Source organism: Saimiri boliviensis, chromosome 12 (genome assembly GCF_048565385.1).
Source record: "Saimiri boliviensis isolate mSaiBol1 chromosome 12, mSaiBol1.pri, whole genome shotgun sequence".
NCBI lineage: Eukaryota > Metazoa > Chordata > Mammalia > Primates > Cebidae > Saimiri > Saimiri boliviensis.
In genome coordinates this window covers 100,953,093-101,095,489 of record NC_133460.1, presented here as the reverse complement: position 1 = coordinate 101,095,489, position 142,397 = coordinate 100,953,093, and the positions used below count along the sequence as shown (strand labels likewise).

General features: G+C 43.0%; 5 protein-coding genes and 1 non-coding gene across 12 annotated transcripts in view; 2 read left to right on the top strand and 4 right to left on the bottom strand.

Moving 5' to 3' along the window:
* Window positions 1–23,976, top strand: part of HSPA12A (heat shock protein family A (Hsp70) member 12A) — a 185,515-nt gene extending 161,539 nt beyond the window's left edge. For all 3 annotated transcript variants that reach the window (XM_074382949.1, XM_074382950.1, XM_039465353.2), the window contains 6 exons: window positions 9,369–9,540; window positions 12,938–13,024; window positions 13,803–13,907; window positions 15,316–15,574; window positions 18,670–18,773; window positions 19,763–23,976. In XM_074382949.1, the coding sequence (XP_074239050.1) occupies window positions 9,369–9,540; window positions 12,938–13,024; window positions 13,803–13,907; window positions 15,316–15,574; window positions 18,670–18,773; window positions 19,763–20,400 (1,365 nt within the window). In that variant the 3' untranslated portion in view covers window positions 20,401–23,976. The remainder of the gene's footprint in view (window positions 1–9,368; window positions 9,541–12,937; window positions 13,025–13,802; window positions 13,908–15,315; window positions 15,575–18,669; window positions 18,774–19,762) is intronic.
* A 90-nt stretch (window positions 23,977–24,066) lies between these two features.
* On the top strand, window positions 24,067–32,810 carry SPMIP5 (sperm microtubule inner protein 5). 2 transcript variants are annotated; one of them, XM_074382953.1, is made up of 7 exons: window positions 24,067–24,894; window positions 25,000–25,163; window positions 26,845–26,908; window positions 29,273–29,491; window positions 31,631–31,817; window positions 32,363–32,460; window positions 32,583–32,810. In XM_074382953.1, the coding sequence occupies exons 1-7, from the start codon at window positions 24,699–24,701 to the stop codon at window positions 32,726–32,728; spliced, it is 1,074 nt and encodes a 357-aa protein (XP_074239054.1). In that variant the 5' UTR covers window positions 24,067–24,698; the 3' UTR covers window positions 32,729–32,810. The 2 variants fall into 2 exon arrangements, with proteins under 2 accessions (XP_074239054.1, XP_010330925.2); XM_010332623.2 differs by having other exon boundaries at window positions 24,067–25,163.
* Window positions 32,811–40,806: 7,996 nt separating this feature from the next.
* LOC101047102 (pancreatic lipase-related protein 2) lies at window positions 40,807–62,907 on the bottom strand. Of its 2 annotated transcripts, XM_074383192.1 has the most exons (13): window positions 62,872–62,907; window positions 62,504–62,552; window positions 59,710–59,864; window positions 58,097–58,222; window positions 57,166–57,300; window positions 56,257–56,368; window positions 54,107–54,226; window positions 52,808–52,927; window positions 49,018–49,136; window positions 47,005–47,134; window positions 45,091–45,202; window positions 43,623–43,790; window positions 40,807–40,916 (listed from the first exon to the last, which is right to left on the bottom strand). In XM_074383192.1, the coding sequence occupies exons 1-13, from the start codon at window positions 62,872–62,874 to the stop codon at window positions 40,853–40,855; spliced, it is 1,413 nt and encodes a 470-aa protein (XP_074239293.1). In that variant the 5' UTR covers window positions 62,875–62,907; the 3' UTR covers window positions 40,807–40,852. The 2 variants fall into 2 exon arrangements, with proteins under 2 accessions (XP_074239293.1, XP_074239294.1); XM_074383193.1 differs by lacking the exon at window positions 54,107–54,226.
* A 12,443-nt stretch (window positions 62,908–75,350) lies between these two features.
* Window positions 75,351–104,850, bottom strand: PNLIPRP1 (pancreatic lipase related protein 1). 2 transcript variants are annotated; one of them, XM_010332631.3, is made up of 13 exons: window positions 91,951–91,986; window positions 91,763–91,811; window positions 91,272–91,426; window positions 90,632–90,757; window positions 88,704–88,838; window positions 86,910–87,018; window positions 85,290–85,409; window positions 85,072–85,191; window positions 82,791–82,909; window positions 81,758–81,887; window positions 80,716–80,824; window positions 79,180–79,347; window positions 75,351–75,471 (listed from the first exon to the last, which is right to left on the bottom strand). In XM_010332631.3, the coding sequence occupies exons 2-13, from the start codon at window positions 91,809–91,811 to the stop codon at window positions 75,408–75,410; spliced, it is 1,404 nt and encodes a 467-aa protein (XP_010330933.1). In that variant the 5' UTR covers window positions 91,951–91,986; the 3' UTR covers window positions 75,351–75,407. The 2 variants fall into 2 exon arrangements, with proteins under 2 accessions (XP_010330933.1, XP_010330936.1); XM_010332634.2 differs by lacking the exons at window positions 91,763–91,811; window positions 91,951–91,986 and adding an exon at window positions 104,805–104,850.
* Window positions 104,851–113,354: 8,504 nt separating this feature from the next.
* Window positions 113,355–133,853, bottom strand: PNLIP (pancreatic lipase). Of its 2 annotated transcripts, none has more exons than XM_003922172.4 (13): window positions 133,828–133,853; window positions 133,648–133,693; window positions 132,094–132,248; window positions 131,304–131,426; window positions 129,185–129,319; window positions 126,606–126,717; window positions 125,204–125,323; window positions 124,994–125,113; window positions 124,390–124,508; window positions 121,686–121,815; window positions 120,433–120,541; window positions 119,312–119,476; window positions 113,355–113,475 (listed from the first exon to the last, which is right to left on the bottom strand). In XM_003922172.4, the coding sequence occupies exons 2-13, from the start codon at window positions 133,691–133,693 to the stop codon at window positions 113,412–113,414; spliced, it is 1,398 nt and encodes a 465-aa protein (XP_003922221.1). In that variant the 5' UTR covers window positions 133,828–133,853; the 3' UTR covers window positions 113,355–113,411. The 2 variants fall into 2 exon arrangements, with proteins under 2 accessions (XP_003922221.1, XP_039320979.1); XM_039465045.1 differs by lacking the exon at window positions 133,828–133,853 and adding an exon at window positions 119,111–119,113 and having other exon boundaries at window positions 113,412–113,475; window positions 132,079–132,248.
* Window positions 133,854–141,125: 7,272 nt separating this feature from the next.
* On the bottom strand, window positions 141,126–141,227 carry LOC120362626 (U6 spliceosomal RNA). Its single transcript, XR_005578477.1, has one exon. It is a non-coding gene; the product is annotated as a U6 spliceosomal RNA (small nuclear RNA).
* Between the last annotated feature and the right edge of the window lie 1,170 nt (window positions 141,228–142,397).

Here is a 142,397-nt window from a genome sequence, read left to right as displayed (position 1 = left end):
GACCTGTTGTTATGTTCCCGGGACAGAGCTGGCACCTTTTGCACTTAAACCCCTGGGTGTATGAACACCCATGCCTGGGGCCTGGCTCAGCTCTCTGCGTGTTGACAGTCAATTTTCTGAGTCTTCAGCTAAGGCTGGATTGTGGCAAGTTACCAGGGTCATGGATGTCCCCTCCCCGCTGTTATGCCTCTCAGGAGGCATCCTGCCCACCTCTCCCAGGAGACATACCTCTGATGTTGTTTGTGAGTCTTTTACAAAGCACCCGAAGAGTCAACTCTGAGCCCCAGCATAGTTCAACGGCCGTGGGGACCACAGTGTCATTAAGTAGCTTATGGAGTTCAGCTTGCATGCAGTCAAGGGCAAGGCGTCCCCTCCTGCACTCTCTCCCCTTCCCCAGGCTGCTTCCCCTGCATTCCCCTGCTGCCTTGCAGCGTGAGAATCTGGCTCAGTGTATGTACCTGCCAAAAATAGATCCGTTTTTATAGGGATGAAGAAAGAGGGTGGAAGCTCCAGAAAGAGGCAAGCTCTTTAAAAAGGGAAGAAAAAAATGCAGTTTAGCTGTTCACAGAAGTCCCGGGCCTCATGGAGCACAGGCTTCATAGTGTCAACCTTCTGGCAGTGGCCAGAGGTGGGGCATCAGGACACAGCTGTCTGTGGAGACGCTCCCCGGCGTTCTGAGATTTCCCAGGAAGAATATTCAAGATTCATGGTTTTGACTCATTTCCCAGCCCACAGGAAGAGTTCAGCAACAAATGTGTGACCCATAAAAAGGTCAATTCTTATTTATAGCCTGAAAGAAGAAAAGAGGTACAGTGGCTGGTACATTTGTCAGGGGAGTTTGAGCCCTGGGCCAGCTCTTCCAAGAGGTGGGGCAGGAGGTATGGGGCCCTCACCCCGGGGAGTCACAAGGGAGGGCACTGAGCCCCTGGGGGTTTGGTGGAGTCAAATGGGCACCTCAGAGAGAAAAGGGCCTGCAGCTCCTGGGTGAGGACAGATGTGACCTCCATGTTTATGGATCTGAGGAATTTGCTTTCAGAAGTCCGGAGACATGCTGCAGACAGGGACTGTTTCCTCGATGTGGGCTGACTTCGGTACAGTGTTTTGCATCTTCATTTTTGACCTTTTGCAGTCCTTCCTTCCTTCCTTCCTTCCTTCCTTCCTTCCATCTTACTCCTATCGCACAGGCTGGAATGTAGTGGCATGATCTCTACTTACTGCAACCTCCACCTCCCGAGTTCAAGTGATTCTCCTTCCTCAGGCTCCCGAGTAGCTGGGACTACAGGCTTGTGCCTCCATGCCCATCTAATTTTTGTATTTTTAGTAGAGACAGGGTTTCACCATATTGACTAGGCTGGTCTTGAACTCCTGGCCTCAGGTGATCTGCCTGCCTTGGCCTCCCAAAGTGCTAGGATTACTGGTGTGAGCCACCACACCCAGCCAACCCTTTGCAGCTTTGATTTGACACTTGTGTTCCCTTGACAGCCGCTGAGTGGATTTAAAGATGGCAGCAATCATTCAATTGTTTTTTTGTTCATGCATGTATTTATTCATTAAACAAAGCTATACTGGAGGTTTTCTCTGTGTCAGGACTGTGATAGGCACTGGATTCTATACCCAACCAAGGCAGGGACCCTGCTCTTGGGTCACTCACAGCCAAATGGTTCACTGAAGCCTTTCATACTTTTGGGTTAGGGAAAGGGGTGTACTGGGGGCACAGCTTTGCAGATACTGCTGCAGTCTCTTCAGCCTGCCTTCTGGAGAGTCTTAGGACAAAGTGGAAATGAAATTTGCAACTCTGTGGCTAAAATTAACACCTCTCTACTCTCTCTCCATCCCCCAGTAGTATACAGACTGAGAAAGATGTGGACCTATGATGATTAATTTTATATGTCAACTTGACTAGGCCATAGGATGCCTAGATATTTAGTTAGTCATTATTCTGAGTGTTCCTGTGATAAAGTTCAACATTTAAATCAATAAACTGAGCAAAGCAGATGGTCCTTGTTAAGGCAGGTGGGCCTCATCTAATCAGTTGAAGGCATGAATCGAGCAAAATGCTGACCCTCCCCTGAGTAAGAGGGAGTTCCTCCTGCATGACTGCCTTTGAGCTGAGACTTTTTTTTCCCCTGCCTTTGGGCTCAGACTTAAACACTGACTGTTTCTGGGTCCCCAGCCTGCCAGCCTATACCGTGGGTTCTCCTGGGTCTCCAGCTTACTGGCTACAGATCTTGGGACTTGTTAGGCTCTATAATTGCATAAGCCAAATCCTTACAATTGTCTGTCTGTCTATCTATCTATCTGTCTGTCTTCTGTCTGTCTGTCTGTCTGTCTGTCTGTCTGTCTGTCTGTCTGACTCTATGCCCTCCTGGCTTTGTTTCTCTGGAGGACCCTGACTAATACAGTGTCTGAGCACAGAACATAGTTCTCAGCCTAGCAGCTTCTGCGAGTGCACACCAGGCACCCATGCATGTGAAAAGTATCAAATCAGGTGGACATCTGTCTCCTTCTACAAGGTGGTGGCTGCCCACCAACCATTCTTCCCACAGTGCATCCCATCCCATGGGCCCGACTTCAGGCAGGAGAGCTGGAAGGCTGAGGTAGAAGTGGCTACTCCAGTAGACAGTTGGAGAACTGGTAACATCTACTTTGCTTGCATGGGTAAAATGGAGCCCCTCCTTCTAGGCCTCTTGATCACAGGTTTATGGTGCAGTCATGGGGGCTGAACTTGAACCTCCCACCTGCCAGGTGGAGGAGAAAGCAGCCCAGAAGCAAGAAAGTGTTACGAGGAGCAGGTCTGGAGTTGTGGGGCCTCTGCTGGGGCAGGCTCACTGCCCGTGAGGGCTACAGAGAGAGTGCACAGATGCAGTTTCCTTGGTGAAACTCCAGAAACTCACCTTGTGTCAAGTGTTTGTTTAAAAGATGGGTTAAACCGTTAGCTTTTGACCCAAGCCATCTTTAGACCCTTTAAGAGCATTCAGCAAAAACATGGTAACAGCAAGAACAGCTGATCCCTCTTCTGAGGCCTTTAGAAAAGACGTAGACCCGGAAGACTGTTCTGAAGCTGAGGGGGTTGTGGACAGGAAATAGTCCAGTTGATTTCTAAGGGCATTTTGCCTAAAATGTGTAACTCTAGTAGGCTCTGGAAACCTGTTAAATAAATGCTGCTCCCATATGTACGATGATCTCATCTGACATGGAGACAGCTTCTTCTGCCTCCCTTTGGAACAAGCTGCAGTGAAAAATAATTATCGGGAAAAACAACACTGCGTAACACCCTGAACTGGTGCAGCTGGAGCCTCTTTTGCAGCCTGACCACAGACCAGCAGAGCACTTAACTGATCTGGCCACTTCTTCTCAGCCGTGGACACAGGCCCTTGGCGGATTCTCCTGGCTGACTGCAGGGTGGAGGAGCAGAGTTGGTGTAAGCACCACTTCCTCACCTCAGTTTCCCTGGAGTGTGGTTTTCTCACCTGCTTCTCCTGAGTGAAACTCGTGATCACAGAGGAAGGCTTTAAAAAGCTACTACAATGGTGCTCCTTCTGCCCCAAATTCTTGGAGGAGTTAAATGGGGTAGCATGCTCTTGGTTCAGATACGTTCTGTGTGTAGAATCCCGAGGTCAAGGCTGTGGAATGCAGGGAGGAGGGTCAGGGAACTGCAGAAAAAAGGCTGGCTGGAGGGCTGGTGGATTTGTTCACTCAGCAGCTACCTCCTGAACACCTACTGTGTGCTTTGGGGCAAGAAGAACTGAGTGTTGCCCTTGGAAAACCCACAGTCTTGCAGGAGAGGCTACACATGTCGGCACCATTAATAACGGGGGTGTCCAATCCTTTGGCTTCCCTGGGTCACATTGGAAGAAGAATTGTCTCAGGTCACACATTGAATACGCTAACACTAATGATAGCTGATGAGCTAAAAAAAATCTCAAAACATAATCTTTTAAGAAAGTTTACAAATGTGTATTGGGCTGTATCCAAAGTCGTCCTGGGCCACATGTGGCCTGTGGGCCATGGGTTGGACAAGCTTGGTGTATAGGAGTGGGAATGAATATGTTAAGTGCTTGGCAGGGGCCCCAGAGAAGGAAGCGCTCTCATGGGAGCAGTAACCATGAGATACCTTCTCCAAAGGCAGAATTATAAAGATAGAGTGTTCTTCTGCTGCAGGTGACCCTGGCCTGATCCCAGGCAAACAGACCCATAGGGTTGCTGAGGGCTACCAGGTGGAGGGCTTCTGTTGAGAGTAGCTGCGTGTTAATGTAGAAACAAAGCTTGCACCTCCAGGCATTGGGTCTTCCTGCCCAGAGAGAAAGACAGCTGGGTTTTTGAGAGCCTGAGCGATGCTTTAGCATTTCCTCCTTTTCTCAAAGTCCGTAGCTGCTCTGGGACTCCTGGGAGGTTGAATTTGTGCAGAATCTGCTGCCTCCTCTCACCTCTCCTTCTCAGCTCTCTTCTGGGGCCTCCTTGGGAGTTTGCGGGTAGGACATGGCCCCTCACAGGACAGGAGCTGGTTCAAGCAAAGGAGCGTGGTTACTTTGTCCTGGGCCTCCCAGACACAGCCTGTGACCTTGCCTTTTCCTCCCCTTGGGATTGGGGTCCTCTTCACCTTCGCTTCCCACCTGCATCCTCTTCCAGGTACAGTGGGGAACCCCTTATGGAAATGGGCCAAAGCTTTTGCTGTGGAGCTGAGGCCAGCCCAGCTGGAGAGGGACAGATGAAAGGCCTCCCCTGAGGGGGCCAGCCCAAGCTGTTTTTGGCAGACTTGGGGCAGCCTGAGTGTCTTCAGGATGTGAGAGTGTCCTGGGCAGAGGACAGTTCTTTTGAATTGTCAGTTGCACACCAGGCACACTCAGATGCCCTCGAATTGTAGAATTTTACTCGGGGCTCTTCACCCCTCTGGACTGTTGGATCTGATTTTACATATAAAGATTTCCCATCTAAGTCAGAGTGTCTGTGCAGAACTTCAGGTGTATTGTGGGTAGACAGATGGGGGCAGAGCTTATGGTGTGGGAAGAGGGATGAGGGGTGGAGCATATGGTGTGGGAAGAAGGATAAGGGGTGGAGCTTATGGTGTAGGATGAAGGATGAGGGGGCTGAGCTTGTGGTGTGGGAAGAGGGTTGGGAGTAGGGCTTATGGTGTGGAAAGAGGGATGGGGTGGAGCTTACAGTGTGGGAAGAGGGATGGGGTAGGGATTATGGTGTGGTAAGAGGGATGGGGGTAGGGCTTATGGTGTGGGAAGAGGGATGAGGGGTGGGGCTTATGGTGTGGGAAGAGGGATGAGGGGTGGGGCTTATGGTGTGGGAAGAGGGATGGGGTGGAGCTTACAGTGTGGGAAGAGGGATGGGGTGGGGCTTATGATGTGGGAAGAGGGATGGGGTGGGGCTTATGGTGTGGGAAGAGGGATGGGGTGGAGCTTACAGTGTGGGAAGAGGGATGGGGTGGGGCTTATGATGTGGGAAGAGGGATGGGGTGGGGCTTATGGTGTGGGAAGAGGGATGGGGTGGAGCTTACAGTGTGGGAAGAAGGATGGGGTGGGGCTTATGGTGTGGGAAGAGGGATGGGGTGGGGCTTATGGTGTGGGAAGAGGGATGGGGTAGGGCTTATGGTATTAGAAGAAGGATGGGCAGGGCTTATGGTATGGGAAGAGGGATGGGGTAGGGATTATGGTGTGGAAAGAGGGATGGGGTGGGGCTTATGGTGTGGGAAGAGGGATGGGGTGGAGCTTACAGTGTGGGAGAGAGACAAGGGGCAGAGCTTATGCTGCTCTTTCTCCCCTCCTATCCCTGGCCCACCTTGCTTTCACTGGGGCCTCACTGCTGCAAGTCCCAGCTGGCAGGCTGACATCCCAGTGGGACATGGTAACCGTAATGTAGCGTCTGGGTCACAGTCTTTGCCTTTCTTCCTTCACACCAACTCCCTGGGCTCCACGCATGGGTTTACCCCCTCCCCCCAGCCCCAGATGATTTTCAAGTTTGAACTCTGGAAGAGAATTGTATACCTGCAGGCCCGGCAGTTTCTTTGCAGTGAGTTGTCCCTTCTTCCTCATCCCGTTTTGTGGAAGCTTTCGCCTTGGAACTTCGATTCTCCTGTGAGGTCCCTTGACTCTACATGCCTTCAAAGATGGAAGAATCAGCACAGGAGCTGTCCTTCGGAAGGGGCCCCTCTTGGTCTTATTTGGGATTTCTTCCTCCAGGATCCTGGCTGAGGCTTCACCTTTGCCGGAGGCACTGCACGTGTGCGAGCCACATCCTTTCACTTTAACCTCCAGCCATGTTTGTGCTAAGGATGTCTAAGGTGACCCTGTGAGAGTGAAGCTGGGAGGGGGGACTTACTTGCTTGAATAGGGGGCAGCAGAAAATCCTGTCATGCACCTGAGTCAGGGCCCTGTTGATCGATGTCACCCAAGGGCAGACCCGGCCTCTGACCCATGGGCTGAGCTGATGGGCATTGACACTGCCCAGTGGTTGGCCGTAGCTGAGGGTACTAGGTGATGGGAAGAACAGTGCAGTTCACCAAGGACAGTGTAGGACGTGTGCGTGGTGGTTCTCATCTGGTTTTATAGTCAGTCTTCCAGACGTGGTTCTGTCATGTTTGAGCCATTTGGTTTTTACAGAGTGAAGGTGTTCAGTGTTTTGCCTGCTGGTAGTATCAGTTTTAGCGCTGAAAGTCTCACATCCCAGGAAATCTTTGTATCCGGGGCAAACTGGGACAGTGGGCCACCCTCCCTCTCTTTCTACATAAAGTGAAAGAGTTGACAAATGGCTCTGAAGGTCCTTTGCTTTCTTATTTTTGAGATGGAGTCTCACTGTGTCGCCCAGGCTGGAGTGCAGTGGTGTGATCTCGGCTTACTGCAACCTCTGCCTCTTGGATTCAAGGGATTCTCCTGCCTCAGCCTCCCAAGTAGCTGGGATTACAGGTGCCTACCACCATGCCAGGCTAATTTGTTTAGTACTTTTAGTAGAGAGACGGTTTCACCATGTTGGCCAGGCTGGTCTCAAACTCCTAACCTCAGGTGATCCACCCGCCGTGGCCTCCCAAAGTACTGGGATTACAGGTGTGAGCCACCATGCATGGCTGCTTTGCATTCTTAAATCCCCTTCCCTCCTTGCCCAGTAATTAAACCTCCCAAACCCCTCTGCCCATTATGAGGCCAGCTCCCCTTGGTGAGAGGGTATTTGTGTGTGTGTGGCATTAGGAGACCTTCTGAACCTGGTCTGCAGGAAGAATGCACAAAACCCTAGGGGTCTGGTATAAAACTTCCTCCCAGTAGGTGTGGCATGAAGGCGGCATCCCAAGGATCCTTAGAAATGTCAAAAAGCAGCTCAGCAGTGGCAGGGACAAAGTGTGTCTCCATGGTCTATTGTGCTGGCAACTGAGGACACCCATGTGCCTGGATGGTTTCCAGAAGCAAGTGGGGCCTCCTGTCGTGGACCGTCCAGACGGGTAGGCACGTCTGCCCGGGGGTCTCTCGACCTGCAAGAGGGTCCCAATACCTGGAAGAGGGAGTGCGCCTGAGAAAATAATAAAGACAGAGAGAGAGAAAGCGAGGCGTCTGGAGGGCTGATAGGCTGTGCCTAAACAGCAAATTTTATTTTTCAAATGCCAGGAATAAATACACTTTCTTGGCTTTGGTCTACTTCATAGTAAGAGGAAATGCAAATGTATACCTTACATGGCCTATACAAGAGAGAAATCAGATACACAATGGTTGCAAGAGGAAATGCAAATGTATACCTTACATGGCCTATACAATAGAGAAGTCAGATATGCAATCAGTGGTTGTAAAAAGTAACAGAATTTCCTGTAATCACAAAGCTTGTTTGCATCCAGACATTATTCCTCCTGGCTGCAGGTATCTCCGGTTTGATCTTGTTTTAGAACTGAGATGTGAAAAGGTTTTCTGGTTTTGCTCGTCAGAATATCTCTTAACCGGATTCTCCTTTGTCTACTCCTAACTCAACTTAACTCAACTTCCCCATTCAGGAATCTCTGAGTCAGGAATCAAAGCCATCCCTTATGGTGGCATTTGCTTTGCAAATATCGACAGTTAAACCATTAGGCAGTCAGGTAAGTAAAGAAAAGGTTAAAACTTATTCTTAAAGAGAGAGTCATAAAAAGGTTAAAAGCAGGAACTGGTTGCTGGTAGGGGGTTACTCGGTCTAGCAGCAACGCATAGTTTTAGGCCCGAACGATATTGTGGTTGATATTAGAAACTGATCATTCATCTTTCTTCCTGTATTTCCGGATAGCTCGACTGCCTCCAGTAGGAAACTGTGTTTGGGATCAAACTCACCGTATAGTGAGACTCACGCCTTTTAGGGGTCTCACACGGGAATGTTCCCCACAGCCTCCTGCTGCAGCTCAGGCCATGAGAGGTGCCAGGGACCTGGTTAGAGGCCAAGCCAGACCGTTTCTCTAAGCATCCTCAGAAGGGTTGTCCCAAAGCTTCCTGGGCTGGCCCTTCTCAAGGCCCATAGGACTGGTGACTGGGACGGGTCAGACGTCACAGAACAGAAGCCTTTCTGCCTACTACAGGACAAGGCTCCAAATGTTTGCAGATGGAGGCCACAGATGAGAGCTTGGGGATCAGATTATTAAAGGAATATTTATTACTATTCGTGATATATGTATATAGTAAACTGTTAAAGGATGGAGGCTCTGAATGAGATACCTGCTCGCTGACTCTCAACTGCACTCTAGAAGTTGAGGGACTATATGGGATTCCAGGAGGGGCTTCCTCCTGGAGCCACTGCTCATCTGTCACCCCCAGTAGATAAATCTCAGGAACGCTCCTAGTGCTCTGGAGATAACAGGTCAGTTACCCAGATAACAAAGTCAAATGCTTGCGTAGCTGAGGCCCAGCCATGGCCTGTTTCCAAGGCCACCAAAGATTGGGGTTTGCTCCAATTTGATCAGACGCTGTGGTATATGACAACTGAGAACAGATCATCTGCCTTCCACCCTGCGACGGTTTGGAAAGTTTCAGGGCCTCTGTGAGGCTGTGCCACCGCCTCTGGAGCATGGAGCCCCGCGTGCATCCTGCCGCCTGTGTTCCCTGCCCCTTTCCATTGTGCTTCTCAGTTCTGAGCCAAGCAAGCCCCAAGTGCAAGAGGCCCCATGGCCAAAGCACCAGGCATTTCCCCCAGGGTGCCTGTACATTTTCTTTGGCCACCCTGGGGTGTTAGGGTATCTGGATTGGGGCCCAGTACCAAAGCTCCCTGACATTAATCTCTGCAGAGGACTGTGTAGAGAATGTCCCACGGAAGCAGAGCACGAGTGTGCCTTCCTTAGGGAGGCCAGCCCAGGCATGGGTGTCCTGTGAGCAGGCCTGCCCGGGGGGCCCTGGGTCCCAGCGTCTGTTTCTGTCTTCCAGGCAGGCCTGGCCTCTCCCGAGAACTCGGAGCAGCTCATCATTGCCTTGGAGCCTGAGGCGGCCTCCATCTACTGCCGAAAGCTGCGGCTACACCAGATGATTGAGCTGAGCAGCAAGGCAGCCGTCAATGGGTACAGCGGCAGTGACACAGTAGGAGCTGGGTTTACACAGGGTACCTCTGCTCTCTCTCTCCCCCTCCTGCTCTCTTCCCCTCCCAAGCCCTGGATGTCTCTCTCCCTCTGATGATTTTAAAGGCACTTAGTGCCATAATGAAGAATCAGGATACTCCAGGAGGAGGTGGGCTTGAAGCACCTCTCTGCTCAGCCCCACACTACCTGGCTCCTCCCATGGGCATGGTTACCCTGGTTCATCAGCCACCAAGTGCCTGGGGGTGGGGAGCTTCTCTCTAAGAACCTGAGGGTAGCCTGAGAGCAGTTCTTGGCCTTGCATTTTACTAGGCTCTTAATCTTTCTTATGTATTAACAGATTCTTAATCTAATTCCATTGCCTGTTATTAATTCTCCATTAAGACTGTTGATTTATTGCTGACTCACTCATTGGGCCTGCTTCATGTGTGATGAGCTCATTATGTGTCTTCGCTGAGAGTTTAAAATACAGATGAAACCGGCTGACTTTTCCTGACCTGGGTGATGCTCGCTTAGCTGTGGGAAGGAGCACCAACTTAGGGAGACTCAGGATTGGGATTTTAAAAAGCTTTTTCTCTTTAATAATTACCTGCATGCAAGTGGGTCATAGCCTCGGTCATGGAACGTGGTTCCCTGGTATCCAGGGCTCTGTGAGTCTGTCCAGGGCTACGGGGTTTGCAGACATGTCCTGTCAGGGTCAAAGCACCAATGTGAGCACGGGCACTAAGTGGGAGCACTCTGGGGGTGGCACCAGGCATTGCAGCTCTGAGCTCTGTTCCCAGACGAGGGCTTTGAGGGTATGTCACCCATACTCACCTCCAATCCCCACTGGAAGGCCCCAAGCTCAGGAGGAGGAGAGAGAAGAAGACATCAGTGAGGACTGTTGCTGAGTTGTCCCTGCCATAAGCTTGTTCCCAGCTTTTCTTTGGATCCCACACTCAAGGCCCATCCCTGCATTTCCCAAGGCACCAGGCCAGGCTCACCTTGAGCCCATGTGCCTTCCTGCCCAGACAGTCTCAAGCCGCCTCCTCCTGGCCTTCCCTCTTCCTGTTGACAGAAGCAACTCTGCCCCGGAGGCCACCTCTTTGTATTTCAATCCCAAGATTCAGGAATCTGGGAACCAGCCTTGTCACCAGGCTGCTGCTTCAGCACATCAGGAGCCGTGTGCTCACACCTTAGATCTGATTTACCCAGAAAGAATGGAAACAGCTTCCCTTTAAGATCTGAGGGCTTGGTTTGCCCCTTTCTACCAATGCTCAGCCTCCTCAAGGCACACCGAGGCTAGCCTTATCACTAACTAAATCAAATGCGTTAACATCGTAGTCAATACTCAGAGGTTTAAATTTCCATCTTCATTGTTTTTACTGGAAAAAGGAATGACTAGGTTTATATCTTACATGCTGATTCTTCATGTTGTTCAGACACACAAATTCATTAGCTAATTCTAGAATACTCTTTTTAACTTTTTGTAAGTCTAGGGGGGAACATCTGTTTTTGAAAGACTGCCTTCCCTGAGAGTTTTTGGGTTCCTTTCCTTAATTTATCACCTGTGCCCCCACACTGCTCTGTGTTACCGTCCTGTGGCCTATGGAATTTGCTGTCTCTCTGTGCTCCGAGGGTCTTCTTGTTTTTTGAAGTCCTCAAATTGTTGGCTGGTGCCAGACGAGCGCTGTCTAGGGCGAGCCTGGCAGAGCACTTGACCAGGAGTACCTGAGATGCCTGGATGCTCCTCCATGACTGAAGCCCAGTGGGTGCCATGCAGAGAAATGGACCTGGTGCTCAGTTTGCCGTCAGCATGATTTTACTCATGAAAGACTGAATGGGACTGATAAAGGCTACATTTTTCACAATCTGGGGCTTAATTTGCCTGAAAACTGGGCTAATTTTTGAGAGCTCAGTCCATGTCATATTAGCCTCGCTTGGCTGTATTTTATGAATGCCATTTTTTAGCCGTCTAGATGGCTTTAGAAAACCAAATGCCCATTACAAGGTCTGCAATCTGGAGCTGGTGTTGGGAGCAGGAGAGAGGCTCTGAATTTGGGGAACCCTCCCAGGCCCACAGAAACTCTTAACTCAAGGGAGGCCTCCCTCTCCACTCCAAACCAGGCCCTGGTTTAAAAGAACTTGGAGCTGGCCTGGTGTTTGCCATTCTAATCCCCAGAGAAGAAGTTGTTTTGTAAACACTGTGTTCTTTGCTGAAAGAGGCTAGAGGGTCAAGGGTGCTTTATTGGATAACCCACAGAGGGCTTTCTAGGACTATTCAAAATCAGCAGCACTAGCTTAGGGACTAAACAACAGAAAAAATGGGGACGGAGCGAGGTTGTGGAATGGGACAGAGAGCCACAGACAGTGGAGCTTTCCCCTGTAACGTCAGGGGCTGCCCTCAATTGCTCCGTTACCATTTGCTGAGTACCGGGTCTCACGTTAGGTGTGTTGTCTTCATTATCACCTACTGTGTGCCGGCTGAGGATGTGTTAGAGACTCAGTCCTGGTTTTGCCCACGAGGAATTTAAGCCAACGATTAAAATCCCCATTTGGTGAACGAGGAAACTGAGGCCCAGAGGGTGGATTTGCCCAAACTCCCACCTTGGCGGTGCCCCCCGCCCAGGTCGGTGCCCCCCTCTCACAGCGCCCTTCTCATCTCAAAACATTCCATTATTCTGCTCTTTCCAACTTGCCTATAAATTGTTAAATCTCAAAGGCACGAGGGCCTGAGGTCTGAGGGTTAATTTCAGATTGCAAGAAGAGTCTTGGGAACTGCAAGCCCCTTAACCTCTCCTGATCTGGTTTCTCCCCTGAACATAAGGACAATGATTTGTGCCTTGTGTGTCACAACCACACAGGCGTCCCCGCCACTCAGTGCCCCAAGGGAGCCAAGGTTGTCCCTGTGTTCATGGAAAAGGCAGCACAGGGGTTTGCCAGGCCCAGACGCGCCATCTTGTGGCCAAAGTGCATATTGGCTTCAGCTGGGTCAGGAAATGCCCCCCCCCCGCCCCAGTCCGATTATCCAGGGTCCAGGGTAGGAAAACATACTCCACATTCCTTGTATCAGACAAAGTTCCTTGATGTGAATTGTTTAACTGAGCGCACTGCAGGCTGTTTGGCAGATAGCTTCCTCCCTGGGACAGCAAAGCCAGGAAACTAAGTGATTTCATTAACCCGTTCTCCAAAAAATGTCACCAGGGGAGGGGAATCTCATTAGGGTGGGCTTTTCAGCTGGGCACAGGTTGAACCGAGGATTAGAGGAAGGCCGGTGGAAATTGCTTTCGCTGGGAAGAGCTGGCTCTGTGATTCCCGACATCGTATTTACTCATTTTGGTCAAGTGTCACTAATGTTCCATCCCTAAATCTCCTCATGCTATTGACTCTCCGCTTCTTCATTCTTTCTTAACCCGTCATCATTTTCTTTCTGTCGGCCACTAGCTAAGGAGCACATACGGCGTAATCGGCAGAGTCGGACCTTTTTGGTGGAGAATGTCATAGGAGAAATCTGGTCCGAGCTGGAGGAAGGTAGCGTCCTTCAATGTCTTTGCTCTTGCTGGATTTTCCTGTGCTGTTCGCAAAAAGGCATTCCCATTTGTCCCTTTTGCCCTTTTGGAAAATGTTCAAACTCAGTGAGTTCTAAAGACCACTCACGCAGGGAGAGCTTAATTTTGCACATTGTAAAAGCAAGTAGAGATTGGAACTGATCAGTTCCAGAGTAAGTCTAACGTGAAACGCAGACGATTTTAGGCACTATTCACGTGGCAGGAAGCTGCCCACTAAGTACACGCTTGTAATCCCGGCACTTTGGGAGGCCGAGGCAGGTGGATCACCTGAGGTCAGGAGTTCAAGAACAGCCTGACCAACATGGAGAAACCCCATCTCTATTAAAAATACAAAATTAGCTGGGCATGGTGGTGCATACCTGTAATCCCAGCTCAGGAGGCTGAAGTGGGAGAATCGCTTGAACCTGGGAGGTGGAAGTTGCGGTGAGCCAAGATTGTGCCATTGCACTCCAGTGTGGGCAATGAGTGAAACTCTGTCTCAAAAAAAAAAAAAAAGGAAAAAAAAAAAAAGATTCACTCACCTGGTTCTCCATCCTCCATCCCTAACCGTCCTTCCCCCCGGGCCAATTGCATTCCCTTTGGCCATGGTTAACTCCTGGAGCTGCTAATTAGCAAAGTCATTGTGCTAATGAGAAGCCCTGAGGGCACTTAGCTGGGTCTGCCTAGTTACCACCCACTAGCTTGTTTTGGATGGAGTTGGCTAACAGTCTGTGTAAAAGATGGCTGTTTTTGTGTGCCAGGTGACAAGTATGTGGTTGTGGACAGTGGCGGTGGCACCGTAGACCTGACAGTCCATCAGATCCGGTTACCGGAGGGACACCTTAAGGAACTGTATAAAGCCACAGGTGAGCCCCTGCAGGGCAAATTTTCTCATACCTGAGCAGTTTCCAGGCAGTTCTGTTTTCACTTGTTTCAGATCTCTCTCTCTCTCTTTTATTCTCTTAAATGCCACTACCATGTGGGATCGTAGGCGGTGGAGGATACTAATGTCTGCTTGAAATTGGAAAGCAAAATGCAATTAAACGTTCTTTAAAACACAAACCATCACAACTTGGGTTTTGGCCTAAAGTGAGCCTGTTTCAGATCTGGCCAAGGGAGTTGGTTTCTGAAAATTCTGACAGGTTGAGATTGATGTTGTCCATGACAGTGCTAAGGTGAACTTCCTAGGGAGGCCTCACCTTGTCTTGGATCAAGATTGTGAAACCATAGGCCAGGTGCGGTGGCTCATGCCTATAATCTCAGCACTTTGGGAGGCCAAGTGGGCAGATCACTTGAGGTCAGGAGTTGGAGACCAGCATGGCCAACATGATGAAACCCCATCTCTATTAAAAAATACAAAAATTAGCTGGGTGTGGTGGTGCACACCTGAAACTCCAGCTACTCAGGTGGCTGAGGCAGAAGAACTGCTTGAACCCAGGAGGCAGAGGTTGCAGTGAGCAGGGATCACACCACTGCACTCCAGCTTGAGTGACAGACTGAGACTCTCAAAAGAAGATTGCCAAACCAAAGAATATGCTGTTTTTCTTTTGAGAGGTCGGAGTGGAAAGGATAATGGGTTATTAGAGGATCACACAGGGACTAGACCAGGCCTGCTGATTTTCCAGTCCCCGCCCTTGGATGTCCCCGCCCTTGATGGACCTAGTTAGATAAAAGTATTGATTTTATTAAAATGTAACTGATTTAAAATAGGTTGTTGGCTGGGCCCATGCTCATGCCTGTAATCCCAGCACTTTGGGAGGTGGAGGCAGGTGGATCGCCTGAGGTCAAGAGTTTGAGACCAGCCTGGCCAATATGGCAAAACCCCATCTCTACTAAAAATACAAAACTTAGCTAGGCATGGTAGTGTGTGCCTATAATCCCAGCTGTGGGAGGCTGTGGGAGCTGTGGGAGGCTGAAGCAGGAGAATTGCTTCAACCCAGGAGGTGGAGGTTGCAGTTCGCTGAGATTGTGCCACTGCACCCTAGCCTGGACAGCAAGAGCAAAAACTCCATTTCAAAAAAAAAAAAAAAAAAAGAAAGAAAAAGAAAAAGAAAAAACAAAAAATAAAAGATTGTTGATGAGATTTCTGCAGGGAAAAGCTTCTCCACATGGAATGAGAAGTAGCACAGGGTTCTGAAGTGTAAGTAAACACTTAGAGCTGCAGTCCTGTTGCTAAGTGGGTCAGAGATGAACAGGTAAGCCTGTTTCTCAGAGTCTGGACTGGGTTTCTAATGGTTTTTAATACCATGGTCTCCCTTTTTGTTCTCTACTCAGGTGGACCCTATGGATCCTTAGGAGTAGATTATGAATTCGAAAAACTTCTGTGTAAAATATTTGGAGAGGATTTCATTGAACAATTCAAAATCAAACGCCCTGCAGCCTGGGTTGACTTAATGATCGCGTTTGAGTCTCGCAAAAGGGCAGCTGCCCCAGACCGAACTAACCCGCTGAACATCACGCTGCCCTTCTCCTTCATTGACTACTACAAGAAGTTCCGAGGGCACAGTGTGGAGCACGCCCTGCGGAAAAGCAAGTGAGTTGGGCTCATCACCTCAGGCTCCAGACCTTGTAGGGCAGGCGTCCCCAAACTACGGCCTGCGGGCCACATGCGGCCCCCTGAGGCCATTTATCCGGCCCCCCGCTGCACTTCAGGAAGGGGCACCTCTTCTGTTGGTGGTCAGTGAGGGGAGCACAGTATGTGGCAGCCCTCCAGTGGTCTGAGGGACAGTGAACTGGCCCCCTGTGTAAAAAGTTTGGGGACGCCTGTTCTAGGGGGTGGAATGTGCTGATGGGAGAGAGGAAGGAAGTGTGGACTTGGGGTTCCAGTCCTGCACACTGGCTGCATGACCTTGGGCAAGGGACTCAGCTTCTCTTCCCTCGGTTTTTTTCATGTGGCAAATGGGGAAAATAATTCCACCTAATTCCAAGGGTCGTTGTGAGAATGCAATGAATTCATATATGTTAGGTGCTTAGAATAATGCCTGGGACCTGGAAAGTATTATCTTTGTGTTTGCCAAAAACAGAAACTATGAAAGCAGTTGAAGTTTAGTTTTGGCCCCTGCTGTTTCCCCAGTGTCTTGAAGAGAACTTGGTATGCAGTAAGTGTTCAATAAATATTTTTGGAATTAATCCAATGGGAGTCTAGGTTTCTTGCTACTCTGAGTCCCTTGACTAATTTTGTGTCTCAGCTTGTTGCAAAATGAATATATTTAGAAGATGGTTTAAAACTGAATTAAAAAATAGATAAAAATAATAGATTTCTAATAATCTTAAACATTATATATATAGTATCCATAGTGAAATGATGACTATAGATAGATTTCCCATCACATTTCTTACTAACCCTTTTGTAAGGGAACATTTACCCTGTAAAATACCCCATTGTCCAGCTTCAGCAACTGTCAGTTCCTGGCTAGGCGAAATCCAATTATTATAAAGCAAATCTTAGAGAGATTATCATCTCATCTATGTCAGTATGTACTTCTAAAGGAGACAAGTTTTAAATCACAACTACAATACCACGATAACACTTAAAAAGTAATAATTCCTCAATATCATCAAATGTCTAGTTAACATTTTCCCATTTGTCCAATTTTTTTCACTTTGCATCAACGTCCAAGCACAGGCTCTACAGAGCAGCTATTTGATGTGCCTCTCCAGTCCTGCTAACATACAGTTTCCCCTCCTGTTTTTTCCTTCACAATTTATTAGATGGCAAAACTGGTAGTTTGTCCTTAGATTGGAGTTTCCTATAATCTGGGCTTTGCTTATCTCATGTCCACCATGTTACACAGCGTGTTCAGCATGTTCTATCCCTGGCTTTTTTTTTTTTTTTTTTGCAAGTTGACAGGTTGACTTAGAGGTTTGAATCTTTGTCACATCAGCCTTGTGGGTGGTGGTCCTTCTTATTGTATCCCAGCAAGGGACACAAAATGTCTGTCCATCTCTCCTTTTGTGATGTTAGCAGCCGTTGATGATTATTGCCTGGTCCGCTAATGCACTAGGGGTGGACCATCTTGGTCCGTCAGTCCTTCCTCATTTATTTCGCTAGAATAGTCCCAGAGAGAGAAACTTGGCTCCTCAGTGGTTTGGGTGCCCTGAAGTACAGCTCACTTAGGAAAGACAAGATAAATGGGTTGGTTTTCAGCCTCCATTTACGAGTTAAAAAAAAAAAATCAATTTCCTAGCATCTGCTGAAGTACCTAATGGGTTTTTCCTTTTGTGAGGACATGAAGGGGAATATCATTACAACTTTAAGGATTTAAGCATATTTAATGTATTTTAAACCATGGCAGTTTCATCCTTATTGATACCCAAAATGTCCCATCTCGGCCAGTAGGAGCCTCCTCACATTGGCTCGGAGTCCCTTTGCCATGATGCTTGTGGTGGTGACAGTGTCTTTGCCTTCCTGCATGTCAAGACATTCTTGGCTCATCTTGTATATTCCCTACTCCAGGCCTGGAATCAGCCATTTCCCCAAGAAGCCCTGGTTCCTTTCAGTGGAAGTCTAAGCAGATTTCATGCCAGGTCTTCTTGCCCTTGGAGCAGGGCCAGTCTGGACTCCTTTTACTGGGCTGATGTTCTTTGTCCCGTTGGCCACCCACAGAAGGCATCTGTCCTCTGTGTGGAATCCCAAGACCTACCCACACCGTTCTGAGATCTCTGTCAACCCTCCCACTAAGCAAACAGGCTGTGGCTAGCCATGGGGTCACTCCATACCACACTGCATTGTCCTTTGGCCTATGCCATGGAAAGGATTTCCTTTCCAGCATCTAGAACATGTTGCTGGGAAGCTGCAGGTGTGTGCTTTTGCATCAGGGACAGAGGTGCCATTTGCCTGGCCTCTTAGAGCAGGCAGGGCACATCTTGTAGGTTTGGGGAATACATAGTTCCTGGCATTTGCTTAGTGCCAGAAAGTTTCCAGAGTGTTTTCACAGACGTGGTATTTAACTTCATCTTTACAACAACCCCTGTGAAGGAGATAGGGCAAATGCAGTTATCCTTGACTTCCAGACGTGGAGACCGGCTTTGGAGAAAATGGAGTCCAATGTGCCCAAAGTCCCAGAGCTCCACAGTGGTGATGGCCAGGCCAGAGCCCCACAGTCCCAGGTTCCTGGCCAGGGCTTTCTCTGCTCCACACTGTCGTTTCTGGACAGAGACTGTGAGGGGGCTTGCTCTGTCACCTGACAGGTGCCTGGAGGGCTGAGGACCTGCACCTGAGCACACACATTTGTAGTCGTAAGTAGCAGTACAATAAACTCACCAGGGAGCTTTGAACATACTTGAGTCCAAATATTGTTGGGTTGAAATTGCGATCCTGCAAAAGGACCACAGTGAGCCCTTTAGCTCCTTGTCTTCTGCACTAGACTTTGGCCTCCACTATCCCAGGGGAAGGTCAGTCGCAGCCAAGCTTAAGATGATGCAGAAGAGATTACGTCTTAGCTTTTGAGATTCTGAGGGTCCAGGTCCTGGCAGTTTAGGGGTTTCCAAAGGTGCTATTGACTTTCAACCCCTTTTCTGCCCACTGAGATGTGACAGATGTTCTGCCAGGGCACGTGTTTATGCAGATAAGCCTGGGTATTGTGCAGACCCTCACTGCCTGCTCTTCTCCATGCTATGCTCCTGCAGTGTGGATTTTGTGAAGTGGTCTTCGCAGGGGATGCTGAGGATGAGTCCAGATGCCATGAATGCCCTTTTTAAGCCAACCATTGACAGCATCATTGAGCATCTCCGTAAGTATCAGCCAGGGCCCAGCTACTTGGCAAGGCACAGCTGAGAAAGGGGACGGGCTTTTCCAGCATCACCAGCTAGGGTATATGGGAGTCAGGTTGGCCTGAATCCAGGAGCCACAGGCAAGGACCCTGCAGGGCTGGGCTAGGCTTGGGCATGTATGGGAGAGGTTGCTGGGCACAGGCTCCGGATCCCTCCCTCAAACTGCAAAGCTGCTGAGAGCTTGTCTCACCCAGTCTTTCCATTTAGCCTCAAAAGTCAGAGAGCTGGTAATAACAAAGAGGAAGAATTAAAAAAACAAACAAAACTTTAAAACCACAAAAAAGATTAGCGAGCTGGAAGCTCTGAGGCAATGTTACTTGAGAGTGATGGGCCCTAGGAAATGCATATTCTTTGCTTTACTGGGACATATTAGACACCCTTACCCTGCTAGGGGAGAAGGAACTGTTGTGTGAACTAAAGGAAGTTCTCCTGCAAGATGGCAAATGGAATCTGGCCATGTCGTTATCCTGCTACATTGGTGGCAGTGCCTAGGGACACATAGCAGACTCACCAGGGACCTCTTTCAGTATCCCGTCCCTCACCTACCAAATCAGACTCTCTAGGAGTGGGATGGGATTTTTATAAAAAGCAGAGAATTCTATTTGTAACAGCCTGCCTTGACTTACCCAACAGAACCATAGGTTTGGAGAGCTTTAGGAGTATTCATTTATGCAAACCAAATTCTACTTAAAATTATCATCATGTATCTATTAAAATGTGTTCTACTTAGCGGCAGCTCTGGCTTTTATGCCTGAACATATTGGTGTGCAAACTCCCTCTCTTTAAAAGACCATTCTGCAAAGATTCTGTACAAGGAACTCGGACGAAGTCTGCCCTCCCATTGGCCCAAGTGGCTTTGTCTGTTTCCCACAGATGCAGGCAGCCCAGTTCCCCCTTCTGCTCTGGCTTCTGGTGACAGGACATTCTCTCCCTGCCTCCTCCCTTCCAGGGGACCTGTTTCAGAAGCCCGAGGTGTCCACCGTCAAGTTCCTCTTTCTGGTGGGCGGCTTTGCCGAGGCGCCCCTCCTGCAGCAGGCGGTGCAGGCTGCCTTCGGGGACAAGTGCCGGATCATCATCCCTCAGGACGTGGGCCTCACCATCCTCAAGGGCGCCGTCCTCTTTGGCCTGGACCCCGCGGTCATCAAGGTGCGCAGGTCGCCACTCACCTACGGGGTGGGCGTGCTGAACCGCTACGTGGAGGGCAAGCACCCGCCCGAGAAGCTGCTGGTGAAGGATGGCACTCGGTGGTGTACCGACGTCTTCGACAAGTTCATCTCTGCTGACCAGTCTGTGGCTCTTGGTGAGCTGGTCAAGCGTAGCTACACCCCGGCCAAGCCCTCCCAGCTGGTCATTGTCATCAACATCTACAGCTCTGAGCATGACGATGTCAGCTTCATCACTGATCCCGGGGTGAAGAAGTGTGGCACGCTCCGCCTGGATCTCACGGGGACCAGTGGCACTGCGGTGCCCGCCCGGAGGGAGATCCAGACCCTCATGCAGTTCGGGGACACCGAGATCAAAGCCACAGCCGTTGATATAGCCACTTCGAAGAGTGTCAAAGTTGGGATCGACTTCTTAAATTACTAACTCTCCTGCTCTGCTGCCTGCCCCGTTGGACTCAACTTATCTGCATCTGCTGACCTCAACCTTGACTATTTTTTTCCCTAACCTTGACCCTCACCATTGCCCATGTGAATTTCAGCAGGGAAAATGAGAATAATCAGGGCTAGAAATAGTGAGTTTTGAGGGTACACTGGAGTTGGAAAAGCAGAAATTAAGATTAAGGTTTAGACATAGAAAATTAAAGGATCCTGGAAGAGCAGCTAGTTTTCATAGGTACAGAAGTGGCGAAACAGCCATGGAGAAGGGAATCAGTCCATTTCCGCAGCAGAGTTTGCTCAGCTTTGAACAGATCTCTGTTAAGTAGAAATAGCATGCCCTATTGCTGTCTTTCTAGATTTAAAATGAGATCTTTGAGTGAGGAGACCTTCATCTGAGTCTTCTCTTTTGAAATTTTTTGGATGGTGGTCAGTATAAAATGGCACCTATCTGCAGTTAATTTCTTTTCATCATCATGTGATTAAAAGTGGTGGTGAGTCAGTGGGAATTGGGAATGCTTTTAGCTGGTGGTAGAAGGCTGCCTACACTGGGCACTGTTTTAGGTTCTCATCTAATTTAAATAGCAAGGAGGTTCAGGGAAGAATAACCGTAGACTTGAGTAATCCACTAGGGCTTTTGCGAGTAGGAGAGCTGATGCCTCACATTCTTCGCAGGTGAAAACTTGCCATTGATGGAAATAGATAGTAAAGAGTTACTGACATATCCCAAATTATTTTCTGGGATATAAATTCCCAGTATGCCAAGACCTGATTTCTGAGTTCATAATTCTAGTGAACCTTAGAAGGAATTCTGGGTAAGAAAATGAGGTTGCCATTGGTCTTATGTGCATCAGCAAGCTCAGAAATCCAGAAGAGCTTCTCGCCTTGAAGAGCAGACAGATTTTAAATTAACCCCCTCCTCCTTCCCAAGCACCTTCCTCTCCCTAAGAGTTTTGGCCATTTAGTCCCACATTTTGAAAGGGACACACTGGTGAAATTTGGGAAGAGAATCTGTGCTATGCAATGTTTCATTAGTATCTTCAGTTTTTCGAGTCTCTTTAAAAATAATTTGTAGATCTATACTTGACAGATTAAGTCAGTTTTTTCACAGCAGGTCTGTGGCTTGCCTGCATCAGAATTGTCTGGGTGCGTGTTCAAAACAGGTTCCTGGATCCCCGTCTTTTTAAACTGAGGCCGACTCTTGGAGAGGGGCACCAGAATCTGCATTTGTAGTATGAACCGCATTGTGATTCAACTGAAATTTGAGAAATACTAACTTGAGATTTTGTTGAAGCTCACACACAGACCATAGCCCGTAGTGTGCAGCTGTCCTCGTTGGGTTCTTTTAGGAAGAGGGTTTGCATGTGAAGGTGACCCCATACCTTGCCCTCTTGGTGAACGGGATTAGGGCTCTGCCTGGGGCTCGGAGATGGCACTTTTAAACCTCACAGGAAGGCCAGGGGAGGAAAGAATTGCAAGAAGGGGACACTAAGAATGGAGCTGACTGAGGAACCAACTGGAGGGTTTTCACTCTCTCCTTCTCCACTGTACAAAACCAGTTTTCTGCAACATTCAGGAGCCAAATGAGGCAAAAGAATTAAGAATCTGACTCTCAGCCCATCTGATCTGTTCAAGGCTGTCTTTTCCACCTGCTGGAATTCATTAAATCACTGGAGGCATGCATAATGAATGGGGAATGAGTGAACTTCCAATGCAACTTGGATTCACAAACCCATTATCATAGCCAATATGCAGATTTTAAATAGCATTTCACATTTCATTTGACCATGTCTTCTTTTTCCCGTTGCCTGCTGCAGAATTCCCTACCAGAATGTGAAACGCGAACAAATCACAGAACTAGAGAGCGCCACTCACATAACTTAGTAGCAGGATTATCTATCCAGGCACACAGGTGTGTTTGCTAGTGTTCTCTTGCTACCTGCCCTCCTTTCAACGCTAAATGGTATGGGTCTTTCTTTGTTGCCAGCCATATTCTGCAAATAAGACTTTTCAATGTAGTTATGAGTAATATAATTTTATGTACATATAATATTAGAATCTTGTACAGAATCTTTGTTTTTACGACATGCTTTTCTTCTTTAGAAAAGAGGAAAATGCTCCTTGATTTTTTGTTGATGATACTTTTGTTACTGTCCTTAATTTTCCAGTTTCATTTCTTAGTTGTGCTTACTAAGCATCAGTTTGTGCAGATGCCAAGCTATGGACTTTGTACGAAAGACTGAGCAATAGATAGAGGTGCCTAGGGTCAGAATACACTGAGCACACATGGACCGCCTGGATCAGGAGCGTCATCAGACCCTTCTCCATGCACACCCTTCCCAAAGAGTCACAGATTCCACTGAAAGGAGCAGATTCTATCCATTCTCCTGTGCAGACTTTGAGAGCTGAACATTCTGGTTCTGTAAACAATATGACTGTGCAGAACAACCTAAGAAAATCCTGTGCATCCTGAGGGGTCATTGACCCCTCCTTCTGGGACAGAGCAGTCACTCCGAGGGCAAAGCGTGGTCCACTGTGTGTGATGTTTTCAGGATGCTAGGGTCAAAGAACGGAATCAAGTGGTTCATAAGCCCAACTTTTCTGCTGGGTTAAGTGTTGAGCGTAACATGGTCAAATCCCTCTTATTTGGGCTAATGTAAAGCCTTTCCTGCCTTGCAGTAATGCTATCTCCCTGTGTACTGTTTCTCTTAAATGAGCTGATAGAAATCTGCAGTGTTGGTAGATAGGTGATAGAGAGGGTGATAAGTTTATCTTCTGGCCACAGGACTGCAGCCCCAGTAGTCACAGTCCTTAAACGAAACCCCCAAATCCATCCCTCCTTCCCCACCCCCACTGGAATATTCTAGAATAAGAGCACTGGATAAGTACACTTGAACACATTTTCAGATCTTAGAAAGTATCTATAAGGCCTATTGTCTTGACCCATTGCTCAATTGTCCAAGACACATTATCTGATATTGACGTTTTTTGGAAGCAGAATCATCAAGGCTTTCCTTTGTAACCACCTTTTCTGTACACAGTAAGCATTAATGAATGCTGAATAACAGACAAGTTACAGGCAGGAGGGGAGAGAGGAGGAGCCATACAACTGTTTTTGCAAAATGATGGCTTAGTCCAGATTATAGAGGCTGCCTTACCCTTAGAATGTTACTTAGATCAAGTTTAGCTTTTAGAGTCCAGGTCTGGTTAATTGCCAGGGTGGCAAAGAATCGCATGCACCAATATAAACAGGAGTCAAAACGCATTATTAGTCAAAGATCGAATTTCACATTGTAGAGATGTAATATCTGTGATTAAGCTGCATATGTATGCTGGGAAATGGCTTAAGTGGATGACTAGTATAAAAGTTGTTGGCCATAATGTCACACCTCTCATCTGCTTGAAATATGGACCAGTATTCTAAAATATCAGCTATTGGGGTCTCTTTCACTACAAGATAAATTCAAACTTCACAGAACTTTGCAGCAGTTCACCACAGACAGGATTGTGTCTACAAACTCTCTTGTCTTCACAGACGTCTAATAAAGCAAAACTCTGAATCTTATGTGGCCCAGATTTTTCCCCCCATTCTGGGTTTGTAAACTGCGTGATGGACACATCAGTACTGACCTCCCTCTCTACCCATCTCAGGTGGTGGAGAGAGATTGTCCGTTTTTCCCAGGTGCTGTGAGTTTTATTAAGTGATTCTAGCAAGACTAGGAGGCCCTTTGCTGGGAACCAAGGCCCCCATCAGTGTGCACAGAGCCCCTTTTCTCTAGAAGAAAGTGACGTAGCCAGAGGGAGGGCAGATAAGCAGGGTGACCACTGCCAACGCCACCGTACTCCAAATGAAAGTCATTAAAACATGCAGAAGGCTTGGCCGGGCTCTCGCCCCTGGGCATCCCAGCCGTCTGGTGTCTCGTGAAACTGGCTGTGACCAGAGCCTACACCTGGGTCATCCTCCAGGGTTGGCTCTGAAAGCTTCCAGATGGCCCGAGGTAAGTTCTAAATGTGGGATAAAAGCAACATATAAATGGTGGTTGGCTTCAGCAGCCTCCATTTGCAGTTCAATTCTCAGAAAAGTAGAGGTAGGGAAGGCAGGGAGGTGCAGGAAACGAGCTGGAATTCGCAGCTTCAGCGTCTTTTTCGGTAAACGGAGCAGCCAGCATGCGGCCGACACCCCACTCCTGGTTCCCCCCAAATCTGTTTCATAGGGCGGACATCTTTGTGGGTTTCAATCCAATGAGAGGAAGGCTGGGTGCTCCCTAAGGATGATTAGAAAGAAGGATGACTCACCTTGCCCAGGTGCACAGACTCTCCTCTCGGTCTTCACCTGTCCCGGCCACCTGCAAATCCGCCTCTTCTAACAGGGGACGTGAGGGAGGGGCTGCCAGGCCCAGGACGCTCCCGTGTAGGAGGCGCCAGGGCCCCCAGGCCTTGCCTCCTCCCGCCCGCTGCTGCCGGCCCCCCTCGCAGCTTCCAGGTACTGCACCCTCCCGCCTGTTCCCACGCAACCCTTTCCCAACCCAGACCTCCAGACCCAGCCGCCGCAGTGTCTACACCCGCAAAAACGCCCGTTTTGACCTAGAGCCCTCCGCAGATCCCTGCCCTGGTTGGGGCAGCCAAGGCGCAGAGGACAGCCCCGAGGCTGGATGTTCGCTGCGCAGATGCCCGACTGCACACCAGGAGACCCGGGCTGTGCCAGGCGCCGAGGGAAGCGCCCCAAATTCACTCAGTTCACCTGCCTTCCAGGTGGGGCCCCGGGAAGAGTGGGGGAGGGGCAGGCTGGCGGGAGTAGGGCCTTTGTGCTCCGAGGCATGAGCGCACAAAGGCCTGATGGAAGGCAGGGAGCCTGGGACACCGGGCAGAGGACAGGTGGGCATCGGGTAGATCCAGGCCTGCCCAGGTGAGCCCTGGGTTAGGACTGGAAGGGCAGCTAGGAGGGGTTCTGCTGGTACTTTCTACCCCTCCTAGCCCCCTGTCTCAGGACTCCACCCTCCCCACCCTCCTCCCTGCCCACCTCCTCCAGGCAGGCCTCAGGGTGGGGTTATACCAGCTGATGCTTTTGGGCAACTATCCTGCCCCTGAAAGTTTAGAGGTCATCTGTTCACACCCCCTTTCACTCTGGAACCCTGAAACAAGTTATCTAACCTCTCTGTGCCTTATTTTTCTCATTTGTAAAATGATAATTCCAATAGGAACTCATTCTTAGGGAAGCTGTGGGGATGAAAGGAGAATGGGGTTCTGCTTCGGCAGCATGGGCATAGCCAGGGTTCCATGTCTGTTGTCTTTTTAAATTGGGGAATGGGTATAATATAGCATTTATATCATGGGGTATGTAAAGCTTCCAGAAGAGTAAGCAGGTGGTCAGTATGGGTGGGACATGGTCTCACAGCCAGGCCTGTCTGACTCTAGGCCCAGTGCTTCCTTGCAGGAGCCAGGCACATGATGCCAGGCGTTAGACCAGCCTAGACGTGGCACAGTCCTCACTGCCGTCAGACTGGCAGGGGGCTGAACTGCCTTAACGATCCCCGTCATTGCTGACTAAGCTGTGACTGTGGCTTTCTCCTCCGCCTTGAATCCCCTTCTTCCAGCCTCAAGGGCATTACTTTAAAGAGATGAACTGGATCAGCAGGGCAGGACTTGGCAAGGCCTCAGTCCACTTGGGGGAATGACCAGTGATGCCCAAAGAGGGAAGGTATCTTATTCCAGAAACAGCATCCACATAAAGTGATGCTTCAGTGGAGCACCCTGAAGTAAAGGGTGGCCTCCGCTTACCTCCCTTGGACTCCATGTCTGCCTTTTGGGACTTCCTGATCTCTTCAAGCCAGAACTTCTTCTCCCTTGTTGTGTGTATCGGATGGTGGGGTCGGGGGTAGGGGTGAGGAGAGGCTCCTGTGCCTTGCAGGATGATCAGTAGCTTCCATTCCCCACTTCTGACAGCCAAACATCCCTCTGGACATTGCCAGATGTTCCAGGGGTGATGGGGCTGGCACAACATCACCATTGCAACCTGATTTCACTTGCATCAAGAAGAGGGTCCAGGGGTGTACAGGCCTCATCTCTCCCCTCCACTGAGGCTCCTGAGCCTCACAGGGCCATGGTATGAGTACAGTTCACAATTGTTGTATGGCTGGAGGTTGGATGGAGGGGAGGGTGCTTCCAGGGAGAGGAGATGCTGGGGGGGTATGATCTGTACACTGTTATCCAAGTTAACATAAAAGGTGATGGACCCTTGGTGATAGGTCATTGGTTTGTGACTGAAGTCAGCTATGTCTGCTGGCTTTGGGTAAGATGGTAGGGCTGCCTCTCAGGCCCAACCCCTGGCAAGGTCATTCTTCCACTCCCAGGGGCTTGTACACACTCAACAGTAATTCCTTAAGGCAGTGACTTTTGATGAGGCCATTTCACTCCCTCTTTCCTCCATGAACAGAGAGAAATCATGGAGCCTTCCAAGACCTTCATGAGAAACCTGCCAATCATACCAGGCTATAGCGGTAAGTGTGGATGTGCCCTGCAGCTGTTCCTGGCAGGGGAACCCTGTTCCTGGTCTCTGTCCCTGCCTTGGCCCACTCTCTGTGTCTGTGCAGCCAACTGGACCAGTATAGGCACTCTAGCTTTTGAGACATGCATTGAGAGCATTCCATTGCTGAAGATGGCTGATGGCTGGGTTCTGAGAGTCAGAACTTCGACCACATTTCCCAGAACATGGCCGGGTATACAGAGGAAGCACTTAATGGCTGTTGAATGAATTTGGACCAGGATAGACACACGAATAAGCTGAGGCCCTGTCCTTCCTAAGGTTTTCTCAAGTCCCTCGCAAAGGTTGTTATGCTCCCATTCCTTCCTGCATCCCCTAAAGGAAGGCTGGCCAACTGCCCTGGTCTGGGACTGTCTTTGTCCTGCGACTGCCTGAGACTTTCCTTAACACTGAAAATCTTGCATTTGAGAAACCCCTCAGTCCTTGGCAAGCCAGGAAAAATTGGTTGCCCTACCTAGAAGCTATTTCTCTTCAGGCTTCTGGGCTACTGAGAACTTACTAAGTCATATCCCTGTAGGTGACAAACCCAGTGGTCCTTGCAGACCCCAAGCTCTCCCATACAGCTATTTTAGGAGGAGTGGTGCTTGGGAAATATTCCAAGGTTGCCCAGACTCACCCTGGTCCTACTGGCTGGTTGAGAATAGGCTTTGAGTTCTGACAAGCTGAGGTTCCAATCTCTGTCTGGCTACTATCTATGAGACTATAAATAACTTGCCTCTCTATGGTAAGTACAACATTCCATAAAATTGATGTATTAGTTTTCTAGGACCACTGCCACAAATTACCACAAACTACGTAGTTTAAAGCAATGGAAATGGATTACCTCACAGTTGTGAGGCTAGATGTCTGAAATGGAGGTGTCCTCAGGGCCATGCTCTTTCTGAAGGCGCTAGGGAAGGATCCGCCCTCCCCCCCCACCCCCGCGCCCTTGCCTCTTCCAGCTTCTGGTGATCCTGGTGTTCTTGGCTTGTGGCAGCATCTCTCCAGTCACTCTTCAGTCTCGCATGAAATTTACCCCTTGTCTCTGAGTCTCAGGTCTGCTTCTTTCATCTGTAAGGACATCAGTCATTAGATTTAGGACCCACCCTAAATCCGGGATGATCTCATTTGTAGATCCTTAACTTAATTACATCAAAGAAGGCCCTATATATAGATAAGAGCACATTCACAGGTATCAGGGGTTAGAATATGGATATATCTATTTGGAGGATACAGTTCAACCCACTACATGGGATACCATAAGATTGTTGTGAGGATTAAAGGAGCCAGCATACATAACCTATTTTAAATGTCTTGGTCTTCAGCAAGATTTAATCAAGGTAGCCTGTATGCTTATGTGTGTGCATGTATGTACTAATATCAAACCTCAGCAGATCAAAGTGCCACTGTAGGGTTCTGTGGTCTCCCTCATAATATTAGGATATCTTTTAATTGTCCAAGGGCTGGGGAGACTGGGCAGTGCATGGAAAACTTCCAACCCTGTCAAGTTTAGTTTAGTAATCAGTTTCTTCCAGAAGGGATTATTGTAGGGCTCAGGGGGTGAGGATTTCTGCTGTCAACTCTGAAGCCAGGTTTTGTTTTCCTGGGGACCATGGCAAAGATGTTGGGCTTCCATAAGGAGAGATATTTATTTATTTTGTAGTTTAAAACGAAGTTCTTAACCAGTTTTCCTCATTTGTTCTTCAAAAAAAAAATGGTTTTATTGTGACAATATTATAGTACTTAGGATTCAGCCGCCAGTTTAAATAAATAGTTGTGTTTTACCCATACTAATTGTAATGATTATATGTTACTTGGTGGGAAGTGGTGAAAAATTGTTCTAGGGGTGGGTCCTGCAGATAATGAATTTACCTTTTTATGTAATAGGGCTCTGCTTTTAATAAGCCTGCAATTTCCTGATGGTCCAGTAAGAAAGATCCCAAATTGCATTTGGGAAGTGTCAAGGAAAATAAGCTTTCTCTCTAAAAAGATGAATAATTTCAATTACTCCTTAGACTATCATTTGGGCCCATTAAATGCTTTCCCCACTTTCCATCAGGCTGACATCAGAGGCTTTGCTATCAAAGAGTATTACTGTCATCGCCTTTGTTGAAATGGGCCTTCCCTTTCCAGCTCCAAGGTCATTTCTTTGTGGCCTTGGGAGGGCCCAGCCTCAGTGGAAACAACAGTGCTGCTTGTATTAATGGCCTTTGGAAAAACGTAGTGTTGGCTGAGGAAGAAAAGCCAAGGGGTGGGCTGAAATGCTGGGGAGTTGAGGCAGGCTCTGAATTCCTTGCTGGCCAGTCTTGCTGAAGGCTGTGATTCCATTTGGCTCTTGCAGGCTTCGTGCCGTTCCTCAGCTGCCAAGGAACGTCCAGGGAGGATGACATGAACTACTGTGTGAAAACCTTCCAGGAGAAAACACAGCGCTATAAAGACCAGCTGCGGGAATTTTGCTATGCAGTGGCCACTGCCCCGAAACTGAAGCCTGTCAACTCCGAGGAGACTGTCCTGCGGGCCCTGCACCAGTACTATCGGCAGTACCACCCTCTGCTCCTGGGTAGCAGTGCCCTGAAACCATCTCCCTCACCAGTGATCACCCGTGCAGATTCTCATAGGCCAGCTGAGCTGTCCCAGAGTGCCCAGAGTCCCGCACAGTTCCAAATCCCAGGGGTCAGCACCAAATGCAGAGTCTCCATTTCTTGAAGTGGGAGAGATACATTTCTTTCTGTCTCTCTCTGTCTGTCTCTCTCTCTTTCTTTCTTGAAAAAGTCTTGCTGTGTCACCCAGGCTGGAGTACAGTGGTGCGATCTTGGCTCACTGCAACCAATTCTCCCGCCTCAGCCTTCTAGGGGTCAGTGCCAAATGCAAAGGCTTCATAAAGTAGGAAAGATACTTCTTTCTCTTCCTCCCTCCCTCCCTCCCTTCCTCCTTCCCTTCCTTCCTTCCTTCTTTTCTTTCTTTTCTTTTTGAGGGAGTCTCGCTCTGTCACCCAGGCTGGAGTGCAGTAGTACAATCTCAGCTCACCACAACCTCTGCCTCATTGGTTCAAGCAATTCTCCCGCCTCAGCCTCCCAAGTAGCTGGGACTACAGGCATGTTACCACCACGCCTGGCTAGTTTTTGTATTTTTAGTAGAGATGGGGTTTCACCATGTTGGCCAGGCTGGTCTTGAACTCCTGACCTCAGGTGGTCCACTTGCCTCAGCCTCCTAAAGTTCTGGGATTACAGACGTGAGCCACTGCTGTGGTCGACCAGAAAGATACATTTAGAGGGGAGGGGACACAGTCCTGGTTAGGGAAGAAGGTGCTTGTCCAAGAACTAAGAGACCCTAAGCGAGTCATGAGTTTTCGGATCTCAGCTTCTGGATCAGTGGGTAACATTTTTTAGTTGCTTTCTCTGTGCCAGGCACTGATATTTTGCTAACCACTTTAACACCTCTATGAGATCAAGACTCATTCCCACCTTAGAGACAGGGGAAGTAAGGCCTTGAGAGGTAATGTCACTTGGCTTGGGTCAGCAAATGGACTCTGAAGTCAGACCTGGATTTGAATACAACTCCTCCAAGTACTAGCTGGGTGGGAAGGGGTTTTATAGTAACAACAACAGCAACAGATGACGTGATTATATAATGATAACAATCACAATCAGATCATTTTAAAGATCTAAAGACCCATAGGAAAAGTAATGGATCGATTATCTTTATTGTTATTGCTATAATTATATGGGAACCTTTCAAGAATATGTGATAATTTACATGTTTGCTGTGCTTTGAAGTTTTCCAAGTATTATGAAGAATAGCTGCCTAAGAGTTTGGGATTTAGCCCAGCTCTGCAACTACTTGCTGTGTGACCTAGGGCAGCTTGCTGTCCCTCTCTGAGTTTTGATTTCTTTATCCACAGCAGGGAAGGATGGACTAGATGTTCTCTAGGGTACCTTCTAGCTCTGAAGTTCTGGGACTCAGTGGCTTAATTTGGCTCTTGCAGAAGTGGGAGGCAGTTGTAGCAAAGAATCTTGCTCAAGATCACCCAGCCAGCCGGAGTCAGAGCCATGACCTAATGGCCACTTCCTGGTGCCACATCTGATGTGCTTCCTGGTGCCACATCTGATCTGGATGCCTCTCTTGGTTCCCTCCCTTATGTAAGCTGTCACAGAGGGATGTCTGATGGTTTCTCCCTAACCCAAGAGAGAAGCAGGTTCTGTTTGAGTGAGGCCTTGGCAATCAGACAGAGCCAGGTTTGAATCTGAGCTCCACCACCTCCTGGCTGTGTGACCTTGGTCAAGTCTCTCAACCTCTTTAAGGTCCCAGTCTCTTCCTCCAGATAGTGGAGGTAATAATGGTATCAACCTCTTAGGGTTTGTGAGATGATTAAATCATAAACCATTTGTAAAGCCCCTATCAAGGTGGCTGACATATAGAATCAACCAGTGGTGGCTATGACACAGAATCAACCAATCAGTAGTGGCTGGCACACAGAATCAACCAATCAGTGGTGGCTGGCACGCAGAATCAACCAATCAGTGGTGGCTGGCGTGCAGAATCATCCAATTAGTAGTGGCTGGCCCATAGAATCAACCAGCCAGTGCATCTGTAGGCCTAGGGGTTCACTGTAGGTTAACTGTTTGGGTGTCAGCTAACTCAAGAGCATTGTCCACTCTGGCTTTCCAAACCCTTCAAGAAACATGGTGTCTTTTTACAGAATGCAAATATGTAAAGAAACCTCTCCAGGAGCCCCCGATCCCTGGCTGGGCAGGCTACATGCCGAGAGCCAGGGTCACTGAATTAGGCTGTGGCACGAGATACGCTGTCATGGGCAAAAACTGCTACAAGGACTTCCTGGACATCATAGAGAGGGCCAAGAAAGCACGTCTGAAACCATATGAAGAGTGAGTCTGTCTTGGGTCCTCACCCCAGGCACAAGATCAAAGGGGAGAAGTGCAAACCCAGGGCAGTGGTTTACTAGATGTCCCCATTCCAGCGCTAGGACTATCTGTGTGTGATTTGTCTTAGAGAAGGTGCCTCATTTGCAGTTTCAAGGCTTCCTCAGTAGGCAGCTGCCCTCTGCTCCTGACCTGTGCTCAGCATTCCCCAGAAGCTCTACCTGTGGTGTTTGATGGTTGGCAAGGAGGGGTTGAGAGTAAAAACCAGCGGGATTACCATCCTGGCAATGGCTTAAGGCCCAAGGGTGCTGAGGGAGCGAGAAGGCAGGGGACCCCAGGGCACTGCATAGGAGGCCTCACATGGCCTCAGTTTTCTCTTCTGCAAAATGAGGATGATGATCTTTACCTTTAGAATAAATTGTAACGAAATAAACATACCATGTTCATACATTATATTATTATATTTTATAGTTATGTATTTGTATTTATTCTATTCTTATTATAGTCTTAATAAAAGGTTCGTAACTTCGTGACTTTTGTTCTTGTTTTAGAATATATGGAGTTAGCACCACAAAACCTTCTGCTCCTTCTCCAAAAGTTTTGCAGCATGAAGAGCTGCTGCCAAAATATCCCGATTTTTCTATTCCAGGTGAGGGAGGACTCTCTGTTTCCTTCCTACCACTTTTTTAGAAAGGGATGAAATGTTTTCAGTGGCCTTTCTACTTAGCTGGGCCAGCTTCCTGCAGCTCACACGAATGGTTTCTCTTCTAGGTGGAAGCTGCCCTGCCCTTGGAAGGCCCCTGGGAGAGGACCCCAGAATTCCGTTGACATGTGGCTGTGCTCAGAGGCAAAATGTACCATGCAGTGGGAAGATTTATCTAGAGCCACTGTCTTCAGCAAACTATGCAGAATGGTAGACGCGTAGAGTCTCCCAAGGAGAGGTGAACTTTAAGTGGGGGTCCCAAAACCTGCCATTCTCATGTTGGAATCATGCCCAATGAGCAATAAAAAAATGTAATAAAAAGAATTTTTAAATTGCCACCTGCATCCTGAGTGATTGGCAGTTGCATTTCTCTAATGATAAAGACCTTGTATCATCATGTGGGAATAAAGAGCCTGCTTCTCCACAGGCTAAAGGTTCTTGTGTGGGTTTTCTCCAGGTTATATTGACCATGAGCTAGGGTTCCTAACCCCCATGGTAACACTGTGCAGCCAGGCCAGGATCTTCACTAAAGACATAGCCCAACCTTCTAACCAAACAGTCCCTGGGTCCTGATGTGGCATATTCCTGACAGCGGTGCAGATACCACACCCAAACCAGCCCTGGTTTTCCAAAATCCCAGTCCCCAGGCGGGTCCAGCTGGCAGATACCAGGTATATCAGTGTGATGGGGCTGCCTCAACCAAGTTCCACAAACTGAGTGGCTCTGACAACAGACATTTATTGTCTCACAGTTCTGGAGCCTGGAAGTCCAAAACTGGGGTATTAGCAGAGTCCTGCTTCCTCTGAAAACCGTGGGAAATCTTTCCTCGCCTTGGTGAAGGCTGGGGTGGTTCTGTTTCCCTTGGTTCCTCTTTTTTCCCCTCATTTTATTTACTTATGAACAATTTGAGGCTCTTTCGGCCAGTGTGACCAAGAAACTTTCCTATCAGATTCATTGTCATGAATGCAGCATTTTATTTGGATGCTCCTTCAGCTTCTTGCTTTGAAGATGCCAACCCACTTAATAGGACATAAATCATCAAGGCCCTCCCTTCTAAGCCAGAGTTTGAAAACATTTTCTACAAAGGGCCAGACAGTAAATATTTTAGGCTTTATGGTCTTGGTCTTGGTCATAACTACTCAATTCCACCATTTTAGCAGGAAAGTAGCTATATAGACACACACACAGACACACACACACACACACACACACACACATACACATCTCACATATATACATGTAGCATGCTTATATAGGTGAATGAATAAGTGGTCATGTTACAACAAAAATTTAGGGCCACTGAAGTTTTAATTTCATGTAATTTTCTTGTATCCCTTAAGGAACATTTAAAAATGTGAAAACCATCCTTAGCGGGAAAGTCATACAAAAACAGGCAGCCACAGGCTCTAATTCACTGACCCCTGCTTTAAACCACAAATTAACCCAAGAAGATGGTGTTAGCCAGTATCTAGTTGTATGTGATTTATCTATCTATCTATTTATTTAGAGATGGAGTTTCACTCTTGTTGCCCAGGCTGGAGTGCAATGGTGTGATCTCGGCTCACTACAACTTCTGCCTCCCAGGTTCAAGCAATTCTCCTGTCTCAGCCTCCCGAGTGGCTGGTATTATAGGATTACACAACCATGCCCAGCTAATTTTTGTATTTTTAGTAGAGACAGCGTTTCACCATGTTAGATAGGTTGGTTTCAAACTCCTGATCTCAGGTGATCCATCTGCCTCAGCCTCCCAAAGTGCTGGGATTAAGATATGAGTCGCTGTGCCTGGCTGTGTGATTTATTTTGTAAGCAATATGGATGAAGCAGGCACTCCTTGCTAGACACCCGCTTGGAAACATAGATCCTCTGTATTCAGAACACAGAGAAGGTAGCCCAGACCAACTGCAAGTGGGAGGGGGACAAAGAATGATGTGTAGCTTGTATTCACCAAGAGAAAGCCTGCAATCGCTTGAGAGAAAAGGTAGAAACAAAGCCTTGAAGAGGCTTTTCATACCCTGCAATAAAGTTAAAATCTAATTTAGATGAAAATGGATGCATAGAAATTAAACGTGCATGTGTGGCTTTTGTCGTTAAGTTGTGGGCCCCGTAACGAGAGCTTTACCAAATTTATTCCTTTGGCTTGAAAATAAAAATGCTTTTTGAAATTTGATTTTGTTGTGTTACAAATTGTTTTAGCTTTGTGAATAGTACAAACCCCATTTCTGATCTGCCTCAAACAAAAATAGAGCATTAAAGTGTTTAAGATTCAATCAAAGGCTTGCTGTGAGCGGCACAATATTAAAATAACAGAAAAATCAATTCAATTTTTATTTTGAACATGATTTGTCACAAATAGCATTCTAATAGATAACACTGATTATATGGTAGCAAATGTAATTTATATATGCCAAGTGCTCTGCCTTTGTCAGAGTCAGCATTAAGGAATTTGACACATATGCAGGAGAACAATAAATGTCAACTGAAATATATACCAGTTAGATATCAATGGGATGCTGAAATGAATGATGCTGGCACATGCTATACTTATAAGTAATAATATGCAGTCTAAAGTAGCCTGGGTTTTTAAATAAGAACTCTTTTTATGTTGTCATTTAAAATATCTCATATTTCTGAAGGTCAGGAATAAATGGCACTATTAGCATTAAAAACTAGTAAAAGAAAAAGTAATTTGTTGTTCATTTAACATAACATTTTATGAAATAGCTTTGTAAAGTATTCATTTTTTTTCTCCCTGTGGAGTCTGGGAAGACAGGATGAAGATGCCTGATTCTCAACGAAGGGCTTTTTATTACATCTTTGTTGCTGTTAACATCTTGATTCAGTAAGATCTCTGTGGAATTATGTAGTTTCTGCCTAGACAGGTTAATACTTGGAAATAAAGATGTCTACATAACTGCAGTCTTGGCTGACTCCCACAGGATGCTACCCAGATCCTGGTTTTGGTCCTTGTCAGTAGTGCCATTTGGTATAGGGATGACAGTGTGACACTAGAGACAAGTGGCAAGACTGTCAGAAACTGAGAATGGAGAGTTTTGATTTGACAGACATAGGTCCTCCAGAGAAAGAGGAGGGGGGTTCTTGCTGTGTGTCTTGGGAGCAGTGGCAGCTGAATCAGGATGTGAATCTAAATACGGATGTGGGACCATCTTGGGAAGGCTCAGGCATAGAAACCCACTAAATCGCCTTTCAGTAGCCACAAGTCCCGAATCTCAAAATACTGCAGACCTCATCCATCTAGGCTTGTGGGCAACCCTCTCAGTTTGTCCTTTTCTTTATGTATTCTGAAGCTGAGAATACAGAATCAATAATAATGATTGATTCTTCCCTAGAATCAATCAGTCAAAATCTTTCTCTTTCTCTCTCTCTCTTTTTAAATATGCATAAAAAATTAAAATAACACGAAAATAACATTACCAAACACCACTGTAATCACCTGTAATTAGCAAAGGTGAACATTTCATCTTATTTTCTTTAAATTCTTTTGTAATAAAACAAGTATGGGACTTGGGACAACATGGCCATCTAGGTGCAGCCAGGAAGAGACCAGAATATCCAGTAGATCAGCATGCTCTGAAGATCTTTAGAGAGAATGCACTGAGAGTGGATAAAAAGATGATGCAGACACTGGGGCTGAAGGGGGAGGAAGCCAGGAACCCTGCATGGGGTTGCAGAGCACCAGGACTCATTCCTGGCTCTGAAGGGCTCCTAAGGAAGAGATTAGAGAATTAAATGCAGAGCAGCCTACTCCTACCAATGGACCTCCAGGACCCTACTGGCAGAAAACATCATGACACCCACCGACATTGCAGTTGGCAGGGGGAACTGCCCAGGAGTAGGCGGAGACAAAGCTTGAACCTACTGGGAACCCAGGTGGTTTTGTGCAGGGTCAGATGCAACGGAAGGCGGCCTTAGGTATCAATCCTCCAAGGTCCTCTGTACTCCTCTAGGTGGCTTTGACCTTTGTTAGCTGCTGGACCTGGAGAGAGCAAGGCTGTCTTTCCCGATGAACTGGGGCAAGTCTGATCTGTGCCACCTCACAGGGTAGCCTCAGCCAAGCTGGCTCACAGGGCAGCCTCAGCCACCCCACTGGAGCACTTTTGCCAGTGGCCACCACTGAAGTGCTTTCACCTGCAGGCTCTGTGCTGCCCATCAGAGACCTTTTACCCACAGCCCCTCTGCTGCCCTGCTGGACCACATTAGCCCACAGCAACCAACAGAATGCTATTGCCAGCAGTCTGAGAGCACCTTGGTTCCCTTAGAGCAGCTGGTGCTTGACCTCAAGGAGCCAGAGGAAAAAGCTTTGGGCCAGTCCTAGCCCCCCAGTGTTAAAGCATGCAGCCTAGGAGTGTTAAGTTGAGTCTTGGCCCTCTGAAAGCATCCAGAAACAAACATTCAACTATACTCAACCTGTACCACAGTCAAACCCTCGAGGGCAATAAAGAACATCAAAACAAAAAGCCCCATCCAAAAGACACCAACTTCAAAGGATAAAGGAACATTAACCCGCAGAGAAAGAACCAGTGCAAGAACTCTGGCAACTATAAAAGCCAGAGTGTCTTCTTACTTTCAAATGATCACACTGGATCCCCAGCAATGATTCTTAACCAGATTGAAATGGCTGAAATGTCAGACACAGAATTCAGAATCTGGATGGCAAGCAAGCTCAATGAGACACAAGAGAAAGTTGAAACCCAATCCGAGGAAAACAATAAAATGATCCAAGAGTTGAAAGATGACGTAGCCATTTTAAGAAAGACTCAAACTAAACTTCTGGAAATAGAAAATTTACTACAAGAATTTCATAATACAATTGGAAGTATTAACAAGTAATTAGACCAAACTGAAGAAAGAATCTAAGAACTTGAAGACCACTCCTCCAAAGCAATGCAGGCAGACAAAAATGAGGAGAAAAGAATTTTACAAAATAAAATCTCCAAGAAATATGGGATTATGTAAAGAGACCAAACCTATGACTCAGTTGCATTTCTGAAAGAGAAAGAGAGCAAGCAACTTAAAAAACATATTTGAGGATATAGTCCATAAAAAATTTCCTAATCTTGATAGATTTCTTAATCATTGCTAGAGAGGTTTACATGCAAATGCAAGAAATTCAGAGAACCCCTGTGGGATACTATATACGATGACCATTTCCAAAACATATCGTCATTAGATTCTCCAAGGTCATTGTGAAAGAAGTCCTAAAGGCAGCTAGAGAGAAGGGGCAGGTCATTTTAAAGGGAATTTCAGTAGGCTAACAGTGGACCTATTATTCTCTAGTAAGTGTTGAGGTCAGAGAAGTTAAGCTGCCAGCCCAGGGAGTCCAGGTAGAAGAAAATGAAGCTGCAATGCAAAACCATCTCGGCTATAGTGCAGAGCTGAGCAATTAGGTTCCTACATCACACTATGGGGATTTATATAAGATGGTGTCATTACTAACTCTTAGATGGAATCGTACTTGGTGATTCTGAACCTGTGGTTGTAAATCTTCCAGGGAACTTTAAAAATACTGGTATTCCACCCCAAAATTGTGGTCAGTCTAGGATATATCCCGGATATGGGATTGTCTTTGCTTTTGTTTCCTTGCTTTCTTTTTTAAGAGATGGGGCCTCTGTTGCCCAGGCTGGACTCAAGTTCCCAGGTTCAGGTGATCCTCTTGCCTAAGCCTCCTGAGTAGCTGGGATTACAGGTTTCCTTTAAAGCTCCACAGTAATTCTAATACATAGCCAGGGCTGATAACTTCTACAGTTTGTAGTTTTATTGAGATTTAAAACATCTAGTAGGTCTCAGATAAGGACCTATTGCATTGCACGAGACTAAGATTTTAAATGCTGTATAGGGGTCGGGTGCGATGGCTGACACCTGTAATCCCAGCAGTTTGGGAGGCCGAGGTAGGTGGATCACCTGAGGCAGAAGTTCAAGACCAGCCTGGCCAATGGGGTGAAATCCCATCTCTACTAAAAATACAAAAATTAGCTGAGCATGGTGGTGGACACCTACTTGGGAGGCTGAGAGGCAGGAGAATCACTTGAACCCGGGAGGCGGAGGTTGCATGCAGTGAGCTGAGACCATGCCATTGCACTCCAGCATGGGTAACAGAGTGAGACTCCATCTTCAAAAAAATAAATAAATAAAAATAAGTAAATGCTGTATAGGGTTTTAAGAAAAAGAAAATTAGAAAATACAAAGAAAAGAAAAGCCAAAAAAAAAGAAAAAAGAAAAAAAGAAAGAAAGAAACAAAAAATCCCAAGATTTTGAACTCAAGGACTTCAGTTCTGTTATGCATTAGAGACCTCCCCCTAAAGGGAAGAGAGTGCTCCTTTACCCCCATTCTCCAAATTTCAGTGGAAGGAAGAATTACCTGCAATTCTCCGCAAGCACCAGCCACTGCTGTCATGATGCCATTTTCTCAATCTGCTAGATGAAGCCATTTCAAGATTCTAAGAATTAAACAGTGAATAACTTCACCCTGTCCCAACAGGTGCACCCTACAGCACTACCCCCAGGCCCTGAAAGCAACACCCTCTACCTGATACCGGCCCATTTACTCCTTGGGGTCCCCAGGCAGTTCTGCTGGGGGCAAATGGGAAGTGTTAGGTACATGGTTAAGAGGCCAGGCTTCCATGGCTGCACTCTGCACAGGCCCCAGCAGCTTTGTTGAGGAGGTCCCTGGCCACCCCCCCATCCCCCCCCCAAATCTGGGCATAGCCTCAAAAAAAAAAAAAAAAAATCACACAGGCTTGTGGCCAGTATCAGGCTCAGGAAGGAAAGCTGAAAATTCAGGCCTGGCCACCTCACCGGGCTGTGGCCAGCGTGAGTTCAGGTGGTTAGAGCCCTCTGGGGAGCCACTGGGGTGATGGGGACCTGGAGAACCTTCTAAGTATGAGCTTAGGGCAGCTAGGTACAGGCTCTGTGAGCAGCTGTTCCAGGCTCTTCTGCTGGCATTCTTTTTCCTCCCAGGGTAGAGGATAGATTGAACAAAATATCTGCATATGATGTAATATTCCAGTTTTCTTAATATTAAAGAGCTGTTTACAGTAAAAATTGTATTAAAAAGATGCCTATTGGCAAAGAATTTGGATAATTCACAGAGGAAGAAGTACAAGGAGCCCTTAAGTACTTAAAAGATGCTTAACCTCACTCATGATAAAATAAATGCAAATTACAATGTAAGGAAAAACACTTTCACCTATCACACTGGCAAAAGATTTGACAATACCTATGTTGGCGAGGGTATGAAATGCTCTCATATTAGAATGAACCACATGAAATCGCCAACCTTTGGCTTTTCTGGCCTTCAAAATGAAATTGCATATGGTTCAACCTACTATGTTGTTTGTTGAATAAATTGATACAATTGCTATAGACGGCAATTCGGCAATATTGGTCAAAATAAACATTCAAATATTTATTGGTCAGATAGATAATGTAGAAGATATCATGAAAGAATATTAATTGCATGAATATTTATAACAGAAAATAGTCCAACCATATATACCATGAACATCTCTCAGTGGAATCTATGAAGCTATATGAAGAATGGAGAAGCTCTTTCTGTACTACTAGAGACAAATATGCAACTTACTGTTAGTGAAAAATGCAAGATGAAGAACAGTATGTATAGTATTCCATTATATGTGCTCGGACAAAAAAGGTGTAGTGGGGTTGAGTGTGTAAAATAGATATATCCATAAGTATATGCAGACTATTTCTTGAAAGACCCAAGTTGTCTCTGGGAAGAACTGAGAGGCTTGAGGGCAAGGAGGAAAGAGATTTACCTTTTAGAAGAATGCTTGTTTGTATCATTTGAATTTTATAACATGTGCATGTATTAACTCTTTTTTAAAAGCTCTGCTTTTTTCATGCCATAGGTGGATTTTAATCAAAATCATCAAGTTTGGAGTCACGCCTGTCACAAAATGTGGCAATATCTTGGGATTTTTTTGTTTCATTCTCCTTTTTTGCTTTTCTTTTCTTTGTATCTTCTGAATTCTTACATGGTGTCTACATTGTGCCCCTAGGATGTTAAAATCTGGGTGAGCAGCATGTGAGAGCAACAATGACCTTTACAAATAGGACAGAGTTCACTGTCGAAGGAAATAAAATCCATTAGAACAGGACACCTAAGGTGCCTGGAAAGAGAGAGATGGTGGCGGAGGTAAGTGGGTGGGAAGTTTCAGGTGTCCCCTGTGGCAAACTTGGCTCCAGTCCCCCAAATCATTTCTTAAATGTGAATCCAGAAAGTAGAGAATTTCAAACTAACAGCTCACCCTCAAACCAAGTGCATTAAAAATTTTATTACCACAAGAGTCACACTACATTTTTAACAAGGGTAAAGAGATTGCAAAACGTCTTCTTGTACAGTGTCACTGCTACAAAAATTATACCTGTGGAGGAAAACATTGCCAGCATGAGGATTTTTTGCTTGTGGAAATGTGACTTCACATGAGTAAACAACATTCAGGTAACCCCCTGGATTTGGCTCCCTTTGACTAAAAAGCTCTTCTCTACCAGGCAGAGTCCAGGGAATTCTTACTAACTAAACCTGCTCAAAGAGCACTCTTCTCCCCAGATGGGCTCTGAATGGGTGGCAAGTGAATCAGCCATGTCAAACTGAAGCTTTGCAAAACTGAGGGATCTCTGATGGGATTGCCTCTTTGGGTCTAGCAATGAGTTCCAGGGACCAAGAGTGCCCCAGCCAGCTCAGAGGGGACTTTCTCTGTCAAATTAAGATCAGAGAAGATCCCTCATACACTGCTCCTGGGAATGTAAAATGTAGCACCCTTTTTGGAAACAGTTGGGTAATTCCTCTGAAGGTTAAACAGAGTTATTATATGGCCAAGCGGTTCCACTCCTAGGTAGACACCCGAGAGGATGAAAACAAAATCTTGTACATGATATTCATAGCAGCATTATTCACAACAGCCCCCAAATAGAGACAACTCAAATGATCAAGTGATAAATGAATAAATAAAATGTGGTATATTCGTATAATGGAATGTTATTTGACAATAAAAAAGAATGCAGTACTGATACATGCTACATGGATGAACCTTGAAAACATACGCTAAATGAATAGAGCCAGAAATGAAGGACTGTATTTTGTATGACTCCATTTACATGAAATGTCCAAAATTAGAAAACCTATAGAGACACAAAGTAGATTAGTGGATGCCTGGGACTGAGGAAGAGGGATGTGTAAATTGAGGGATGACAGCTAACGGGTATGGGGTTTCTTTTCAGTGAGATGAAAATCTTCTAAAATTGTGGTGATACTTACGCAATTCTGTGAATATGCTAAAAGCTATTGAATTGCACACTTTAAATGGGTGAATTGTGTGTTACAGGAATTATGCTTCAATAAAATTGCTTAGAAATAGAAAAGACCCTGGAGGATTATTAGTCCTGAGGGGCTGGAATCAAGTCAGGTTAGAACAAGCACCAAGCATGAGAAGCTGGCCACTTCCGGGCTCTTCCTTCTCTTGCAGGTGTCTTTGATGCAAGGGTAACAGTGTGGCCAAGCTGGACTTCCCTCAGAATTTAGCTTCAGAATGTAGCTTCTTGATGAGGGAGCCCTTATGTGGGTTGGGGACTCTGGTGTTTGGTTGTTTGGTATATAAGGCGTGTGTTCTATATTGTACTTAAAACAAGAACTCCACCTCCACTTAAATACCGTGAAATCCAGACATTTCCATATTGCCTTGCACTGCCAGACCATATGGACTTCTCAGCTTCTCATCCAGCTGGCCGAGTGAATGAGCACAGTGGCAAGAACACTGGATGGGCTGTCAGAAGACCTGGGTCCCAGGCCTTGTTATGCCTCACACCTGAGTATAGTAGCCACCCATTATCTGCAGTTTTGCTTTCCATGGTTTCAGTTACCCATGGTCAACTGAGGTCCCAAAATAGCAAATGGAAACTTTTAGAAATAGACAATTCCTAAGTCACAAATTATACATCATTCTGAGTAGCATGATAAAATCTTGCTCTGTTCAGCTCTGTCCCACCCAGGACATGAATAGTCCCTTTGTCCAGCATATTTCCTATTCATATAGTATGTATGAATAGGAAAAAAACATAGCACATATAGGATTTGGTACTATCTGAGGTTTCAGGCATCCAATTGGGATCTTGGAGCATATCATCCATCCGCCACAGATAAGGGGGTCTACTGTATACAAAGTGACGGCATGCTGACTGTGACATCTGATTCTTCCAATAATATACTGAGTCATTGGGATTATTGCCACTTTTACAGCCAGCAAAGTTAAGTCATGCAGCTGAGTGAAGTCTTGGTGTGTGTTTTGAAAACATTCTGAAGTTCAATATCTTTCCCTTAAAGATTCCCTATGTGACCTTAGACAAGTTACTTGACTTTCCAAATCTTACGTCCTCATCTTAAAACAAGAGCAGGTGAGAGTTCACATTTATATTTTCTTTATTCTCTAATATCCCATTATTTTTGGATTATCCTGTTTTGAGGTATCCTTCTCTCCATATTTTAAAAACAGTTTGTTCTCTCCCAGTGCCTACCAAGTAGGATTCTATTCTCTCAGAATGAAAGAGCTTGCCACTATGAGCCACATCCCCAACACAGTGTGTATCCCTCTCATGTCATAGTCTCCAAACAAACTAGTTTACATTAATAACTGCACATCAACTGGAATTAACTCAGAAATTTCCCCTACATGCTTCTCACCTGTTTCTCTTATTGTTTGAGATTAAAAAGTTATTCATATGTTGAATTTTGTCTAAGGAAAGTGATGTTTGGTTTTTCAAAGTAAATCAGGTGGATGGATGGAGAGTTAAGATGGACAGCTGGGAAGATGAATGGATGGATGGGAAGATCAAAGAATGGCTGGAGGGCCAGAATAATGAGGAGATAGATGTCTGGGTAGATGGATAGAGGACTAAGTGAATGGGTAAGTGGCTAAGTGGTTAAAAGGATAGAGAAATAGATAGATGCTAGATGAATGGATGAGTAGATGGATATTTGGATGGGTAGGTGGGCAACTGGATGAATGAATGCATAGACAGATAAATCGATATGTAAATAGAAATAACCAAACTTAGATGCAATAAAAAATACATACTCAGTCCCATCTTCACCACTTTGCACTGTGATTTGGGAAGCACCCAGTTTGGGTCGGAATAGATTTATCACATTGTTGTTCCAGAGGAACTTAACTTTCTGTATTTTTCCAACATTGAGATCCACATCAATATCACGCATGTGACTTGCATCTGGTTTGAGGGATCCTCTGAAAATATAGACATAAAATGTTACATCAGCTGGATATATGACTACATAAGATGATTACAATCTATTCCTTCTCTAAACAATAGTTGAGTATGCAGACAACCTACAGAATGGGAGAAAATATTACAAACTATACATCTGACAAAAGACAAATATCCAGAATCTATAAGAAATTTAAATCAACAAGAAAAAACCTATTAACCCCATTGAAAAGTAGCCCAAAAACTTCTCAAGAGATATACTAGCATCAAGCAGACATATAAAAAAATTCTCAGCATCACTAATCACCAGAGAAATACAAATTAAAACCACAATATCATCTCATACCAGCCAGAATTACTATTATTAAAAAGTCAAAAACAAAAAAAATACCAACAAAAAACAAAAAAAAAACAGATATTGGCAAGGATATAGAGAAAAGGGAATGCTTATACATTGTTGGTAGGGATGTCAATTGGTTCAACCCCTACAGAAAACAGTATGAAGATCTCACAAAGAACTTGATAGAAAAATAGAACTTCATTTTGACTCAGCAATTGCACTACTGGGTATCTACCCAAAGGAAAAGGAATAGTTTATCAGAAAAATACCTGCACTTGTATATTTATCACAGCAATACCCACAATAGCAAAGTCATGGAGTCAACCTAAGTTTCCATCAGTGGTTGACTGGATAAATAAAACATGGCATACACTCATGTATTTCGTACATGAATGAAATGTCCTTTGTAGCTACATGGATGAAGCTGAAGGCCATTATCCTCGGCAAAATAACTCAGAAACAGAAAATCAAATACTTCATGTATGTATTTATAAACAGTAGGTACACATGGACATAAAGCTGGAAAGAAAGACACTGGGAACTTTGGGATGGGGATAAGGGTTAAAAAATTTTCTATTGAGTCCAATGTTCACTATTTGAGTAATAGGTTCACCAGAAGCCCAAACCTTACCATTACAGAATATAACCATGTAATGAATCTTCACATGTACCCCCTGAATCTAAAATAAAATAAAATAACAAAAAAAAGAAAAACAATCTAGTCAGGTGACTGACATTCCAAAAGGAGTTAGCACATGACTCATTTTAAATTTTGAGTTCCCTCTTTCTGGGCCTCAGTCTTCTCATATGTAAAATGGGGCAATTGAACTAGACACTGAGACTTTCTTCTGGCTCTGACATTCTAGGATTCAATGGTTCTGTATAATAGATCCCTAGATTTATAAAGCACTTTATACTCAATCAATTTTGAATAATCTAATATGGAAAATATAATCATTTCACATTACTACTGAACTTACTTGAAAATCTCATATTGTTTTGAGTTTCCACTACTTCCATACAAAGCAATCCTGATGTACCCGTTCACTTTCTTTTTTCCAGACAGTGTGACAGATACCTTATATCTCCAACCTGTCCAAAGAAATACAATCCATTTAATGAAATCATCTTATTGAGAAAATGATCCACAAAAACATTATTGTTCCAAGCTCTGAAGCCTCCATGGGTGAGGGGTAAGAGGACTGTGACTTAATTGAATTCCTGGGGTCGAGGAATTAAGGTTCTAGGTGTGAGTGAGAAACTCAGGGGTCAGTAAATGTTGTAGTTCAGCACAGTCCCTTATCAACACAGCCAGGTATGTGCTTTTGGATGAATGAAGGGGATCTGATACTGCACATGTGTATTTTGACTGATACATGATACAATGGACTGAATTCACGTGGGTAAGAACCCTCATGAATGGGATCGGAACCTCATAAAAGAGAACCCAGAGAGCCCTCTTGCCCTCTTTCCACCACATGGGAGGACACAAGAAGAAGACAGCAGGATGCACCAGAACCTGATTGTGCTGGCACACTAGTCTTGAATTTCCATCCTCCAGAACCGTGAGAAATACATTCCTACCATTTATAAGCCACCCAGTTTATGGTACTGTGTTACAGCAGCCTGAACCAATGAAGACACCGGGTGTATTGCACGTTGTTTTGTCACTTGCCTTTTCACTTAATACACCTTAGAGGGTTTCTCTCTTCAGTATGTAGAGCTATAACCTTCCTTTTAATGGTTACATGTAGTATTTGATCTATAGTATTTAGTCATTTACCAACTGGTGAACATTAAAGTTTTCCCCTCAATCATTTGCTATTAAAACGAGCATCCTTGAACATATCATCTTATTCACACATGCAAATATTTCTCTATGGTACATTATAAGAAGTGAAGCTTGTAATTCTGGCACTTTGGGAGGCCAAGGTGGGTGGATCACGAGGTCAAGAGATCAAGACCATCCTGGCCAACATGGTGAAACCCTGTCTCTACTAAAAACACACAAAAAATTATCTGGGCACGGTGGCACGCGTCTGTAGTCCCAGCTACTTGGGAGGCTGAGGCAGGAGAATTGCTTGAACCCCGGAGGCGGAGGTTGCAGTGAGCTGAGGTTGAGCCACTGCACTCCATTCTGGTGCCTGGTGACAGAGTGAGACTCTTTCTCAAAAAAAAAAAAAAAAAAAGGAAGTGAAGCTACTGGGTTAACAGAATGTGCATGTAAGATTATATAGATACTACCAAACTGTTAGCTTTTATGATAAATATTTTGAGGATTATGGTAAATACTGTATGTGAAAAGTGTTTTGTAAAGTGCTAATATAGATTTTTAAATCTGAAACTCCCTTAGAAAATAACTGCTCTTCCTTTCGGGTATCATTTATTATTCATAGTAAATGAGTCTTGATGATTTTTACTATCTTATACTTTTTAAATAAGAAGCAGGGCAAAATGTTATTACCACAAAGTGTGTGTGTGTGTGTGTGTGTGTGTGTGTATGTGTGTGTGTGTGTATGTGTGTGTGTGTATGTGTGTGTGTGTGTGTGTGTGTGTAGGGGGACTAACATAATAGTCATGACTGAAGTGACTTCTTAACTTACAGTGACTTTCACGTTGTCCTCTTCTGTTAATAGATGCATCCTTCTTGCAATAGGGGGTGGGGAGGTGGCGGGGGTGGACATGTGACCCATCCTGGTACTTTCTTTTGCTGGTCAAGGGTATTGGTTAAAGGGGAGAACTGACACAAATTCCATTCTACTGTCCTTTCACTACACCTTAAGCTGGTTATAGTTGAGTTTCCATCCATTGCTACCAAAGGTACTGACTAATAAGATTGGTACACTTTTTAAAATTATTTGCAAGAATTTGAAGTGAATAAAATGGAAACTTACTAGTAAAGTTACCACTCTCTCCTGTGTTCAGGAAAAAGGTTTGTTCCACAGTACTGGTTTTCCCCTTAAATTGGTCAGCATAATGCCCCATTTTGGGACATCCTTCAGCTGGACAAGGGAAACAGCTATTCTAGTGAGGGAAAAAAAAAAACATAATTTGTCTGTTAGTGGTAGGTCTCTGACATAATCAATCAATTCATCTTCCTTCTTATATTTCTATCTACCCACCACGCACCCAACTATCCACCTTTCCTTTACCTGTGCAACCATCCATCTACCCATCCATCCCCTATCCATCCTTTCATCTACCCATCCATCCATTCTCTTACCTATCTACTGATACATGCATTCCTGCATCTATCTACCCATGCATCCATGCATCCATGAGTCCATCTATTCTCCTACCTAACCACTGACTCACACATTTCTGCATCTATCTGTCCATGCACCCATGCATCCATGCTTCCATCATTGGAATTGTACATAGAACTGTGCTAGGCTCTGCAGAGTATCCAGATAAGTGCCTTGAAAACTTGGAGTATAGTTGGGAAAATAAGCATCCAGGAAGCAGTCAAATGAAAATATGAACAGGGAATGCAAAACAATATATGTAGGGAGAAGTAAATGGGACAGATAACAAGTTATTTCAAAAGAAGTGAGGAAAAGAAGATCCAGAACCATTTCACTTGAATGTGAATTATTATTCCAGACTTGTTGATCCTTATTTGTTGCTTCTCAAATGATAGTTCTTTAATTAGGACTAGAAGAGGCAGTTTGCACTCTTCAAATCAGGGATTCTATCCTCTTTATGTCACAGTGTCATTGTCCTCTGCTCTTTGACCTCATGCCACATCCAAAATGCATGGTGTGAAGAGCTATTTTGTGATTTGGAAAGAATAAGACAAGTACTGGAGGCCATGTTGCTATCCATGCCCCAACAAGAACTAGCACAGTGAAGGCTTTTCAATGAACACTCACAGACCCTGGAGATCAAATACTATGTCCTTTTGATCTCGGTTCAACCCAAGAATGTCAAGGTCGACATTAGTTTTGAAAGGACAGTGAGTTTAAACATATTTTTATTTTTGTCTTTGAGAAAGAATTTTAAAAATATCACTTTCTCACACACAATGCAATAAATGATTTAGGAAAGGATCACCTATGGAAACTCAAACCTTTCACTGGGCTTACTGTTGGGGAACATTAAATGAGTGTCTTTAGTTGTAATACACTGAGAAGGACTTGCTATTACCCATTGAAGCAACCCCTAAAAATATCAAAAATTTCAGAGAGTGTGATATTCTACCAAATACCTGATCTGAAATCCTCGTAACTGTCAAGATCCTCGAGGACCAAGAAAAAATGGGAAGCTGTTCTTGATTAAAGGAGACTAAAGAGACAATCAAATAATTGCAATTAAAAAAAAAAAGAAGAAGAGAAGGAAAGAAAGAATGGAGGCAAACAGACACAGCTCTAGAGGGCATTATTTGGATAACTGGAGAAGCTGAAATAGGTATTATATATTATATAGATTAGTGTATCAAAGATAAATTTCTTGAATGTTATTCTATAGGAGAAGGATCTTATTTTTAAGAGATGAGAGCTAAAGTTTTTATAGGTAACATGTCATAATATCTTTACTTTCCCATAATTTAGAAGAAGTATATATACTTATACACATACACATATATAAAATGTTAGCAACTGGTGCATCTAGGTGATAGATGTACAGTATTCGTCATCACTCTTCTTTCACCTTCTTTGTGTATTAGAAATTTTTCTAAATGAGCAGCTGGGGACCCTAGTAAGGGCCTAGCACAGTCAGGTCTGTGCCTTTCCACTCCAGCCCACCCTGCTCCCCAAGGGAAGATGGCTTTGTGAGGTGCAGAATTTCCATTACCTCCGTGCATTAGTTACAGAGTTATACCTCTTTGTTCTGTTCTAAGGCACAGGAATACAAAACACCAAAACCAGGGCCACCAACATCTTCTTCAGGCTCCTGGGGTAACCTACCTCCTGAAACTCATTGTAGGAGGCACAGGGATAACCCAGGAAGCCATCAGGGTTGAGGATGCTGCTTGAGTAATACTTGTAGCTTCGTAGGTGATTGCAAGCTGCAAAGTCACGAGTTCCTGAAAAGGCAAAGGCTCCAGAAGCTCAAAAGAAGATCTTTCACTTTTAAGTGTGAACAATTCATTCTGACTAAGGAGGAATCACCTGCACATTTCACTGATGGGTGTCCGCTCCTGAACACCTTGGGGTATTTGCTGAGGAGGACCTGCTTAGGGGTAGGTGACTGTAGAGGAGTGACTGTCCTGACTGTCAGGCCTCCATGTGCAAGCCTGGACCCAGAAAGTCTGAAGTCCTGCCTGCCTCAGCTGATTGCCCCCACCCACCGCCTGCCTTCGCCATTATCCCTGATAGCCCAGCGGAGCTTCCCCCAGTTAAGATGACTCACCCCACCCTGCCATCTTAACTGTTCTTATAATAACATGAACACTCCTCACCCTACCCTGCCATCTACTACTCTTACGCCTTACCCCACCCACTATTGTAGCTGAATTTATGGTAATGTATACTCCTTGCCCCTACTCCAACCACTGTAACTGACCTTACTCTGTAACTTTCCACTGCTCACCCCAAACCTATAAAACCAACTCCTATCCCACTGCCCTTTGCTAACACCCTTTTTGGCCTTAGCCCACCTGCACCCAAATCAATAAACAGCCATGTTGCTCACACAAAGCCTGTTTGGGGTGTCTCTTCATTCAAAGCATGCATTTTAACATTGCCCAGCATCCTTTCCGCTCTTCCAGGGGCCAGGCACGTAACACAAATGAATGAGGAGGGCTGGGGGTCAGAAACAAAGTGGGGTGGTGGTGAGGAGAGAGACAGAAAGTGACAGAGAGAAAGACAGACAGAGGCAGTCAGTTGTTGTGGAGGGGGGAGAGACAGAGAGAGTCAAGGCGGGAGAGAAAGAGAGAAACAGAGAGAGACAGAGAGAGTCGGTGGGGAGAGAGAGAGAGTCAGAGAGAGAAAGAGAGTCAGAGAGAGAAAGAGAGAGACAGAGTCAGTGGGGGGAGAGAGAGAGAGAGAGAGACAGGTAATCGGTTGTGGGGGGAGAGAGAGACAGAGAGAGTCAAAGGGGGAGAGAAAGAGAGACACAGAGAGACAGAATCAGTGTGGGGAGAGAGAGAGAGTCAGAGAGACAGAAAATCAGAGAGAGACCGAGAGTCAACAGGGAGAGAAAGAGAGTCAGAGAGAGACAGAGTTGGTTGGGGGAGAGAGAGAGACAGAGTCAGAGAGAGACAGAGAGTCAGTGAGCAGGGAGAGAGAGACAGAGATAGAGAAATGGAGAGGAAAAGAGACATGAAAAGAGATAGAGATGAGAAAGAGAGAGATTCAGAAAGACAGCATAAACAGGAGAGGCAGAAAGAGAAAGGAGAGATGAAGAGACGGAGGAGAGAGACATATATATATATATATACACTCTATAGTATAATACACATAAACACTATAATATATATATAGTATGTGCATACACACACACACACACACACACACACACACACACACAAGGAGAGAGAGAGAGAGAGAGAGAGAGAGAGAGAGAGAGAGAGAGAGACTATGAGAAGATAGCGATAGCTGTAAAAGGGACCCTACAACGCTACACAGTCTAGCCAGGTGTTACATGTTCAAAGCCCCGAATCGCCTGGCCCTCTGTTTTTCCATGAGAAGCTAGAGTCTCCACTTGTACCTGAAAACCTTCCCATGCGTGAGTGAAGGTAGCGTGTCCCTAGTGAGAACGCCACACACACCCTGCAGCCCTTCCCCATGAGTCAGGCTTGTTGATTCTTCTTCTTTGCCATGCAGGGCACAAGGCAAAAGCAGTGACAGCAAGGTGGCCATGGCCTCCGGCCACTCTCTCACTGCATTTTATTTATCATCCTTTTCTTTCAAAATAGTCTGGAAAAATGTTTTTTTCATTTTTCTGGCTCCTTCATAGAAAACTTCCCATGGAGAAATTCATGGTGACTCTGGACACACCTGGGGACCACTCCCAGGGGTCTGAGGGGCTTTATTGCCACCCACTGAGAAAGGAACACTTCCCTTTGGGCCCAGGGTGGCTTCGCTCTGCAGGGCTCCCAGCCCTCGGCCCAGCGACTTCCAGCTGAAGCCAGGTTCCCTGTGCCTACGCCGGCACTCATCACCCAACAACAGAACCTGTTTCAAATTTAATTGTTTCTTTCATCCAAAATTGCTGCCCAGGAACCCCATAATGGAGCAGAAAGTGGATTTAATTATTCCTCAGAGCCCAGTGCCTGGGTGACTCAGAGCTTGACACAATAGGAGCACACACCAGTGCTCATGGGCTTGTTCACTTGAAATTGCCTCTCTAATTAAACCTGGGCTCCTTCCCATTATGTGTGCCCTGCTCATCCTTTGTGGGAGGGGGCAGCTATTATTGTGATGCTGCTGCGCTTTCAGGGAGCCTGGAATAGCCACATCTTCCCAGGAGTTACCTGAGAGGGCAAAAGTTCCATTTATTTGTTGGTGGATGCTGGCAGTCGCTTTATTGACTCTGCTCTTTGACATGAAGCATGTGGAAAATTAAAATGCCAAACAAGGTCACGCAAGTCAATTTAAGAGTAAATTTAGTGCCTGCTTTGGACGAGGCCCTGAGCAGGATACTGGAGTATCTGAAATGTGCAAAACATAGTCCTTGGCCTTGGGGAACTCCCAGCTCAGGAAAATAAAGACTAAAATGATCACAGTCCCCAAACCTCCCTTTTCAGGGAAGAGAGTGAAGCCTGGTGTCAGGGGAGGGGCAACAGGAATCAAAAAAGACCAGAGCAAGAAACAGCAAATCGGATGGGGTTATGAGGTTGCCTAATGGTGGGGCGTGGGCCCTGTTCTCTCAGATGAACAGAAATGTACAGAGCTGGCCAGCAGCCGCCGTGGGTCTCCCAGACTTCCAGGCCTCCCCCTCCTACACATGCAACCTAAACGCACAGAGCACATCCCTCCTTTGTCTTCATACCAGTGAAGTCCCTTCCATTCTTAGCACCTAACAACAGCAACCAGAAAGCAAGTCAAGGCCTTCAAATCTTGGCCTATGCCCTGCAGTTCTTCAAGGAGCAGATGCTGCAGTAGGATGGGTGGTCACAGACAGAACCAACATGCCAGCCCAGGTGCTGTCCCAGGACCCCAACAACAGGGAGATACACAGTTTAGGGCATGAGATCAGGGCTTTATAGTCAGAAATTGGGCTTAGATATAGAGTGGTGTTGATGAGCTACGTAACAATTTTTTTTTAGGCAGGGTCTCACGCCATCACCCAGGCTGGTGCAGTGGTGCCATCTCACCTTACCGCAACCTTCACCTCCGGGTTCAAGTGACTCTCATCTCTCAGCCTCCTGAATAGCTGGGACTACTGGTGCATGCCATCACATTCACCTAATTTTTGCATTTTTAGTAGAGATGGGGTATCACTATGTTGACCAGGCTGGTCTTAAACTCCCGATCTCAAGTGATTCCCATGTCTCAGCCTCCCAAAGTACTGGGATTATAGGCATGAGCCACCACACCTGATTGAGTTATGTAATTTTTCTGATCCTCAGTTTTCACAACTGCAAACTGGGGCTAATCAGAGTAGTCATCTCATAGCATTGTGAAAATGCGCGGCAAATTTTCACAACACTCCTTAAATGGTGGCAAATGTCAGTGTTAAGAAGGTCAGATCATGCATTCTGCTTTCTCCCCAAACAGGGCAATTGCTGTCTTACTTCTTTAATTTACGTACCTTCCCATATTCCATTGATATCGATAATGGTTGAAAGGATATTTTTCTTACATCCGGGCATTTGCTTTCCTCCATTTGGAAAGAAATCCAGATGGCCCACCTTTTGGCTCATTCCAAAACCTAAAACATTTGAAGCAGAGATGAGCAGGGTGGTGAGTGGTCCCAAAGTTAGGTTATAGCCACAAAAAGAGCCTTTTTGGCAAATTCTCCCTTTATCCCTTCATCACAGCTACCACTGCCTCTAGCTCTGCAGAAAGTTCTCAGAGATGGGTGCTTGGCAAGATAAGGAGGGAAGAGAGGGCACAGGAAGTGAGATGGGAGGAGGCTGGGCTCTGGGAATGCAAGTGTGAGACACACACATTTGGATGTGTATCTGTGTGTCTTGGAGAGTCCTGGACCATATTGATATGCCCTGGTACCATTATGCACCAGTAGACATATCAAGACCTGATGTAATTTGTATTACTTTACTCATTTTTAAATTTTGATGTCTACATTATATTGTTACGTGGAGATCACATAATGTTATATTGTGAGCCATAGCATATGGCTGGGAGCTTTGGCTTTCAAGGCGCATGAACCTGTGATCAAATCCTGGTTTTACTTACGGATTTTGTGATCTGGGGCAATTATTTAACCTCATTGAGCCTCAGTTCCTCAGCCATGAAATGGTGGTAATAAAGCCCACTTTTCAGAGTGTTACAGAATTAATGAGCTAATGTGTGCAAAATGTTCAGTGTAGCACATGGTAAATACTAAGTGAGTGATATCATCATCATCATCATCAAAAATACGCCCTTTATTGGCAAGTTTCATGAGCGGCTATGTAAGAAAATACTGAAAAAAGAACACTGATTTTAGAACAATTAAATAAAGGGATACATTCAGTTTCCAACAAAACAAAGTGAAACCAAAGCTTTGACTGAATAAGTAAGAAAAATATTCAAAAATTCACTTTGTATTTGCAAGTACAGGTCAAGTTTCAAAAATAAATACATCTGCCACATTAGTTACTGGTAGACTGGGGAAGGATGCAGAATTTGAAGAGCGACTGACAACATTTCATAGACTACAAAAGGGTTTTTGTTTAACCAAGGGCTGCAAGTGGATTCCATTGGCATTGTACTGGCTATTTATTTGGGACTGGTACCCATTTTGACTGGTTGGTGCCCACACCATTCCTGTAGCTATTTCTAATAGCCTCCCCTGCTGCATGTGTATGTGTGTGTGAGAGGATATCTGGACCCAATGTCATTAGCTGTAGCACAGGTCAGCAGAAGATGAGATTGAGGAGCTCACCTAGGGAAGGGACTATGGGAGCAGAATCTGTGTGAATCACATCCACAAACATAGCGTCAGATGGGTCCAACCGAACCTCCTCAGGCGTACCCTGGAAGCACGGCTCTGCTGGATCCAGCCCTGAAAGGGAGAAGGTAGGCAGGCTGGACTCTAAGAACCAGGATTTGAACCCAGTACTGGCAGCATGTGGATTCCTCCTACCCCAGCAGCTATGGTTCTGGGGATTGGATCTGCAGCTCTTGATCTGCCTGGGAGAGAGAGTCTGGGACAGAAGGCTGGGAATGGGGTCACAGCCTGTGGATGAACAATCAGAAATCCCCAGTGCCTGGCTCCATGGAGGATCCAGGTAGCCTCCGTATACCCCTCATTTCCCTTTTCCTTTCGTCTTCACATGTTACCATTCAGCCACTGCTCTCAGAGACTGCAAGCCCCAGGCCTTACCCAGCTCCACCCCAGTCCCTGAGCCCTGTGAACATCTACTGCTTTCTGGCCCATGCCATTCCCCAGCCTGCTGCACCCTTTCCCACATTCTTCCTTTATCTAAATCTTTCTCCTCCAAACCCAGCTCACATACCACCTCCTCATGGTGAAATGGAAAATCTAATTCCTCTCCTTTCTCAGCTCATTCCACCCAGATTGTATTATTTTGCAAGCTACTTTGATTTTTATTTGCCTACTTAGTTGTCTGCCTCCTGGACTAGACTATGGATTTCCTGTGGCAGGGGCTGTGCCCAGGTCATCTTCAAAGAGAAACAGAGCACAGGAGGAGGGGGCGTACAGTGGTCTGTATTCTTGCCCTAGGTCTGCTCCAGGTCAAATGTCTGTCCTCTCTGAACTTCTGTGTCCTTATCGGGAAAGCAGGAATAATGACAACCATCTTCCTTACAGGGTTGTTGTGAAACTCTCATGAAAAGATGTAAGAGAAGGGACTTTGCAAACTGCAAAATTCTACATAAACACAAACCAACACCCCCTCATCCTTCACGCAGTGTCTTGGGCAAAGGGATGCTCATCGAATGTTGATGTGAACTGTTTGGTGAAGTTACAAACTGATTTGGCTGCACAAAATAAATAGTTATTTGTGTCTTTGTCTTGTAGCATTCATTCTGTCTAGTGCTTCATTCATTCAGTATTTCCTGAGCACCTTCTATATGGCAGGTCTCAGTATGCCATTTGCATTTTCTGTCTTTGCCTGGCACAATAAAGACAGTCAAACAATTATGTGGAACTGATGAATTTTTAAAACCATCTCACTTTTTTTCTTTTACTTTGTCATACTCTGAAAATAAGAACCCTTAAGTCATGGATTTGATGTGCTAGTTAAATCTTTCTTTCTTTCTTTCCTTCCTTCCTTCCCTCCTTCCTTCCTTCCTTCTTTCTTTCCTCCTTTCTCACATTTTTTTTTTGGTTTTACTTTGCTATACTTTGAAAATAATAAGCCTTAAGTCATGGATTTAATGCACTAGTTAAATCTTTTCCTTTCCTTTCCTTCTCCCTTCCCCTTTCTTTCTTTCTCTTTCCTTCCTTCCTTCTTTCTTTCTTTTCTTTCTCTTTCTTTCTCTCTTTCTCTCTCTTCCTCCCTCCCTCCCTTCCTTCCTTCTTTCCTTCTTTATTTTCCCCTTCCTTTCTTTCCTTCTTTCTTTCTTTTCTGAGATACGGTCTCCCTCTGTTACCCAGGCTGGAGTGCTGCGGGGTTATCACAGCTCCCTGCAGCCTGGAACACCTAGGCTCCAGCAATCTTCCCACCTCAGCCTCTCGAGTAACTGGGACTGCAGGCGAGAGCCATCACGCCTGGCTAACTGTAACAATTTTTGTGTAGAGACAAGGTTTCACAATGTTGCCAAACTGGTCTTGAACTCCTGGCATCAAGCAATTCTCCCGTCTCAGCCTTCGAAAGTGCTGGGATTACAGGGGTAGGCCACTGGCCCAGCCTTTGCTTTTTTAAAAAATGCATTTTTATTTTTAATCATCTATTTCCTAATATACATTAGGGAAAATTATTTTTAAATTTAAGGCCGGTCACCACAAAAAAAATCGGCTTCCGGGAGGATCAGCAGGGGAGCTCTTCGCCAGGGAAAGGGCGTTGGCAGAGGCTTCCGCGGCGCGCACCCCGGGACCTGGGACTCAGGCCCTGCCCCCGCAACCCCTACCTGTGATCCTGCCCACGCGGCCCTCCAGCCTCCTGCCGGCCTCTGCGGCCGCGTGCGCACCCAGGCTGTGGCCGATGAGATGCACGTCCTCCGGGCTGTACCCCATCTGCGCCTGCGGAGGGAAGGCGTGTCAGGTCCCCCAGCACCGCGTGGGGACCCGCTGGTTGGGGAGCCGGGCGCCGGGCGCTGCCAGGGATGGGAACAGGACCCGGGCTCGAAACTCTACCCTCCGTTCGAGCACACCGCCTGGGGCAGGGCGACCCGGCCCAGGATCCGCAGACTGCGAGTCCCGCGGGCCGGCTCGTGCGCGGGGCAACAGTGCTGACCAGCGGCCACCATGCCAACTGCAGGCCGCCTGGGCGGGCGAGACGTGCGGCCTGCCGCCCCACTCTCTTCCCTCAGAGAGGGAAGAGAGCCCCACCCCCAGCTCTCTTTCCTTGTTCCTGCTAGGGGTATGGGCTATCGGGGCGAGCACGGGTAGTGGGCCCTGGATTTGGTGGTCCCCCTGGATAGATCCCACAGAAAGGTCCAGGCCCTTCCCTGTGGGTTGGCCGAGGATGAAAACTCATCATCTGCACTGGGAGCTGTTGGGCAGCACAGCCTGCTCTCTGACCCTTGCAGAACAGCCTGCAAGGAAGACCTATTTCAAAAAGGGAAACTGAGGCTTAGTTTGTCTCAGGCCCCACAGCTAGACAGTGATAGGGCAAGGTGTCTTCAGGACAGCAGGCAAGGAGGAGGGTTGCAGAGCTTCATCTTGGGAAGGGCCCTTTTTGATGACAACCTGGGCTGTTGGCTGCTGGCCCCTGCCCATGCCCAGGGGTCCCCAGGCTGCCTCTCTGCACCATGTGGTGCCTCCCTGCCCTTCTCTCTGCCCCTTACCCACAGGACAGGGCCCAGGCAGGGTTTTACCGACAGGACTTGTATTAAGAGAGCTATCTCCGCACCCACGACCCGAATGTTTTGCACAGCTTGGGTGTACATGGTCCGGGACCCGCCCCTCCAGTCCACACAGATGCAGTTCACCTTCTCCACTTTAAACATTTTCTGGGGAAGACAAACAAGGGAGAGAAATCAATTTATAAACAGCCCCCAATTGCACACCCCAGAGATAGGCATTCACATCCGTCAAACACCTAGCCCATGTCAGGACTTTGATACTTCTACATCTGCTATAATGTCATCCTCACTTCAATGCTATGGACTGGGCATGCTAACACCTGCTTAACAGACATGGAAACTGGATCCTGGAATGGGTAAATGATGTCTCTAAGGTCTCACACATCCTTAGGAATACAGCCAGATCAAAAAGACCACTTACTAAATCAGGTGTGAGCAGACTGCTACTCAATAACATGTCAAATTCAGCTCTTCGGTTGCACCAGACACATTTCAAGTGTTGAAAAACAAACGTGGCCAGTGGCTTCTGATTTGGACAGTGAAGATACAGAACATCATCACTGCACAACATTCTATTTGATAGCAATGCTTTAGAGGGTAAAATTTAAGTGTTTTTTTTTTTTTTAACATCACAAAGGGGTTTTACATAAGTGTTGGGGGATAAATGCCCAGTAGTTTGCTGCAGTTTCTACCTCAGAGATTTTTTGCCTGAACTCTGGGTATATTCTACCTCAGAGGAGACTTTTGGCTAGAAATTGGTAGGTAGGGAGAGCTTGGCAATGGATGCCCTTAGGAACTGAGCTTTCCTCAGTGATTTTAAGAAGGACCAATCTCTCTCTAGAGTATTTCCTTTCCTGGTCTCAGGGAAACTGGGGGTGCAGTGTTTGAATCTGTGTGTTTGGTGCTGATCTCACCAGGGAGTGGCCAAGTAGTGGGGTCCCACCTTGCACATGTCTGACAGCCAACTCTCCTCCCCCTTGTCTATGAAGCCATGGATGATGAAGCGTGTCTTGCGGTCCAGTTGGAAGTTTGAAGCCTCAATGGTATCTGGTTCCATGCCAGTGATTAGCTGTTTTAATTAGAAAAGGTTAATTTGAATGTTGGTCTTTCCAAGCCGCAAGCCTATTAGAGCTAGTTTCAGAACTGATAACACAGCTTCAACGCCCATGAAGTTGGGTCAGATTAGAAGGAGCTCCTGAACTGGGGTTGTGGATAGAATTCAGAAAGTCCAAGTTCATGAACTTTCTATTTTAATTAATCCTTAATCCATATGTAGTATTTCAGTTAATCACGAAAGTAGACAATAAACCACAGTGGTATTAGCAACACCCGTGACTGTATCCCCAGTAGAAGTCACAGATATTTTCAGGTCATAGTATAATTAGTGCAGATATCTCAAAATATCATTTATACTCACTACTATTTTTAAATTATGGTAGTTATTAGGCCAACTCCTAGATGTTGTTATTTAGTGAGATATAAAACAGCACATATATGACTGTATCACACATTTATGTATTTAAATGTTTTGATAATTATTTTTCAATATAGTTTCTTTTGCAATCCAGCATGTTTTATTTTTGCATTTAAAAACATTGACCTAGAAGGGGCCTGTAGGCTTCCCCCAGGTGGTCAAAGATGTTCTTGGTACAGAAAAGGTGAGGAACCCCTGGACCAGAAACTTAGGCGTGGGGGCAGATTCAGCTCAGTGGAGCTGTGAGACTTTGGAATGCGCTCCTAAATGGCCACAGGCTGCTCGGGCCCCCTTCCACCAACCTCTACAGATGAGATGCCAAAAGAAGGATCACAAAATAAAAATAGCACAGTAATCATGTCCAAGCCAACTCAGGGCTGGAGGCACTGAATAGGCTGGGCTGTCACATGGAATCCCACAGTGGATGACCTTAGAAATCTAGAGACAGATACCTGATTCCCTAAACTCTGCCAGGGACCAGAGCTGTGAGCTGCCTGGATTCTCAGCAATGTCTTCCTTGAAACTGTCTCCTGGTCACTTCTGATACCCTGGAACAAGTCTGTTCTGCTTCTACCAGGCAGACCTGCTCGAAACTGGAGGTTGCTCCAGAGAACCTTGTCTTTTCTTTATTGTGGCTGTATATGTCTCCTCTCCCCTACCTCACTTCTAGCTCTTCAGGAAGGATTTACACCCGCCCCCACTCCCAATGTCCCTGAGAGGCTTCTCTCTCTCCACTCTCGTGTGTAGAAAAGAGACAGACTTTCCAGGGGCTACATCAGGCTTGATCCTCTCCATAAATGCTGCTCATAGTCCCTTCCTCTCAGGGAACAAGGCATTTATGCTGGGGTAGTCCCTGAAGCTCTCTGCGACACTGGGTGTGAATTTGTAAGTTTCTGGATTAGGCATCAATAGATTTCATCAGATACTCAGGCGTTTATGATCCTAAGAGCTTTAGAGATTCTATGCCTTGAAATTTCTGGAAAATCTCAAGGCAGTGACTTATGCCCTAGGTAGCCATGCAAAGACTCCATTGTGGGGGCCCAAACATACCCACCATGCAGCGCTTACATGCCCGATCTTACTTGGAAATTGTCTGGATTTTCATTGGTGTACAGAAGAAAGCGGGTGTCAATGTCCTTGGGGGACCAGGGAAATAACTTTACAGGCCGCTGAAAAATTCCCGCCCATGGTTTTTCATCAGAAAAGCAGCCAAGTTGTCCATAGCAGATCTCTTTTCCTAGGGCAAGTCACAAACAGGACACATGTGAGCTTCTGGAAAGGAGCAATGCCATATCCATACAGGAAAACTCCGAAGGACCGAGTCCAGGTTTGGCTAAGGCCAGTGCTGGTCTTAACTTTGCTGTCAACATTTCCCAGACTTCTGGGATGATAAAAATCACCTGGGGGCTGCGCGTGAGAGGATGGGGGGTGGGAGGGCAGGGGGCAGTGGGGGGAATAGGTGAATTGCATATACATATTCATAGGCGCCTCCCTCAGATATTCTGATTCAGAGGGTCTGGAGTGGGGCCCTGGAAACACAGATTCAGTAAGTGACCCTTATCATTAGGCAAATTGGGGAATTGCTGAGGTACGGGTTGGTGCAAAAGTAACTGCGGTTTTTGCCAGTACTTTCAACCACAAAAACTGCAAGTACTTTTTCACCAACCTAATACAACCTGCTGCCTTAAAACCACCTCATCCAGGAAACCTGCAGCTGGCCCTTTACATACACTCATCAAATAGTAAGTATTTATTAAGTGCCTACAACGTGTAGCACAGAGCTGCTACTTTTGTCTTGACATCTCTATTACAAACAGCCTAGGTCGTGCACACAGTAAGCATTTGCTGGTGTGTGTCCACTTCCCATGTCTTCATGTCATTCTTTTATGCACATTCTTTCAAACGATTCTCTGCCATTTCATATTTTCTCTGTTGTTCTTTGAAAAGGTAAGTTTCTTAAGAACAGGAATGATTTTCATATCACACTATGTGTAGTAGAGACTCCATGATCCAAATAACCACATCTAAATCTGAGAGTACTTTCTTTATCCATGACATAAATGTTATTATAGGATATGGTCACTACAGGTGACATAATTCCAACCCAATGGATTATAATGGGTCCTTTCTCTGGGGCTTCCTCAACTCCTGTACTGATGATGCCAAATATTGGCAAATCATTAAAAAGCTTGTAATAGTTAATATTTGTTTACTATGTGCCAGATACCAAGCCAGTGCTTTACTGATACAATATCATTTAAGTCTCAAAACACAAATATGGAATTAGTATTATCTCCATCTTACCACTGAGGAAACCAAGGCACAGAGAGACAAGGTAAGCTACCGGAGGTCACAGCTAGTGGTGGAGGCAGGATTTGAACCCAAGACGCAAAGACAAATGAAATATGAACCCTGTCCTGAAAGAGAGGAGCTCTAATCAGGAAGCAATACTGATGGCGGTGAATTCATTCGTCGAAGAGGGTGTACCCTCGGAGGTGGGCTATAGGAGGCTCAAGTAATGTTTGCCCCAGGGGAAAGGTAGCTGGTTAAATGAAGGGGCTCAAATGCAAGACATTTGGGCTCTCTTAGGTGGAGAGAAGGAAGGCGTTGGAAGGTGTGAGTTGGTGAGGGTGAGGGGAGGTGGTGGTGGCCGTAGTGCTGTGATTCCTGAAGGTGTTACAGGAGGCTGAGAAGCAGGAGAACATGAGGAGGCTGGGGACAGGGAAGTAAGAGTAGGGGTGGGGATGGGCAGTTGTAGGGGTGGACCTGGAGAGGGGAGGGCCCACTCTGGGCATGGGCATTCTAACCTAGGTGATGAAGATGATGGTGGACACTCAATAGAGCTGGGGGGCATGGGGGAACAGGCTGCTGTCCATATCCTGGTTTGGGACAGTGAGTTTGAGGCTTGGCCCTGATGGGGCTTCTTGCAACTTGGGAGGACCAGAAGCTGGGCAAGAGGGAAGGCCCTAGGAGGAGAGAGATGAGGCGAGAGCCTTGGAGAATATCCACATCTGGGGCAGGAGGAGGCTGCAGGTCAGCAAAGGAGATGAAGAGGGCTCATAAGGCCTGAGGAGCAGTCGAACCCACCCTGGGCTCTGCCATCAGGAGCCAGGTCTTAAATCATGGCCAGGATGGAAGGAGAGGCCAAGAGTGGGCTGGAGAGGTTGAGAAGATAAGGGGAAAGAGTCACAAGGCAGAAGAAAGCCCCCACAGGAACCCAAGGAGACCATGTCTGCTACAGCAGGGCTTGGGAGGCCAAGTTGGGCAGTGAGGAGTTCTGGCAGGAGAGGGGCTGAGGAAGCCTCCATGGGGAGGGAAAGGCTCCCGGAAGGAGCGCACCGGTGAAGGCATAGGCAGATGGGATGTAAGCAGCCTGGGATCTGGGGGGCTCCAAAAGAAAGGAAGGTGATTTGTGTTTCAGGGTAGGTAGAACTTGAGTATCTGTATCTCCTCTGGACAGAGCCAGGTCGGGGGAACAAATCAGAGAAACAGAAGAGGACACAGGGACACGACGGCAGAAGGGCGGGCTGGCCTGGCTTTCTTGGGAGGGGTCGCATCCACATGGCTTTGGTCTGCAGGCAGGAACAAGGGCATTGGGACCCAGTGGGAACACCCACCCTCCACTTGTCTCCCAGCTGCGAGAGCCTTTGCAGGAAGAAGGGGGCTGGGCAGGAGGTTGCCAGAGATCCTCCATGTCCAACACATTGACCTGTATCTGCCTGAGAGTCAACACTTTCTGAGTAGCACAGTTTTCTCAAAGTAACAATAATGCTCTTCATAATCATGATAATAATTATTAATATACCTCTAGCTGCCTCACCAAAGGCCAGCCCAAGCATGTCACTTTTCCCAAAGGAACTGTGATAGCATCCTCACCTCTGACTGTGGCCAGCAGAAGAAGGCCGAGGGTCCAAGGGGGCAGCATCTACATGGATGAAAACACAGATACACACAGACCTCCATGCACAGTGAGGCTGGCAGGGGCAGGACCCAGCTGGGCAGGAGCCTGGGTCACACAGACAGTAAGTGGAACAGGTGCCCAGCAACCCATGCCCCACAGGGCTCTCTCTTAAGGCAGGGACCTAAGACTGAGTCCTCCCAGTGAAGTCAGACCATAGCACGCTAGGACCCCAGACTCAGGGGCTCCACTGTAGCGGTTTCCCCACCTCTGGGCCACGTCCCTCTTGTAGCCCGGGCTGCCCCAGCCCTGGCAAGTCCCCTGCCCATGCGGGGCCCTGACTTACCATGCTGCACCGGAGCTTCCACTCACAGCCCAGCAGGTTGGCTGTGGCCTTTTATAACCAGGCTTTATCCTTTGGACTCCTTAGAGGAAAGGGCGGGGCAGGATAGATAGGGCACCACACGTGGGCGCTTTGAACCTAAGTTATCATAAACACATAAAACCAGCTCAACCCCAGGAACAGCAATGTTTATAAAGTGAGATTCAAGGAAAGGAAAACCGAGTATGGGGAAGGAAAACAGCTCTGTTAACCTGAGTTTACAGGTTTAGTTGCCAAGAGATTGTGTTCCCAAAGTGGTAACAGTGAAATACCACATCGTACATCGCACCTTGGAACAAAATCCCTTTGGACACACGCGCCTCCAAACTCATCGGGTCATCTTGTTGCTCTTGACAAGACTGCAGGGTTGGGAAGTCAGGAGACTTGCTGCTCAGTGGAACTGACTGTTTTTGAAGACACACACCTTGCTTACTTTGGGGGTGGGGTAGGTGGAGAGCTGCCTTCCCTATTAGTGAATCTAGACAGAGGATAAAAATGAAGGCAACCTCACAGACGAAGCAACAAAGAATAAAATGAACACTGTTCAAATACAACTTTGTTTAGAAATAATGTAGTTTATTTTAAAAGTATTTCCGAGCTGCACAGACTGTACCTCGACCTGCAGATAAGAAGTGGAGGGATCTTCTTTGCTTCACTGCTGCAGAAGAATGTGGGCGAATAACCAGGTGCCACCCTGCCGTGTTTTAAATGGGTGTGTAATTTAGATACACATCCATTTAAAGTGCTTACATATTAAGTTTAAAGTGTAAGTAGTTAGTGGATTTTGTCAAATATATACTCCTACGTATATGTCCCAGATCGAGATACAAAACGTTTCCAGCAGCCAGATCTTTCTACCACCATCACCACTCTTATAACAATACTCCGATTTCCATCATCTCAGGTTCATTTTGTCTGCTCTAGAATGTGATTTAAATGGAATGATACAGTATGTACTCTTTATCATCTTGCTTTTCTACCCCTCCGCAAGACATTTTTGAGATTCATTCATGTTGTTACATGTATCAGTAGTTATTTTTTGTTGCTGTGTAGTATTGAGATATTTCTGTAAGAATATAGCACAATTTGTTTATCCATTCTGCTGTTGATGGACAACTGAATTTTCCAGTTTGGGGCTATTATGAGCACTACTGCTAAGGACATTCTAGTCTAGTGCAGGTCTTTTGGTGGACATACGCACTCATTTCCCTCAGGTTTATGCCTAGGAGTATTGTGAGGGTCCTGGAGTGTGTTCAGCTTTAGGAGATACTGCCAGGCAGTTTCCCAAACTGGTCGAATCAGCGTGATTCCCACCAGCAGCTGGACGGGAGCTCTAGCTACTCCCCATTCCACATTTGCCTTTTGATCATTCCCAGAAGCACAAGGTTGCCAGCAATTTCCTGAGGGTTTCAAGTGTAGAAAAATCGTTTTTTTTATTTTTTATTTTTTTTTTAAACTCCTTTCTGAGAATTCTGAGGCTGGAGCAGTGTGGAGCTGAGGGAAGCCACGAAATGAACTTTCTTATCTCAAATGAGCTTGAGAAAAGTCAAGGTTTCTGGCTGGGTGTGGTGGCTCACACCTGTAATCCCAGCAAGGCAGGCAGATCACATGAGACCAGGAGTTCGAGACCAGCCTGGCCAACATGGTGAAACCCCATCTCTAGTAAAAATACAAAAATTAGCTGGGCATGGTGGCACATGGCTGTAGTATCAGCTACTCAGGAGGCTGAAGCATAAGAGTTGGTTGAAACCAGGAGGCAGAGGTTGCAATAAGCTGCGATCTTGCCACTGCCCTCCAGCCTGGGCAATGGAGTGACTCTGTCCCCAATAAAATAAAAAATAAAATAAAGTAAATATAAAAAGAAGAAAAATCAAGGTTCCTGGAATCTGTAGTGATGATGAAGCCTGAATGGGCTCACCTATGCCTCAGTGAATCCAAAGCCTGATGTCACCACTCCCTGCCCCTGGAGGTGTTCAGCAGCTGAGAGAGGAGGTCAGATCTACGGCCAGACACTGATGTGCTTGAGTGACCCTACTGAGGAGCCTGGAATGACAACATCAGGCTGAATGAAGCCCTAGGCCCATGGCATGGGACCAGTGGCTGCCGGTAGCTTTTGGGAAAACATCTAAACTCCTTACGGTGGCCTTCCTTCCTGACCTCACCTGTGTGTTTCTCTTGCTCACTAAACTCCAACTGTTCTCTTGAAAGTCCCCATCTCAGGGTCTTAACACATTCTATTTCCTCTTTCTAACACTATCCCCTTTCCCTGCCTAAATGAAAGTCATGCCTCAGGGTTCAGCTTACAAAGAAGCCTTTTTCAATCCTCAAGTGGAAGCCCAAACTTCCTTAACATCTCTTGTCACGTTCCTTATCTTTGCTTTCATGGAAAGTATGTCAATTGTTAATGACATTTCCATAATTTGTTTAGGCCTTGTCTTGACAAAAGGGTCAAGGTCTGTGTAGTCATCACTGTGTTGTAAAAGCCTAGCACATCACCTGCCACGTAGCAGGTAATCAATAAATACTTGTCAGATGTGAACATGGGGAATTAACAGTTAATGACTTATTTTAGCCAGATGTAGTGGTATGTGCCTGTCGTCCCAGCTACTCAGGAGGCTAAGGAGGCAGGAGGATCACTTGAACCCAAGAGTTAAGTCCAGCCTGGGCAACAGAGACCCTGTCTCTTAAAAAAAAAAAAAAGTTACTGATTGATTAGTTCATTAGGTTGGTGATGAGCTGACCCTATTTGTGTCCCCAGATGTAGTCTCCCTTCTTCCTCTCTGCTCTGTGCCCTGAGGCTGTCTTTATGGGTCTCCTCCCTGGGCTACTTGGCTCTTGGCCTTCTGATTGGGTTCAGCCAATGGTAGGTATCAGCAGATGGGATGGCGGGGGGAGGAAGAGGTTGGAGTATTTATTCCCTGGGCTCTGAGAGGTGCAGTCGGGCATTCTCTCTCTCTGAGAGAGAATGATTACAGTTGTTCAGAGGCCTGTGGTCCATTTTAGGGGATTAGCTAGGCACCTTCCTTTCCTGCCTTTATATTCCTAACAAGGATTTCTGTCGTTCTTAGGAGAGCATTTTGGATTGTGTAGTTCTTTGATTTTGGTTTTGCCACCCATGCAGTAGCCAACCCATTCTGTGCCTTGCTCATAGCCTTTGGTGAGGTTTAGCTAAGGCACTTTCAGATAACCTGTGGGTCCCATCATCCTTCTCACCTGGCTCCAGCCACAAATAGTCAAAGAAAACTCACTGTGGCCAGCGGCGTATCATCTGGTCAACATCCACCCCAGAGAGCAGAGCTAGAAAAAAAGGGGAGGTTACAGTTCCTTTAGGCAAGAAGCAATTATTGTTATTTCCTGGTCTGTTTTATTCAGACTCCGTTCTGAGTGCCAAGTCAGATCACAGCCACCCCTGCCCTGGAAGGCCTCACTGAGACAGATTTGCTCAGTGTGAGGAAATACTTTCCAGAACTTAGACTCGTTGGAAAACAGAATGGAGTTTTGTTGGTGGGGAAAAAGCTCTCTGCCCCACTTAAATGGCAGTACAACCTGAGCAGAGGTCAGCAGAAGTCAGGCAGCAGGTAAGGGTATACTTAGGTGATCTTCGTCCGAGGTTGTTTTCAAATCTGGGACCCCACAAGAAATTTTGGAAACTGCAACCTAGAGAAAGGATGTTGCCTTTCTATTCAAGTGACAGTCACCCTGAAGGAGCCCCTCATTTAAACCCCCTTTCTAAAGGGGATAAGAAATCACACAAGAGGTAACAATGTCCAAGGTAATGAGGAATAAACTGAACAAACACATCTGGGGGATATAGTCCCAAGGGCAGGTGATAAGGGCCACGGGAGAGAGCTGAGAATGGGAAAGGAGTCAGGTGGTGGTGGTTTAGAAGCTGTCCTCAGATAAATGACAGTGATCAAATCCAACCCCTTAGAGCTGTAAAACGTTAAAAGGAAATAGAGAGTCTTATTTAATTCCCATTTTACAGCTGAGACAACAGAGGCCCAGAAAGGTTAAAGGGCGTAGAGTGCGAACGGAAGAGTAGGGACTTGACCTCTGGGCTTCCCCTCCTACTATGGTGCTATTGTCTCTCCTCCTGCAGGTCAGTTTGTGGATCTGTGAAATAGGTAAAATCTAGGCTCATCAAGGAACATTGTCCTTGCACCAAGCTGCTCTCCAGAAGGGGCTGGGTGCCCCTGCCGCAGTCACCAGTAGTTGAGGAGAGACACACTGAGTGCTCCTAAGCAGTCCCAAGCCTGCCTGGTCTCTTCCATAGGGTGGCCCAAAGCAGGGAGCTGGCCCCCCCCAGGACCCCACCAGCAGCACTCACTCACTCCCACTTGCCTGCCCATAGCACCAAGAAGGCCCAAGCTGCCAGCTCTCTGCTGTGGGAAGGAAGCGAAGGTCAGTACCTGTGGGAAAACTCATTTATTGACCACATGGTTGGCAGGTGGGAGGGTCAGGGTCTGAGTGAGCCCTGCCAGCTGGCACAGCAGCTGCCCAGGGAATCAGGTGGTCTGGGTCCTCCTTTGGTTGTCCTTGAGCCTATTGAAACCTATTAGTCCCTTCCCTTAACACTGTTTTTTCGAGACAGGTTCTCACTCCAATACCCAGGCTGGAATGCAGTGGTGCAATCTTGGCTTTCTGCAACCTCCACCACCCAGGATCAAGAGATCCTCCCAACCCAGCCTCTTGAGTAGCTGAGACTGCAGGCATGTTCTACCACTCACAGCAAATTTTTGTATTTTTTTGTAGAGATGGAGTTCCGTCATGTTGCCCAGGATTGTCTTGAACTCCTGAGCTTAAGAGATCCTCCTGCCTTGGCCTCCTAAAGTGCTGGTGTTACAGGCATGAGCCATCTCCCCTTAACACGTTCTGTATCTGTCCCTTCCCTTCACTCCTCCTGCCCTTCTCCTCCTGGAGCTAGCATCACCTCTCTCTGGGCCACTGCATCTCCCTCCACATCAGTCTCCCCCATTTCCTAAAGTCCTTCTCAGCTTTAATCCTGTGGGTGTTTCCTCACTGCCTTCAGATGCATTATTCACATGTTGGTTTACTCTTCACATTCATTTTCACGTGGCTACAATGTGCTAGAACTCTTCCAGCCTTGAGGGCACAATAGTGAGCAAAATATCCTCCTTCCCTGCTTCATGGACTGATGGTCCCATGGGGCATAGGCCAGGGTTACCCACAAATGCCTACATAATTACAAATGATCAAAAGCGCTAAGACAAAAAAGCAGGTGAGGAAGGCTAACATGTAATTTGGGCTCTATTTAAAGAGAATAACCCCGTGGAGAGGAGTAAGAATTTAGGTGGAATCCAAGCACCAAAGCTGGATATGCAAGGGTGGTATTTTAGTCCATTTGTGCTGCTGTAATATAATACCTGAGACTAGGTCATTTATAAAGAACAGAAATTTATTTCTCACAGTTCTAAAGGGTGGGAGGTCCAAGATCAAGGCACCAGCAGATTCAGTGTCAGAGCTGGGATGTTCTCAGCTTCCAAAATGGTGCCTTCTTGCTGTGTCCTCATAGGGTCAAAGGTAACAACAAAGGAGGAATGTGTGGCAGATGAGAGAAGGGCCAGGCAGCTCTGTGGAGCCTCTTTTATAAGGACATTCACAAAGGTGGAGCCTTCATGATTTAATCATTTCCCAAAAGGACCTACCTCTTAATACTATCACATTGGGGATTAAGTTTTGACATGAATTTTGGAGGGACACAAACATTTAAACTATAGCAGATGGACACTGATACGGGTTGAATATGGGCCCCACAAAAAGATATGTTAGAATCCTAACCCCTAGTCCTTCAGAACTTGACCTCATTTGGAGATAGGGTGTTTACAGAGATAATAAAGTTAAAATGGGGTCATTAGGGTAGGCCCTAGTTCAATATGATTAATATTCTTATATAAAGGGGAAATTTGAACACAGAGACACACCCAGAGAGACACACACATCCTGTGAATGTGAAGGCAGAGATTGCCAGTGAATGGCCAGAAAGCCATCAGAAGCTATGGGAGAGGCCTGGAACAGATTCTCCCTCATACAACTCAGAAGGAACCAACCTGGTGACACCTTCATCTTGAACTTCCAGCCTCCAGGACTGGGGGGTGACAATACATTTCTGTAATTCAAGCCCGTCAGCTTGTGGTTCTTTGTTATGGCAGCCCCAGCAAACTAACAGCTCCCATATGACCTCTGCCCGCCTAATTTCTGCCAACACCCTTGATGCCTTCCCAGCTGATACTTGCCTACATAGAAGGACACAACAGTCAACACTCACAGTTTTGGAAAAACCTGCTTTCTCTTCTTCTGAGCTTTTGCACCTGGGGTTTCCTGTGTGAGGAATGTTGTCGCATCCCCACCACCACTCTGGGGTTTCCCATCTTAATTTCTTCTCCATTTTCTGGGGCTCCTTGTCAGCACGTTTCCTCCATTTCAGGTACCAGATTAAACTCTCTGCTTGCAAAGCCTGTGACTTGGACATTTCTTTCACATTTTCAGTTCCAGATCATACTCTCCAAGATTTTTCAGATGGCAGTAAATATGTGAACTCTTTTTTTTCTAAAAATCTCTCAGGGGCCAGGCTCAGCGGCTTATACCTGTAATCCCAGCACTTTGGGAGGCTGAGGTGGGTAGATCACCTGAGGTCAGGAGTTCATAACCAGCCTGACCAACATGGTAAAACTCCATCTCAATCAAAAATACAAAAATTAGCCAGACATGGTGGTGTGCGTCTGTAATCCCTGTTACTCAGGAGGCTGAGGCATGACAATCGCTTGAACCCAGGAGGCGACGGTTGCAGTGAGCTGAGATCATGCCACTGCACTCTGGCCTGGGCAACAAGAGCAAAACTCCATCTCAAAAACAAACAAACAAAACAACAAACAGCAAAACTCTTATGACCCCCTGGAATTTTCTTATTGACTTCATTCTATTAGGCATCAGCTCAGGAAACAAAAATTCTACTGTGAATTATCCCAATAAAAAGAAAGATTTATTTCTAGAACTGGTAAAAATATATCATCATCAAAATGGAAACACATAAGAACTTCTCGAAGAGAGATCCAAGATGGCTGATCACTAGCAGCTCGGGATTGCAGCTCCCAATGAAAACGCAAAGAACGAGAGGACGCCACACTGTCACATGAATTCTTGTTGCTCACGCACCAGGAGATTCCCAGCGAAGGAGCCCCACGGGTTGCCAGTGCGACTCTTGTGACCGGCGAGGCGGTTTTGCAGTGCGTCAGAGCGTCGGTTTTTGGTGCAGAGTCAGAAAAGCACCATCAATCTTAATGCCGCTGATTTAGTCGGTGCAGTGGGTTGCTCAGATTTCGGCGCTGAGAATCAATAAGTTGGACGTCCACTCGGAAACCCAATTACAAAGACGGTAATTATAAAGACCACAGATGAATAAATCTACAACGAAGGGAAGAAAACAGTCAAAAAAGGCTGAGAATACCCAAGATCAGAACGCCTCTTCCTCAGCAGGGGATCCCAGTTCCTCATCAGCAACGAAACAAGGCTTGATGGAGAACGAGTGTGTTCCAATTACAGAAGCAGGCTTCAAAATGTGGATAATAAGAAACTTCTGTGAATTAAAAGAACTTGTTCTAACACAATCTAAAGAAACTAAGAACTTTGAGAAAAGGTTTGACGAAATGTCAACAAGAATACAAAATTTAGAGAGGAAAATAAGTGAATTGATGGAGCTGAAAAACACAATACGAGAACTACGTGAAGTATGCACAAGTTTTAACAGCCGAATTGATCAAGCAGAAGAAAGGATATCAGAGATCGAAGACCAACTTAATGAAATAAAACGAGAAGACAAGATTAGAGAAAAAAGGATAAAAAGGAACGAGCAAAGTCTCCAAGAAATATGGGACTATGTGAAAAGACCTAATCTACGCTTGATAGTTGTACCTGAATGTGACGAAGAGAATGAATCCAAGCTGGAAAATACGCTTCAGGATATTATTCAGGAAAATTTTCTCAACTTAGTAAGGCAGGATAATATTCAACTCCAGGTAATACAGAGAACACCACAAAGATATTCCTCAAGAAGAGCAACTCCAAGGCACATAATCGTCAGATTCACCAGGGTTGAAATGAAGGAGAAAATACTAAGGGCAGCCAGAGAGAAAGGTCAGGTTACCCACAAAGGGAAGCCTATCAGACTTACAGCAGATCTCTCAGCAGAAACCCTACAAGCCAGAAGAGAGTGGGGACCAATATTCAACATCGTTAAAGAAAAGAACTTTCAACCAAGAATTTCACATCCAGCCAAACTACGCTTCATAAGTGAAGGAAAAATGAAGTTTTTTGTGAACAAGCAAGCACTCAGAGAATTCATCATCACCAGGCCTGCTTTACAAGAGCTTCTGAAAGAACCACTACACATAGAAAGGAACAAACAGTATCAGCCTTTCTAAAAAATACCAAAAAGTAAAGAACATAAATATAATGAAGAATTTACATCAACTAATGGGCAAAATAGCCAGCTAATATTAAATGGCAGTATTAAACTCACATATATCATTATTAATTCTAAATTTAAATTGACTAAATTCCCCAATTCAAAGGCAGACAGGCAATTTGGACAAAAAAACTAAAACCCATCGGTATGCTGCATCCAGACCCATCTCACATTCACGGATACACAAAGACTCAAAGCAAGGGATGGAGAAAGATTTACCAACCAAACAGAGCAAAAATAAATAAATAAAAAGCAGAAGTTACAATTTTTGTCTCTGATAAAATAGTCTTTAAAGCAACAAAGATCAAAAGAAGCAAAGAAGGACATTATATAATGATAAAAGAATCAACACAACAACAAGAAGAGTTAAAGATCCTAAATATATACACACCCAATACAGGAATACCCAGACATACAAGACTTATAAAGAGACTTAGACTCCCACACAATAATAGTGGGAGACTTCAACATTAATATTAGACAGATCAATGAGACAGAAAATTCACAACGATATGCAGGACTTGAACTCAGATCTGGAACAAGTAAACGTAATTAACATTTACAGAACTCTCCACTTTACACAAAATATACACTCTTATCAGTACCACATCATATCAACTTAGAAGTTTAAACGAAAAGTTGGTTGGCTCCTTGTTTGTTATTCTCTTCCCTCATTTTCTTTCATGTCTCCATTATTAAGGACAATTATAGGCATACCCATATTTAGACTGCATTCTAGCCCGGGCAACAAAGCAATACCCCCATTCTCTCTCCCTCCTTCTTCCTCTTTCTCTTTCTTCCTCTTCTTTATTCTTTTTCTCTTTAAAAAAAAAAAAAAAAAGAACTTCTCAGAAACAGTCTGCCTAGGAGCCCTGGGAGTTAAATACTCCTGTATCAGGGCAGACTGTCACCTACCTGCATATGGGAATCACCTGTGGGCTTTTAAAAGAGACATGTGGCTTATGATTAGTCTTTAATTGGTTGGGGTGGGGCCTGGGATTTCGCTGTTTTTTTTTTTTTTTTTTTTTTTTTTTTTTTTTTTCTTTTCCCTTTTTAAAGCTCTCAGGTGATTCTGGTTTGCATACAGGATGGAGAACACCTGGCATTTCTTGATAGTGTTTTGGCTTCGTGCAGCTTGGGGTTGTATGCAGGGTGTGGATTGGGTGGCATAGAGACAACCTTAACAAGCATTGCTACCTAGCAGGTCCGGGACCCCAAAGCTCTGCATGACTATAGCCTTCTGGTAACTTCAGGGTGTGTGGCCAGACTGTGACTATACTCCTTAGATGGCCTTGCTCGCCTTATAGCACACTGAGTTAAGGCTAGAGCCTTACATTCCTGTGGTTCTGCTGATTCTGTTAGAATCCAAGCTTGTACAGCAAACTTTCTTAAAACATTATGAGAGTTTTTTTTTTGCAACTTTTTTTAAAGCTCATCAGCTATCATTAGTGTTAGTGTATTTTATGTGTGGCCCCAGACAATCCTTTGTCTTCCAATGTGGGAAGCCAAATGATTGGCCACCCCTGTATGTTAGACCCTTACGGCAACATGAAAAGAGAACTGTGGTCCAGAGAGGTGGAAACCCCTTGTCCAGGATCACCGGGCTTGACTAGAGTCCTGAGTGCTAGCTCATTGCTTCCAACCAGACTGGACGTCCATCTGAGCTTTATGTTCATAGTCAGTGTTAATATGGCATATTTCCATTGCCCCAAAGACAATATCCACATGCATTCCAAACAATGCACCACTTCTGTTACTTAAAAAAAAAAAAAAATCAAAAAGTCTAATCAAGCTGCCCTCATGCAGCCCCTTAAATCTAGAAAGCTGATCAGATTTGGCCAGTGCCATAAAGACAGGGCAGGCCTACCCCAGAGAGCCCTGGACTCCACATCTCCCCAAGTCAGGGTGTTAGGGCTGTGGATCTGTGGGGCTGAGCCTGGACTCTTCAGTGGCATCGGAAAGTGGATTGTAGACACCCACACTGATCAGTAGTCGGTGATCTTGGAATCTGTTGCTCTCTGCCTTCCTGGGAATTTTCTCCAGCTGCATAACTGATAAAAGGACACAGCTTCCAGGAAGGGAATGTGGGGGGAGTGAGTAGGGGCCTGGCCCTGCCCCAGCTCCGGTCTCCATCTGCTGCCTCCCCTGCCCCTGGAGATTAAACCGTCTCTGCCCCTGCCACTGGGACCCAGGTCACCACAGGTCTCAGAGCAGTGCCTTGGCTGAGTGCTTATGGGTGTGGCCGACAGCCTTGGGAGCCTCCCCAGCTGGCTTCTTCCTTCCAGGGCTATGCCCTCGTCTCAGTTTCATTCCTATTTTAAAATTGTTTTTTCTAAGTCATCACCCATATCTGTTACTCTGGGAAACATGGTGAGACAGATTGTCCTTGATCAGGGAGCGGGGCTCTCACCCATGGCCAACCAGCCACACCCCCTCCCTTATACCCTGGTTCCAATCACTACTCTCAGATGGTCCTTATCACCTCTGGGTATTGGCAGGGGCCACCTCCTCCTAGCTGGCGTCCCAGCCTGCTGTCCTGGTAGGACATCTTCCTTCAAACCTGGGCCTAGAACCACTCTTTCTGTGGAGACTTCTCATATTGCTTCTTCTCTCTTTTGGAATTCCCTGGCCTGGGACCTACCTTGCTTTCTGTGCCTAGCAGGCAGCATCATAGTGCTTTTTCAGGGGCAGCCTCCCTAACACCAAGCACTGCCCGAGGGCAGCATGTCTTCTGCCTTCTTCTCCCCCCAGTGCCTGGCACAGGAGTGGGCACAGGGCTGGTGTTTGACAAGTGTTTGGCAAATCTACGTTCCATTGATTGAGCTTTTCGAGCTCTTTGCTAAGAGGGTGCAGCCATGCCTGGGGCTCACGCAGATGCTGCTGAAACTGATGAGAACCAGAGAGTTGGTTGTCTCCTGCTTGGAACCACCACCCAAGGGCTGGTGTCCCTGGCCACCGCCATCTTTATCGCCCTTGTCATCACAGCTGTTTACCAAACACTCATCCTGCACCCTGTCCTGTGAGGCCTCTTCATAAGGTCACTCTTTTGATCCCCACCACAACCCTGCTTTGGAGGGACAATCGAGGCCCCCTTGCATTCAAGTCTTAAGTTCAATGATAGCTTGACGTAGACATGCTGGTTAGAAACAGAAGTCGGCACCGAGACTACCGGGGTGGAATGCGGAGCCTGGTGGACCAGGGGGAGACCCCTCTGCCAGAGTGGTGACCCAGGACACTGCGGGACAGAAAGGCCACCTGGAAGAATGCCTGCTCCTCCCAGGTCTGTGTGGGTTGGGCCCATGGGGATGCCAGGTTGGCTGGGGGCTCCTCAGGGTCCCAGCCAATTGGCTAACGGAAAAGCCCATTTCAACAGGGCCCACCCTGGGCCCCCGTCTCTGTGTTGCTTTGACCTCGGTGGAGAGGCCGCCCTGGCCCAGGGGAGTGGACGGAAGCCCAGGAGCGCCCTGCACCTGTGCCCGCTTCTGGGCACCTCCCCAAGAGCCAGGGCTACCAAGGGGTCCCGTCACTTCCAAATCTACCTCCTCAGAGAGGCTCGCCCTCCTGGGCCTGCCGCGATCCCTCGGGGTGGTCACGATGAGTCAGGGAGGGTCGATCAAAGAGGGGTCTGGGACCAGACCCTCTGGCCTGACGGGGACACCGGGTCACTCTGTGAGTTTGAACAGCTACCTGCCCCTCTGGGTCTCAGTTTCCTCCCTATGAAATGAGGGGCGGGGCTAAAGCCTGGCCCCCACCACTGCACTGAGGCTCCTGAGTTCAGTCCATTGCCACCAACTCAGACACCGAGAAGACAGCAGGCCCAGGCCAAGGATGGGGGAAAGTGTGTGACCCCGAGCCAATGGGGAGAAACCCAGATATGGGGACGTGCTCAAGACATCTGCAAACGTTCCATTCCCAAATAAGCCCTGGAAAGCGGCTGGCGCAGGAGATAGACTCTGAGCAGACAGATGCACCAGTGAGTTTTATTGGTGTGAACACAGCAGCCACGTTGCCTCGGAAATTAGCAGGGCATGAGGGTGAGCAGTGTGTCTTCCCGCACTGTGTCTTCACTACAGAAATTGTACCTGGGGACAGATGGAAGCTTTGTAAGCGTTTGGGCCACCTTAGAAAAAGGAGGGTGATTTTTTTTTCTTAAGGGGTTAACCCCAGGTCACAGCCGATGAGTGATTCAGGAGGCACCAGGGGCGCTAGGGCTGGAGCTGCAACCAGCACCTGCAAAACTTGCCTCCAGGAGGCTCTAGGACAAGGTGTGCTGTGGCTCTGCAATGTCACACAGGACGGTGGCCTCTGAAGGCAGGGCCTCTCACTCTCTTGTCCCCACAGGCACTTGGCAGCCTCCATAGGCTCAAGCAGCTGGAAGAGGACAGCGGCCACCATGCCCTGAGCACTTCTCATCTGCAGCCACTTCTGCTGCATAATTCACTTGTACAAACTTCATCCTTACCACACATGTGTGAGGGTGTCCGATTATTAGTCCTACATTACAGGAGAGGAAACTGAGGCACAGAGAGCTCCTCGTTAATCAGCAGAATAACAAAGATGCAAATACAGGTCCATCGGATGCCAGAGTCTGTATTTTCCATGGTAGGATCACACTTCAAACCTTCCTTGACCTTGTCGTCCAGCTCTGGCATTCCTCCCTGGAGTTCCCCATGACCTTGCCCTTCCATGTTTGAGTGCTTTGGGGCTAGTTATCTGAGGACTCTGAGCAATGATGTAATAACTGGGAAGCTAAAGAAAATCAAGATTTTGGTCCAAGCTCTTCTTGGAATCCTCTCATATTTTTTAGTAACCTCATTGGGGTTTTAATTCCTACTAAATAGCCTGCCCGCTAGGATTCCCTCCATGACACAGCATCAAAAAAGAAAGGCAAGGCCTGGTGTGGGGGCTCACACCTGTAATCCCAGCACTTTGGGAGGCCGAGGCAGGTGGATCACTTGGAGGCCAGGAGTTTGAGACCATCATGGCCAACATGGTGAGACACTGTCTCTACTAAAAATACAAAAATTAGCCAGGCATGGTGGCTCATACCTGTAATTCCAGCTACTTGGGAGGCTGAGGCCCAAAAATCTCTTGAACCCAGGAGATGGAGGTTGCAGTGAGTCGAGATTGCATCACCACACTCCAGCCTGGGCAACAGAGGGAGACTCCATCTCAAAAAAAAAAAAAAAAGAGAGAGAGAGAGAAAGGCAGCCCTCTTCATTTGTAGAAGAGGGCTCTCTTCTGTGACTGCTGAGAATTCCATGACAAGAATGCAACATCCCTCTGTTGCCCAGGCTGGAGTGTGGTCTCAAACTCATGGCCTCCAAGTGATCCACCTGCCTCGGCCTCCCAAAACATTTTATGCTCTTTGTCAGTTGCTTGTCTGTCTGGGGAAAAGAAGCCACAGATGGGTAAATGCAAAAGGTCTTATAATTAACAACAACAAAAAAATGCAGATGTAAGTGGTTATTATTATGGTTGTTCAAGAACCACGGACATCTCTCAGGCCTCACCACCTGTGAGCTCAGAAGCTTTGCCCCATTCCTCACTTGTTTTCCTTGGCCCCTTTCCACCTTCTCTTTCGTGTTTCATTTATTCTTGCATGAAGCCTTAACCCGGCATTGGAGACCGCCGATCATATTCCCTGCACTTGCGCCCTGTGCCCCTCATACACCTGCACCTGTTGCCCTGCCTCTGTGCCCTTCCTCCCTCCTCCTTCCTGCTTCATCTCAAGAGCTGCCCGTCCTTCCATCACAGCCTCCCCTGGACCCTCTGCTTTCCTCCTTGGTCACTCTCTCTCTGAGCCTCTCCTGGGAGTTCTTTATTCCATCATTTGACCTTTCCTGTGAACGTTAAGTCTGATTTTTCTCAACAGCTAAACTGTAAGCTCCTTGAGTATAGACTTTGTCATTACATCCCTTACTATTTGCCAGGCCACATAATAAGTACTTAATAAAGTCATTTGCAAGGGTACATTTACAATAGGTACTTAATAAAGAAAGAGAGGGGGACAGGGAGAAATAAGGAGAGGGAGGGCTGCCTTTCTCTTGGATACTGCGCCATTGGAGGGAATCCTAGTCAGCAGGTTCCTTAGTGGGAAGTAGGAATTGAAACCCCAATGAGGTTACTAAAAAATATGAGGGGATTCTGAGAAGAGCTTAGACCAAAATCTTGATTTTCTTTAGCTTCCCAATTATTATTATCAATATTATTATTATTAAATGTTACCGGCCACTTTCCTAACAGGAAAATATTTGAGTAATTCAATTAATTCAATGCTTTTATTCCTCAAACTAGTTTAAGAGATTTGAAGCTGGTTTTGACTTTCCTCTGCTTAAAACACCTGATGTCTCATATCCAGATGCTCTTAAGAAAGAGGCTTGCTGGAGCAGACAGCAAGGGGAGCTGCACTCAGCCACTGAGGCAGGTGACAGCTCAGGGCCTCAGGTGTAGCCTCAAGTACGTTGTATTCTATCTGCAGCAAGTTCAGGAAGACTCAGCCTTTCCTCAGAAAACCTGGAAGATGCCATGCCCTGGTTGATTTGGCCTCATATGTCTTACCTGTGACCAAGTCCTGTCCTGGGAACACCTCTTATTTTTAAGATTCTAAAGATGCCACCACCCGACATGTGTTTAACCACGTAGTCCAGGATCCAGGCCATGGCATGCCTGCTAATGGAGCCTGGGGGAGCTGAATTTAAGAAGCTGAGTATCCTCCAATGGGGTCAGGGAGGAAAGGACTTGGCTGTACCTCCAGCCTGCACAGGGCTGCCCACCAGCCCAGTCCAGCCTCCTCAGCACTATGCTCTAACTTATAAGGCCTCCTGGTTCCACTGACCACCTGGTAGGGCCAGCCTCTTTATTCTCCTTGCCTCATGGGGATAGGGAGAACCTCGCTGGGTCATCCAGTTCAAGAAGACCCAGATGTGAGTCAGCCACCATTCTACTCTGCTACCTCACCCTCCCCAACTGGGGAAGTGAGAATCTCTGGGACCTAAACTCGGTGACGCCAACTAATTCCAAACTTCAAGAGCATCAGTGTCTGAGAGCCCAGGATCTCCTTCCCACAAAGCCACATATTCTACTGGCCAGAGTTGGAGTCTGAGGTTTGAGAGACAGTTGTTCTGCCCTCTGAGGTCACCACTCCAACTTTCCTCCAGCTGTCCCTTTTCTCTACCCAGGGCCCTGTTCTTATTCAGGCCCAAAGCCAGGGAGACCACAGGTCAGGATCCCACAAGCATTGCAAACCTAGTGCTTTCTTGTCCTATATAAAATTTTCTGTTTTCCTAAAACCAATTTATTTTTTGTTTTATTATTCTGAAATATGATTGGTCTTCTCCTCTTTCAAGTATAGCTATTCACTAGTCCATACTTATAAACTTATACTCTTCAGAAAGGATTTCTTGTTCTCTTTCTTATGTTTACTCATTTTACCTTGAAAGTACAGTCTTATCTTCTGTATTCCCACAGGCAGTGCTGAAAACACCCAATAGGTGAATAATTTAACTCAAGACCTGAGAATCAATATTGTCAAAATTGACCTCGTGTAGCAAAATCTGGGCCTGTTGGGTAGATATTTTCTCAAATCTATATATTTCAATAAGGTGCACCCAACAGAAACATTTTATGCTCTTTGTCAGTTGCTTGTCTATCTGGGGAAAAGAAACCACAGATGGGTAAATTTTTCTTGAGTTTTCTTGCTTCACCACACCTATCTTTCTAGGATGGGTTTTCATTGTAACATGAATCTCTGCAAACATTTTTAGGCACCAGCCAGCAAAGATACATACACTGTCTTCTCTTCTCCCTTTTGCACAGTGACCTTGGCAGCGCCCACTTTGGGGAAGGTTGGATTTATCACATTGTTATTCCAAAGAAACTTGACTTTCTCAATTTTTCCAACATCCAGCTTTGCATCAAACTCATGGGAATGGGTCGAGCCTGGTTTGAGAATCCCCCTTGAAATAGAGAAACAGAAACATCCCTGCTCATGGAAATGAATTCTAACAACCATACAAGGTCATGCTGCTGTTTTCCATTCTAGATTAACAAGATTATTTTTCTGAATTAATTTCCAAATAAAGAATGGAGAAATGGGAAAGCCAGCTATATGTTAGCACCTCAAACTAGGGTTTTTAAAACTCAAGTTAATTTCTCCTTGAAGCTTTCTTATAGAAAAGGAATAGTAGGGGTGGAGGGAGGATTGGGAAGGGATAGCATTGGGAGAAATACCTAATACAGATGACGGGGTGATGGCATGTGTATACCTATGTAACAAACCTGCATGATCTGCACATGAACTTAAAGTATAATTTAAAAAAAAATAGAATTCCTACATATTACTTTATATTTTTTGGAAGAATTATTTGTAACAAATTAGCCATATAATATGGCACAATAACCATGTGTTATTGTACTAATCAGACAACAGGATATCTGAAGTAATATTAAATTTATGTTTTAAAAAATCATCTATTAAGAGAGAAAGAGGCCAGGTGCAGTGGCTCATGTCTATAATCCCAACACTTTAGGAGGCCGAGGTGGGCAGATTGCTTGAGGTCAGAAGTTGGAGACCAGCCTGGCCAACATGAGGAAGCCCCATCTCTACTAAAAATACAAAAAAATCAGCTGGGTGTGGTGGCATATGCCTGTAATCTCAGCTACCTGGGAGGCTGAGGCACGAGAATCACTTGAACCTAGGAGGCGGAGTTTGCAGTGATTTGAGATTGTGCCACTGCACTCCAGTTTGGGTGATAGAGTGAGACTCTGTCTCAAAACAAACAAACAAACAAACAAAAAATGCCTAGGTTTACAATAGTGAAAAGAAAAATGATAGGAAGTCTGCAATTAACTTTAGTACATAAAGTAATATAGTCATGCATTGCTTAACAATGGAGATATGTTCTGAGAAATGTGTCCTTAGGTGATTTCATCATTATGTGTGTGAACATTATAACATGTATTCACACAAACATAGACGGCACAGCCTACTGCACACCTAGGCTGCATGGTACAGCCTATTGCTCCTAGGTTACAAACCTGTACTACATGGTATGTACTGAGTTCTGCAGACAATTGGAACACAATGGTAAGTATTTGTGTATCTAAACACCCAAACATACAAAAGGTACAGAAAAATATGGTATTACAAACTTATAGGGCAACTGTTGTATATGCGATTTGTCAACTAAAATGTTGTTATATGTTGTATGATTAAAATTTGAAAACCATAGACATATAAAGAGATGATAAGCATTCAAATCAAGTGTGTGGTTTGAAGGCTGTGGATATCATCAAATGAGATGTGGTGCTAAATAGGAAATTACCTGAAGACATCGTACTGGTGAGTGTTTCCCTTATCTCCAAACAAAGCAACTTTGATCTGACCAGTGGCTGTTCTTCCAGACAATGTTACAGAAACTCCATATCTCCAGCCTGCACAGGAGATGGAAGAGTTCAATTTATTCACATACAAAATAGGTAGCCTACATCCCAGATTTGTCTCCTTCTCTTTCACTGAGGCATGAAAGCATAAGAAATTATTATTTTTTTTTTAAAAATATTATTTGTTTTGAGATGGAGTCTTGCTCTGTCACCCAGGCTGGAGTGTAGTGGTGCAGTCTTGGCTCACTGCAACCTCTGCCTCCTGGGTTCTAGCTATTCTCTTGCCTCAGCCCCCCGAGTAGCTGGGACTACAGGCATGCACCACCATGCCTGGCTAATTTTTGTATTTTTAGTAGAGACAGGGTTTCACCATGTTGGGCAGGCTGATCTCGAACTCCTGATCTCAAGTGATCTGCCTGCGTCAGTCTCCTAAAGTGCTGGGAACACAGGCGTGAGCCACCATGCCCAGCCAAAGTATAAGAAATTCTATTTGTTAATCTAAAAATCAAACAAGACCTTAAGGATAAGTATGTATTCAGCAGTATCCCCCTCTAGAACTGCACTGCCCAGTAAGGGGGTCACTAGCTTCATGTGGTTGCTTACATTTAAATCCAAATTAAATAAAATTAAAATTTTAGTTTTTCAAACTCATTAGCTGTGTTGCAAATGTTAAACTGCCACATGACACTAATGGCTACACAGAATATACCCCTCATTGTAGAAAGTTCTATTGGCCAGTTCTGTCCCAGAATGGCAGTACAGTGAGCTAAGGTGAAGAGAGAAGGAATGGGGGCTTGTCTCCACATTTGGGAAGGTAGCTCAGGAGTGCAGCCTGGCAAGCACCTCGAGGGTGAGGGTGTTTGTGTCCATTTCTAAGATATTCAGAATGTACCCACAAATATTTCAGGTTAAAAGCAAGCCCCTCATTTGTAACAGAAACTATATGCTTTCTTTATATGGGCAGGTAGTCAAAAAGCAACTTACGAGTGAAATTGCTAGCTTCTCCTGTGTTCAAGAAGAATTTCTGCTGCTCTCCACTTGTCTTGCCAGCAAATTTATCAGCATAGTGACCCATCTGTGGGCACCCTTGATCTGGACAGGGGAAGCACTTGTCCTAATGAGAAGAGATGGATGGGACTATAAGGAGAATTTGTCTTTTTACGATTGATATATCTGAAGGAGCAGACACTCAATTTTCCTATAGCTTGAGTGTTCTCCTTTGTAACAGCAAGGAGGTTGGAGCGGATGATCTCTAAATTACCTTCATCTGAGTCAGGGTTTCCAACTCTTAGACACAACATATTAGAATTATTTGAGGAGCTTTAAAAAATACTGATGCTCAGGAACTAGTTTAGATCAATTATACCTTCCGTGAGTGGTGAGGTGGTGAATGATAAGTAGCCAACTCTCTGGGACAATCAACCTGGATTGTAGTGCTTACCAATTTCAGTGGTGTAAATACTCTATGGCCAATTTCAGGCTACTAACATGATGTCTCTGAATGTGGAGTTGGGAAGGGGTACTCACACTGGCTCTTTTGAGCCAGAATAGGCAGGCTCTAGCCTGTCATTCTTCCATCTCTCCCCTTGTTGCCAGCCTGGCGTGTAGGACCCCAGCATCCACCCTGCTTTCTCTCTGGTGTGAATTATTCTCTATACATTCTTCTACTCTTGCTCTGACCTTGCTAGAAATATGCATTCCTCTGTTTTCTAAAGTCTATCATTTTAAAGCCAGATTCAGAGGTCGCCTCCTGCAGGAAGCCTTTCTATATCGTTGAATTGACTGCTCTTTCTGATTTCCCAGTTTTCCTCTGCTACATGACTTATCTCATCTAAAATTTTAGCCACCTGCTTCCTAAAGTTGTTTACTTTTTTTCCTCTTCCGCTACACAGGATCATGAACTCTGAGGAACTATGCAAAACACGTGGTGAGAAGGCACTGCAAATCCCAAAACACAGCAGGACAACAGTCCCGCAGTGGGGTGATGCCCATTGCTCAAGGCAGGACAATAGCTTACAGCCTCGAAGGACTTGTAGGAAGCACAGGGGTATGCAGCAAACCCATCGGGGTTGAGGATGCTTTCCAAGTAATACTTGTAGCTTCTTAGGTGATTGCAAGCCACAAAGTCCCGGGTTCCTGAGAAAACAAATAAGAAAATCTGAACAGGTGACTGGGGGCTGGGAACAGCTTCTCTGCCTCTCTCCCCAAGTGGGATGGTTCCAAAGTAGAACCATATTTTCAGAAACTTAAGATTAATCCCCAATTCAGCCACAATAATGACAATTAACATAGAGGATGCTTTCTGTGTACCAGGAAATGTTCTGATCACTTTATATGCCTTGCCCGTGTAGTCCTCACCCTTCTTAGGAGGTGAGTACCTTATCATCCCTATTTACATCCACACATTATCCTGTCATCCCTATTTTACAGAAAGAACTACAAATCACAGCCTCGGATTTACAGTTTAGCTAATAGTGGGAAAACTGGTAATTAAACCCACACCCACTTGGTCTTGAGCCCATCCCTCTAGCCTTTGTGCCATCTCATGTCCCAGGCACCATGCTGGAGGTCCTCAAAGACAAGACCAGATGTGATATGACCAAGCCAATGCATGCAGCAGTTACACAAATGAAAAGAAGGGCTGGGCTGGATGCCGTGGCTTATGCCTGTAATCCCAGCACTTTGGGAGACCAAAGTGGGCAGATCACGAGGTCAGGAGACTGAGATCATCCTGGCCATGATGAAATTCCATCTCTACTAAAATACCAAAAAAAAAAAAGAAAAAAAAATTAGCTGGGTGTGGTGGTGCATGCCTGTAATCCCAGCTCTTCAGGAGGCTGAGGTGGGGACTCGCTTGAACCCAGGAGATAGTGGTTGCAGTGAGCTGAGATCACGCCACTGCACTCCAGCCTAGTGATAGAGCAAGACTCCATTTCAAAAAAAAAAAAAAGTAAAAAAGAAAAGGGTGAGGGGCTGCATAACTTTAGGTGGTTGTTTTGTATGAGCATCACTCTCATGGTGTCTTGATTTTCTTGACAATCTTTCTTGGCTCCCTGCAACTCCTGCCAAGTGACAAACATCACATTATACCTTCGAGACCCGGCCTGAGCTTGCTGCGCCATTTCTGATGAAGAGTTTAGGCTGCCCTATGCACATAAACCCTCATAAGGCTGTGAAAGACAAACTTCATATCTGCATATGTCATCTTTTTTTTTTTTTTTTTAGATGAAGATGAAGTTTTGCTCTTGTTGCCCAGCCTGGGTGTAATGGCATGCTTGGCTCACTGCAACCTCCGCCTCCCAGGTTCAAGTGATTCTCCTGCCTCATCCTCCTGAGTAGCTGGCATTACAGGCACATGCCTGGCTAATTTTTGTATTTTTAGTAGAGACGGGATTTTACCATGTTGGTCAGGTCTCGAACTCCTGACCTCAATTGATCTGCCCACCTTGGCCTCACAAAGTGCTGGCATTATAGGTGTGAGCCATTGCACCCGGCCTGTCCTCATTCTTAATATTTGCTTTGATGGCGTCCATTTATGCCAAGCCATTTTGATGAAATTCAATAAAAATCTTTACTCATTAAATTTATTCAGACTACTAAGGGTATTTTTCTGTATGGCGCCACATGACAAGTCTGGATGAAAACGTCACCTGTCCATTGTCCTTTTGGCCTCATTAGATACAGAGTGCGAGCTGTATCTGCAGGATGCCCTTTCTTCCCAAGTGCACTAACTCAACAATAAAGAATAACCACCTCCGATATCAGTCTTCCATCTCACCTTCCTTGCCTGTGATTGCTGCTCCAACTCAACATGGGTGAGCAATGGCTCTCATTGTGCAAATAGGCTTGCTGTGGAAACCACTGGGAATATTTTCATTCTAGCTACTGAAGAGGAGCTGATTACATCGTTTTGAACCTTATCACTGACTCCCAAGAGAGAATTTGTAGCAAAAATCTCTTAGTTATAGTCAGGATGTTTGCTCCTATGGTATTTCCTTTCTCTATTAGGTAACTACCAACTGATTGTTGGAGCCACAGTTTTAAGCAGCAGTTTTATCATTCTTTGTTGCTTATACACAGCAGGACATCCATAGCAAAGTTTTAAGGAAGCACAAAAGCAGTAAAGCTAAGATATAACAAATACTATGCAGCTACATTTTTCTGAAATAATGCCCAGAAGAGGGAATTGTATATTGTTAAAGACAGTTTCATTTTTATTCTTAAGATTTGCTATAGAAAGATATTGCTCACTCCAGGAAAGCACCCGCCCTGCTCCCCTCATCCTACCGTGACTTTACCTGCCCAGATGCCATCGAGGTCCACGATCTGAGACAGGGCATTCTTCTTGCATCCTGGCATGTTCTCTCCTCCATTGGGGAAGAAGTCAAGATGACCCATCTGTTGGTTTGTTCCAAAACCTGAAATGTTTAGAACAGCAATGAGATTTTTGTCATGCAGGACTCTCATGGTTAAACACAATCGTGTATGCTCACAGCTGGAGCATCATGAATCTCACCCAAGAATGGGACCAGGGGAGCTGCATCCGTGTGAATCACATCAACAAAGTCAGCGTCAGAAGGATCAAGTCGCACCTCTTCAGGAGTACCCTCAAAACTTGCTTCTACAGGATCCAACCCTAAAAGAGATGATCAGCACTGCAGAACACCAGACCTGACTGTAGGTGTCAGCAACACCAAGGTGTACAGCTGCCCAGGCTGTGCCCTGCCCAACTCAAGTGGTACCAAGCCCCAGACTTGTGCAGTCCCATGGCCCTGGGTGCTGAATGTGAGGACATAAGAGTCTGAATCTGGCTAATTACAAAAGGGTTCCCAGTGGTATGGATGGAGGAGGGCAGATGAGCAAAGAAATTTAGATTTTGTTTAAGCAAGAATTTTTTTTCCACACCAGAGTCTCCCATTTACTTGTGTATCTTTCTTCTTCAACATCCTCTTTCTTTCCCCAAGTTTGTAGAAAGAAAAGGGTGAAGCAATGTGGTATCATAGTTAAGAACACAGGTTCTGGGTCTAGGTTGCCTGGCTCCAAATTCCTACTCAGCTGCTTTTGGGGCAAGATGTATTACCTTAAGCAGGTCACTTTACCTTTTTGTGCTTCGGGTTGCTCATTTTATAAAATGGGGTGATAATGGCATCTATTTGATTTCGTTGTTATAGATTAAATGAGTTAATATGCACTTAGCACAATGCCTGGCATACAGTCATGGGTGTATATGTAAGATATTAATAATTATTATTTTTCACAATATTTCCTTCTTAGCAGGGATCCTGGATTTGTTAATAGTTTTTGAAGGCTTGGTTAGAGCAGCTGATAAAATGGGAATGGGAATGTAGTTGCCAGCTGAAAACAAAAGGGAGGTTTTTTTTTTTAATAAAGAGTTGCTTGAGCCAAACATCAGCAAAACCAAGTCTGGATGTCGGTTCTCCCATTGACAAGTTGTGTGGCTTTGGGCAGGTTATTTGCATCCCTGAGCCTTATTCTTTAGTTCTGAGGATTTTATGAGAAAATATAAAGCATTTTGTGCAGTATTTGGGATAAGAAGGTACTTAATCTATGCTTACTATAATAATTATAATAGCATTATGATTATCATCATATTATATAGATATATCTTGTTGTTGTAATTCAAACGCTTTGATTGGGTTAAAAGAATGCTTTTGGCCATAATGGGGACTGGGGTTTCTTCTATTAGTAGAAGCAGTGGGAAACAATTTTTATGTTCTATTCTGCCTTTTATTTCAAAGAGAAGGGGGAAAGAAGTGGCAATATAGATCCCCCTTGATTATGTTTAGCTCGGGTTCGTACTAGCCTCACTCTGCATTTTCCTGGGTGTCCAGTCCTGCTGAGAGACCAACATCACCAGAAAACTGGGACCTAGAGAGGCAGGGTTAGGATGGAGGTGGAAGAAGCAAAGGGAAACAAAATCACCCTTCCCTTGCCATGAAAGTGGTGCATGAGCTTCTTGGGGTCTCCCTAAAATGTTCTGTGCAGGCTCCAAGCAGCTCTACCACAGCCGAGGGGTACAGTCTTCTTCAGGGTAGCTCTGAACTGGACTACATTCTTGTGACCTCATTCTGGGGTTTCTGGGGACAAAACTGGGGTCCTGCCCCTGGGGCCTTACCTGTAATCCTGCCCAGGCCTGGAGTCCTGCTCCCTGCCTCTCCAGCCACATGGGCTCCCAGGCTGTGGCCGATGAGGTGAACTTTGGAAGGTGGGTAGCTGTACTCTGTCTAGAGAGGGGAGATTGTATTTTCAGGACATTTTTGTGCTGTGGTTTTTTAAAACTGGCAACCTGATGGTTATTACTCCTCTGCTGAAAACCTTCCATACTTCTTGTTGCCTTCAGGATCAAGCCCAAACTCATTTTGAAGGCCTCAGAGCTCCTAATTCATCATCTATTTTTCTAGACTCTTCAGTCAAACCCTGGTTGAACATTCAGACCCTCAAATACATCAGAGTATCTCATCTCTGGGCCTGGTTTGTTCTTCTACTCCTGTTGTCTATCCCCCAAGCAGCTGCCAGCTAACAACGACAGACTAGCCTCCAGCTCGCAACTTAGACGGGTCTTCCTTGGGAGACCACCTTAATCATTTTCCCTGCCCTATCAGTGTGGATTAGCTGCCTTTCCATGTGTTCCTGTAAAGCTCATACTCTCCCATCAGAACCCATCAAAAGATCACACTGTACTGGCATTGCAAGTCTTCACTGCAAGCTCCTTAAGGGTCTGGGACCTCATGTGTCTTCTTTACCTCCTCAGACTCTCCTGACATTGTGCTCCAAAAATACTAGTGAACAAGCAAATCAAATAGAGCTCTGAGGTATTTGTACATGTTGAGCTAAGAGACATTCACCCAAAGGCACTTCCTTTATTGGTCTACCGTACTTCCTGTACAAATACCATGGGTTTTGATTTCTGCAGGAGTGCAGAAGTTGGTTCTTTAGTAGACCCTTTAACTATAAGACAGAAATGGCTGGTATAGACCCTTTAACTATAAGACAGAAATGGCAGGTCATTATCTGGAATAGAAAATAGACACAAAGGATTAGCAGCTTAAAGAATTAGACTTGCCGGGCACGGTGGCTCAAGCCTGTAATCCCAGCACTTTGGGAGGCCGAGGCGGGTGGATCACGAGATCAAGAGATTGAGACCATCCTGGTCAACATGGTGAAACTCCGTCTCTACTAAAAATACAAAAATTAGCTGGGCATGGTGGCGCGTGCCTGTAATCCCAGCTACTCAGGAGGCTGAGGCAGGAGAATTGCCTGAACCCAGGAGGCGGAGGTTGTGGTGAGCTGAGATCGCGCCATTGCACTCCAGCCTGGGTAACAAGAGCGAAACTCCGTCTCAAAAAAAAAAAAAAAGAATTAGACTTAAAGAGTTAGTTAAAATGAAGTAGGGTAGGAAGAAACATCTACAATGATGGTGGCAGAAAAAATTCTCCAACATCAATGGCACCCATACCACCAGGCCAGCAGAGCTGGCACGTGCCAATTGCATGTACTGCCTGTGGGCTCCCTGTGGCTATCTCTGGCAATGCTGTGTTTCACCCCACACAGAGCCCACCCGGTGTTATGGGTGAATTCTGAAGCTAGGTGGTCTGGATCAAAAGACAGCTCCTCTGTTCACTTGCTTTATGATTTTGGGGGCAAACTAGTTAAACTTTCTGGTCCTCAGTTTCTTTATCTGTAAATTGAAGATGATTTTTAAAGAAAAAATCTAAGTGTTAGCAATTCTTATTTTTGCTTCCACTGGCATGTCACGACAAAGGAAAATTTCAGAGTTTTAGAAGTAATATCTGGAGAGAAAGATCAATTCTTTCTATTTCTTTAATCCACAACTCTCAGCTGCATCTCTGCCAAATAGAGACCAGCAGGCCATGCTTCCCTCCTCACACAGGCCACCCAGCTGACTTACCGAAAGGATGTCAAGCATCTGGGCCACCTGGGCGCCCACCACTCGCACGTTATTGGCGGCCTGTGTGTAGGTGGTTTGGGAGCCCTTCTTCCAGTCCACGCAGATGCAGTTCACCTCCTCCACCTCGAACAGGTTCTGGTGTTGGGGAGAGAGCAAGTGTTGTAAAGGAAGCAGAGGAAACCTTATGCAGCCAGGGCTCAGAACTGGCTACTTCCCTCTTCTCCTAGCTAGGTCATGAGATACACTAGCGTCTGTTAGGGAACGCTGTTGGGAATTAGGAGTTACCCTTCAGGGTGAATGCCATGAGAAAGGTAAATTGATTCCCTCTCCAGCTTGCAGATTAATTGAAAGCTGATCACTCTCTGGTTTCTTTCAACCAAATTCAGTAAGGTTGTTTAGGAAGGGAAAAATAATTGCATCATGAAAAGAGTCCTGTTTTGAAAAGGAAAAGCCTTAGGTGCAATCTCCAGTGGCCGGTGTCTAAATGACCTTGAGGATTTAACGGTGAAGAGTCCTTTCAGGCTCTTCACGATGCCCCAGCCTGCTGGGCATTTAATAAGCTGGAAAGTGGGAGAGAAGCTTTAGTATTTTCATAGTCAGGATGACACAGTACTTCATGGGGGAGACACATGTAGATATTTGAAAAATAGAACTGCACTGATTTAAAGGAGATTGAAAAATTCTGGAAAGAAATGTCTTCTTGGATGTCAAAAGGGCTGATATATCTTTAACATTCTGCCAGGCAGTACGTATGACCAGCTTGAATTTAAAATAATACTATAAATTTAAAATCCACTTGGAATCATTTCATCTACAGTATACTAACATGTGTGATCACATGCACAGAGATACTAGGCGTTTTCTCCTCAGGACTTTTCTTCTTCTTCTTCTTCTTCTTTTTTTTTTTTTGAGACAGAGTCTCACTCTGTCACCCACGCTGGACCAGAGTGCAGTGGCGCCATCTCGGCTCACTGCAACCTCTGCCTCCCAGGTTCAAGTGATTCTCCTGCCTCAGCCTCCTGAGCAGCTGGGACTACAGGCTCAGCTGCGCCTGGCCAGGACTTTTATTTTCAAGCAATCCTGAGGAATCTTTCACAAGCCTGGAGAATCTGGGATATAAAATGTATCAATAAGATGATCATTAATGACAGGACAGGAGAGGTGCCAAGAGTGAAATGCCTGGTAAACCAAGGCCAAATGTGGAGTGACTTTAACTTCCCGGGTTTGTAACTTTTCCTGTTGACGTTACCAATCAGTGTTATTAAAGTACGTGTGGAAGGCAGGCTTCTGGGGTAAATTTCTAGGTGACAGAAAAATTGACTGAACTGGTCTCCACATAAAGAGAAAGTATGATGGTATGTTGTGGCATGTTGCACATGTGTGTGTATGTGTGTATGCACACCTACACACAAGTTGTACACATTTCCATGTGTGCATGGATGTCTGTATGTGTGCAAATGCATGTATTCTTCTGTTGCTGTCCTTCTGACCTATATTACACGTAGGTGATACTTTCTCTTCTGTCACTGCAGTAACCCAGTCTTAGTTTCCTATGTCTTGATTAAATGGTCACAGTAACATATGTCAGCCTCTCAGGGATAGGGGATTGATTTGAATTTAAAAAATCCCTAAAGTCTCTTGTTTATGGAATACAAAGTATCGTCACTAAAACTGGAAGCAGAAAAGATCGGCCCTTGGTTTAACCAGAAATTAGATAGTAGGAGTATTTTTCAAATAGCAAATGTTGCTTCAGGGTGCAGATGTGGTGCAGAAACATGGAAAGGCATTTTAATTTCCGTGAAGAGAAACATTTTAATTGCATAAAGTTACCTAATACGTAAAAAATTCTTGAGTGCATAAAGTGAGGTAGAGATGTCAGCAGGAAGTGGTGGCTGCAGCTGGCCTCAAGGGTCAGAGCTGGCTCCTACCTTGCACATGTTCGTCAGCCAGCTCTCATCTCCTTTGTCTATGAAGCCATGGATGATGAACCGGGTCTTTCTGTTCGTTTGAAAATTTGATGCCTCAATTGTTGATGGATCAGAGGGGACGAGAATCTGTGACAAACGCAGAAGTGCTGCATGTTTTTGCAGCCCAGCCCCACAGGCCTGTCTTTCTCCTTCATTTCTGCCTGTCCCAATGCCTCTACCTTTCAAAGCTTAGCAAAAAGCTACTTCTTCCGTGAAGCCCACCCTGATCTCCCTTTACCTCCCCCAACTCTGCAGGTGAGTAATTACTGCTTCCACTGGGTCTGGATTACGATTTGAGGTCGTACCTTCCCTGTGGTTCTTGTTAGATGGTAAGCTCTTTGCCCCAGACCAAAATCACACAGCAGCTAGAGGTTCTAGCAAATGTGAACCATTCATTCATTCAAGTCAACATTACTAAAGACCTGCTCTGTCTAGGTCTAGCCAGGTCTAGGGGACAGCTTGAGGCATGGGGTGGGGCATGGTGGAGGAAGAGGGCACAGAGATAAGGTATTCATGCAGGGTGATAAGTCAGAGATAAGTCTGCAGGGTGGGCATAGCCCCTTGCCCAGTTACAGTGATGTTAAAATGACAGAGGTCTCACTTGAAAGGTGTTTGGGTTTTCGTTGGTGTACAGAAGGAAGCGGGTGCCAATCTTCTCAGGGCTCCAGGGCAGAATTTTCAGGGGCCTGATTGCTGTCCCAGCCCAGGGCTCGGCGTCAGAAAAGCACCCGAGGCCCTCATAGCAAACTTCTTTTCCTGCAGAGAAAGGATGAATCTGCTCAAGGATTTGCTCTCAAGGTGAGCTCTGGGGTGTCACTGCTGTCCGGGCCTGGTCACTCTTCTGTTCAGGGACAGTCTGAGTGCAATGGATGCACCTATTACAACCCCTCCCACTCTCTTCTTGACCCCAGTGCCCACCTACTGGCCTGGTATCAGTCCCGTTGAATCTGACAGGGACACCACTGGTGCCTTTGTTTAGGACTACCGTCAAAACTGAAAAGTTCTAAGTCCCATTCCTAGCTCTTCTGATACATTTATTTGACTAATGTGATAATGGGCATTATCCTACTAGGTAGGTGTGGTGTTTCTTACCTTTGGCTGCTCCCAGAAGGAAAAGCGTGATTGTCCAGAAGATCAGCATCTACAACAAATTCAAACATAACTCAGTCTCACCAAGCATTGCCGGAGCAGTGAGCACCGACCCCCAGGACTTCAGCGCTGTTTGCCTCACCTGCACGTCACAACAGGGAGAAATGGGGGCAAAGGTGGCTTAGGCTTACCCTGTCTGATGTCCCAGGTGTTCCCTCCCACTGGATTCAGTATCCAGGGCTTTTAAAAGTATATATTCCAGCCTTATCATTTGGACACTACTTCAAGAAAACAACAGGTGATGATAGCCCATGCTGTGCACGCTTAATAATTTAATCTGCCCAAACACACAAAACAAGATTAATAATAGCTGTCAAGTCTTCCCACGAGTCTGGAAAGATGACAGAATGCTTGGTAAAAGCAGGGAGTAAAGTCACTAACCTTGTACCTGTGTAACTATGCATGTACTTGTGAGCTGAATGGGCCCCCACTTTTCAATTTTCTATTCCATCACCAAATAGTTTACAAGTCTCAATAGAAACATGGCAGCAAACCCTAATAATAGAGGATAGTATTTCTCACTTAGAAGAGATGAAAATGCCCATAAACAGCTGAAAGTAAAGATACATTTCTGATTAAGAAAACCTCTTCTCTTTTCTCTTCTCTTCTCTCCTCTTCTCTTTTCTTTTCTTCTCTTCTTCTCTTCCCTCCTCTTCCTCCTCCTCCTCCTCCACCTCTTCTTCTTCTTCTTTTTCTTCTTCTTCTTCTTCTTCTTCTTCTTCTTCTTCTTCTTCTTCTCTCTCTCTCTCTCTCTCTCTCTCTCTCTTTCTTTCTCTCCCTCTGACTAGCAATACCTGGGCATGTGAGCTTTGGAGAAAAATTCAACAGCCCCCACAGTAGCCTCTGACCACAGTTCTCCCATTAACTGCCTATTCCATTGCCTATGCAATGAACCAATCCAAAATTCAACAGTTTAAAATAAGAGCAATGATTTCGTTATGCCACTACCATCTCCGCAGTCGGGTTCAGGAGCCCCCAGAGGCCCATGCCCCAGGTGTTGAGTTTCCCCAGGTCCTCTGAAGGTTGCACACCTGCAGGTAATTCTTGGCTGCTGTGAGCCCATCATGATACACCCAGAGACCCGTGCATCTGTGAGCAGCCCGGCCAGTTCACACAGCAAAGCAGATAAGCCCTCACAAGGCAAACACCATGAGCGCTTCCCCTTGCCAAGTCAAATATGCCTCAGTGTCAAAGTTCTCGATCCTGAATAACCAGAACACAAGAGTACAGGCCTAAAGACTCCTGTTGAGAAAATGGAAAGGACTCCTGGAATCGTAAAGAATAGCTGCCAACAGGGAGGCTTACCAAGTACGGTCAGAATTGCAAGCACCTTCCATGTGTTAGCTAATTAGTCTTAAAACAACCCCATAAGCCTCTCTTTGTACATGTGGAAACTGAAGCACAGAGAGATAAGTAAATTGCCTAAAAAGTTACACAATTAATGAGTGATGAGGTAAGATTTGCATTCAGGCAGTACAGAGTGAATAAGGAGTTGTTGAATATTCAGTTGTGCTGATCTAGTGATCGGCATTCTTCGTTGGATGTCAACTGTGTAGAACAAGAGGGATGCACAGAATGAGTCAAAAGGGAAAATGTGAAAACACCCTTGGCTCCTGACCTGTTTCCTCCCACTTCCAGGCTTCCCCAGGATGGAGAAACAGGTTAGACTTAGTGATGGATTGTGAAGGTGCTCACAGTTCTTCATCCCTTCCTCCTTTACCCACACCCTTTGCAATGTGATCTTGCAGCTCCTTCCATCAAGAAGTGGAGTTTATTTCTCCACCCCTTGAATCTGGGCTAGATGTTGTATGACTTGATTTGGTCATTAAATGTGGTAACAGCAACATCTTTGAACAACTCAAAGCCAGCTGGCCCCCAAGTATGTAAAAGACTCAGTCAAGATTAGTGGCACTGTCTACTCAACCCATTCTAGCCACAGAAGCATGAGTAAATCCAGCCAAGACCAGAAGAACCACCCAGCAAACTCAGATTTATGAGCACTGATAAATGCTTACTGCTTTGAGCCACTGAATTGGGGATAGTTATGCAGCAGTAGCTACCCATACAGGATCCCAAGCTAGTCCTGGGATTCAGAGAGAGCAGTTCCTGTCACACTCACTGTTACTGTTCATCAGCACACAGCATCAGGTTTGAGCGTACCCTTTCCTAAGACAATGAAGAAACTTCCTGCATCAGTCAATATACACAGTGCTAGAATGCACTGGCTCCTGTTAAAATGCTCCAGGGGATTTAAGTAGACTAAGCCTCTAGCGAGGCTGAGGTTCAAGCTGCTTCTCCTTCAGAGGCTGTCAGAACAATTTATGCATTCCACACCAGATGGAAAGATTTCTGAGTGAGGCTTTCAAACAACAACAACTGGAATATTTTGAATGAACTTACATCCCAGTCAGTTTCAGGATCACAAATAAGGATTTATATACATACAAATCTGTGGATCTCCTTTTGAAACTATGACTTCATTTCTACCAGACAGCTCTCATGTATTCAAGACGTATGACTCATTGAAGGTTACAAAAGTAAAGAGTGAAGTCACCAGCTGTATAATCTGTTATATACACGTGTGTAGATGTAACCGAAATATCTGCTTTTCTTCAGGCAATCAGCTCTGTTCTTGTTTGCTCCTTCAGTTTTAAGCTCAGAACATTTAGATACCTTACTTTGCAAGACAAAACAATCTTATAAATTCTGGGGAAATGATGGAGTTTGGTTCAAAGAGGGTTCTCAGAGCCCCTTAATTTTAGAGAAATTTTTGTGCTGAGAAAGCTGGTTTTTAAATCTCTTCCAGAGCCTAGACTCAGACTGTATTACATTGAACTATGTTTCTAAATATTCCGTGAACTGGCAGACTCTCCCTCCATGTGTTGTAAGGGAAGTGGGGTACAAGACCTTGACTCATCAGTCAGCTACAGACTTCTTTCTTTTTCTTTTATTAGAGATATTTGTTTGTGGGAAGTGAACTCAACTTCTGAGTTTCACCTAGACTTCTCAAAGTCCTTGATGACCGTTGGTAGATACCACTGAGGCCAGACAAACCCTGGTGTCATTTGGCCCAAAAGTCTGCACTCCCCTGTAGGGGAGTCCTTGGCATTTCCAGAAAAACCTCCAGCCTTCAGAATCTGGGTGTTGTGAAGGTCTTCAAACTTGAATAGTGATTAGATAAGGAAATGATCAGAACTTACTCTTCGTGCAAGTATCAAAATGGTTGATTTAAACCAAAAACTTGGGTGAAGCCACTTTTTGGGACCTTTGCTCATCCATGAGGAAGTCCTCATCATCTGGCTGCCACAGACCTTGAAGACCAGGAATTGGGTCTTTTTTTTCCTCTCTCTCTCTTATTTGTGTCTCCAGTGCCTAGCAGAGTGCCTCACATATGGTAGGTGCTCAACACGTGTTTGCTGAAGGTATGAATGCTTCCTCAAGGCCCATCCTAGTCTTGTCTCCTACAACTCTCTTCTCCAAATACTGCCCAGAAGCCACAACGAACTGTGGAGTTTGCCAAACACACCATACCCTCAAGCCATCATACTTTTGGACTCAGTGTTCCCTCTGTGCCTGCTTGCTGGCTTTATTTTAGTCTCCCCTGAACACAAAATCTGAAACAAGGGCTTGGGTACAGAAAGCTTATTTGGGAAGAGACCCCAGCAAGCAGGAGTAAAGGAAGTGGGGAGAGTAAGGGAAGGAAGAAAGTGCTATTGGAGTTTGATTGTGCCAGGATCCCTGAAACACATACAGAATGTATCAGAATTGTTCATGGGATGGGAGACTGAGGGACCACTTCTCCCCAGCTCCCACCTTCCCATCTTCTGGGTTGTCTGGGTTGCCCTGGAGGAATTATTAATCCTTCGCTTTCAGATCTCACTTGTGCATGGCCTGTGGCTTTGGAAAAGCCCTGGAGGCAGAAGTTGAGAGATGATAGGTTTGCTTGAGAGCAGATACTATCAGTTCATTATAGGTTGAATGTTTGTGCTCTCCTAAAATTCCTATAGTGGAGCCATAAACCTCAATGTAACTATATTTAGATATGGGGCCTCTAAGGAAGTAATTAAGGTTAAATTGGCCCTAAGGATTAGGTCCTGATTTAAGGATTAATGTCCTTATAGGAAGAGGGACCAGGGAGTCTGGTGTCTATCTCTCTGTGAGCACTCATTGAGGAAAGGCCATGTGAGCACACATCTAGAAGATAGCTGATATAGTTTGGCTGTGTCCCCATCCCAATCTCATCTTGAATTGTAGCTCCCATAATTTCCATGTGTTGTGGGAGGGACCCAGTGGGAGACAATGGGGGCGGTTTCTCCTATACTGTTCTGTGGTAGTGAATAAGTCTCTTGGGATCTGATGGTTTTATAAGGGGTTTCCCCTTTGCTTGGCTCTCATTCACTCTTGCCTGACACCATGCCTTTTGTCTTACACCATGTTTATGAGATCTCCCTAGCCATGTGGAACTGTGAATCCATTAAACCTCTTTTTCTTTATAAATTACCCAGTCTCAGGTATGTCATTATCAGCAACATGAATGCAGACTAATACAGCTGCCAACTGCAAGCCAGGAAGAGAGGCCTTACCAGAAACTGGCTAGGCTGACACATGGATCTTGGACTTCCAGCTTCCAGAACTGTGAAATAATGAATGTCTGTCATTGAAGCTGCTCAGATTATTGTATTTTATTATGGCATCATGAACTGACTAATATACAGTTTGAATCTTTTAGAATCCACAGGGATTTGGATTTTCTTTTTTTTCTAATTTTTCTATTTTAGAGACAGGGTCTTGCTCTGTTGCCTAGGCTGGAGTGTGGTATTGCAGTCACAGCCTGTGGGAGACTTGAACTCTTGGGCTCCAGCAATCCTTTGTCTCAACCTCCTTAGTCACTGGGATTACATGCACATTCACTGTGCCTAGTCAGCTTCTCTCCTCTTCATTTCTTCTCTTCTTGGGAGCTGAGTAAGGAAAATCATTGGCTAAGCTGCTCAAGGGGATCTCAGAGTCAAAGCCACAACTTAACCAGTGGGCATGTGATATAGCTTGGTAATTTGTCCCTGCCAAAATCTCATGTTGAATTGTAATCTCCAATATTGGGGGTGGGTCCTGATGGGAGGTGATTGGATCATGGGGGAGGATTCCTCGTGAATGGTTTAGCGCCATCCTCTTGGTGCTGTCCTCATGATAGTGAGTGAGTTCTTGCAAGATTTGGTTGTTTAAAAGTGTGTGGCACCTCCCTCCCTCCACTTTCTCCCTCTTGCTCCTGCTCCTGCCATGTGAGATGCCTGCTCGCCCTTCCCTTTCTGCCATGATTGGAAGCCTCCTGAGGCCTCCCTAGAAGCTGAGCAGATGCTGGCACTATGCTTCCTGTACAGCCTGCAGAACTATAGGCCAATTAAACCCCTTTTCTTACAAATTAGCCAGTTTCAGATATTTCTTTATAGCAACACATGAATGGCCTAATACAGCATAGATTGGGCACTTAAGACATATTAGAGCAACAACAACAAAAACATAAGACTCCTATGTTAGGATAAGCTGGTCACAGAATGGGTTAGTCTGATACCAGGACAGCTGCTAGCCTTAAGAAAATGTCTGTGAGACAAGGTACACTGTAAAAACTTTACAGGACCCAACTCTGTGGCATTTCCCTCCTAGGCTTTTATCTCAGCTCTGAAGACCCAAGATTCAATGTAAAAATGGGATCCTTAATTTCAAAAGAACTGAGAACTCCACCTGCCTATGCCTGCCTTTTACACGTATAAGTATTAGACTTCAGCAGTTGCAAATACTTGCAAAAATGATAACATTTTATTAAAGATTATTTAGTAACTACATTGTGATTTAGTAATTACCAATTATAGTGTCCATAGATGGAATGTTCCAGATGAGCAAGACTGTTCCTTTAAGAAGTACACTTAAAAATAAGGGCTCCTGAATTTGGCACACCCAGGGTTGCCTATTTTGATTGATGTGAAGAAGCTTCTAAAATGATTTCAAAACATTCTCTATTACCTCTTTTAAAAGACTCTTTATAAATGGCAAATGAAAAGCTGAAGCAACTAATTTTTTTTGTAAAGTAATCTGCTAACCGTTTTGCTTAGTTACTATTCCACCCTGAAAGTTAAAAAAAAAAAAAAAAAAAAAAAGGTGAACTGTTTATATTACGGTTAGCTCTCCCGTGAAGCAAATTTCCTTCTTTCTCAGAGCTATCCATATGGAGTCAAGGCATAAAAAAAAATTTTGTCTGCTCTATTTCTTTTCTTTTTTCTTTTTTGAAATGAAGTTTCACTCTTGTCACCCAGGCTAGAGTGCAATGGCGTGATCTTGGCTCACCACCACCTCTCCCTCCTGAGTTCAAGCTATTCTCCTGCTTCAGCCTCGCGAGTAGCTGGAATTACAGGCATGCACCACCATGCCTGGCTAATTTTGTATTTTTAGTAGAGACGGGGTTTCTCCATGTTGGTCAGGCTGGTCTTGAACTCCTGACCTCAGATGATCTGCCCACCTTCGCCTTTCAAAGTGCTAGGATTACATGTGTGGACTGCTCTATTTCTTAATGGTCTCCATTAAGAGACTATGAACTGTCCCCGCCCCCCCCCCCCCCCCCCAACTGCTGCTCTAAGTGATCTGTCTAAATAAGAACAGATTCAGTGTTATACTAGGACAACCTCTTGTGCTTTATGTTGTATTTTTTAGGTCTTTTGATTTCTTAAGGAAATTGAGTCTTCTTAATATTAACAGAGTTAATATTAAGAAACTATGTAACTTTTTAGAAGAAAGTTATGTAGAAACTATGCAACTTATAGAAACTATGCAACTGCGTATCTTTGAAACTATGTAACTTTTAGAAACTGTGTTAACTTTTCTGTGCTTATCTTTAATTGTTTTATAGTGACCAAGATCCTATTTAAGAATTTTTTTTTTTCTTTTTGAGATGGAGTTTCACTCTTGTTACCCAGGCTGGAGCGCAATGGCGCGATCTTGGCTCGCCGCAACCTCCGCCTCCTGGGTTCAAGCAATTCTTCTGCCTCAGCCTCCTGAGTAGCTGGGATTACAGACACGCGCCACCATGCCCAGCTAATTTTTGTATTTTTAGTAGAGACGGGGTTTCACCTTGTTGACCAGAATGGTCTAGATCTCTTAACCTTGTGATCCACCCGCCTCGGCCTCCCAAAGTGCTGGGATTACAGGCGTGAGCCACCGTGCCCTGCCAAGAAAATGTTTTAAGCCTTTTGACATTTTTCACAAACTTCTGGAATTCTAACTTTTTGATCTCAGAATAACTTTGGGACATACTAGAGGGTCCCTGGAGCTTCTCAAAGGAAGAGAGATATTAAACCAATTAGGCTTACTAAATATGTTAAATTATATGGGAAGCATTGTAAATAAGAAATTATATTTAACCTTCTCTGAGTTATATTTGTATAAATGTATTGTTAATATGTGTCCCACAAACTAATAAATTCTTAGAAATCTAATATGTTAGCAGCTGTAATTTTGGTTATTATGTTAAAGTGTTACATGCTACAAAACAATCACATTTCCTTGTGAATTGTGTCACTATTATAATTAATTCTCAACTTTTAATGACTGCCATTTTAAGTTCTGTTACTCAGAGAGTTAATTGTTTTTTCTTTTTCTTTTTTTTTCTTTTTGAGACAGAATCTTGCTCTGTCACCCAGGATGGAGTGCAGTGATGCGATCTCAGTTCACTGCAGCCTCCACCTCTCAGGTTCAAGTGAATCACCTGCCTCAGCCTCCCAAGTAACTGAGACTACAAGCTCATTCCACCATGCCTGGCTAGTTTTTGTATTTTTAGTAGAGACAGGATTTTGCCATGTTGGCCAGGCTGGTCTCAAACTCCTGGCCTCAAGGGATCTGCCTGTCTCGGCCTCCCAAAGTGCAGGGATTAGAGGAATGAGCCGCTGTCCTTTTCCAGTTAATTGCTTTCTGACAGCTTTTTGCAAGCAACTATAACCTTATAGCACTTCATCTTTACGAAGATTCATGGAAAGTACTTTGACAAGTATACGCTGATAACTCTAAGATCATATCCATGGACTGGGTAAGTCTTTGCAGACTTTGATAAGCTAGTGTCTTCATGAAACTGCTGTTCCAAGATCAAGCAGAACAAGAATTAACTACATGAGACTAGATGAACTGATGAGTATAATATTTTTATGACTTTTTTTTTGAAAATATGCTGACTTTTTCAATGTTCTTGTTTCCAGATTAAGGACACTTTTTTGTTCTTTTAGGCTATCTATGGCTTTTAGCAATTTAGTGAAGTATACTTTTGTGAACAAAAATGGAAACATTTACTTTTCTTCCACACCTGATCCCTCCAGAATTTGAAAATGCTTTTTAAGTCTTCTTGTTTTTATGGCAATAATGGTTTTGCATAAGTTTGATAAGAATCTGCTCTCATTGTTAACAGGAAAAGAGCCTATGTGCTCAATCACCATTCTTGCTGCACTTACATACATAGTTAGGCATGTTAGATGAGGCTAAACTTATTTTGCAAGCATATTAGTCATATTCTGATTATGTTTAGTAGGAACGGGGTGACTGTAGAAGGAAACATCATTATTTAGAAGGAAAACCATACTATACCTGTCACTGGATTGCAGCACTGTGCATTGTTTTCGAGTTTTTATTATCTACATGTAGATTAGACTGGATATTGAATTTCTCTAGTTTCCTCCAATATCTAGTTATGACTCTCCAACCAAGAACAAGAACTGTTCTGTTCCTAAAGCCCCCCCAGGCTGAAGCTGGACAACTCAATGTACACTTGAAAGGCTAAACCTCTTGCCTGATGTTTGGGCCACACAGAGAGCTCACCAAATTACCTGATGTCATAACTACAGGTGTTGAGACTGCAAACCAGAATGAGAAGTTGATGACTTAATGCTGTAGACAGCTTTTCCAAGCCATCAGAGCAAGATTCCCTACCATAATGAGATTCCCACTTCTTTTTTTTTCCCTTGCTTATGTCTACCTTTTTTGCTGTCAAGATAATGCTGTACTTAGAATTTCACAATAAATAGCATCTGTGGAATGTTGCATCTGTCATGCCAAGACCAGATCTTCACATGACCTAAGGAATCCTTTAGTCCACCAGGTGGCTAACTTCAGCAATATTTCTAAGGCAACATATTGTTCAAATTGTACTAATGGTCTTTCTTATAAAGTCAGACTTCTAGACCCACTTTTTCTCACTTCCTCCTTTAATTTAATCCAGTCATAGGATGCTGGGTAATAGAATTGCTACTACTGGCTGAACAGGGAGGAGTCTGTGTAGCTGCTAAGGCTTTTTGTACCACATAAATAAACAGAAGAAACAGTTGGTTTAGTTAAAATGGGTAGATTTTTTGGTCTGGCTCATTTTTTGATCCATTCAATTTTAGTTGGTTTGTTTCATAAGGTTATTATAAATCTTTGTTTCATGAATGTTTGTTTCATAGAGTTTCATGAATGTTTGGGCAGGAGTTTTATTTATTTGACTATGTGTTTATACATATCCTCAGTTTTTTCCAAAAAGAATTTGGAAATGATAAAGCAATCTTGGAAATGATCTCCAACTTTTCCATTTTACAGCAGGAAATATTCAAAGCAAGGAGATGATTGTCTTGAATCCAGTTTGGCTACTCTTGGATGGCAAAATAAAAGTGTGCATAGGGCACAGCACTTCTGATTTATCCTGGACCGAATTTGATTTTCCTGATGTCATGGTTGGCTAAGGAATCAGGACAGAGATCTAGGACCTTTATTCTTGTAGTTTAATCTCCTTGTTTCTTCATCTAAATACAACACTGTTGTCAAAGCCAATCCAAATACAATCAAACACAACTGCTTCTGGGATCTTAGAAATAAATTGTATTTACTATCTAAGAAAACTATATTCCTTTTGAGCTAAGAATCACATTTTCTTTTTTACTGTTGTATAAAAATATATTACTACCTCCAGTAATCATCAGCTTTAAACTATTTTTGAAGACAAGTTCTGGTTTTACTGCTTGTGTTTAAACTTGGGAAATGTATGGACTCTAGGGTGCGAATCTGTTTTCGGGATCAATGGATTTGCTCTGGAGTTGACTCATTCCACCCTTGGATTTTAGCCACAGGCAAACCTGAAATTGTATGGGCTTGGGAGGACCTTTGTGTCTTTCTTCTTGACACCTGAAGAAAGGACTACTCCCTTGGTGCCACAGTAGGTCAAATAAATTTGATGAATACATGAATAAATACTTGAATAAATGAATCAATAATAATGTTCCTCAAGCACTAGCAGTTATTAGCAAAATTTATTCTATTTGATTTTCTTTCTTTTCATTCTTTATAACAGGCACATAGCCAAAGGCAAATTAAAGAAAATAGGATCACTGCAGTTGAAACAACAGAAGCCCAGAATGAAAACCTACACAGTTTTCCAAGTTATTGCCACCAGAGGAGTTCAAAGAGTAGCAAGCGAAAATCAAGGAAAATAATTCATTCAGGCAAGATGAGATCTCTTAGAGGTTCACATGAAAATTGGAAAGTAATGAAAGAGAGCCAGGTGTGATGGCTCCTGCCTGTAATCCCAGCTATGGGAGAATATCCCTCAAGACCAGGAGTTCACGACAACCTGGGGCAACATAAGGAAAGTGTCTTAAAAAAATGAAAAATTTAAAAATTAAGTAGGTATGGTGGTATGTACCTGTAGCCTCAGCTACTTGAGAGGCTGAGGTTGGAGGATCCCTTGAGCCCAGGAGTTCGGGCTGCAGTTAGCTTTGATTGCGGCACTGCACTCCAGCCTGTGCATAAGAGTGAGACCCTGTGTCAAAAAAAAAAAAAAAAAAAAAGCAGTGAAAAACAGGGGCCTGGGACATGCCATGCTGTATTGCATCAGTATGGCAGGAACTTCGGCTGAAATTGTGAAACATCTCTGTATTAGTTATTAAATAACCTCTGCTGGGACCCAGGAAATGCCTGATAGTTGATAAATCTGCAACCTAAAATCCCAGTTAGGCAGAAAAGTGTTTCATGTCACTTTCTTATAGTAGCCAACAGAACCATTTGTACATGGAGGAAGGTGGTAAGTAAAAGACTGCTAGGATACAGGAACCTTCAGAGTCATGATTTGCCCATTACAACCATACTACTCTGATTCATCACTATGCTGCTATTTCCAGTCATCACAGCATATTTGCAATTGTTCCAAGTTAGAATAATATATCTGTTACAATCTTGGTGGTAAGTATCTTCTCTTCACCCAATGGAAGGCTTTGTGTATTTCTGTGTATGTGTGTGTGTGTGTGTGTGTGTGTGTGTGTATGTGTGTATTTATATATATATATATATCTGTACTTTATTCATCTAATACAGAGATACATATATATAATTGGGAGATTGTATAAACGTATAATGTTGGGAAATTTTACTATATATGCTACATATATATACATACATATATATATAGTAAAATATGTATATATAAATCTCCTCATATTTAGAATATTTGTTAAATAGTACCACAGAAGTAGAACAAAAATAATATAAAGCTAAAGAATTTTCTGTAAAAAGTTACATAAAATAACAGTTCAGATCACTGTTCTAAAATTTCAAATACCATTATCTGATTTATTCTCTTTAGAAGATGTGAATATTTAGTATCTTTATTACATAAAAGAGATGAAACTTTGTCCTGAAACAATAAGCATTTATATTTGGAAGTTGTTTGGGTTCTCGTTGGTGTATGGAAGGGAATAGATATTGACATCTTCTGGAACCAGGGAAATATTTTGAAAGGTCTTTCCATAATTTCTGACCATGGGGCATCATTGCTGAAGCAGCCAAGTCTTGGGTAGCAGACTTCTATTCCTACAATCTCCTAGATATGTTTCAAGAATATTAGTTTCACCGGAACACTCTTTTTAATAGCTTCTCTGCCAAAAAGTGAGTTAAATTACGTTTTTGTGGCAGATTTTTTCCCTCTGCTTCCTCAAACACTGTCTTAGCCAAACACCAAATGCCACTGTTACATACAGGCTACTGTCCCTAAAATTTACCATATAAGATCACCTCACTTCTCTTGTGTCTCTGGCCAGTTCCAACCTGAGACTCCTTTTGGCCTCTAAACTCAAAGTTTTTTGTTTGCTTTGGGTCGTTGGCACTTTGGGCTTTGGGCCCATCTAACTTTGGGCATTGAATGGAGAGCTTAAGGCCACAAAACCCATATATTTCCATTCTCGCTGTACTGAAGGTCACCTCCATTCCTGTGATGAAGAAGCTGTTCACAAATAACCAAACCAAAAGTCCATGGTTTAACACAACTCTAGGCCTGAATGTCACTCCAGAAAGAAACAATCCAAAAAAGGGTTCTCTTTCCTGAGAAGGATAAATCTAGATTAATGGTAGGAGTAAGAGTAGTAGCTGCTGCAGGGGCTACTTTTTTCAAAAATCTTACCATGTGCCAGGTGCCAGGCAAGATGATTTACCAATCTGACCTAATTATCAAAATAATCCTAGGAGAGGGAGAATCCTATTCTTTACATTTTACAGACAAAGATTCCAAAGCACAGAGGGGTTAATGATTTTGCTCAGGGTAATAAAGTTGTAGGTGGCAGAACCAGGGTTCAAACCCCTCACTTGACCCCAAGATAGAGTGGCTAGATTCAACAACAGCAACAATAAACATAGTCATATTTAACTTGTATATATATATATATGTATATATTTGAATTTCAAATAAGCAATAACATGTTTAATATAAATATATCACATGTTTACGGAAAATATTTGCCATTTGTCTGAAATGCAAATTTAACTAGGCATCTTAGATTGTAGCTGACAACCCTACTTCAAGCACCTGTCCTGCTAGCCATGCATCTCCCTCTCTTTACTCCTCATTCACATCATGGCTTGAATTCAGTTGTGATAGCCCCCTTGACAGCATTGAACAGTGAATCTTTCCCAGCTCCATATTAATATTTTTTCCTACCTGCTACTGCTCCCAGCAGCAGTGAAAAGGTCCATAGTAGCAGCATCTACATGAAGTTAAAAACATGATTGAGTCTGGCTAAGTATTTTTTTTCTTTTTTCAAGATTGGCTTAATTCAAGTTCATTTAGCCCTCTCTGGAAAAACGGGTAAATTCTGATAAATTTAGGCCTGGAAAACATGTTCCTGACTCACCGTGGCAGTTCTGACAGGTTCCGTACACAACCAGATAGCAACGAAAGGTCCTTCTATAGGTAAAGCCTATGTTTTTAAGGAGTACCATGGAAAGGTGGTATACAAAGAGAGGAACTTCAGAGGATGTATTTCTAATTTTTGTCATGGATAAACTAAGGTTGGAGGAATAGGCAATGTTTCCCACAGCAGTGGGAAGATGAGAAAGGCGGTAGATATGTGATTATGTAATGCTAAGAATCACTGTAATTTCATTGTAGTGAAGGTCCTAGTTTCTCTGCCCCTTTTTAGCTTACAATTCTCTGTGCAGGTCTGTGGGCATTGTTTTTACAGATTTGATGACAATAGTGTTAACAATAAATACCAACAGCCTATCAGCTCCTGGAGTTTTTGTATAACCTTGCTTTTTCCTCAAAAACAGTGAAATAGAAGCAATCCCTCAAGAGAGTTTATTCCTTTTAGAAAAGCAGTTGCTATGTTATTTTGATATTCCTGTAGAACTAATTTATTTCTCAGTAGTATCATGGAGGAAAGAATAAACAACCTAACAGCAGGAATGGGGATGGGAAGGTCCAGCCAAGAACATAGAGGAGGAATCAACCATCCCACCATCTGATGGAATTATCAAGAAGAGAGGAAAATATGATTCAACTTGAAAAAAATGGTCTAGAAAAAAAAATCTGAAGTGGGAATGTTTGATAGAAGGAACCAAGATGATTTGTGATATATTGCTTCCAATAAATTTTTAAAAGACAACAAAATGATACTATAATTTACAAGACCAGAACCATTTAGCTTGACACTATCATAGATATGGGTTGAATCATTGAAACTGCCATGTTTGTAGGTCAAAAGTTATCAAACATAATTTAGTCCCCTGCTCGAGTTTACAGGTGCAGAGAAAAGCAACAAAATTATTTGTGTATAAGAAAAATTCCAGAAAGTTTGGCAGGGTATTGTTAAAATAAAGAAAGAATGCATAAGAGACAAGGGAGGAGTGTCAGTGGATAGGAACTGTGGCAAATTCCCACACTATCCATCATGTCTCAGTCCTGATTAGATTGGTAATCCTGTTCCCTTGAAGAAAGCCTTCCCTCTGAATCCCCCCACCTTGAGACCATCATCATCATTTGCGAATCTTCAGAGAAATCTGGAATTTTCTGGGCCTCATGGTGACATGTTAGCATCTTCCCCAGTGGTTGGTACATTGGCCTTCATTCCTGTTGAATGAATAAACGAACAACCGAAGGCATATGAAAACCATAACCAAGAAGTTGGACAATTCAAAAACAGGACAAATCCAATGAAAAGTGCACAAAGGGAAAAATCGTAAAATTTCTAAGTCCAGTGAAGAAAAAAAATTATCAAGGTATGACAGAGAGACAAAAGGATACATTACCTATAGGAAAAAGAAGAATGACTTCAGACTTCTCAATGGAGACAGAAGACAATGGAATAGCTTTTTGAAGTGCTGAAAGTCACAGGTCTAAATGTAAAAAGTAAAATTAAAACCTAATAGAAAATGTGAGAGAAAATCTTTGCTATCTTAAAGTAGACAAAGATTTCTTAAGCAGGATATAAAGTCTACTTTATGAAAGTATGATAAACTGAGTTTTATGAACATAAAACTTTAGTCTTCAAAACACATTGTTAAGGAAATAAAAGGCAAGATCCAGACTGGGAAAAAAGTGTCTGCAATAAACATATTAACGAAGGACTTGTATTCAGACTATGAAAAATACTCTTACCACTTAATAAAACAACCTAATCAAAGTATGGCAAAAATTTTAATCAATCACTTTACCCAAAAAATTTATGAATGGCTAATAACCATACAAACAGATGCTCAACATCTTTAGTCATCAGAGAAATGCACAATAAAATGACAAGGAAATACTATTATAGCCTAGTAAAATGGCAAAAATCAACAATACTAAACATGTGGAACAATTAGAACTTTCATAAACTGCTAGTGGGAGTGTCAAATTTACAATCACTCTGGAAAACAATTTGGCAGTTTCCTATAAAATTAAAGAATCATTTACATATAAACCAGCAATTTCATATTTAGGTATTTCCCCTAGAGATATAATATGCATGTGTCAACATAAATACTTTTATGTAAATACTTGTAGCAGTTGCTATGGTTTGAACATATCCCTGAAAGTTTATGTGTCAGAAATTTAAATCCCCAATGCAACATGTGGAATCTCAGATAGGTGATTAGGTCATGAGAGCGCTCATGAATAGATTCATGTCTTTATTGTGGGAGTGGGATTGTTATTTTGAGAGTAAGTTTGTTATGAAAACAAGTTCATCTATCTCTTCTGTCTTACATGCTCTCTTGCCATGTGACACACCCTACTGCATTAGGATACAGCAAGAATGTCCTCATCAGATGCAGCCACTTGATCTTGAACTTTCCAGCCTACAGAACCATGGGCCAGATACATTTCTATTGTTTATATATTACCCGGTTTGTGGTATTCTGTTACAGCAACACAAATTAGACTAAGACTGCAGCTTTATTTATAGTAGCCCCAAGAAAGAAAAAATGTAAATGTCCTCTGACTGGTGAAGGAATAAAAAGCTATATGCTATATTAACACAATAGAATACTACTCATATATAAAGAAAAGAACTATGAATACATGCAGCAACATGGAGGTATCTCAAGGATCTTAAACCAAATAAAAGAAACACAATAATAAATTATGCAAACCACATTATTATCCTTACACGACATTCTAGAACAGGCAAAACTAAATCTATAATGACAGGGAGTAGGTCAGTGTCTGCTTGGGTTGGGGGTGAATTAAGGAAGAGTTTTTAGGAAATAATGGAAACGTTTCATTGTACACGTGGATAGATACATTTTTCAAGAGTTTGTGCACATGGATAAAAACTCATTTTTCAAAACTTATTGAACCATACTCTTAAATTGGATGCATTTTCTTGTAAGTAAAATAAACTTCAATAAAATTGAAAAAATTTTACATGCCAGGCCCATGTTAAGTGCTCAGAAATGATTCATTGAATTGAATACAGTTAAGGGTGGCTGACAAGTGGATAATTCTGTCAATTCACTTTCTCCTGATATTTTGATCCTGGCAATTCATTCATTCACTCATGCCTTCTTTCATTATCTGTTGTATGTTTTTTGCATGACTCTTAGTTATTGTCATAGGTCATGTGAATAAGACTCAGAACTCTTTCATGCTAGCAATGAAATGATGAAAATTGCCCAAATTCTATATATATTTTGAAGATAGAACTGATAGGATTTGGATGGGAATTGAGGAAATGGAGATGAGTTAAGGATGACCCCCAAATTTTGGCTTGAGCAGTGGGAAAGCTGGAATTGCATTAACTAAGATGGGGAATGCTACATGTCAGTGGAGTAGGTTGTGGGTGGAGATCCAGAGTTCAGTTTTGGGCATGGCTAAAATGAAATATATTTACTTAGAATCTTAGTGGAGATGGAGAGTAGACAGTTATTCTACAGTTGACAAGAGAGGTCCAGGTAAGAAATATCAACTTGGGGTTCATCCATTTTACAAAAAGCCATTAGTCCAGATTAGATGAGATTCAAGTACTAAACCCTAAGGCCCTGCAATGATACAAGCACAGGGAAATGAGGAAGACTTGAAAAGGAGCAGCCAGTGAAGACAGAGGAGAAACAAGGGAACGTAGTGTCCTGGAGACAGACAGAGGAAAATGTTTCAAGGAGATGAGATGATCAATAGGCTCAGAGGTAAGAATGAAGTTGACCGTAAGAATCGAGAACATGAGTGAAAACAATGATTTGGCTAGGTGGAGGCTAAGAGAGATTTCTATTGAAGTTACCATTTTCACTCTATCTTTCAACATTTAATTAGGAACATGAAGCATTTAGGTGACCACCCACCAGCTATTCTTCTCTGAGATTTAGAATTCTTTGCCACTTTTTATACTTAACAGCCACACTCTTCCCTGATGAAAACACAGTTGGGTTTCTATCCCTGTAGATCCCAGTGCCTTGTTTTCAGTTTGTGTTATGGCTCACAAAACAGTGTTTAATGAAAATTAAGTGATCAAATAGACAAAAAATGTGTAAAGAACTCTTCCTTGTGCCATGCGTGCCAGGAACCAATTCCAAGTCCGCACATGAGTGGGGCCATCCAACTGTAATATGAGACATCCCTCCAGCACTCTCGCAATAGTAATTTTAAACAGTATGCTAATGATACCACATAACATCTAAGGTGGTCATCTGATAAGGGCAGTTAGCTGATCACATATTCTTAGTTTTCTCCCCGAGTATAACAGATATCACTATGATTTTGGCTTGTTTTTTAGGCTTCTGTGTGACAGTGTGATTTGCAACAGTTTTCACTACAAGAAATGTAATTTTGGATAATGACTATAGCTGTGGGTTTATTTCTACCTTTAATTGCAAAATTAATGGATTTCATCCTGGAAAGCATTATTTATTGCTTGTTTTAGAAACAGATCAACTATTTATCTGAACATACAAAGATATTATTTGAATATATTATGAAAAGAGCAACATCATCAACTCCATTTACGGCAAATATTCATGGCTAAAAGCAATGCAGACAGGCAGTAGGGTACAGGATACTGTGTAGGATAAATGAATGAAAATCTAGTATTGGTCAAGTTTAGCTGATCATTGCTCCATAAACCCCATTAACAACATCACATTTTCCACTTCTTTCAGGATACAAAGATTGATAGGGAAGAGTTTCATATGAGTTTTGTCCACTATTTCAGTTACAGTCTTATTCTGAGATTTGTATTTGTATTAGTATTTTCAGTGCTGCTTTTTCACTTCAATGAACCACTTGAAGCCACCGACTTTTTTAATGTCCCAAAATGAGAATATAACTTAACAGCATGTGAATAATATAAAATGCACATTTAACACATGAAAGTAAACAACTACTTGCAAATGATGTGAAAATACATTCACCCATAAGAAATGTTTTCTGGCAAGGAAATGATGCTGTGGCAAAATATCAAGGGCCTCTGCACCACATATGACCACAATTCTTAAGAAAGGAAAGGAATTTCTGGGGAAATATTAATAGATTTTAGAATTCAAATTTGTCAAAAGTAAGAGAAAGACATGTTTCCATCACATTCTTTACTAAAACTGAGAAACCACCTAGACTGATCACAAAAATGGCCCCAGTTCCCTACCACTCTCCCTAGCAATGCCTTTTGCAATATGACCTTTTATCTCCTCCCATCAAGAAGTAGAATCTATTTACTCATCTTCGAATTTGTGCTTACCCCGTGATTTGCTTTGTGCAATAGAATGTGGGGAAAATGATATTTTGCTAGTTGTGAGCTTAGGCCTCAAGCAGTCTTCCTTGCTTGTGCTCATTTTCTTGGTCCCTTGGGAGTTCCAGTTCAGTAGCACAGGCTGGCATGCTAAAGGATGAGAGATCATGTGGAGGAGAGCCAATGCACACAGGCCCTACTAAACCATCCAGTCCTCTGCCAACCTACAAGCTGACCACCAACACATGAGTGAGACCAAGTAAGATCAGTCAGCCCTGGCTCAGGTCAGCAGATATGTCTGTTGGCCCACAGAACCATAATACATGATTATTGTTTTTAAGTCACTGAGTTTTGGGGTGATTTGCTATGCAGTGCTAGCCAACTAATTCATCACCTGTCTTCTATCAGATGATCACACTCTGAGAAACATCAGATAAGACAGAAAACTCCATGAGGGTAGGGAATATGCCTACCTTTTCAACTTTAGTTTTCTGATATTAGACTAGGGATTGGCACATTGTCAACACCCTCTAAGCACTTATTGAATTAACAAATTCATCAATTCCCTGCCATTGTCTCCACCACCATCTTACATCATATATTCTGAACACTATCAATATCCTTTCACAAGTGTTCATCTCTTAGGGGAAGAAAAAATATGATTTAGGGTTCTAAAAGTAGTGATTTCAAAAAATTTACTAAGTTTAGAAATAGGGAAATAATTTGAGTAAACCATTCATTTGAAATGATTAAACAAACTTGGAAACAACTTCATTATGATGAAAATGGATATCTCTTTAAACGAAAGGTTTTTAACTGACTTTAAAAATTAAACTGTTTCATTTTATCAAATGAGCAAATTTGCACGTAATCCTGTTTCTTCATTGATTTTTATTATTCATTATTCATCATTAATGTTTAGGAAAGTTCCATGAGGTTCCTCTTAGTAATTAATATTATAAACATTTGTTAAGCACTCACATGTGATAAACGTTGCATTATTCTCTTTGCAGAGAAGTGCAGTGCTTAAAAAATGCCATCTATAGACTGAAGATGCCAAAGTTTGTATGTCCAACCCAGATTTCTGTCCTCAACTCTGTGCTTATACATGCAAATGCCTGTATGACATGGCCAGTTGCATGTCTAATGAGCCTCTCAAACCTGACATGACTAAAACTGACCGTCTGACCTGCCTCTTCAAAACAGTGCCTCTCAAAGCACGTCCATTTCAGGCAATGACAACTCCATCCTTCCAGTTGTAATGATGACCCATGAGTCATTCTTAACTTCTTTTTTCATCTAGACACCAGTTCCTTCTCTTTATAGTTCATGTACACAGAGGATGCTGGCCTTGTCCTTTGTCCAAGAGCATTCACGGATCGACTTAACACATTCAGCACATTCTACTTCCCTGGGCCAGGGACAATCAGAGTGAATCTCAGAAGTTTTACGAGAAAAAAATAAGGAAGAAGGTATACTTTCTCTCCTTGTTAGATGTGAAAGAAAGGTTGATAGCCTCAATTGTGGGAGATTGCCATTTTTTCAAATGAGAAGGGAGCCAGACTTGGTATAAAACTAGCACCATAGACACCAGAACATGGAAAAAGAAAGTGGCTCTTGAAGAGGTCATTGAGTGGCTGGATCATCAAAACCTGAAGCTTCCTCTACCTCTGAACTTTCCAGTCACACGAGCCAAAACATTTTCTTGTTGTTTAAGCAACTTTGAGTTGGAGCTTTTGATTCATGCAAGTGAAAGTAACCTAATTAATAAATGGTTTTTAAACAAGTATTCATGTGTTTATTTACTTCATATACTTTGGTAAAATACAGAATAAATGGCATTTTCAATTTTTCATTCCACTGTGCCTTTGGCTAAGGAGTTCCTTCTCTCTGGAGTGCCCTTCCCACCATGTACTCTTAGCAAATCCCTACCCAACTTTTAAGACCTAACACAAATACCTCTTTCTTTCTTAGGATGTTATTGTTTAGACATAGCCTAATTTTAAGTACCTGACCCTAGTGGATTCATTCATTGGTTCCATTAGTGGGAAAGTCATCTGAAAAATACTTATTTGTTCTTTTACTACATGGCAGGCATGTGCCAGGCACATATAATGGGCAAACTCCTTAAGGAGTTTAGAAATGGATATACAGAGAAGTGAGCCAGCAAGCAATTACAATACGGGAAGTCCAGTGTTGAGAAGGCAAAATGTCTGGGTGTGGTAGGAGTATAGTGGGGAAGCCCCTAATCAAGTCTTAGTGGGTGCAGATAATGGAGGTGAGTCCTGGAGGAAGTGATGTCTACAAAGAGATTTAAGAACCAGTAGGAGTTTAATAGACAGGATGACAGAGAAAAGAACATATCAGGAAGAAGAAGAGTTCCTGACAACATCCAGTGGCATCAGAGATCAAGACCCTCTTGGGGGACAGTGTCCAAATGTACAGTTCTAGAAGGAACATAGTAAAAGATGAATCTGCAGTCCAAGGAGACAACCAGATCGAGAGGGACCTCACAAAGTTTACTAAAGAATATGGATTCTGTCCTGGGGACCACTGGAAGGATGATTTAATTGTGCTTTGGAAAGATCAAAGAGGCTTCAGGAGAAGTGGTCTAATTTTAAGTACCTGACCCTAATGGATTCAGGTACTTAAATCCACTAGTATCTGATTTGGGGGAACTCCACATACAAGCAGGTAGACCTGTTAGTGAGCATTGAAACTGTCTAGTCCCCATTTCCTTGTGTGTCATTTCCCCCGAGATGTCTGATTAGGAGCAGACACAGAACTTAAAGATTATGGAAAAAGTGGCAATTGTGAGTCTTTCCATGTGAGCCTACCAAGAGGGGATCATTTTGGACATGGAAGACTGCCTTAAGTGACCAGAATGGCATCAGTAATAATAATGAGCATAATGATAGTACCATGTAAACAAATTCTTAAGGTCAAATATGCAGCAAAATTCAACAGTCATTGGTGGTTCTTTTGACCAACCCCAAATTTTGGATTTTAGTCACTTTATCCAACAAATTCATTTGAAACAATGGAAATTTTGGACAAAAGAAACAGGCATGTATTGCATCACCACCAGATTTTATTAGAAGTCAATTCACTGGTCAAATAACAGCAGTCTCCTAACACGGTTTGAGGGTGAGCAGAATGTCCTCCCTGACGGTTTCTAAACTACAGAAGTTGAACCTGTGGAGAGAAAACAACACAAAGTCACCTTCTCTTCCTGGCACACATCTGGAGTATTGACAGTGAGGACAATCTCTGCCCCCAGCCTCCCAGTCTGAGTGAAGGGCACACCCTGTGCTGGAGACCAGACAATGGCTGAGGAAAGATCTCTTCTACATAAAGGACTGAATTCTCCTTTCCAGTGTCATTTTCTGGTTGTGCAATAGCAGAGAGAAATAGACACCCCAAAGAAAAAGAAAGACTAATTTGTCATGAGCAGTCACTGAACACTTAGTCCATGTCAACCGGTGCAACTGAGGAAGAGCAGAGTCACTATCATAAGAAATCAGCGCAGTGTATAAAATCCAATTCCTGGTGTTACGGTGGCTAGCCATTATTTTAATTCAGTCTTTGAATTGAAATGACTAATTTTTCTCATTAAGATTGAACAATATGCCTTCTTTTCCTGTGAGCATCAAAAAAAGAAAATAAAGGAAGGAAAGAAGGAAGGAAGGAAGAAAAGAAGGAAGGGAAGGAGGGAAAGAAGGAGGAGGGAAGGAGAAAAGAAAGAAAGAAAGAGAGAAAGAAAAAGAAACAGAAAAAGAAAGAAAGAGAAAGAAAAGACTAAACAACACTTAGGATGCTTTGGAATATTTTTCTTAAATACCTTAGCATATGTAAACTACCAGGCACAGAAAAAAGTGATCAGAAAATATTTTTTTTTTCCTTTCATGTTCACTTCCTCAATGATAGCCTCACAAATAGGAAATTAAAGGTTAAAACTGTTATCTATAAAGGATGCATGAAATGAAAGGCACCAGTATTTACATATGACTAAAGGTGAACTGAATTTGTTTTGCAGCAGTTAAGAATTTTGTAGAGTCAAACTTCCTGCACAGAAATTCAGGAATGGTATCTTCATTTAATTATCTATAAAATAAGGATAATAAAACTATCTACCTCATAGGAGATACATTTTTACTTTAACAGCTTTATTGAGCTTTAATTTACCTGGGATAAACTGTTTATATTTAAATCGATACATTTTCTCACACACACACACACACACACACCTCTGAAACCGTCACCGAAATCAAAGTTATAAATGTATTTATCATTCCCCCAATTTTCTTCCTTCCCCTTTGTAATTGCTTCTTCTCATTCCCTCCAATAATCACTCCTCCCAGGCAACCACTACTCTGCTTTTGCTATAGAGTAGTTTGAACTGTCTAGAATTTTATGTAAATAGAATCTAAAGTGTATGTACTCTTGTCGAGCTAGTTATTCAGTATAACTATCTCGAGATTCATCCATATTGTTGTGTGTACCACTAATTCATTCCTGTGACTGCTGAGTAGTATTCCATTGTATGGACAGACCTTAGTTTGCTTATCCATTCCTCTGTTGGTAGACATTTGGATTGTTTCTAGTTTTTGGTTATTACAATAAAAGCTGCCATAGGCTGGGTGTGGTGGCTCATGCATGTAATCCCAGCACTCTGGGAGGTAGAAGCCGGTGGATTACATGAGATCAGGAGTTCAAGACCAGCCTGACCAACATGGTGAAACCCTGTCTCTACTAAAAATACAAAAATTAGCAGAGCATGGTGGTGCATGCCTGTAATCCCAGCTACTGGGGAGGTGGAGGCAGGAGAATCGCTTGAACCCAGGAGACGGAAGTTGCAGTCAGCCGAGATTGCGCCACTGCACTCTAGCCTGGAGGACAGAGCAAGACTGTTTCAAAAATAAAAGCTGCTATAAATATTCATGTACAAACCTTTTGTATAATCATATGTGTTCTTGCTTCATGGGTAAATATCTAACACCGAAATCACTGACTCAGCTAAATGTATGTTTGGGTTTTTAAAAAACTGTTAAACTGCTCTCCAAAGTAGTTATATCATTTTTATATTCCCATCAGCACTGTATGGTAGTCCGTAACGACAGTTGAAATTATCAATCTTAATTTTGGCCATTTAAATAGGTTTACGATGCTATCTTATTCTGTTCTTAATTTACATTTTCTAAGGATTAACAGTGTATTATTTTCTGTTCTTTCATGTAGTGAAATCTATTTGTGTTTTTATACTTAAAGTGCATTTCAGGCTGGGCACAGTCGCTCACACCTGTAATCTCAGCACTTTGGAAGGTCCAGGCAGGTGAATCTCCTGAGGTCAGTTTGAGACTAGCCTAGTCAAGATGGTGAAACCCTGCTAATACTAGAACTATGAAAATTAGCTGGGAGTGGTGGCACATGCCTGCAATCCCAGCTGCATGGGAGGCTGAGGCTGGAGAATCACTTGAACCCAGGAGGCAGAGGTTGCAGTGAACCAAAATTGTGCCACTGCACCCCAGCCTGGGTGACAGAGCAAGACTCCCATCTCTAAATAAATAAGTAAGTAAGTAAGTAAATAAATAAATAAATAAAGTGCATTCATGTAGCTAGAATACAATTGGATACTGAGTTTTAAAAAATATGGTGGGATAAGTTTTATCTTCTAATTGTGGTATTTAGACCATTTCCACTTTATATGATTATTTATACGGTTAGGTATAAGCCTATTTTCTTTCTATTTGTTTTCCATTTATCTTCTATATTCTTTGTTTTCTTTTAGTTCTTTTTATGCTCTATTTTGGATTATATGTTATTCCATTTTATCTCCTTGGTTGGTTTATTTGCTATTATCCTTTGTTTCATTATTTTAGTGGTTGTTTCATTATTTTAGAATTTATAGCACATATTTTAACTTATCACATATTACCTTCAAGAGAGAGTACACCAATTCATGAATGGTATAAAAACTTCCAACAGTATATTTTCAGCTCTCCCTGCCCTTTATGCACTGTTATTTTACTTATATACTTTCTAAAATAGTCATTATTTTTTAAAGAGTCATTTTTTCAAAGAGAATTTAGTGATAAGAATTAATAACATTACATATTCATCATGTATTTCCTATTTCCTGTGTTCTTAATTTCTTTTAGTGAATTCTTTTCTAGCTGGTATCATTTTCCTCTGTCTGAAGTCCTGCCTATAACATTTCTTTCAGTGTTAACCTGCTGGTGAGGAATTTTTTTAGTTTTAGAAGTCTTTATTTCACCTTTGTCTTTGAAGGATATTTATGGGTATACATTCTGGATTAACAGTTTTTTCCTTTCAGTACTCAAAGATGTTGTCTCACTGTCTACTGGTGTGCATTGTTCCTGATTAGAAATTTGTTGTAAGTTTTTTTCTTTACTCTTGTAATGTGTCATTTTTCTCTGACTGCTTTCAATATTTTGTCATTATCATTGGGTTTGAACATTTTTTTATTTGTGTAAATTTAAGGGAACAAGTGAAGTTTTGTTAGACGGATATACTGTATAGTTATAAAATCTAGGTTTTTAGTGTCATCACCCGAATAATGTACGTTCTACCTGGTTTTGAGCATTTTGATTTTTACATGTGTTGATGCTTTCTTCTTCATGTTTCTTATGATTTTCTTTGATCTGTTGGTTTATAGTTTTCACCATGTTTGAAAATGTTTGAGGTATTTCTTCACATACATTTTTCTGTCCCTTCTTTGTTAGGGTCTTCAAAGACAAATAAACAAGCTTTATTGTTGTCCCACAGATCACTGATGCTGTTTTAAAATTATTTTTAAGACTCTCTTTTCTCTATTTCATTTTGGAAAGTTTATGTCTTCAAGGTCATTAACCTTGTCTTCTATAATGTCTAATCGACTGTTAGCTACATTCAGTGCATTTGTTGTTTGTGACACTGTATTTTCCATCTCTAGAAACTCAATGTGGGGCTTTTTCTATATAGGTGAGCATCCCGAATCCAAAAATAAAAAATCCATTCCTGAGTTACTTCTCTCAGGGAAGGAAACCAAACATTGTGTGTTCTCACTGATAATGTGGGAGCCAAGCTATGAGGACAAAAAGGCATAAAAATGATACAACAGACTTTGGGGACTTGGGGGGAGGAATGAGAGGGGATGAGGGATAAACAACTACAAATAGGGTGCAGTGTATATATGGTTGATGGGCGTACCAGGATCTCGCAGATCACCCCTGAAGAATTTATTCATGTAACCAAATAACTTATGGAAAAATAAAATAAAATAAAAATAAATTTTAAAAGTCCCAAGTGCTCTGAAATCTGAAACTTTTGATTGTCAACATGACACTCAAAGGAAATGTTTATTGGAACATTTCAGATTTTGAATTTTTTTTTTAAATGTTGGATGCTCAACTGGTACATATAATGCAACTATTCCTAAAGTCCAAAGAAATTCAAAATATGAACCACTTCTGATCTCAAGCATTTTGGATGAGAAACATTCAAACTGTATATGCCATGTCTTTACTGATCTTTTAAGCAAATGGAATACAGGTTGAAGAACTGTTTTAATTTTCTTCTCTGCTAATGTAACATCTGTATCAGTTTTGGTTTGGTGTCGATTGGTTATTCTCATTAGAGGCTGTATTTTTCTGCTTCTTTATATATCTAGGGATCCCTGAGTCAAAGTCAGATACTGTGGATTTTAGATTTTTAGGTGTTTGATAATTCTGGATCTTTATAAATATTCTTGACCTTTTTGTTCTGTAATGCAGCTATTTGGAGACAGTTTCTTTACAGATCTTGCTCAATGTAGGTAAATTATTTTCCATTATAAAGTAAGACCTTCTAAAGCACTCTACCCTGTGTCCTTTGAATTATAAGCTTTTCTAGTCTGCTTGGTGGAAACAAGCACCATTCCCAGTCCTGCAAGAGTACGGGGACTGTTTGCTCTAATCCATCAAATGGATATATGAAAGACCTCCAACTGGTTTGCTCTCATGTATGTGCCAATCAATACCTTGATGAATATTCAGGGGGGATTTTCATATCCCTGGGATTTTTTCTCAGCAACTCCTCCTCTCTGGTGTGCTGTCCTAGGACATCTACTTTCCTGGATCTTCTGATTTTTAGCTCTGATTCTTTAACTTAAGGAGTCCACTGAACTCTGCCTGGATTTCTCCTCCCTGTGACACACCCTGGAAATCTCTCAGAGCAGTAAGCTAGGGCATTTGCAAGGCTCCATCTTGTCTGTTTTTGTCTCTCAGGGATCACTGTCCCTTATTGCTTGATGTTCAGTATCTGGAAAACTGTTTTTCCATATCCTTTGTTTGAATTTCTGGTTGTTTCAGTCAGGACAGTAAATCTGGGTTCTGTTACTCCATCTTTGCCAGAAGCAAAGTAACCTCGTTTGGTTTTTATGAGGATGGAAAGATAGAATGACAGAAGCACAGTCCTTGCTTCAGAATTTGGCCTAATATTCAAAAATATTTGGGCTAGTATTAGTATTGTTATGATTACCATCAGATCACTTTTTCTGGTATTCATCATTTGGTTCCCACACACTCCAGTCCTGGTTGAAACCAAGGATTATCTCCTGGACCTTCATCTTCACTAAGACCAGTGATTCAGAATAGCCTATTTCTATTCCTTGATACATTCACTGTATTCCTAACAACTTAAGCAACAATTACCTGAGCCCAGGAAGTTTGGAAGACACACACATGAAGCCCTCAGATAGCACAAAGCACAGCTGCCAGAGGAAACATTCCTCTCAACTTAGAATCATGAAGCTAGATGCTCCTTCTAATATTTAATTTGTATCTGCTAACACACACTTATCTGCAAATTGACAAAAGTTGTTTCCTAAAGTTCTATACTTTTTCCTAAAGAAACAGAAGGCATTAGGAAGCAACTGTGACTAGGGTGTAGGCAATCCCCTGTGGGAGGTTTAACTTCAAGTAGACTGTTAGTGGGAATAGAATGGTAAGTACAGACTCAATATTTCACGTTTCCTTGGATTTTCAATACTTACTCTTTTCCATCATTTGTCTCCACTGTGATCTTGGATGCTCCCACTCTGGGTAAAGTTGGATTGATCACATTGTTATACCAAATAAATTTAACCTTCTCCAAGTTCCCAACTTCCACATCTGAGTCAAATTCATTGGAATGAGTACTATCTGGTTTGAGCGAGCCCCTTAGGATTTAAAAAGTTAACAAAAACATTCATGAGCATACATAAACATACATATAAATGTATACATATATATTTGTATGTATGTAAATGTGTGTGTGTATATATATAAACATACTATTTATGCTTCTAAGACGAGCTTACAATGCATTTCTGGCTAAGGTGATTGGTAGTACACTTGTCATTCTAATATATTAAGTAAATTCAGACGCGTATGCTAAATTTATTTAATATATTAGAATGACAAATGGTAGTCCATTTGCCATGAATGTCTCATATTAGTCACCTTTACTTTAATAAAACTTCAAACATATATTAGTTACAATCTTCCCACAATTCAATAAATGATGAGAGTCTTCCATCATCTTTTCTCATCTGTTTTGTGGCCAGACTAATTAATTACTGATTATAAATCAGATGCCAATCATCAAAGCACACAGGAATGGTTTTATCAGGAAATAGCATGAAAATATTTAGAAACAGAATTCTGAGTTGTATTAAGGTGCAAGGATGACACAATTTCTTCCTTTTTCTTATACATGTCAGTACTCTACTCCCAAATAGTAATGAGTAGACAAACGCTTATGCTGATAACATACATTATGCATGTGCAGTATTCCAATATTTAAGAAGCTTTGGCCGGCTGCTGTGGCTCATGCCAGTAATCCCAGCAAATTTGGGAGGCCTAGGTGGGCAGGTCACCTGAGGTCAGGAGTTTGAGACCAGCCTGGTCAACATGGCAAAACCCTGTCTCTACTAAAAATACAAAAATTAGCCAGGTGTGGTGGTGAGTGTTACTCAGGAGACTGAGGCAGGAGAATTGCTTGAACCCTAGAGGCAGATGTTGTAGTGAACCAAGATTACGCCACTACCCTCCAGCCTGGGTGACAGAGTGAGACTCAGACACACACACACACACACACACACACACACGAAGCATAGAGTAATATTTTACTCACTTGAAAATTTCATATTGCTTAGAGTTTCCTTTATTTCCAAACAAAGAAACTAGTATGTGTCCTGTAACCCTACTTCCAGACAGTGTGACAGATACTTTATACCTCCAACCTGCAAGGGAGAAAAATTGCAAAATGTCAGTTTGCAGAGAAAAACCACTAAAAACAATTTAATTTGGATTCCACTACTGCTGAGTTTTGAATAATTTATTTATAATGTGTTTGTATATATGTGTGTGTTAGTAATTTTCTAATGAAATAGTCATAGATATTCCTTTATATGTGTTAGGGGATAGGCATTGGGTTGTAGGGACTTTGCAGAATTCTTTCAAAGTTAAGACAGACTTTTTTCAAGCCAAGAAACAAAGGAATACATTTAGTTCTCATTTTCCAACCTAACAATTTATTCTTGAAAGTTATAAGAATTTTATGTTACAAGGTAGTTATAAAATTATAAACTGTGATACTTTTTCAGTTTAATTTATTTTAATAGAAAATAAATTTCACTCCAAATTTTAGAGTATTGTCATCTTTTTGTATATATATCTACAATTTATTTTCAAAATTGTATAATTTGACTTATCATTGCCTTTGGGAATGCATTAATTTATGAAAACCAAAAGCATGTTTTCTTGGTACTAGGCAATAGTTTGCCATTTAGAGATAGTCTGAGCCAAATTGGGGAGGAGATAAAATTGGTTGTTAGTATTTTAAAAAATTGGTAACCTCATTGACTCTCATCCAAATAATTTTCTTCCTCTGTTATTCAAAAAAGAAATCCAGATCCTGTTCCCATTCCTACCACTCCTCGATCCTCTAATTCCCATCACCCATGGAGCCTACAGTCCTAAGCGTCTCTTAAATACGTCAACGTCTTTACATTCCCACGACATCTGCCATCTCTCTCTCCTAGATTACTTTTCTGCCTTTACAAAAATCTCAGAATTTTATTCAGTGAAAATTTTTACTGAATATAAGGAGGCTGGGGCAGGGAAAGCTTTCTGAATTCAGCACCAGAATCAAATGTGAAGAATGTGAAGAAACTTATTTTTGCAGCATTAAGAGTTCAGTCCCTAAACTCTGTTCTGCCACCCTAATTAGCTGTAATTACCTTGAACATAGCATTAAGCATTTTTCCACATTGCAGAGGGGTTGTTTAAAGCTTTTGATAGAAAAGCAAGTATGCACATTTTCAGTGGACATAATAATAAACTATATAGCAATAAGAATATAAGATAAAGAAAATAGAAACTTACGTGCAAAATTACTGGCATCACCAGTGTTTAGATAAAATTTTTGGCCCACATTATTTGTCTTCCCAATAAATCTATCAGCATAGTGACCCATCTGTGGGCAGCCTCCACTTGGACAGGGGAAGCACTTGTTCTAGTGAAAACAAACAAATGATGAATGAGGGTGCCCTGTCTTTTAATTCAGTACTCTATTTCCGACATGTTGTTGTCATTCAAGCATTCTAAAACAAGTTCGGTTCTGACGGTAAATGGGGACTTTAATAGTGTCTCAGTAGCAAAAATTAACAATGGATTTCATTATTCACAACAGTAACTCACCAACTTCACTGTTTAAACGACATAATACTATAAAAATCATACAATGAGCCAAGTGCAGTGGCTCATGCCTATAATCTCAGCACTTTGGGAGGCTGAGGTGGGTGGATCATCTGAGGCCAGGAGTTCAAGACCGGCCTGACCAACATGATGAAACCCTGTCTCCACTAAAAATACAAAACTTATCTGGGCATGGTGTTAGGCACCTGCAATCCCAGCTACTTGGGAAGCTGAGGCAGGAGAATCGCTTGAACCCAGGAGGCTGAGGTTGCATTTAAGCCTTGGGCAACAAAATGAGACTCTGTCTCAAAAAAAAAAAAAATCATACAATGAGAGAATGTGTGTGTGTGTGTGTGTGTGTGTGTGTGTGTGTGTGTATCTTCTATCTATGTTTTGCCTTTTGTCTAATTTGCTCCTAAGACATTCACCTACCTACAGCTAGAGTTTATTTTAGAAAGACTGCATAAGTAAAACAGAGGTTATAATCAGCCTCTGATAAACAAAATAGGATTTATTAGAACAACAGGCTCAAAATCAGGCTTTTTTCAATTCCTTTAGCTCATATTTAGCATACCAACATCTGGAAGATTTGGATCAGAATTCTATGTGAAGAGAAAATGCCCAGGCTGGCCTAAGGCTTACTGTGAGGCTGGTATCTGGAGAAGATACATTAATATAGGAAAATATCCCTTATTTCTGGAACAAGGACTTATGGGAAAAAGAGATGTAGAGGGAGGAACCAAGTAGGCAGGACAGGTGTCCCAATTCCCACTAAGAGGACCAAGGCTACTCTATATTAAAGGCAAGTGGTGGACTCCTAGCTCAATGCATCATGTTATGGGCTCCCCACAGTCCCAGGGTTGGCATTCAACAAAGTCCAGGTGTTACCTAAGGCAGCCAGGAAGAAATGGCCAGAGCTCTCTGAGGGCATTGCTAGAGCCAGAAGAATAGACAAGCCCAAGACTTCATCTCTAAATTCAGCAGTGTACCCATCAGTAGAATAGACAAGGCTATTACCCAGAGTCCAAAGGAGCCCAGACTTTGCACCCATGGACTCCCAATTCATTTCCTCTGCTGAGCACTCACCAACCACCACCATCGAATCACCTGGCCTCAGCACTCACTTGGAGAGAAGCTTAGAAGGGAGTGCAAAGGTGAAGAAATCTGCAAGACTGAGATTTTTTCTTATACAAGTGCTGAGTATCATTTAAAAGAACTGTTTATACCATTGATTAGACAAAATTTTAACTGGATGGAACCTGAGGCTTTTGTATTTGCTTCTTTATTTTTTTTGCCCATTACTTACTGTTGGGTATTGGGAAGAAAATAAAAATAAAGTTAAAATAAAGAAAGAGGAGGGCTCTTCTGTCTTATTGTACATGGAAGCTGCAGTGTGAATAATATACGTACTCCCTCTCCCATAAAGCTAACATTTACTGAATGCTATTATATTTTTTGCACTGGGCTAAGCAAATAACGTATGTATTTTTATTAAGTTCTCTCACCAATATGTTGAGTTTACCATTATTATTTACATTTATACATGAATAAAATTCCTTAGAGAAGTGCTTTGCCCAAAGATATTCAGCTTTTTAATGGTGAAGCCAGAATTTGTGTCCTCTCTTTTAATCACTAAGGTATATATCCTGGATAATTTTGACTTCACCTGGCACATTTGTCACTGAAAATTTTCTTATTAAATCCATAGGTTTCAAAGTTTGATTTCAAAAATTTATGGTGCAAAGAAAAGACAATTTTATTTAAAAAAATCCAGACAATAGAGATGTCATGTTTGAGATTACACATGAAGAATTCAACTAAGAGCAAACCACCATGACACACATTACCTCTGTAACAGACCTACACCTTATGCACATGTATCATGGAACTTCAAGTAAAATTAAATAAATAAATAAATAAATAAATAAATAAATCAGCCAAGATATCAAGAGAATATCAAATAAGATGAATATTCAGAAAAAAAACTTGTCAATTATGAAATTGCACAGAAATGTCCATGTCTATAATTATATATTAATAGTTTAACAGGTTAGCATTTAAGAAAAGTTTTCCATGTTCATCAGCATCCTCAGCTTTCCATAGACTAGTTACTTTTTGGTTGTTTGGGGTTATTTCTAAAAAAAGTTTGAACATTTACTCAATATATACAAAAGTAATACAAATGAAAATACACATAGGACATTTCCATTTACAAGCTCATTTCTATAAAGTACTCTGATTTATGACTATTTAAATACATATCTATAATTAAAGGCATGTGTAAGTACAAAAGTATAAACATTCATTGAATGATGTCACGTATAGGAAACCACACCAGTCATGAGAAGTGACATTCACAAAATTCTTTATGTGGAAGGTGGAGTCTGCTTACCGCAGAGAAGACATTGTAAGAGGCACAGGGGAATCCAGCAAAGCCATCAGGGTTGACGATGCTATCACTGTAATATTTGTAGCTTCTTAAGTGATTACAGGCCACAAAGTCTCGAGTCCCTTTGAATCAAACATAATTATCCATCAAGGACAGATTTTATTTTTCCAAGTTAACATCATATTCAGAATATAGCCGTTGAGTAGATTTCTCTAATTAGTGTGAGCTCATGCACGTCACAGAACAAAGTCATTTTAAAGTATATTTATGATTTGTGATGTAACTAGAAGTTGAATACTGTTTAAGATTATAATAGGTAATACCATAATTAAATGAAAGGTTTAAAGTACTGTAGAAGAAAAAGATTGGTTTAAATAAATAAAAGCTCATTCCCTGAATTAGGTATCTGGAAGTTGACAGAAAATACACTTGCTTTCCCAGTCCATGCCCACTTATCCCAGGGAAAGCCTACATCTCATGGATACAATTAAAAGTCTTTTGTTATATAAAATGTCAGACCTGTACAATTTCCAAGGGTTTAGCAAGTTTAGCAAAACAAAACACAAGCTTTCCCCCAAGAAGATCTTTGTACGCATAATAGCTCTACCTTCCCAAATTCCGTCTATGTCCACAATCTGAGAGAGAATATTCTTCTTACAACCAGGCATTTCTATTCCTCCATTTGGAAAGAAATCTAGGTGGCCCACGAGTTGGCTCATTCCAAATCCTGAAGAATAATAAAAGTAAATGAGGGTTTATGCTAATGTATAGACTAATAAACTATAAAACCCTTTGGGGGACTGGTTGAGGAACTCACCCATATTGGGGATTATGGGGGCACCATCTGTGTGAATTACATCCACAAATTGGGCATCGCTGGGGTCCAATCGGACTATCTCAGGTGTGCCCTCAAAACAAGGTTCTGCTGGGTCCAAGCCTAAAGTAAAGAGGATGTGTCATGAATTACAACAAGTCCTGAGTACAAGTATTGGGAGTAAAACATGATTTATGCATGGAAAGAGATGAACGAGTTCTTTCTTACCTGATCATTTGCTGAAAGGAAATCTGCTTCTAGTTTGCTATTTGCTTTACAGTGAATTTTCCCCAAACCAAAGAATTTGCCTCTCTTTATGGATGCATAGTCACTGGGAGAGTCTTGGTCACTAGCAGCAGTTACAAGAAAAGAGCAGACTCTGAGACACACTGGACTAAAAATCACTCAGGGTAAAAGAGTCCCCATCAGACTGTGAACTCCCATAAGGGCAAGGACGTTGGCTTTCACCATCACTGAGACCACAGGCTTGCATTGCACAGCACCCGACCAAGCAGGCCGTGGGAAAGAAATTTTTCAGCAAATTAATGGATAGGCATTACAGATTATCCCAAATCCAAATACAGCTGACTTATCCCAAGGGCTAAAAAGAGAACCACCAAGTCAGAGACAAAAAGGTGGAACACAGATGGAAGAGGAAGGTGTTTCTTTCTTGAAATCATCACCTCTCAGATCCAGAATGGTAGTATCTTTCTTATAAGCTTACAGAGGTTTTAGAACCTGGGTATCCAATATGTGAGGTCACTGGTCAAATGCAGCCAGCCTCAGGTTTGTAACATACTATTTGTTATCTCATTAGCAGCACACAGAACTGGCAGTCCAGAGCACCCTGGCCACCTTTTCCCTGACAACTCTGGGGTTATGTTTGAGGTTTAAGCTCATTAGCAATTGCTATTGAAGCAGAATATAATTAGTTATACAAATTTCAGCTCTTTGGTTTAATTACATTTATTCTATTATTTATGATATTTATTCTATTCATGAAACTTGACTTTTGTGAATGAGGAAATAGACACGAATAAAATCTCTGGAGGTTCTTCATTCACATTTTAGTCACATGCAATATAAATATGTTAAACAGAGTGCTGTAGACCAAAGACTGGTATCAACGAAGACTTTACAAAGCCTTAGAACATAGTGATTTTTGATCATGGGGCCCAATTCAGAAAATGTGAAAAGGTCAACAGTAGAATTGCACCAAATTTCCATCTTGCATTTCCTTTTAGATCACACAGAGGCTGCATTTAGTCTACTTTTGTAGCTTTCTTTCTTTCTTTTTTAAGGAGATGGGAGTCTCACTATGTTGCCCAGACTGACCTCAAACTGCTGGGCTCAAGAGATCCTCCTGCCTCAATCCCACCTGACATCTTTCACTGTTTTGACCAACCTGTGATGCGTCCAATGGTCCCATTGGTTCTCCTTCCAGCCTCCCCAGCAGCATGGGAACCCAGGCTGTGGCCAATGATGTGCACATTGGAAGGTGAGTAACTGAAGGCTGACTGTCAGAAAGAAAACTTTTCAGAATGTTTTCCAGTACAGCCATGAGTTGCTTAACAACAGCGATATGTTAAGAGAAATGCATCATCAAGCAATTTCATTGTTGTGGGAACATCATAGAGTATATTTATATAAACCTAGATGGCACAGCCTACTACATACCTAGGCTATGTGGCACAGCCTGTTTGTTGCTCCTTGGCTAAAAATCTGTACAGCATGTGACTGTACTGTGTGCTGTAGGCAACTGGAACACAATGTAACTACTTGTGTATCCAAATATATCTGAACCTAAAAAACATACAGTATAAAAGATTTTAGGCTTAGCTGTGGTGGCTCAGCTCACCCCTGCAATTCCAGCACTTCGGGAGGCTGAGGTGGGCTGATCACCTGAGATCAGGAGTTCAAGACCAGCCTGGCCAATAAGGTGAAACCCCCATCTCCACAAAAATAAAAAAAAATTAGCTGGGCGTGGTGGTGAGTGCCTATAATCCCGGCTACTTGAAAGGCTGAAGTGGGAGAATCACTTGAACCGGGAGGCAGAGGTTGCAGTGAGCCAAGATTACGCCATTGTGCTCCAGTGTGGGTGACAAAGCAAGACTCCATCTCAAAAAGAAAAAAAGAGATTTTAAAGTGGTACAGCTGTAGAAGGTGCTTACCATGAATGGAGCTTGCAGGACTAGAAGTTGCTCTGGGTGGGACACCACGTAAGTGGTGAGTGAATGTAAAGGCCTAGGATGTTACAGCATGCTGCTGTATAAACACTATACATTTGTGCTACACTAAGTTCATTTAAAAATATTTTTCTTTTTTTATGCAAGTTTTTATTTTTTTAACCGTCTAACTTTCTGTAATAACCCTTAGCTGAAAACACAAACACATTGTATCCCTGTACCAAAATATTTTCTTTATATCTTGATTCTATAAGCATTTTTATATTGTTAATTTTTTTGACTTTTCAAAATTTTTTGTTAAAAACGAAGACAAAAACACTTGCATTAGCCTAAGGCCTATACAGGGTCGGGATCATCAATATCACTGTCTTCCATCTCCACATCTTGTTCCCTAGAAGGTCTTCAGGATCAATAACATGCATGAAGCTGTCATCTCCTATGATAACAGGTCTTCTTCTGGAATACTTCGTGAAGGATCCGCCTAAGGCTGACTCTTTTTTTTTTTTTTTTTTTTTTTGAGACAGAGTCTCGCTCTACTGACCAGGCTGGTGTGCAATGGTACGATCTCGGCCCACTGCAACCTCTGCCTCCCAGGTTCAAGTGATTCTCCTGTCTCAGTCTCCCAAGTAGCTGGGATTACAGGCATGTGCCACCACACCCAGCTAATTTTTTGTATTTTTAGTAGAGATGGGGTTTCACCATGTTGGCCAGGCTGGTCTTGAACTCCTGACCTCGTGATTCACCTGCCTTGGCCTTTCAAAGTGCTGGGATTACAGGCGTGAACCACCACGCCTGGCCTACTTTTCCTTTTCATAATAAGTAGAAGGAGTATACTTTAAAATAATGATAGATAGTATAGTAAATGTGTAAACCTTAATGCAATCATTTATTAGGATTACCATGTATTATATACTGTACATAATTATATATGGTAGACTTTTACATAACTGGCAGTGCAGTAGGTTTGTTAATACCAGCATGACCACAAATTCATGAGTAATGTGTTGTGCTATGGGATCATGATAACTATAGGCAATTGGAATTTTTCAGCTCCATTACCATCTTATGGGACCTCCATCAAATCTGAGGTCCATCATTGACCTACACATCCTCATGTGGTACATAACTGTATTGCCGAATTCATGAGAGGATCAGAGGGAGAACCTTCAAAACTTCAGTGTCAAGAAGATACACTGCCTTTCCAAAGCACTTGACTTCCATGCTTTCTTAAATAGTTACAATGAAAAATGGAAATGGGTTTAAGTTTTAATATGGTGGAAGTAGGGCTGTATATTGTTGTTTTACTATGGAGAACCCTTAATGAACATGAAGAGTTGTTATCCATAGATGATGAAGCAAGTATTTGGATTAGAAAGTAAAAATGAAAACAATTATTTAACCACATTCAAGTAAGCATTTTCTGTGGTTTTGTTGCAAAATGAGGTTAGCTTGTTACCACTGTGCTTCTCTTGAGAAATCAAACAAAACTAGATTAATCTTAAGGTTGACATTGGTAATAACTAGTAAAATTAAAACAAATACTAGTGGAATTTATTATAAACAACTAGCAATTGCTTGAATATTCTCAATTTTAAAAAGCTAGGTTATTGACATTATGGGTTATCGATGAAACCCAAAGTTAGATTTTTAAAATATTTTTCTTTGTAACCAAGGGAGACATCATATCTGAGTACAGAAATGTCTTTATCTATAATTAAATCTTCAGGCGTTTTTTTGGGGGGAAAGACAATCTGGAAAACCATTTGTATAGGCTTTCATACAATCCAGGGGTAATTACCTGAAGAACTTCAACAAAATATGCCACTTCTGCTCCCACAATCCGGATGTTCTGCGAAGCTTGTGTGTATCCAGTTCGGGAGCCACCCTTCCAGTCCACACATATACAGTTCACACTTTCCACCTGGAACAGTTTCTGGTGGAAGGGGCATAATAAACAGATAAATCATTCAGGATCTTTATTAATTACTAATGAACATGTTGGAGGACTAGGATAAATTCCCTCCTTGACTGACATGTCATCATTTTAACCCCAATGCAACTGATACAACTTATAATCTGTTATAGATAAATAATCTCTGCTAAAGTTTACCGTCATCTCCAGACTGGAGTTTTACCAGAGTGGGAACTAGATTGTTGGGATTTCTACTGTAGCAGATACAGAGACATTTAATTCAAGAAAAAAAATGTATAAAAATGTGGCACAATGAGTTGTTCATTAGGTCATCCTAAATGCCAAAAGACTGCGTCGTCCCTTACCAGAATGCACCCAAGGACATGTTTGCATTGTCTGCTGGTATAGCCTGAGTGTCCAGAACAAATTATGGGACACAGTACATGCTCAATAAATATTTAATGAATGAATGAAAGGCAATTTTAGGACACCTTATGTAAATACATTGAAGGTAAGTAAGTTTTTCCACAGTGGAAAGACGAATCAAATTTTTTGGTTGAACGTATTTTATTGTACATCACTAAAGCGTTATTAATATTTCACAAGAAAACATTGCCTACCAGATGCCTACTGAAAGCCTTGTTTGATGGCAGCTAATTATGGTTTCATGGAGGTTAGTTCTGAAAGGAATTCTGTTGTCTGAGTGTGTTTATATACACCTTCTTTTTTTTTTTTTTTCCAAAAAGAATTTGAGAATAATGGAACAATTAGAAATCATCTCTAACTTTTCCATTTTCAAAACGAAAAATCCAAAGCAGGGAAAAGATTTGCTAATCATAGTTAGCTAAGGAGAAAGTTGGGACTGGAATGTAGGATCTTTATCCTTCTATTTTAAACCAGTTGTTTCTGCATCTCAAAGCAATAGTGCTGTCAAAGCCAAATCAGTGCAAACAAAACAAAAAACCAAAACAAAAACAAACAAAAAACCCACAATTGCCTTTGGGATCTTAGAAATAAATGGCATAGCCATATCAAAGGAAGCTGTATTCCTTTTGAAGTGAGAATGACATTTTTTCCTTTGCTGTTGAATAAAAATCTATTACTACCCTCCCTCCGATAATCATCAGCTTTAAGTTATTTTGGAAGACAAGTTGTGGTTTTACTGCTTGTGTTTAAACTTGCGGAGTATATGGACTCTAGGGTGCTCGTCTGTCTTCATGATCAATGTATATGTTCTGGAATTGACTTGGTTTGAGCCACAGGCAGATGTGAAATTCTGGGCTTAGGAGGACCTTCATGTCCTTCTTCTTGACATCTCTGAAGAAAGGACTACTCCCTCTGTGCCATAGTAGGTCAAAGAAATTTGATGAATACATGAATATTTGAATAAATGAAATCAACAATAATGCTTCTCAATCACTAGTAGTTACTAGGAAAATTTATTCTATTTGATTTTCTGTCTTTTCATTCTTCCTTATGGCAGGACACATAGCCAAAGGCAAATTAAAGAGAACAGGCTCACTGCTGCTGAAACAACAGAAGCCAAAATAAAGAACCTACACACTTTTCCAAGTTATTGCTACCAGAGGAGATCAAAAAGTAGCAAGTGAAAGTCAAAGGAAAATAATTTGTTCAGGCAAAGTGAGACCTCTTAGTGCTTCAAATTAAAAACTATCAAAAAAACAGGGCCTGTGACCAGCTGGTGTGCATCAGTATGACAGCGTCTTTTGCTAAAATTTTGAAACACCTCTGTAGCAGTTATTAAATAACCACTGCCTATATCCACCAAACGCTTGCCAGCCTCACTGCTCTGACCATTCTAAGCCCCCTCTTCCCACCACTACCTCCTTGACCTCCCCTAGGACCTCCAGGCCCAGCAGGGGTCTGAAGATTCTCCAAGGCTGTGGGCACCAGCACTTGTCTTTATTGGTTGGGACCAGTGCCTTACCAGTTGTTAATTGTCACTTTGGAAACAACCTTTCCTGGACAGATGACCATATCTCACCGTGCACATATTGGCCAGCCAGTTTTCGTCTCCCTTGTCTATGAATCCGTGAATAATAAAGCGAGTTTTTCTATTTGTTTTGAAATTGGAGTTACTGATGGTTGATGGATCTGCAACAAGTTCCTGTTTAGACAGAAAAGTGTTTCATGTCGGTTTCTTACAGTAGCCAATAGAATCATTTGTACCTGGAGGGAGGCAGTAAGTAGAAGAGTGCTAGGATTCAGGATCCTTGTGAATAATGATTCTCCCCTTACAACCACACTATTCACAATCATCACCATGTTTCCATTTCCCAGTCATCACAACATGTTTGCAGTTGTTCAAGTTGGGATCATATGCTGTTATAACCTTGTAATGATCATAATGATCTTTTATTCATACAATGGAAGGCTTCGTGTGTGTGCGTGTGTGTGTGTGTGTGTGTGCGTGTGTGTGCGCATGTGTGTATCTTTATCTATCTTTATCTAATATAGAGATACCTATATATAATATATAATGGGACATTATATAAATATATAACATTGGGAATGTTTCTATAATTTAGATATCTAAATATAGTCTCATATTTATAATATTTATTAAATATTATGGAGGAAAAAAAAATAATATGAAGTTAATGAACCTTTTATAAACAATTTACATTACATAATACCCAAGCTCAGTGCCCTGAATATCTAAAAAGATGCAAATTTCACAGCCTCATTTTTTTTCTCTTAAGAACTTGAATATTCAGTATCCTTATTACAAAAAACAGGTGGAACTTGGTTCTAAACACAGTGGTAGGTCTTACTTGAAAGTTGTCTGGGTTCTCGTTAGTATATAGGAGGAAGCGGGTATTGACATCTTTTGGAGCCCAGGGCAATATATGAAGGGGTCTTTCCACAATTCCTGCCCATGGGGAATCATCGCTGAAGCAGCCAAGTCTTGGGTAGCAAACTTCTTTTCCTGCAATCCCCCAGAAGGATATTAGTTTTACAAGCATGCTCTTTTTAATGATCTCTCTTCCAGTACAGAAGTTAAAGTACACTGTGTGGTAGACTTTCTTCTTCTGCTACTCTCAGCACCCTCCTAAGCCACACACTCACAAAACAGCTTCAAAAAACAACACACCTATTGTGGACAGGCTGCTGTTTCTCAATTCTACCACATAGGATCACTTCACTCCCCTTGTGTCTCTGCCCAGTCCCAACCTGGGACTCCTTTTAGCCTCTAAACTCAGATATCTTCCTTGGACCATAGGTGATCAAGAAAGGGACAGCCCTGCTTCCCTAAGCCTTAACTTCTTATAGCCAGCATTTAGCTGTGGGCTTTAAAAGGAGAGCTTAAATTTTATGGGAAGGTCAAAACTATATATCCCCATCCTTGCTGTACTGCAGGTCAACTTCATTCCTGTGATGAAGCTGTTCACAAACAACCAAACCAAAAATCCATGGTTTAACACAACTCTAGGCCTGAATGTCACTCGACCCAAAGAAGGGTTTTCTTTTCTAAGGAGGATAAATCCAGATTAATGGTAGAGGTAAGAGTAGTAGCTGTTGTTGGGGCTGACTTTCTCAAAATCTTACCATGTGCCAGGTGCTGGGCTGGATGATTTACTAATCTGACCTAATTCTCACAATAATCCTAGGAGAGGGGAAATCCTACTCTCCCCATTTTGCAGACAAAGATTCTGAAGCACAGAAAAGTTAAGAATTTTGCTCAGGGTAACACAGTTGTAGGTGGTGTATATGTGTATCTTTATGTATCTTTAATATAGAGATACATATATATATATATATAATGGAACATTATTTAAATATATAATATTGGAAATGCTTATATACTTTACATATATTAAATATAGCCCCATATTTATAATATTTATTAAATGGAGCCAAGGTTCAAACCCCTAACTTGGCTTAATATCAGGGTTGCTAGATTTAGCAAATCAAAACACAAGAAAATTAGAAATTCAGATAAATGATAATGTTTTAGTATAAATATGCCACATATTGTTTATGGGAAATATTTGTTGTTTATCTGAAATTCAAATTTAACTGGGTATCTTAGATGTTAACTGACAGCCCTACTCCACATACCTGTGTTCTTTTTTTTTTTTTCATTGCATTTTAGGTTTTGGGGTACATGTGAAGAACATGCAAGATTGTTGCATAGGTACACACATGGCAGTGTGATTTGCTGCCTTCCTCCCCTTCACATACCTGTGTTCTTATGCATCTCCTGTGCTTTACTCCTTGAAATAAAGCTTCCTGTTATTATTGCAGCCTGAATTCAGCTGCCATAGCCCTCCTGACAATGTTGAATAGTGAATCTTTCCCAGCTCCACATTCGTATTTTTTCTTACCTGTTACTGCTCCCAGCAGCAGTGAAAGGGTCCAGAGTAGCAGCATCTGTGCGAAATTAAAAACATGATTGAGTCTGGCTAAGTTTTTAAAAGATCAGCAAGTTCTAGTTCATTTAGACCTCTGGGGGAAAATAGATAAATTCTTATAAATTAGGCATGGAAAACATGTTGTTGACTCACCGTGGCAGTTCTGTCAGGTTCCACACATAACCAGATAGCAACGGTAGGTCCTTTTATAGGCGAACCTTATCTTTTTGAAACCATGGAAAAACTGCATGCAAAGAAAGGGCCAAGGATATATTTCCAGTTTTAATCATAGATAAACCAAGGTTGACAGGGTAGGTAAATTTTCCATAATAGTTGTGGGAAGATGAGAAAGGGGGTAGATATGTGGTTATGTAATACTCAAAATCACTTTAATTTCATTATAGTAAAGGTTCTAGTGTTTCTATCCCTTTTTAAGTTTACACTTCTCTGTGCATGTCTACGGGCATGTGTGAAACTAAATTGTTTTCACAAATTTGGTAACGGCAGTCTTAGAAACAAATACTAATAGCCTACCAGCTCATGCCATTTTTGTATAACCTTGGCTTACCCTCAAAAACAGTCAAATAGAAGCAATCCTTCAAGAGAACTCATACCTTCTGAAAAAGCATTTGATTTGTTATTTTGATAGTCCATAGAACTGATTTATTTCTCAACAACATCACGGAGGAAAGAATACACAAGCTAAGAAAAGAAATTGGGGGTATAGCCAAGAGCATAGAGGCAGAATCAGTGACCCCACTATCAGATAAAATGATGAATAAGAGAAAAAATCTGTATGATTCAACTTGGAAGAAAATGGTTTAGAAAAAATAATCTGAAAGAGAATTGTTTGACTGAAAAGATGGATTGCTTACAATAAATGTTAAAAAGAGTACAATGTGATACCATAATTTTAAGAGACCAGAACCTTTTAGCCTGAAAGTGTCACAGCTATAGGTTGAGTTATTGAAATTGTCACATTTGTAGGTCAAAAGTGGTCAAAAATAATTCAATCCCCTGGAAAAGTTTATAGGTACAGAGAAAAGCAACAAAGTTATTGTGTACAAGGGAAGTTCAAGGAAGTTTGGCAAGGGAATTGTTAAAAAAAAAAAAAAAAAAAAAAACAACCAACAACCAGAAAGCACAAGGAAGGATCGGTGGATGGAAACCATGGCAAGTTCCCACCTAACCTTTCAAATATCAGCCTTTCATCCCCTCCCCACGCAGTCTTCTCCAGCCATGGTTAAGTTGGTTCCCTTGTTCCCTCTAAGAAAGCTTCTCTCTCTCTCTCTTTTTTTTTTTTTTTTTTTTTTTTTTTTTTTTTTGAGGTGGAATCTCACTCTGTCACCCAGGCTGGAGGGCAGTGGTGTGATATCCTTGCCTCCTAGTTCAAATGATTCTCCTGCCTCAGCCTTCTGAGTGGCTGAGATTGCAGGTGCATGCCATCACACCCGGCTAACTTTTGTATTTTTAGTAGAGATAGGGATTCACCATGTTGGTCAGGTTGGTCTTGAACTCCCGACCTTATGATCTGCCCACCTTGGCCTCCCAAAGTGCTGGGATGTCACTGCACCTAGCCGAAAGCTTCACTTTAGAACTTCCCTCACTTGAGACTGATCATTTGTAGATTATAAACTCGGAGAAGGCTGGAATGCTCAGGGCCTTGTTGTCACATCCTAGCACCTAGCCCAGTGCTTGATGCACAGCAGGTCTTCAACACATCTCTGATGAATGATTGAGCAAATGACAGAATGAACATGAAGAGCAAAGCAATTTATTTTGCATAATTGCTGCAATAATAATTGTCTCCACAACCTCATAAGTAAAAAACTATTGAAACTTATTTTATTCAAAACAGGTTAAAAAAAGAAATCCAGAAGCTTCTAAGAACAGAAATCGTGCATCTCTCTAGTATTTAGCCATGGTAATGCTATATTGATCTCAGAGTCATATCCTATGAGAGCCATTGTTTACTCTGGTTTTACCATGAAGTCATTTACATTTTGTGTGAGTTACTAAGAAATTCACACAGTTTCTAAGTTAGCATTTTACATGGTACAAAATTTAATCAATAATTAGGGTGACTTTTGTTTAATGTAGTCTAAGGAATCAGAATCAATAGTCACCAAATTCTGAAATAGAGAGTAAAATCTGTGGGGCTATTTTGTAAACTAAAATAAGTTCAAATTTTATAATAGCTTAGGAGGATTCAACTTCTCAAATTTATAAAAGCTAAGAAAAGAATGATACATAATCAACCATCTATTACATCTGCTCTGGATGAATGACTTCCTCTCTACATAATTCTGCTGAACTCTTAAGCTGGGTTGTGAAATTTCATAAACCACACTGTTTCATTCAGACCACAACGTACTATCTAGAAGCGTCTATTTATATAGTATGTGTGGCAGAGTTGCTAGTACCTTTCTACAGGTAATAGAACTAGACTCTATTCTCTATCCTTCCTTGCAGGGAGATGGGGCCATGTAACCAATTTTCTGGCTAATGAGATTTGAGCACATGGATGTGCACCTTTGTCCAGTCCTGTTTCTAAAAATCCCACACATGGTCCTCCATGTGCCATGCCTTCTGTGGCTTGATGCAGACGAGCACAAATCCTTAAAGGTCATGTGTTGAAGCTAGTAGAGGTACAAGATGGAAGGAACCTGGGCTCCCTGCTCAGAGGAACACTACCCGAAAATCACAACCATCCATTTTAAATTGTACATGAGCAATAAATGAACTATTGTTTTAAGCCTAAAGGTTATAGCAATTAGCATTAACTTAACTAATAGATTATTTATTATATAGTGTTTCTCCTACTTTCATGAATAGTCCATGTGTCAAATATTAAATGCTGGGCTAAAAATTTCAACACGAGATTTGGATGGTACTTATGTGGATAACACTATTACTTGGATAGATTTTTTTCCCTAATACTTGATTAAAAAAAATCCCTTTCTTGCAACTTTCTATATTACAGAAAATAACTGCTTAAGTACTCACTTTGTTTTGGTAAATTTTAAATTCTAACGGGCATTTTTCAGTTCAGTCCCTAGCGGTGACCATTGTTCTACAAACGATTTGAGCTTGTATGATACTCAGTTTAGAGAAAGTTCACCCAGTGTTGCTTGAATTCCTACGTATAATTTACGTGAGCTTGGAGCAGCTCAATGTTCTGGATACACAGGAGACCCTCAAATACCAGAGCCAGATTGGAGCTCCCATCAAAACCCTGCTTTCTAACAGCCTCTATCATTTCAGGATTGCAGACTTGACAAGAAATTGTTCAAGTGGCAATTAAGCATTGAGAGTCCTCACCCTACCACCTCATGGCATTCAAAGCCAAGATGGGATCTCACTAAGACACAATTCCATGTGTCCTGGATTTAGCAATGCATTACATAACATTGATTCAACTTTCCCCCAGAAACCTTGCACAGTTGAAAATAAAAATGCCACACTTGGATGCTTCTAATCAAGTTGCAGTGGAGTTAAATATTGGTTTAAGTTTAGGCTCTGATTCTGGCAACCTTATGATAGTAAACCCCCAGTGAGGGAAAGAAAGGCCTCAGAACACCTGTCTGGCCAGATAACTAGTATGTTAGCCAAAGGAAGTCTCATTTACTTAACCTTCAGACAGCCTGAGCTACTTCCCTTTATCTAGCTCAGCCTTTTTCCAAGGTAATTAAAGGTAAGGAGGACATGCTGTCTGGATTATCCCAAACTTCCCTGAGCAGAAAAATACTGGGAAGTTCTGGGGTGGTTTATTGCTTCACACCTTGTAGAACAACCATCCTGCCAAATGTGAGTGGGTCACACATTCACCACCCAGGCCCAAGGAGTGAATGTATAGTCAACCCTCTTCTGTTATGCATAAGGATGGTTTTCTTTGTGGCCTACAATAACAAGCATTCCTAAAATTTTCTAGCATTAATTCTTTAGGTTTCCATACTTTTTAAGTTTTTGCCTTTAATCTCCCATCAAACCTTAAGGATGAGCCGTTTTCCTTATAAGTCAGTGAGACACAGAGTTTAATCAACCTGCCCAGGAACTCACAGCTGGTAAGTAGCAGAGCTGCCAGGAGAGACAATTTCCTCCCATCATTCTCAAATGACTTGGTGTCAATCCATGGAAGGCCATGTTCTCCCAGGCTGTGTTAGTCTAGCCTTGGATGAAAATACAGTCAGGAATGAATGCCAAGGAGGTATTAGTATGTACATACAGGTGTGTAATACTGGTATTTGCTTTCCAAAGCAAATTCATGCAAATACTCTTTGTATAGCCTATTTTCTGTTTTATTTGTATTCTGCTTCCCAATACTAATGTAGTAAATGGCAATTTTATCAAACAGAAACACAACTTTTGTGACACTGAATATGACAAATCATGTCTTTCCTGAGCTGTCACAGTAGTCTAACTGCCTTCCTTGCCCTCAGACTGTTTCTCTTTTGTCTGTTCTCTGTACACTGTCAGAAAGTCAGTTCTAAAATGCAGACTAGTCATTGCATCATCTTTCTTAAAATTTTATTTCTCTTTCTTCCCCTCTCCTGTGCTTTCTAGATTATCATTGCCTGACAGGAATATAATGTAAGCCACATTTAAATTGTAAAAAGAAATCAGTGAAAATAATGTTAACAATTTTTATAATTCAATACATACAAAATACTATCATACCAATATTAACATGTGGCACTGGCCGCATTTCAAATGATCAATGGTCATATGTGCCTAGTGGCTGCTGTAATGTGTTGCACAATTCTACATTAAGTTTACTCTCTTTACATCACAAACACGGCTTTACAGATCTGGTTAGCTTCTCTGTGGTTTATATTCCAGTCAACCCTGTTGTATACCCACTTAGCCCATCTTTTACCCCTTCTGAGCATCTTTCAAAATATGAACTCTCAATGGATCTGGAATGGGAGACAACTAAAAGTTCTAATGAATGGAATAACAAGATTTTCCAGATGCCAATGATCAAAAAGAGAGAGTAAATAGGAAGATACGCAAAATTCAGCATACCCAAAGATCACAGCATGAATATTGAGAGGTGTGATGAAAGTGAAAAAAAGAGACAGAAAGCACAAAAAAGAAAAGTAAAAAAGAAAGAAAAAAATAAGACTAACAATAATTTGTACCAAACATATGTATTTGTTTCATACCTAAGTTATTTGGGGCACCAAACAATTGTGAATGATACAAGCAGCCTCAAAAAGGGGGCAGGCTAAGCCAGAGGTTGTTATACATGTACATTTCACAACTACCCTTCTGAGGCAAGAAGCAAAGTCTATTTCAAAAATTATAGGCTGAGGGATTTACACTTCTAGCCATGATGAGGCAACTGGTTTCAGACTTGCAGTTTAACCATAAATAATTAAAAGTGTGGAAAATACGTATGAAGGAATAGTTTCTCAAGATTGGACAATGAGCAATGCAAGACTATAATAAGTGAAAAAGGAAAACAAATGAGGTGAGATCACCAATGATTCCAGCTATATGTCTGGAGGCATTTCCAGGACTCCTAGCACAGAGAGGGAGAATCTCAGAAGAGAAAGGTAGACTCATCAGGATGAGAAGATGAAGATCAGAGTTCAGAGAGGCCAAAGTATTTGGATTGGGCAGAGCAGAGTACTGAAGAGCAGAAGCCACAAATATGAAAAGCTCCAGAAATTGGCACAGGAGTCCACTTGAGTCCTTGAATGATCCTAACAGGCATACAAAGAATAAGATTTCATGAGACTGGTCAGATAACAACCACATGAGTAATACAAACAACTCCTGGAGCTCACACATGATGGGAGACATTCAGTCGAACAGAGTAAGAGATTTTATTGAATAATCAGAGCGTTTAGTAGACAACCCAAACTAAAATAGACCTAAAGTTTAATCTCAATCTGCCTTAAGAAAGCATAAAAGCAAACCTTCAAGCATCACATTGATCTGTAAAATGTAAAATTATTGGCATCCAACATCCAATATCAAATGATTAGGCATACAAAGCAGCAGAAAAGTATGATTCACTAGTCAATAGAAGTAGATCTAGAATTGATAGGGATTATGATATTAGCAGATGAGTACTTTAAAACAGCTATTATAAATAAGCTTAAGAGCTAAAGGAAAACATAGACATAATGAGAAGACAAAGAGAAACTATTAGGAATGGATTAGAATATTAAGAAATACAGAAGAGAAGATTGGAAAATGGAGACACGGCAATAGAAAAACCATTCACACTGAAATTCAGAGAGGGAAGAAAGGGATGAAAAATTACAGAGTCTTGGTGATCTTTGGGTAATAGGAAGCAGTTTCAAGCACACATAATTGCAATCCTGGGCCAAGTGTTAAATAAAATTGGAGAAATAATGGCTAAAAATGTCCAATATGGATTTGTAAAAATGAATCTACGTATCCAAGAAGTTGAACAGTATCAAGTAGGATAAATCCAATGAAAACCAAACAAAGGCAAAAAATGGTAAGATTGTGAAATCCAAAAATAGAGCAAAAAATAAACAAAAAAAAAAAAGTAAAGGTGGACAGAGGGGAAAAAAAAGATACAGGAAAAACAAGGAAAGAATGACTACAGACTCTCCAATGGAAACAGCAAGCAAAAGAGACAATGGAATGGCTTACAGTAGTTCCTCTTTATTCATGGGGAATACATTCTAAGACATCCAGTGAATGTCTAGAACTGCGAATAATAAACCTATATATACTATATTTTTCTATACATACATACCTATAATAAAGTTTAATTTATAAATTAGGCATGGTAAGAGATTAATAACTAATAAAATAGAACAATGTATGGTCATAAAATTTATCTCACTCTCTTTCCCTCCCTCTCTCTGTCTGTCTCAATACCTCAATATACTCTACTCACCCTTCTTGTGATGATATGAGATGATATAATGCCTACGTTAGGAGATAAAATGAGTTGACTGACATAGGTTTCACTATTCTTGTGAATGAGGGCCATTATTAAGTAAAATAAGGCTTACCTGAACAACAGCACTAGATACTACAACAGCTGATCTGATAACCAAGACAACTGACTACTAAGTGACTAACACCTAGGTACCATGTCCAGCCTGGCAATGCTGGACAAAGGGATCACTCATGTCTCAGGCAGGAGGGAGCAGAGCAGTGTGAAATTTGATCATGCTACTCAAAACAGCATGCAATTTAAAATACATGAATTGTTTATTTCTGGAATTTTCCAATTAATATTTTTGGACTGGGTTGACCACATATAACTGAAACTGCAAAAAGGAAAACATGGATAAGAAGGGACTACTGTGTTGAATGTGCTGAAAGTCACAGACCTAAATGTAAAAGCTAAAACTAAAATCTTCTAGTAGAAAATAGAGAAGAAAAATGTTTGCTACCTTACAATAAGCAAAGATTTCTTAGACAACAGATAAAAATCCTTCTATAAGAAACAGATAAACTGAACTTTATGAAAATTTAAAACCCTACTTTTCATTCTTGTGCAGGGTAATGCTAATCTTCCCTGTATCATTCCAATTTTAGTATATGTGCTGTCAAAGCAAGCATGAAAACATTGTAAGAAAACGAAGAGGCAAGACACAGACTGGGAAAAAGCATCTACAGTACACTCCTAACAAAGAATTTGTATCGAGAATATAAAAAGAATTCTTACAAACTTGATAGCAAAACAAACAGCCTAAAAAATAGAAAAATATTTAATAACGTCACAAAAAAGATGCACAGGTGGCTAACAAGCATGCAAAAACATTCTCAACATCTTTAGTCATCAGAGAAATGCACAATAGAATCACAAGGAAATATCCTTACAGCTCAGTAAAATGGTAAATATCTGACAATTCCAAAGATGTGGAACAATTGGAATTTCATAAAGTGCTAGTGGAAGTATCAAATTTACAATTAATTTGGAAAAGAGAGCCCAGATATAATGCTACACACCTACAGTTATCTGATCTTAGACAAAATTGACAAAAACAAGCAGTGGGGAAAGAACTCCCTATTCAATAAATGGTGCTGGGATAACTGGCTAGCCATATGCAGAAGACTGGAGCTGGACCCTTTCCTTACATTATATACAAAAATTAACCCAAGATGGATTAAAGACTTAACTGCAAAACCCGAAACTATAAAAAACCTAGAAGACAACCTAGGAAATATTATTCTGGAGAACAGGGCAAAGACTTCATGATGAAGATGCCAAAAGAAATTTCAATGGAAACAAAAATTTACAAGTGGGTCTTAATTAAGCTGAAGAGCTTATGCACTGCAAAAGAAACTATCAACAGAATAAATGACACCCTACAAAATGGAAGAACATATCTGCAAACTAAGCATCCCACAAAGGTCTAATGTCCAGAACCTATAAGGAGTTTAAACAAATTTACAAGCAAAGAACAAAAAAATTCCATAAAAAGTGGGCAAAGAATATGAACTGACACTTTTCAAAAGAAGACATACACGTGATTAACAAGCATAAGAAAAATGCTCAAAATAACTAATCATTAGAGAAATGCAAATTAAAACCACAATGAGGTACCATCTCACAACAGCCTTAATAGCTATTATCAAAAAGTAAAAAATAACACAAATATTGGTGAGATTGTGGAGAAAATTGAATGCTCACATACTGCAGGTGGAAATGTAAATTAGTTCAGCCATTGTGGAAAGCAGTTTGGCAATTTCCCAAAGAACTTAAAACAGAATTACCATTTGAC

What these genes read in the sequence shown, in the direction of transcription:
- PNLIP (XM_039465045.1), bottom strand. Translation starts at nt 133,693, where the DNA reads ATGCTGCTACTCTGGACCCTTTCACTGCTGCTGGGAGCAGTAACAG. An exon ending in TTCAAGTAAGACCTACCACT is followed by an intron (nt 131,427 to 132,078) that starts GTGTTTAGAACC and finishes CTGTCTAAACAG; the next exon opens with GAACTTGTTGCAGATCCATC. An exon ending in GGCTGGCCAATATGTGCACG is followed by an intron (nt 129,320 to 131,303) that starts GTGAGATATGGT and finishes CCCTTCCACCAG; the next exon opens with AAACTGTTCCAGGTGGAAAG.
- PNLIPRP1 (XM_010332631.3), bottom strand. Translation starts at nt 91,811, where the DNA reads ATGCTGATCTTCTGGACAATCACGCTTTTCCTTCTGGGAGCAGCCAAA. An exon ending in AAAACCCAAACACCTTTCAA is followed by an intron (nt 90,758 to 91,271) that starts GTGAGACCTCTG and finishes CGTTTGTCACAG; the next exon opens with ATTCTCGTCCCCTCTGATCC. An exon ending in TCCCCTGGTCCCATTCTTGG is followed by an intron (nt 85,192 to 85,289) that starts GTGAGATTCATG and finishes TAAACATTTCAG; the next exon opens with GTTTTGGAACAAACCAACAG.
- SPMIP5 (XM_010332623.2), top strand. Translation starts at nt 24,699, where the DNA reads ATGACTCACCTTGCCCAGGTGCACAGACTCTCCTCTCGGTCTTCACCT. An exon ending in AATCATACCAGGCTATAGCG is followed by an intron (nt 26,909 to 29,272) that starts GTAAGTGTGGAT and finishes TGGCTCTTGCAG; the next exon opens with GCTTCGTGCCGTTCCTCAGC. An exon ending in TCCCGATTTTTCTATTCCAG is followed by an intron (nt 32,461 to 32,582) that starts GTGAGGGAGGAC and finishes TTTCTCTTCTAG; the next exon opens with GTGGAAGCTGCCCTGCCCTT.
- LOC101047102 (XM_074383192.1), bottom strand. An exon ending in TCTGCTGGCCACAGTCAGAG is followed by an intron (nt 59,865 to 62,503) that starts GTGAGGATGCTA and finishes GACTTGCCCTAG; the next exon opens with GAAAAGAGATCTGCTATGGA. An exon ending in AAACAATATGAGATTTTCAA is followed by an intron (nt 43,791 to 45,090) that starts GTAAGTTCAGTA and finishes CTATATTTTCAG; the next exon opens with AGGATCCCTCAAACCAGATG.